At 40.4% G+C, this 144,179-nt stretch overlaps 3 protein-coding genes across 7 annotated transcripts in view; all 3 read right to left on the reverse strand.

The window, feature by feature from the left end:
- Positions 1 to 2,863, reverse strand: part of lrrc3 (leucine rich repeat containing 3) — a 5,097-nt gene extending 2,234 nt beyond the window's left edge. The window contains exons 1-2 of the mRNA XM_033618201.2: positions 2,477 to 2,863; positions 1 to 1,071 (exon numbers count right to left, since the gene is read on the reverse strand). The exon at positions 1 to 1,071 is cut by the window's left edge and continues 2,234 nt beyond it. Coding sequence (XP_033474092.1) covers positions 1 to 725 — 725 coding nt within the window. The 5' untranslated portion in view covers positions 726 to 1,071; positions 2,477 to 2,863. The remainder of the gene's footprint in view (positions 1,072 to 2,476) is intronic.
- Positions 2,864 to 26,848: 23,985 nt separating this feature from the next.
- Positions 26,849 to 118,853, reverse strand: pcbp3 (poly(rC) binding protein 3). 5 transcript variants are annotated; one of them, XM_033617232.2, is made up of 17 exons: positions 118,544 to 118,842; positions 80,336 to 80,392; positions 80,078 to 80,143; positions 79,581 to 79,686; positions 78,925 to 79,046; positions 49,077 to 49,241; positions 44,125 to 44,148; positions 43,995 to 44,027; positions 43,632 to 43,748; positions 42,910 to 43,041; positions 40,669 to 40,797; positions 37,627 to 37,701; positions 36,123 to 36,164; positions 34,052 to 34,130; positions 31,041 to 31,093; positions 30,350 to 30,519; positions 26,849 to 27,499 (listed from the first exon to the last, which is right to left on the reverse strand). In XM_033617232.2, exons 6-17 carry the CDS (start codon positions 49,149 to 49,151, stop codon positions 27,463 to 27,465), a joined length of 966 nt encoding a protein of 321 aa, XP_033473123.1. In that variant the 5' UTR covers positions 49,152 to 49,241; positions 78,925 to 79,046; positions 79,581 to 79,686; positions 80,078 to 80,143; positions 80,336 to 80,392; positions 118,544 to 118,842; the 3' UTR covers positions 26,849 to 27,462. The 5 variants fall into 5 exon arrangements, 4 of the variants coding, with proteins under 4 accessions (XP_033473123.1, XP_033473124.1, XP_033473126.1 ...); XM_033617233.2 differs by having other exon boundaries at positions 27,067 to 27,499; positions 34,052 to 34,127; XM_033617235.2 differs by lacking the exon at positions 26,849 to 27,499 and adding an exon at positions 27,514 to 29,343 and having other exon boundaries at positions 118,544 to 118,853.
- Positions 118,854 to 133,579: 14,726 nt separating this feature from the next.
- LOC117251718 (ribonuclease P/MRP protein subunit POP5-like) lies at positions 133,580 to 135,152 on the reverse strand. Its single transcript, XM_033618235.2, has 5 exons — positions 135,073 to 135,152; positions 134,848 to 134,990; positions 134,563 to 134,712; positions 134,389 to 134,472; positions 133,580 to 134,047 (listed from the first exon to the last, which is right to left on the reverse strand). Exons 1-5 carry the CDS (start codon positions 135,090 to 135,092, stop codon positions 133,947 to 133,949), a joined length of 498 nt encoding a protein of 165 aa, XP_033474126.1. The 5' UTR covers positions 135,093 to 135,152; the 3' UTR covers positions 133,580 to 133,946.
- Between the last annotated feature and the right edge of the window lie 9,027 nt (positions 135,153 to 144,179).

Raw genomic sequence — 144,179 nt, forward strand, 5'->3', positions numbered from 1 at the left:
TGCCTCCTGGCATCCTCCTGATTGTGTCTCACATAGTAGATGACGTACGCAATTACCATGGTGAACCATCCGAACATGGTGACGAACATGGCTACGTCGGTGGTCTTGTGATGAAAGTTGCAGAAGTTGATCCCTGAGTCCAGCACCTGGATTACCGGTTTGCCTGCGTATTCCTCCTGCACAGCTGTGTGGCAGATCACCTCGTTCACTGTCTCGGGGTCCAGACGCAGCTCCCTCAGGACCTCCTGCAGCGTGCACTCACAGTGCCACGGGTTGTTCGAGAGGCTGATTTTTGCTCGTAGACGTGCGAATGCCTCTTTGGGGACACTTTGGATACGGTTGTTCGATAGATCCAGGATGAGGAGGCTGTCGGAAACACCTTGAAATGCTCCGAGGTCCACAGTTTCAATGTCATTGTTAGACAGGTCCAGCTCCTGAAGGTAGTGCAGCTCTCTGAAGGCGTGGTTGGGGATGTGGGTGATGTGGTTGGATGCCAAAAGAAGAACAACAGTATCTCTTGGAAGATCTGATGGGATGTTTTCCAAGTTGCGAGACATACATTGTACCACGGTCATGCCACTCTTCTCTATACAGTGACAACTTGTGGGACAAGCCATCGCTGGTGCACTTGTGACAAATATTCCAAGGAGCAAGCCCCATAAGAGGGCAAAGCCATCAAAGACAGGAAATTTCCTGGGCATATCAGGCCCCGCTAAGTCCTGCATATTCAGCAGCGACTTCCCACAAGCCCTGTCAGGCAAAAGCAATCATGGTTTCACCTGTTTCTTGGCATTAAATGGTGATGATGGCAGCTTCATTAGCTTTCAAAATTATCAACTTATTCACACCAACATGAGGGCCTCTCTGGAGATAATTCTTCAAAATGGATGTGATAGAGCCTCTGATAATCTTTTGAAATAGATTTCAAAAGAGCCCATCCAAAATTGTTGCTGCTCACTGAGCATATTCCAGCAGGGACCTGTAATCTCAGGTTTACTGTGGCAATGCTGAAAGCTTCAGAGAGTTGGGAGCTTGGCAGGTGAGGCTGGAATCAACACGTCATGTTGTGCACTGAAAGAACAAAAAAAAAAATATAGTTATTATATAGTATAATTATTCTTGAACATAAGAAAACAAAGCACTTGGTGCACAGTGCAGCTGAAGATGGCAATGACTGTTGTCAGGTTACATATGAAGAATCATCCAGACAGCGACTCCTGCTAAGATAAGTCATTTTCTAAGTGGCAATGGCAAATGCCTTTGTCTTCCCAAATTGAGCTGAGTAAATGGTATTCCCACAATGTTTACAAAATGTATAATGTGATTAGTGAGAAAAATCCATTTCACTTCAGCAAATCTCATAAACCAGGAGGCACAGTCATGGGTCAATGCCAGCATTTTCTCATTCAATTAGCCAAACGTCATTTTGTTCTGCATTGTCTGCTATAAACCTTACATGAAATTATCCTCTGATGCTGGAACACTTTATCAATATTAATTACATTGTTTCATAGCAGGACAAAGACGAAAAAACCCAACAATAAAAGAGTTCTTCTCCCTTTGACTCCAACAATGAGGATTTTTATTTATTTATTTATTTTTGCAGGGCTCCCTCTTTGCAGGCACTGCTGTCTCTCATGATAAGAATAGCCATGGGGTTTAAAATGACTCCATCTGTCCTACAGGAGGATCATCACTTCAGGACTGCGCACCCTCTGCTGGGCTAAACTGATCTCACAATGAACCCCTCACTGTGTTCGAGGTCATCCGCCCCATGGAGCCGGTGTCTTCTTCTCTTTTTTGTTCTTTTCTTTTTCCGTTTGTCTTTGGCAAAGGCCTGAGAGCTTGAGGCCACACACACACGCGCTCCCTCTCTCTCTTTCACACACACACACACACACACACACACACACACACACACACACATGCAAAAGTCTCAAATAAGCGCTGCACGTTCTCATCAGTCTGAGCCCAGCAGGTGTGGACAAGATGTGGACACACACAAGGACGCCTGCAACACCCTGCACGTATGTTATGACACCACTACGTACATCATTAAGTAAAATAGCACGTGAGGTTTTACTCGTGCATGTGTGCTATAGCTTGTCCGATCTGTCCTCTATGATTTATTTCTTGGAGAGAAATAAGATGGCAAATTGGGTATCAAATGGGCAACAGATGTTTCCTTCAGGTTTGCAGGGAAGAATCTGTTTTAAAAAACTGCACCAAGAGAGTAAACATTTATGCAAGCTCAACACGAATATTAGTCGGACCTGTGAAGGCAGGAATACTTTAGGCAGCGATTTAAGTTTAATCAAGCTGATGATGCCTACATGGAGAGTAAGCTGTCTTATGGCGTTTTGTAATATTGCGGATTTTAATCACATTAACATGAGGCTCTGTGGTTAAAATATTACATCGGCAAAAAAGAGCAAATGACTTAATTAACAAGAACAGTATTTATAGAGGTACTTACCGGGAGAGAGTTTCATCCTTGGACGCATCAATAGCTACTTGTAATGCAGCCTCTGTGGCTAGAAAAGGTTTGTTGGAGAGAAATGGAGTGGAATGGAGAAATGGAGTTTGCTCATGTCACACGTGCATCACCGTTAGACCCCTGGAAATAAATATTAAAACAACATTCTAAAAAACAAACAAAAAAGTGCAGTCAGCTACCTCAACGCGATCACATGTCCGCGAGGGAATAACGGTAAAGTTCCAAAGCAGCACGCGGGGAAGTTATTAAATCTCCGAGTGAGCTGATTCATATCTCCGAACGTGGCTCTTTGTTATGTCTTCTCATAAAACACAAAAGTCACACTTGTTGATGATGATGGTGGTGGTGAAGGTGCTCACAGGCGAAGTCTCCAGGAGCCGCACCGGTCCGACTTATCACGCGCCACTCTCTCCGCAACTCGCGCGCACGGCGCCAGAAGGAGTCCCGGCAGCGCGTGGTTTGGACTGCTGTTCTGCTGGCAGCTCTCCTCGTCCTCCAGCTCCCCCCGCCTGTCCGACTGTCTGTCTGTCTGTATGTATGTTTGTCATCCTCCCTGGCTGCCCTGCCTGCGCCTCCCCTCTGCTCTGAACCCGTCTCCCTCTCCTCTAAGACAATTAACCAAGCAAACAAACAAACAAACAAATTACACATCAGGATATTGTTCCTGCATGCGCAACAGGAGGAAAACATTTATCATGGCAAGTATTTTAGTAATAACTCTTAAAATGACTTTTTGTGTCTTAAATCAATTCAAAACAACCTGACCCCTGGACCATTATTAGTTTTCAGTTTACAGAAATGTTCCATCATTTGAGTCCTGCAGCATGAAATGCAGTGACAACATGTTAATTAAAGAGTGAAAGACAGGTTTTCTGAAATCAATTCTCTTGTTTAACAGCCCACTGCAAGACCTGCCTGTGTCACATTACACTGTGATGTATTGATTATTTTAATCACCTCAAGTGCTGAATCAAACAGACCAGATGTTAGGGATTTAGGCTGCACAGCAGTGGATCAAGATGTCATCTTTGAGGTGTACTGTATTTTAGTGGTAATTGCCCTATCCACAGGCTTATTCCACACACAAAGTGCATAGAAAGTAGACTATATGCCTTTTGACTTAATGCTACCGCTTTCTATGAATCAATCAAGCACCATGCATGTATGCATTATCTCACAGTAAATGCGAACCATTTTTCTAACCAAGCTATTAGGGGTGTTTTATTAAAGAGGTTGTTATGCAACATTTTTAACATGTACAGGAGGAGTGTAAACCACAATGAATACAATTTGCATCTATATGGTAAATAAGGTCAGATCCCATGTGACCTCGACAAATTGATGGTACATGACTGAACATGCAGTAGGGCATTTAGCATTGTTGTGTTTTGTTTCATGTCATCAGTGAGATTCAAAAAATAAAAAAAAAAGCTATTTCAATCCATGCTGAGGAAACTTAAATAGCTGTTTTCAATGATCTGTGTTAAGTGCACTGAGCATTAATCTCACAGTATCTCGTGAAGCATACCGTGGTTAGAATTTAGTGCAGGTTATAAAACACAATGTCATGTCAGTCTTAGATAACCTTGAGAATAACAACAAAAAAAGAAAATCTTGCACATATGGGTTTAGAGGAGTGAGTTTTACCGACGGCTTCAGTTCCATTTGTTCCTCCCCGTGTGATTCAAATGTAGGTCGGCGGGTCCCAGTGTTCCAGGTGTCATTTGAGCTACGGAGGAGTGGAGGTTTATCATGGGGCCAGTCCTGCTGCCACAGTCTCAAACCCACCGTGAGCCAGCTGGAATAATGAATTGAGAATGATGGGGCTGTTAGTCACGTAATATATTCACTACGAAAATCTTCCACCCCCTTCATACCTTCCATTAAAATGCTTTCTGGGAGATCCGATTGCAGTTGGATAGTGTTTGACCACATGTAAGCACAGGTGCTAATGGTCCAAATAGCTCTGAGGGCAGTTTGTGATACAGTCAGTCAAACCCCCTCCAGAGGTGGTCAGGGACGCATTGTGACCACATTAATCACAAGTGTAAATGCAATTACATTATCAATCCAAATACAACAGATACAAGGGAGAAATTTTGTAAATGAGTGAGCCACTTCGAAGTCGTCGGAATTCGGCGCTTGGGCAGTGACTTGTAGCATCAGAAACCAACAAAAAAAGGTGTCCTTTAACATCAGCATGGTACGCAGCCTGTTGCCTTTATAGGTTAACGGCGCCTGGCAGCATCAGAGGGAAACTCGGTGGGACAAGGACGAAAGTTAAGGGGGAAAGGGGGGAGGGGTGGTGGACGGGTCCAACAAACACCGACTTCTACCCGAAAGAGCGGTATTCGCGTCCTGTAAGATTCTAAAGCTAAACCCTGTTCTTATTTCCTAAACCTAACCACTTCCTTTTGTTGCCTAAACCCAACCATGTTTGTTTGTTGTTGAAGGAAAAAAAACTCAATTTGTGGTGTTGTACTGGCGTAGTGCATTTATTTTGAAACAGACTGTATGTAAACGTAAAATTTCCTGTGAAAACTAAAGTGTATCTTGAAAGAAGAAAACTTAACCGTGTGTTCCAGAATGTCAACAACTAACGCACCAAGGGCACCTTGCACATCGTATGTGGACGTTAAAAGTCCATAACCAAAATGTCAATATGTGACGAGGCTGAACCGAGAACGTGTTGGTGAGGAAGTAGTCTCTATATACAGACTCTACATTCAGTGAATGTAGAGTCTGTAGGCAAACCCTGGAGATCTTGCCTCCGGAAGAAGAGCGAAAGAGCCCTGGTTTCCAGTTGTAGGCTGTTTGTAGTCCGTGTGATACTGACCAATCACGTTTGAGCCAGCTGCAGTTGTTGCCAGGTTAAACACTCCGTGCGGTGAACTAACGAGGTGGAACATAATTGGCGTCACTGCAAACTCTGAATCCATCGCAATGGTTCAGCATATTTACTTATATATAAACGGAAGTCGGAAACAGAAATTCGCCTCCTCCGCCCAAATCAAACCGGAATGCCAAAAAATCGGGGGTCTGCCCCCAGAGGCTGTATCGCCGTCTGCCGGAAGTCAGATGCCGAATACAGCCGATGGGTTCCGAGCATGGTGAGGAAGCAACCATTAGTCAGTTAGCGAGCTAAGTTACTAGCATGAAAGCAGCAAGCGAGGCACTCGACACTGGAGTCAAGACCCAAGTGTCTGCTTTCACTTTGGTTTGATGAAAGCAAAGACAATCAGTTGCTACAGTTGTCAAGATGCCATCTAAACATGCTGACATTGCACTCCTGATCTCTGACAAACATTAAAGCCTAACAAGAGGAAACAACCTTTTTTGTAATTATCTCTTTATCTCGAGATAACAAAGCATGCTTTTTAGAGATAACGAATAAAACCTTATATTTTGTCTTGATAAAGGGTTGATTATCTCACCATCACAAGGTAACAAAGCTTATTTTCTCAAGATCACAAAATAATTGACTTGTGATCTCAAGATAACAGTGTTAAAAAAGGAATTGGTAGCATGGTCGTTCTCGACTTCCATAGAAAACAGTTCAATTTCTACACATCCAGAAGATAAAGCACAACATTTGGATTTATTTGGAGCACCACCCCAGGCCAAATTGCCAATCTAAATCCTTTATTAATTTTTCTTTCTCCTGATAATGAGTTTATGATCTCATTATCAAATGCTAACACAGCTCATTCAAAATAATTAACTTGTGATCACAAAATAATAAAAAAAAAGTTTGTTGCTAACACACTTATTGTACAGATAAAATAATTATACAAATTTTCAATGTTGCATTTTCAGGATGCTGCGCTGCCCCCAAGTGGCCAAAAACAAATTTGATGTAGGGTTCACAAACCAATTATATGACTGAGATCAAAGGCGTCATTATTGTAATAAATAAGAAATTATTAGCTAAGCCACACCCCCTTAATAGTGTTCAGCATCCATTGAGTCAAAAAGAGTAATTAAATGAGAAAATCTTTTTATATACATGTATATAGTATGTTATGTATAGATATATATAATTGTTTTGTTTTTTTTTGATGATGATGATGTCAGTAGGCTCTCAGAAATATATGTACAGTATGTGTAACTTCTTTTTGAGGCTAAGAAGTAAACCTCTAATTCCACAGTGGCCGCACCACTGTGTGCATCAGCTTTCACTATTAGTTGTTCCCTGTATGATTCCACGATAAATAAGCAGGCAAGATTTTGGGTCAGGTATCAGCACCTCCACAATTTATTGTTTTCATCTGGGAAATTCTATTATCTCAGCAGGCAGGTGAGCGGAAAAATGCAGCTTTTCAGCAGCACCATAAAACACAGCCGGACCTTCACACGCCAATCCAATATCAAGGTGTCACAGCGGTTATCATGGAAGTCCACTGCAGAATCAATTCTTTGCAAACTGAAACGAACCTGCAACACAAAGATGTGGGTCGTGATTAAGTTATGAAATATGATAATAATATAATCCCTTTCGATTTCTGGGGTGTTTTTCTAAGTATTTGCAAGGTTTCAGACCAGACATAGGATGACCTAATCAATTAAAGAGGTCAGCCTAGCAGAAATAAGTGAGTGCGCTGTCAATAGTGTGGCTGAAAGAAGGTGCTCTCTTTTCCCCATTGTTTGTATTTTATAGTGGCAGCAATGTTGCTAGAGTGAGAATGTAAGTGTTTTGATGAGGGGTCCATGTCATTGGTCCGACAGCCCATTGGTTCGACATCCAATTAGTCCGACTGTCCGCGGTGCTGTACAGCTCGCGGCAGGCGTATGGTGCGCCGCGACCGGCTCTGGGTCAGCTGGGAAAGGCTTGAGGCGGAGCAGGCTCACAGCTTATGTGTTTGCCACTTTCTTTTTCATTTTAACCCACACCATAATCTTTTCCTAACCCTAACCAAGTGTGTTTTTTGCCTAAACCTAACCAGACCTTAACCACAGGGCGTCATGATGATTTCAGAACGGACTTCGGAACAATGGGTTTAATATGGTCGGAACAATGGGATGTCGAACCAATGGGATGTCGAACCAATGGGATGTCGGACCAATGGGCAGTTCCCTTTGATAAGAGGGTGTAAATTTTCAAATTTACCAATCTGCTTTATACAGCAGAGGTAAGCGCTGATTGTCATGCAGTGAGAAAAATTAATTTCCCTCCTCGTATAATGAAGTTTCCCATTATTAATGTTATGCTTTACACACAGTTTATGGAAAGAAAGAAATGCATAATCTCTGGTCTGTCCTCTCTAGACACTCATTTATTATTAATTAAACCAGTTATGCGGCATAACCATAACTATATACACAGGCAACCCAATCACTCAACACATTCTCACTCTGACCTCGTCACATATTGGCATTTTGGTCATGGATGTCCAGATACGGGTGCTTTGGTTGTTGACGTTCTGGGACACAAGTTCTCTTCTTTTAAGATACACCTCAGTTTTCACAGGAAATTTAACGTTTGCATACAGTCTCTTTCAAATGAAATGCACAATTTTGGTTCAACAATGCCAATTGACATTTTTTTTCCTTCAACAACAAACACACATGGTTTGGTTTGGGCAACAAAAGGAAGTGGTTAGGTTTGGGAAAAAAGAACATGGTTTGGCTTAATGAATCTTACAGGGGGTGAACTCCGCTCTCTCGGGTAGAAATCGGTATTTGTTGGACCCGCCCGCCTCACTTGGACTTTCACCGCCTTAACTTTCATCCTTGTCCTGCTACGTTTCCCCCTGACGCCGCCGGGTACCATTAAACTACAATGGCAACCAGGCGAAGATCATGCCGTCCCTGCCCAAGCATGATTTATCCTAACATAGGAACTTTGCAAAAGCCCATATCCATTTCAGGCTAAAATAACAACTTTCTGTTAGGCCCCACCCATGACCATTTGAAGCCCCACCCACTTCTGGTTTAAACCCTTCCCATTCCCAGTACAGATGTGGATCATTTAGTTGGTTGAACAGTTGGAACACAATGGCTTTCTTGCTCATCCTTACCAGTTAGGTGGCTCATTGGAAACACAGTGACATGTCAGCAAAACAAGCCAGGTTTGGTGCTGAAAAGCTGCTGGGAAAAAACACTATGCACTGTTAAAAACACCCAAGTTCAGTGCAACAAACACCACAAACACCGGGGGAAATGCTGCAAGGGATTGCCAAAAAACAACTGGTGTTGTTGTCTGTTGTTTTTGAACAGATGTTTGCAGCCTGGCAGGCGTCTCACCTAGGTGACTCACTGTCCACCCCTCCCTCCACATTATGATGACAATGTCAGCTTATATATTATATCACTTAAGGAATGTTGATTTGATATACATGCAAATGTAGCATATTTGTGGTTTGCAGAAACGTACAATGAGAATAATGGGTGTAGGTTTTGTTCCAACACTGGGTGGGGGGTTTGGGGGTCCTCCTCATGAACATTTTGCACATAAAAATACTAAATTTTCTCCATTGTGGTTAATTTTTACGCTCAAAGTTGCACCTTTTCTATATCAATTTATAGTGTAGATGTGTTTAAATGTGGGACAAATTACACCTATGATGAAAACATTTTCTTCTGGCAACTGGGCTGATATAGAGAGTTATAATACCAAAACCTATCAGGCACTGGGTCAAGACATAAAGATTTTCCAGCATTAGGGAATACTGAAAGCACTTGAGGTGCTGCCTAGACTAAAAACAATGCCCAGACAGAGACTGGTGGCAATTTAAACTGAAAGTCAACATGCTGGGAAGCAGGGTAGCTCCAGGCAGGAAGAGCAATTCAGAGTGCCAATCTGGCTAAATCACTTACATCCAGAGTTTACTGGCTCTGACTGGCACAAAGCATTATTTTTTGTCTGTTTCCTCCTTTATATACTCCACACGGACGCTAATCATCACCAATCCATCATTCACTTAGGCCCAACAAAGGAAGCCTCCAGCAGATATAAATATGCTAAATTAGAACAAATAAGCCCAAAGATGTTTAAGTTGAATACAAAAGCATTGCTCGCAGACAACACAAGCAGCTGGAGGAGGGATTTTATCTTAAGATATATCTGCTGAGTTTGATGATTCCCACACAATGGGAGACAGACATTCACACACAAATGTCCGCCTTTGTCTGACTAGATAAAAGGTCATAATAGGGATCAGTGGTGTTTTCGTTCTGCCAAAACACACACACCTACAAAGTCATAAAATGGGAGGACTGTGACAGTCAGATAAAAGAGAGCCAAGGTCGAGGAATTTGGAACGCAGCTGTTCCGGGAGCAGCAGAATATACCACGCATATGTTGGCAGAGAGATGCAGCAGGTTTTCCACGTCAGCGACTTGTGCTAACACTTCCTCAATCAATTCAAGGGACCAGGCAGAGAAACTCCAGGATTGGAGGAGGTGCGAGTATGTGGCTATTCATCTAGATGAACAACAGCACTACGTTTACGTCCGTATCAATTTATTGTGATTAATGTAGCCACAGCAGAATTTCCCCTATGTCAGGATTTTTTTTTTCCCCCTGCAAAAACATGTTTTGTTCTGAATGCTTTTTGAGGCTATGAAGCTGGGCGGTGGATACTGTAAATAGGATGGCATTATTCTACATTTGTCTGATGATTAACACCCTGGTGAAGTGTTTCTAATGGTCACCATCTATTTATATTATGCACACTTTACCACAAATTTGGCTCGTCCCTGCCTGTAATTGCCCCTCCGACAACTAATAAGAGTTTCAAACACAAAACACATTCATCCAACTCCCCCAAAAGTGAGGAGATGGCCCGCTGATGTATGACCAGTTGATTATGACACTGAAGATAAAGGACTGAGGTGTGTGTGTGTGTGTGTGTGAGTGTGTGTGTGTGTGTGTGTGTGTGTGTGTGCTAGCATGGCAGAATTTACTCAGCAGGCAAAAACCACAAGTCCCGTTGTCACCAGGAGGCCTTTCCCCTCATCTCCCTGTTCACCTGCCCCTTAATGAATCTCCAAATGCCTTAGAGGAGACAAATTGCCCGTGTCCGCTTCATTCAGTCAATTCAACCTCTTGTCACCTACTTACTTATCCAAGTGTATCACTTTGGATTTCCTTCGACAAAGTAAATTCATCTACCTTGAAGGGGGTCAAGATACTGATGAGTCGAGCCTTTAGTTTGGAACGATTCATCACAATTACGTAGTGACTGTAGCAGTGTCCAAGGGAGCAGAGCATTAGCAGCTAATGGCATCCACAGGCGGGGAGGTGGGCTGTAACTGTCTGATTAGCTGCTGCAATACATCTGGAGTCGCTTGTTTGTGACAGGGTGACATGTAATAAAACACAGATTGTACTGATGCGTGGCACATGGTAAATCGGCAGAACATGATTTATCGTCTGACACTGTATCGGGTTAATCTTAGTTATTAATGACTGTGTGCGTATTTATTGATTACCCAATCATCTTATATTGTACATACATTAACTTTTCTCACATTTTGTTATGTTGCAGCCTTATGACTTTTGTTAATGTTTAACTCATCAATCCATAATGATAAACTAAAAAAAACAGGATTGTAGAAGTTTCTGCAAATGTAATACCCACCTTTTTCTTGAGGGCGATGGAGGAGAAATGATTTTCTGTTTAGATAACATTAGTCGCAGTAAGCGAGTTAGTCACTTTGACTGTCTACGCTTTAACCTCAGGGGTTAAATCTTGGTGTTTAACTGCCAATGGTGATTCTTCTCGAACGTAATACACCTTAAATTTAGCAAATACAGATTTTTTTTTTTTTCCCCCTCACATATATTTAAATAATGTTACATTAGCATTTTCTAACATGTCCTTGTGAAGCTCTGGAATCTGTTGCGTTGTCTGTGTCTGTAACATTACTCAACAAGGTTGTCTCTCACATTATTAACCACTAGACTAAGCTAAATTTGTGTCTTCAAGACACGCACCCAGAACAAAAAGGAGTTGTTCCTCAACCAGCGATACAGTTTCCATCATTTACATACAGAGAGGAATAGGTTGCCATACTGTATAATACCAGATCATCCTGTGTAAAGAAATAAAAATACTCTGTCCCTTACTCAATCAATACTGGATGTGATTTAATCTGTTTTTTGCACACCCTACTCTAATGTATACACTACATTTTCACATCGTTGGAATGATATCAGAAACAAAACCAGAGGGGTTTTGAGAGCGGAGAAGTGTTAAACCAGAATTTGCAGAAGAGACTGACACCTAGAATAACAGGTCTTTCACTCAACGTCAGTACATGATGTCCCCGTCTGTCTATGTCTGACTGCATTCTCAACCAGCATTACAAAAATGCCTATTATAAAATAAACTTAGCTGCATACCTTGAACTGTATATAGTCATCTAGGCTGTTTTGTTTTACTTTTTTCATAACTCATAAATTTTTTTAAAAAAAGTTACACATTTTTCTACTACTTTATGGTACTTTAATGGTATTGCTGAGGTCTGCTGCTAAATTTGGTGTTGTGTTTGACTCAGTAGTACTCTGATTTAATAAAACAGCAGTTATAAAATTGTGTAAACTGCATCATTAAGGCAGACGAGCTTTGAAACATCATGTAATTCACTGTATATGGAGCTAAATTAATATGGACTAATGTTAATGTTCGCCAAATGTGCTAGCTTCTGTTTATGAGTTGTAAGCAATCAGTCACCTTCATAAAGGAGTAGATGATAACCTTAGGCTAGCTCAGGCTCTGTTACATTTAACTGCATGTTATCATAGCAAGGGAAGCCAGTTGCTAACAATTGCTTGGTTAAAAAGGAAAACAACCACTGCTTTGGGACAGTTGTCAGAGATGGCAGAGGTATGATCATGCTACCTTGTTTCAAGTGTAACAGGTGTGGTATTATACGTTTTATTTTTCCAATTGCTTTAGGAGAGAGGATTAGTATACCATTAGGTACTGTTCCCATTAGAAAACGCCAGTTCTGGTTCAGTACTGGAAGTCGCACCCATAATTCATGCAAGGCATCATGGGGGCTGGGAATATGGTGGATAAAGAAATGAAATAAAATATCACATTGAGAGTTTGCTGCGACAGTTAAGCTCAGGTGCTTCACATTTCTCTTGAACAGCTTTATGATGTTTTTACACCTTGATTGGAGTCCACCTGTGGTAAATTTTAGTAATCGAACATGATTTGGAAAAGCACACGCCCATCTTAATAAGGTCTCACAGCTGACAATGCATATTCAGTGTAATAACCGAGCCATGAGGTGGAAGGAACTGCCTGCAGAGCTCAGAGACAGGATTGTGCAGAGGTACAGATTTGGGGAGGGCTACAAAAAAACTGCTGCAATTAAAGTTCCCACGAGCAGAGTGGAGAAGTTTTGAAACAACCAGGACTCTTCCAAGAGCTGTCCCAAACTCTTTTTTAAAAGATTATTTAATTTTATTGCCCTTATTATTTGATAGTGCAGCTGGAGAGAGACAGAAAAGTGGGGGGAGAGAAAGAGGATGAGATGCGGCAATGGGCCAAGGGTCAGAATCAAACCCAGGCTGCTGCCAGGGTCTCAGCCTACATGGAAGACATGCTCTACCGGGTGAGCTAGAAGTCGCCCCCACCCAGCCAAACGCGGGGGGAGGGCCTTGGTAAGCAGGGTGTTCTCACTCCCAGCTTGTCAAATATGGAGGCTTGGTCAGTGGCCCTATGATTTAAACTTTGATGCTCCACTTACCTCTCTAGTAAAAAGTATGACAGTCTACATGGCTGTAGAAATCATGACTAAAGCAAAGGAGGAAGTCAGGCTGGATGGACGGGTCAAACAAACACAGGACTTTCACGCAAGGGACCAGGACTTGTGTCCCATATGAAACCACACATCCCGTGTGTAAGGTACTTAACAAACATCACATATGTAATGCAATGTACATACCTTAACTTGATATAACAAATGTACTTATTTTAACCCAAACCCTGATCTTTTCTTAAACCTAACCATGTTGGTGCCTAAACCTAACTGTATGTTTATATGGCAATGACACTACATGCATGTAATGAGCAGAAATCAATGTCCAAAACTGATACTAAAGATGACAGTGGTGCGCTTGAAGCATAGTGCCACTGACCAAGCTGCTGTATTTGACAAGTTGGAAGTAAGAATGTGGTGCGGTAAGTGAGGTGACCAAGAACCCAGTGGTAACTCTGGCTTAACTCTAGAGCTCTTGTATGGATATGGGAGAGATTTCCAAAAGGACAGCCATGTCTGCAACACTCTGACACTGATCTGGGCTTTATGGAGAGACGGAAGCTTCTGCAAATCGAAGACCCATGAAAGTCTGCTTGGAGTTGTTAAAAAAAAGCACATAAAGGACTCTCAGGCTTTGAGACATAAGATTCTCTGGTCTGATGAAACCAATAGTGAACTATCTGGCCTCAGTTCTAAGGATTGTAACCGGAGGAAAGGAGGCACTGCTAGTTGTCTATGCAATACCATCCCAAGAGTAAAGCATGGTGGTGGCAGCATCAGGGTGTGAAGGTGTTTTTCAGCAGCAGGGACCATGGGTCTGGTTAGGGTAAGGGGAAAACTGAGAAGCAAAGATCCTTCATAAAAACCTGGTCCATAATACTTAGGACATCAAACTGGGCCAAAGCTTTACCTTTCAACAAGACAATGACCCGGAGCCCAGCCAAGACAGTCAGACAGGTTTTGTTTGCTGTTTACACTGGTGACCATAAAAAAAACCTAATACACCTCCAATGTAAGTCATGGAAGACAAAATCTAGATTCCCTCTTACGAGTAAAAAATACATCCAAAGGTTTATGTGAAGTCAATATGAGGCTTTAACAGTGTGAGTGGGACAAATCATGTAGTTATCTCCCAATGTGTTTCCTCAATGTGTTTCTTTGCTAAGCTGCAGTCGACTGATAGCAACACAAAGAGGAAATCATGCACTATAAAGACATCCATTCAGACTTTCATTTTTGATGATACCCACTCGATTTGTCTAACTCAAACTGTTGCAGCTTCACATTAGCTTCAGATAAGTGTCGGAAAATGTTCACACAGAACGAGGACAGTAGAGTTTCTCCCCCATCACTTAGACTGGAGTCACATTAGAAAGGGATTTGTTAATTGCCAGTATGAACAGAGAATAGATAAGTGCATAAGAATAGTGTTCATATGGGCAGCTGACGATTGTTTTAAGATAGACTTGAAAAAGTGTGAACCTGTCAGATCAATGCACAGAAGGCCCATCGTAGTCATTGGTTGCATGAGCCATAAGCTGAAGACCTCCCATGTATAAAGAATCATCAGGTTGAGTTGCTTAAATGAAGAAGATGCAAGCCACTCTTTACTTCATATTTTAGCAAGCACAAGAGTAACGTTATCATGACAGCTGTGACAATTATAGGCCATTGTTTCCATACCTGTCCATATCTAGTAATCCATAGTGTGTAGTGTGTCTCTGTATTGCAAGATGTAGGCTATCAACATAATATAACTTAAACAGTTGGACAGCCAAGCAGTGAGAAAACATAAAAAGTGTTGTCCAGTCAGTCTTTTCAGCACACTGTTTATGGCCTGGCTTGGGAATAATTTTCTGCACCTTTGTGGACACCTCCTTGAGGCAAACTCCACCAGGAAAACAATTTAATTTAATGGCTGAAAAAAGACACATTTAAATGATGTGGCTTGTGCTATTTTCTCTTTAATATTACCAGTGATTGCCCCAGAGAGATGAAGTATTGTACTGATATGACCTGATGTAACATTTGTCTCCATTTACACTCTTTACAGTATCTTCTATCTAAATTAAACTTTTTCAGAGATTAAGCTGACATGGGAATGCAAAGACTGCCACTGCTCCTGCAGGTGTCGCAGCAGATGGCAGCTTAAGAAGATCTCCAGCGAACCATCAGCCTATGTTCAGGAATTACAGAACACACTTTGAAACTTTTTTTTTTTTCAACAAAAAGAAAAAAAAAGGTATTTTTCCATTAATAGGTTTGTCAACTTTCTTTCTGCATCTGTCATGTTGACAAATTGCAATTTTGATAATCTTCAGGGACTCTGATTGTGATTTTGATCAGAGAGATATTTCTATTCATTGTGTAGGAAAGTTATTGTTGCATATGCCAAATAAACGATATTGTCAGACAGTTTCAACAAAGATAGACAGAAAGGAAAACAAGGCTGAGTAACAGAAGCTTGGCTGACGTAGGCACCAAGATGCCCAGTCACTCCCCGAAATTAGAGCATCATTTGTGTTGCCAATCAAAATGACTCCCACATGGATGTCAAGGTTATTTCAGTGTCTTTTAACACAGAATAGCAAGACTGCACATCATTTGTGTTGGATAAAGTGCCACACTGAAACTGAGCTCTGTGGATGAGCACCACTTGTAAGGTGTCACTCACAAGTGATACACAGCAGAATAGGGTACGGAATACTATATTAACCTGCCTTTCATATCATACAAACTATAAAGTTATATATGTATTTCATTATTGAAAAATGGTGGAGGCTCAACATCATCATTTGGTAGATACACAGCCAAAAAAAAGTCTGTAAACAGACTTAGGATGCCCCAAAGCCCCATATAAGACCATGAATGATTCATAAGTAATTGCATTCACAGTTTTAAGAATCATAAAACCCAATTTTTTGTAAGAGCTAATCTAAACCCAAGGGTGGATTCATTTCCTACCCAGCATGCCTTGCAATTTGCTCTGAGACTACTGAGGAGACCTGCGTCTTTATTTATGGGACAGAAGGCAAATGGCAGAGCAAAAAAAAAAGTGATGTGATGAAATAAACTCAATCTTAATGAGAGACATCGTGTCACAGTTTGAACCTGAAATCTTCTGAATATCGACCACTTAATGCATCCATTCTCATGATGCACTTTAGACATCTTGGTGTGTTAAATCTGTTAAATTGTACTTTGCATGAGTTGTTGTATTGACATCAGTAAAAATGCTGCCACCAGAAACACCGGTTAAAGGCCTTTAAGCAAAGCTAGGTGGGGATCTTGATGTCAGTGTGTGTTTTTCATTATAAATAACTTGAAAGATGCCCTCAAATGTCAGTGGAAATTGATGGTCATGTTCGAATGCTCGGGGGGAAGTAATGAGAGCATTAAGGCTTAACATTTATGCAGCTAAATCAGTATTTTTGAAATAAACAGTGTGTCACATGACAACTTATTTGTGACAGGAATCATCCTGCAGTTCCCTTCAGCTCTACAGAGCACTTTAGCTTGTTTCAGCTCATGTTTTGGTCTTACAACCTACAACTGAACTGTTTTGGTTCACTTTCACTGCCTTACGCCTTGTTATCAGCTGCAGCAGGCAGCTGTTTTCAGAAGAGTGTAAGAATCCACTGCACGCTACCGGCTCAGCACCAAATGACAAACGTATAAGCAGCTGGTAATCATACAGTAGTGCAGCTTTTAGCTGCTAAAGAGGCAGATGTTTCCCTGAAGACAAAGTGGAACCTAAAAGGAGCTAAAAAGAAAGTGGGTATTGGACTTACATTTGTCATGTAACAACATTAGCATTCCAAATAAATGCTAATATTATTCCATATCTGCTGGATGTGTAAATAAGCAGCGCCCGTTTTGCTGACACGTTTGCAATATCAGCTTCATAAAGTGATGACATGTCAGTGTTTTCAGCTTGCTTCCACTGAGCCTGAATGGCCAAATGCCAAGTTAAGTTTAATAGAAACCTCAATAAAAAGCAAGGGATCCTTAAAGATACCATATTCACCATAAAACTTTTTTTTTTAAACATTCTAATTTCAAAATGAACCCAAGCTCATAGATTAATTATACTGGGTCGTGGAATCTTTAAATTCAAGTACACGCTTGAGCAAATTCACTAAGAATAGACTGCAGTGGCTGATAGCACAATAAATTGCATACCTGTTGCAACTGCTATCTGCAGAGTGGGCAGAACAATTACAGAGAGAAAAAGAAAATTTTCAGACTACAAGCTACAGGTCCTGACCAATGAGGTGCAAAGGTATTAGTCAAGAACTTCAGGCAAGGAATTTAAATGTGACAGAGAGAAACCATAGTCAGGTCAGTGCTGGGCGTGACCCCCCCTCATAAATGCGCTTTAGTAACCGACTCTCTGAAGATGCTAATAATTCTGTGATAACTGGGTGTAGCTACAAGTGCTGATCTTTGTGAATAAGACTGTTTTGGCAATGAGGTTCATTTGCATAGAAGGGGGCCAATATTGTGCCAAATGTATTCATATTACCTAATTTTCATACCTGCAAACAGCACAACACAATATGCTTGGCAGTGCAGTTAGGGGTTCACCCTTTGTGGGTGTTTTAAAGTTTTTACTCTTTCTCTTTGCTTAGTAAAACAGTTTAGTAGCTGCAAAGCAGCAGAGAACTTTTGTGAATACACCGCTGTGTCTTTAGCATCAGGAGAAGCGACAAAGGTCCCCGACTGGGGATCATATTTTTACTTAAATGCATGTCAGGCCGCTAGCAGGATGTAGCAAGAATAACAGTTATGAGAATTCATCCATGAAGGGATTCTGTACCTACAAAGCTCTGTAAGAAATGCTATTAAAATTGAAGTTATAAGGGTTCATTTCTGCTTTGGCGCTGATATGAGTGGACAGAGGTTTCCAGTGTTTATCTGTAACCTGTCAGCAGTGCCTAAATGAATTTGTCGTAATCAATATGCAGCAGACAGCCAAGAGTATGATGGTTTTCATTCTAACCAAACACTGCACCATCTGATTTCACTAAGCTGCAAAACATTAACCACAGAGGCTGTTTTACCCCATATCGAGTACCAGATGGATGGGACCCAACACACCAGAGCAAAGCAGATTGTGTCACATAAGCAATTAATTATAGAACATATTAACGTCTCAAATAATTCTCCATGATTAGTTTCTGGCATCCAGAGTGCTGTCCAATATTTATTTTTGTAAGCAACGCTCATTCCTTCAGTCAGATTGGTTCATATTTTATTGAGCTCCAAAGCTGACTGAAACAGTTACATATGAGTGAAAAATGAATACCCTTGAGCCCTTGGAGTCCCAAAAGGTGTTTTTTTTGGTATAGAAATAAACCCCTCTCTGGACTGTAGGGGACCCGTACTTTAACTTCGATTTGAATGGACACAAGCTTTTTAAATTTTCCTTTATATATAACAACATTAACATAAATAAAAGTGTACATTAACCTGCTTGCACTACCTAATTTCCTCACGCTTTACCTACAACAGCTTGAGCAATCTTAAAGGGATAGTACACCCAAAAATGTAAATTCAGCCGTTATCTACTCACCCATATGCTGAGGGAGGGATCACCGCGTTCATGTGTGTTCACGTGCTTTCGCTGGTCTCGGTCCCCCTCTCCCCTGGGATCTCCGCAAGGGATGTGAGGACTCCAAAACTTCACCTGCGCCTCCCTCGGCATATGGGTGAGTACATAATGGCTGAATTTACATTTTTGGGTGTACTATCCCTTTAAGATGGCTCAAGACGGTGTAGGTAAAGTGTGAGGAAATTTGGTAATGCAAGCAGGTTAATGTACACTTTTATTTATGCTAATGTTATTAGGCCTATATATAAAGGAAAATTTAAAAAGTGTGTGTCCATTCATATCATCGTTAGAGTACGGTGCCCCTAAAATCCAGAGAGGGATTTATTTCTATACAAAACAAAACAAACAAAAAAAAAAGCAACTTTTGGGACTCTAATGGCTCAAGGGTATTCCTTGGCCATTGGTGAAAGTTGGCCCATTGATGAGTGTCTGCCGCCCTCGTCAAAGTGGCTTCCCCAACACCATTGCCCCTCGTTGGCCCCTATCTTATCTTACTATATAATGACGAAAACTCTGTCTGTAGGTCTGTTCCACATTTTTCTCCTCACTGACTTGGTCAATCCATGTGAAATTTGGTACAGTGGTAGAGGGTCATGGGAGGATGTGAATGAAGCAATATTACATCAATTGGCCAAAGGGGGGCGCTATAACAACCAATTGAAACTTTGCATGGGGAGATGCCTCTCCTCATGAGGAACATGAGGAATTTGCCTCAAGAACCCATAACTTCTGGTTGTATAGATTTTCCGCCATTTTCAATTTTTTGAAAAACAGTTAAAATCGATCTCTTCCTAGGAAGTTTGACCGATCTACATGAAACTTGGTGAACATAATCTAGGGACCAATATCTAAAGTTCCCTCTTGGCAAAAATTGGAAAACGTACTAAAACTGAGCTTCTATAAGGCAATGAATATTGCGGAGGGCGTGGCTCATCACATAAAGGTGTATAACATCTCAAGGGTTTCACTGATCACCACGCAACTTTGTAGGCATATGACCACACATAATCTGAGGGGACCCCTCCATTATTGACCTGATCAAACAAAATGGGGGCGCTAGAGAGCTAATTTCTTATCTAGGCCTAACCGCCACATGGATTTTTACTAAAGAAATGTAATTCTAATTGGCAACTGGGTGGCACTATAACAACAGAAAAATGCTTAAAAATGGCTAGAATGTGACCGATCGCTGTGGCTCCCCCTGTGGCCAGATGTTGTTGTTTTTTTCAAATTTTTGGTATGACTAAGTCATGGTATGGTATGCTGTACTCAACTGGTATGGACTAGTTGGCTTAATTTTAGCGGCTTTTTTTCCCCGCCAGTCAGCGTCCATAATAGTGGAACCTGTTTGTGAATGAAATCACTCTGATTGGCCGTTCAGCTCGGTGCACAAGAAGGGAAACAAAAGTGAGAAAAAGAAGAGTTTAAGTCAAGAGGGAGTGAGACCAAAACAAACTTGTCACATAAGGTGAGATTATTTTTCTGTAGCCATTGAGCTATTTAGGAGAGACGTTTCCTAATGGTTTGTGGTATTGTTCACTAGTGCATGGTACATGTGCTCTGTTCTTTCAACATTGTGTTGTTAATGTGCTAACTGGCTTGACTACAGACTACTGCCGTCTGCTGCTGTGGAGAGTTATTTTCTCTCATGCAGGTGCAGAACATACATGATGGTTGACCATCAACTGTAGTCTTTGCAGTTGTTCATGTGCAGTTTATTTGGTGACACAGCAACACGAGGCAACGCAGCAGGGGGCTTTCATCACCTCTACTCCTCTGAAGTCTTTCTGCTGGGTCTGGGCCTTTAAAGGGCAGTTCACATCAGTGCAAGCAACCACTTCTTCCTTGACAGGAAAACAGCAGAGGAGTCAGGATTAAGTTATTGAATGTTGAAAAATCCCAATGAGCTTCATTTGGAGCTTCCTCTTTTCTTGGCAAGGTTGTCAATTGTTAGCATGGGGATTATCTCTCCCTATTTAGACGTGGTGAATGTGTTACTAAATGCAATTAGGGACTTTGGGAGCAGAATCAAGAGCTGTTTGAAACGGGGCATGTAACAGCTATGGAAGATTCTGTGAGGTGCTGATGGTCGAGCTGTACACAAGGTGACCTCTTGTCGCCCCCAAAGAGCGAAGAGCGACAATGTTAATTTGGAACATGCCAGTGGACAAAAGCGTCCCCTGTGGCTCGATCTCTCGTGCACACACTCTGGCTGAATGTCAGGCCACAACATAGCTTCGTCCAATTAACAGCAGTGCCTCTTTTAGACAAAACTAACACTTACAGTGGGAGACACAAGACCCTTTTTTTTAAATCATGCTTCCATTTTGCATTCAGACTGTGGTAAACTTTGAGAATTAACAGTTCAGAAGGCACAAATTATTCTATTGTTAACTGTCTCTCAAGGAGCTCATGGAGAAAGCGGAGAAAATTGGAACTCATGATGGTGTTTTAGATCATTTTCTTTAATTAACACTTAACTGTGGCATATAGTTGCTTACAATCTGGGCTGAGAGTGGCAGGCAAGATCAGCATGTGCTTGAATGCCATAAAAACATACCTCACAAATTTACATATAGTTGAATCAACACCTCACTGACAGTGTCAAGAAAAAACTGAACGTTATTAACTTCATGAGTTTAGAATTCTTTGCAGGGATATTGCAGCTGATTGCATCATATTGCAAGGTGTTCCTGATATTGTGTCCACCCCCCGAGACATTGCTATCTGTTGTTCTAGATTCTGACAGTCTTAAACAAAAACAGATCCAGACAAGCTTCTGGTCAAAACACAGTGGACGAAAAGGTGCATTGAAAGAGTACAAACCCAAAACCTTTAGCTTGACAATCATAAAAAAAATACTACATTTCCCATTAGTTTGTATGTAACTTTCATTGTCAGAGTGGCTGTGAACATTTGGCACTGTGGGAAACCACAGCCTTTGTGTGCACTAGTCAATCACAGATTATTTAAGGGAAATGAAGCCAAAAGTCAGTAAGACCTTCTAAATTGCCATTTTGCTTGTCGGCAACTTGCATTTCAAAGATCTACTGCAGCTGTTTGCTCCACTTTATGGTCATTAAGTTGTGCATAAGTATTAATTAACTGACCTCATGCAGGGTATCTTGGTCTTATTTGGAATCATTTACACCCAGTACTCAAGATCCACTCATTGGGGGCGAGGTGATATTCATTAGGCGGGGATAAGCTTCCTTTAAACTGACTCAGGTCTACACTGCCCATGTGATGCCACCCTGCTGATGTGTTCTTGAGCAAGACATAAGGGCACTGCTCTGTGTCTGAATGTGACTTCTCTCCCCGTGGCGGGGGTAAGAGAAAAGCAGTGGGAATCAGAATGAATAACATATCATTGCATTAGATACTGCAGGTGTAGATTTGAATGCTACTTTAAAGAGGTTTTGATCCCTCTCCTACTAAGAGGTAGGAGAGGGATTAAAACCTTCCTTTTTCATTATGATCCGATTTTACATGTCTGTAGATGCTTTTATAACACCCAGAACTGAATACTGAAATGCACTTTTATCCGGTCTATTCATGACAACAACATAACAAACTCAGCTCCCAGAGTACCTCTAAAACTGAGATGTTCTGTAAAAGATTTCACTTGTCCTGATGTCTCTACATTAGCCATCAGAGCCAATCATCCTTCTGCCCTAAACAGACTCTGCATTTCTTATTCCTCCATATACTCTGTTACACCCCTGATGCTTTCTTGTTACAGATATTTAAAGACCCCCTCCAGATATGTTAGAACACAGTAAAAGTACCTTGCTTTGAAAGATTATTATCTGTTATAGACTTTCTACAAACCTGTGCAATTACCTCTCATCTTCTCCCTCAATGAAAATCCACTCTCACTGTATGTGCGCTGGAGATCCGTGCACAGTGTATATTGGACCAGGATTGGCTTAAATCGTCTTATATGTGTACGTTTTGAACTGAGATTTAATGTGAGCACAGGGGAACTTTGCACCTGCAGCAGATGAAAGTAAAAACAGCCTCCACGTGTCAAACTCTGCACATTCATCATTCTGCACAGTGAAGGTCAAACATCACAGTGGAGTCAAAATAACACACACTTGAATACAGGGGGACTTACACTGTTTGACAAAAAAGTATTTTGAGGAGAAAGCGTTTGCTCACAAGTTCTCCCTTTCCTCCATATTGCAATTTCAGTGTGTATGCATGTGAGTGCCCATACGGTTGTGATGTTGCACCACAAAAAAGAAAAAGATTTCACCATGTGTATTGATAGATGTTTTTTTAAGCTTAGTGAAGCCGAAACTTAAGCTGAAAATAGTTTAGTCTGTAACTTGTCATTGGAGGGTCCTCGGGTAACAACCCAATCCCCAGAATTAATGTTTTACTGCAAATCCCAGATACATTTTATATGTAAGTTAGTATGTAGAATATGTTGAAACTTTACATTTCAACAAGGCTATGGTTAACATGTGGTTATATTTGGGCACAAAAAACACTTTCATCGCATTAGGAAAAAAACATGTTTGGGTTTAAATTAAGCCATTTTGGTGACACAGTCATGATGGGAAATGCTGCAGGTGTCTCGCTAAAAACACCCGCTTTTGGTGGCACAGTTACCACTGGAATTGCCACAGATGTCTTGCTAGATAACACCTGCATTTGATGGCACAATTGCAACTTAAAATATTGCAGATGTGTTGCTAAAAGAAACACATGGTTTGAGTGGCCACATTGCTGGAAATGCCTCCAATGTCTTCCTTAAAAAGCACATGGTTTTGGTGGCATAACCACAGCTGGCAATGTAACTGCACCAATATCTCATATCAGTGCTTTTCAAAACAGACTTACAAAGCAACTGGGCTGCCACAATGCCCAATTAAATATAACAAGATTTTTATGATTTTGTAATAATGAAGAAACAACCCAATTCACAAGAACTTGAAAAAAATGACAATGATCCAAGTGAAGGGAAAAAACACAAACTTTATTCTCTTCTTTTTACAAAACATTTCAGAATCAACCTCAATAAATAATTATAAATCTATTACAGACCTTCAAGAAGCAAATGATCAAACTTAAACATGATCAGACACATTTGCTGGAACAGCATCATATAGTGCTAGACTTTAATTTTTTGCTGTTCTAGCACAGTAACAAAAGAAGTGTTAATGCATCAGTAAATGACAAAAACAACACAACAAGAGGTGTTTGACGTACACAGCTTTGTAGAGTGATGAGCACATGAGCGATGCCATGATTGTGAAAGATATGACAATCTAAAAGGCAACTGAGATGTTTGCAAATCAGCCATACTGTACAGTATGACTGACTGCAGGACTTCTATGGTGGCCTGCCTGCACACAACCAGCAGACACCTTAAACCTACAAACACAACTATTAATGTGCACTTTACAGAAGATTTTAAACAACTTTAATGATCAGATTCTGCAGAAAATGAAATGTTTTTATATGACACAATAATAAAAACCTGGTAGCCCTCAATCAGCGATTCCTTAGTTTATTCATCTGAAACACATCTGAATGCAGCCAGATGAGCGCTTATGTACAGATTTACATTCGTAATGTAAATGTGAAGCGATGTATACATGTGAAATGTAAATGTATCAATGTAAAGCAGCCTTGTTTCAACAACAACAGTGTATTACTGACTTGTAACTGATGTATAATCAATTCAAACCAAAAGCCAAGTACCTGAGCCTAAATTGCAATGACGCAAATAATATTCCCCAAACATCATCTCTATAGTTATTACTGTAAGTTATGCATATCCAGGCTTTGGGATTTAGTTGTATTAAGATTAAAAATGGTAGCTACCTGCAATCAGTGAGACACAGCCATCAGATTAACATTATATTACTTATTGGAGTGTCATGTTTGACTGTTAAGTGATTAGTATAAATATCATCTTTTTAAAAATCATATAGCCTATATTTTTGAAGTAATCAACACGCTCTCACTTCCAACTCATCAAATATGGCAGCTTGGTCAGTGGCCCAAAGATTTAAACTATGGTGCTCTAGGTACCCCTCTAGCATCAGTTTTGGATGCTCAGGGACGGCATGTCAATATCAGCTTGTTACATGTAGTGTCTTTTTAAAATAAACCTACCAAAACTACTTAAGGTGTAGGCCTGAAACTACTTTGTTAGGTTTAGAAAATAAGATCATGGGTTTGAGTTAAATAAGTACGTTTGTTACGTGACTTAAATAAGTCAATGACTGTGTTTTGTGGTGTACGTCATGTGACATTATGTCATTATGTTAAATGTGTAATGTAGTTGAAAAAAATAAACATTCACATGAGACACAACAACCTGTTGTTATTCGCAGGTTGTGAAATACCAATGCTGTATCAAACCCCCTCTGCATCTCATACCGACACAAAGGCTTTCCTCTGCGTAAAACATGAAACACGTGGGTAACATTGTCAAACAGTCACAGTTAGTTTCAGGGGACAAAACTACTAGATTAGGTCTTGAAAAAAATCATGTTCTGGGTTAAAATAAGTATGTAACGTGTCGGAAATACATCACATGAGTGACTTAATTATCTCATGTGTCTACCTAAGTTATGTAAGGCTACATTAAAACAAAGTGGACTTTTGTTTTTACACCAGACACTAACAGTGGTCTCCTGGATTAAAGTCCATGTTTGTTAGACCCATTCACCACCACAACCCCTGCCGCCCTACTTAGACATTTTTGCTCTCTATATTACGTTGTTGCGATGGAAGGGTTGACATTATGGTCAGCTGAAAGCACAGTGCATCTCATAGAGATACTAAAGGGTGCCTTGTGCATCAAATTCAGCTGCTGATGGCAACTGACCAAGCTTTTGTATTTAATGCCCTAGGAATGGCATCAAATACAGGGTGAAATGAGAGCTGCAAATACTGATGAGGCCATCTATTGAAATGTTTGAAAACACAAAGGAAAGTCTTTGTTTATATTTGAACTCTAACATAATAGAAAACAATCAGATTACATAACATTGTATGTATCTTGTCTTAAAATTTGCAGATTACAATTTTAAATAGATCATCTATAACAAACATCGTTTTCAGAGTAAACTGCCCAACCTTAAAAAACTGAAAACTTTTTGATAAATAAGCATCTCTACTGTATTCATCATTATGCATCATATTTATTTTACTTATTTAAATGCCAAAAAGACACCGTCAAAGGTGTTTTGATCGAATATGACATGTTATTGATAGCAGTTAAAAACATTTTGAAATACATTCAGCTTCAGTTTGAGCAGGGATGCAGGTTGGGTGTGTGTGTGTGTGTGTGTGTGTGTGTGTGTGTGTGTGTGTGTGTGTGTGTGCATTTATTAGTAGCTAAAACATGGTGTAACCAAGGAGATTCTGCACTGCACGTCAACCGCAGAGAGTCATACATAAATGTATATGTAAGCCTTGTACGTATGTAGCTTGATGAGCTGACATAACCTGCAATACCAGCTAGCTCATTGCAGATACATATGTAACATATGTTTCCAATGAGTCATAAATGCTAACCAGAAACACAGGCTTGCAAACAGATGTGAAAAACAGCCCTTATGGCAAATACTGAAACCTTAAATTAAGTGCAAATATATACTAGATGATTCTCAGCTCTTTATATGGCCCATGCCTCTTATACATAGCTGTTATGATGGCAGCATGGATAACATGATTATATTATGTTGGTTGAGCATGGGCGAATAAAGTGGGTTTTATTTGTAGCATGCATTTGGATTTCGCTCTTCACTGCAGTCATTTACTTGGCTTATTTTCATTTTTTTCCACCCAACCTTCTCGTCAGGTCTCACATGAAACTCAGAAAGACGGATATTTGTGCATTACAGTGGATGTTTATTGGCCTGCGCCCATGAGGTCATTTCAGATTGGAGTCAGAGTGACACATCCAGATCATAAATAGACGTTCACAGCTTGTTCCGTTCCCCTTCACCGTTCAGTCTCCCTTTCTACCTGTATGATTTTGAAATAACTTGGAAATGCAGTAGGTTTCATGTGTCATGCAGATCAATCTATAGTGTACACACAACACTAAGACAAGCAGGCATATGTCTACAGGCACACAGTAACGCACAGTATAAAATAAACAGGAATAAAATACCTGGTTTAGAGTTGTTTATTGAGCTTTTGTGTGAGTAGCCTAATGCACTGACACAGGTTGTTAAAATATGGAATAAAAATGTGTCAGCATATTAGATTGTGGGGTGGAAGAGGGACAACCTTGGTTTAAATTGTCATACCAGTCTTTAGGTTTACTTTGCATTTACTTTCAGGTGCCTGCAGTGCAAAACAGAAAAGTACAGTGATGTGCTACAACATGAGGTAAAAACAAAATGGTGCAGTGCATGAGATGCCATGAAAGGTACTAGAGTGATAAAAAAGTAAAGCGACCTTTCAGAAACAGAAACAACAGGATAGGTGTGAGGAATCCTAGTAACAGTGCAAATACACGTTTACGGTAAACACTAGAAATCATAAAGGTTGAAGTCACGTAAATATCAGGACAGTCAAATACAGAGAAATAATAAATATACTAGGTGCAATGCCATTTGCTCAAAGGTCATGTGATGCACTGAGGGAAGATGGGTAGAAATTAGAGTGTGCCCATTCCAGTGACTTCAGACGTCAGCCTAGAACAGTTCAGGGGAGGCGGGAGAGGAGGAGGAGCAGGGGGAGGGGAGGGTGGGGAGGCAGACAGAGAAAAAATAAAAATACAGCTGTGAAAGAGGAACTTTCGCTTGAAAGTGAAAGTTATGCTGCAATGGCTGGCTTTGTGCTCTAGTTCTTGTTGGCACCAGTTTGTTTGTTTGTCTTTTCACACAGATTAGATACCATATTTTCATTGTACCCTTTGACATAAAACATCTTAACTTCTAAAAAAAAATATGGTAACATAACCATGCAATACTAACCCACTCATGAAGCCATGCAGTGGACAGAAAAGAATGGTAGTGTAATGAAAAATGTCTAGTGTAGAAATTGCTGTATTCCCTGACAGAGGCATCACATCACTCTTCTCTCTAACAGCATTGCTCAATTGGCAGTCATGTGTTTAGTCCTTTTTTTTTTTCTTTGCTTTTTTTGTTCATTTTACATTTTTTATTCATTTTACTCTTTCCAGACACAATAGGAATTAATAGGTAAATGTATCTAATATAGTAATGACAAAAAGAAACACAATATATATTGTTCCTGGAATGAGGCATGCTAAATAAATACTTGCAGGAATAGTGTGACATTTGGGAAATACACTCTATTTCTTGTAGTAAAATGAGAAGATCAGTACCGCTCTCAAGTTTGCTCATTAAAGTGAGGAGATGGTTAGCTAAGCTTAGCTTAGCATAGCATAGCATAGCATAGCATAAAGAGTGGAAACAGGGGGAAACACCTAACCTGGCTCCGCCTTAAGTTAGCAGACTCACCAACACCAATAAAACTTACTTACAAATCAGAGTTTGTTTATTTCATAGAAAAAAAGACGTGGGACAGAAGGGAAGTAAATGGGTCAAACAAACACAGGACTTTTATTCAGGAACTGCTGTTCATGTCCTGTGTGAAACCAAAAATCAATATGGATGTATTTTAACAATGTTACACAGACTGTCTTAGTATGTGACGTGTGTCATGTGCGATATGGACTTTACGTTTTGTCAGTGATAGATGTACTAATTTTAAGCTCAACTGTGGTCTTTTTTTCTAAGCCTAACCAAGGAGTTTTGTTGCCTTAACCTAATCATGCAGTTTTGGCGCAGCTGTAATGGTTTAACAATGTTGATCACATGTTTAAACCTGCAACCATTACTGTTCATATACAAGCTATTTTATCGTCCACCAATAGGAGCGCCAGTTTAGGAAATTCCCCAGTGGATAGTATTAGATAGTAAGAACAAAAAGGCCTATGAGGCTGTATAGCTTGGAAGACTTTTTACATGGGGCTGTGTGTCAAACTACATCTCTGAGGGGAGCAATGAAGCCTGAAGCCTTGCCTTCAGTGTGAATCAGTTAACTTTAGATGTGCTGCTATGAATTGGGAAGAGTTAGGCTAGCTGTTTCCAACCTTTGCTATGCTAAGCTAAGCTAAGCTAAGCTAATTATCTCCTAGCTTCATATTCAAGTGACAGAGATGAGAGTGGTGTAGATATTCTTATCTAATTCAATGCAATCATATTAATAATCTTAACTGAATATCCCACAATGTCAAACTATTCTTAATGATACACTGGCTACATCCATTTAAAACAAATCCCTGTGTTGTTAGTCTGACTTTTACTATAGGTCACTCACAGGCTAATGTTAAAGTGTTATGTAAAACCAAGGGAGTCTAAGGAAAGTTCCATGGGATAACACGTAGAGGTTAATTGTGAAGCAGTTGTGGTTTTGATGTTAGCTTCTGCAAACAGAGGCAGATTTGGTGTGACTTCAGGATGTAGTCATGGATGAGGGGTCATTCCACATGGCAGCCACGTCCCTGAACCTGCCATTGGAATTGTGGGAAAGCAATAGCCATTAGTTTCTCAGCGGACCGTTGTCCGAAATCCCCTTAAAAGTCAAAGACATAAAGTCCTGTGTGTTGAGTATGTGGGTTCTCCTGCTCTGACACTGATAACATTTGACTTTGAGGTGTGGGTAGCCTGCGGACATCAGTGAGGTTCTGTTTTTTTTTCCAGAGTTGTGGATAACACATTTATTTTCTGTGTTGATAATGAATTAGTGGGTTCAGTGGATAGAGGAGGGAAAAAGAGACAGGGGTGGTAGGGCATGGCAAGAAAATTCAAATGAAAAATATATTCCTCAGTATTTTACTGGTATAAGCAGTATCTTACCTATCCAGACCCTATTTATCTTAGTCCTGGGGTTCAAAATATTTAGTTAGTTGCTTTAAATTAAACAAAACGATTGGCTTATTTGCAAATACACCATCATCTTCGTTTCATCTGATATATTTGTCTTGTTTGTGTTGTTTTACAGATTTATGATGAAGGTTTTGTCCATGAACTTTCCAGACCAATGTTAGCATTAAGCATCTGATGATTCATTTATTGAACATCCAATTTACTAATCTGCAGGTCTTGTTCAAAGGCACAGCTTACTTGTCTCAGTAGTTGGCATTGCTCCCACGAGCCACTTACTTGCAAAGAGTGTACTGACTGAAACTTAATGCATAATAATGTCTACACCTGGGTGGAAATAAGGAACCAAAGTAGAAAGGAAAACCCAAGAATATAACATGAATAGTCACAGTCTTCATGGACCTATCTGTCACTTGTCAAAACCTGACAGATATTGTGCTTTTTCTGGCAACTCATCAAAGTATCAGTGTCATGAATGTCAAACTAAACTACCACGCTTTCTTCTTCTTTTCAAACAGCACAGTCACCGATAGCAGTGTTCTTGGATCTTCACTATATAAATGGACATTCAGGTGTTGCTTTTATCCTTTAGATTGTGCTGGAGCCCAGCAGTTAAAGTTAAAAGGTTACCTGGCATTGATGAGATACTGGGCCAGGCTGATGTTAGCTGGAGTCCCTGTTATGGTGATCTGGCGCTCTGATGAGCCCTCCATGGCGTTTGCAATTTTGATCTGCGCTCCAGACATCTGTCGAATCTCATTTATTTTGGTTCCCTGGCGTCCAATGATGCAGCCTATTAGCTGGGGAAAAGGGCAGAAGTCTTAGAACATGGAGCAAGGAATCCTCCGTGTTGTCTTAATACATTTATACTTAATGCCTTATACATTTGACGTTAAAAGGAAGTTTAATGGGTTATAAAATGGTCTGGATTTCATTTAAATCCCATCATTCAGGAAGTTAAGTTTGATTAATGATAGCATGGTCAATATACCAGCTGAATGGGGGTATTCTGCTGTGCAAACAGTAAGAACTGAAGTTTGCAGGAGTATTGTTGGTAATGATGTCAGTCATTTGATCCTATAATATCAATACCTTTGAAAGAACAGTGCATGCTACCATTTGTAAATATTTTCCTTATCAGTTAATTAACGATCAAAGCTACCATCTACTCTCCTAAACTTTAAGTTAATTGGATCAAGTGTGCTCTGTGACAAATTGTAGGTACTGCACTATGACATAAACCACAGTCTCACATAATTTGAAAAGTACAGAATTTTTAAACATAACTCTTAGTCAGCTGTCTACAGAAAGCATTACTCACATCATTAGGAATGGTGAGTTCATGGGTGCTGGCTGGTGGACTGGCATCCAAACCTGAATTGGGGAGTAATGGGATAAGAAAGGAGATTTGACTTTAAAAAGTCATTTTAAACTTTTAAAGGACTACTTTGACATTTTTGAAAAATATGCTTATTTGCTTCTTCAGATGAGAAGACTGATACCACTCTCTGTATGTTAAATATAAGGCTACATCCAGCAAATGGTTAGCTTACCTTAGCACAGCTAGTGGAAACAGCTAGCCTGGCTCTGTTCAAAGGCAACAAAATCTGCCTACCAGTACAAAGCAGAGGTAAGAACAGTCTCTTGGCCCCAACTTCACATTTAGCATACAAATAAAAGGGTCAGTGTCGATTTTCTCAGCTAGCTCTTCGCTTACAAGGAGCTGTATGCAACAATCAGAGCGCATATAGAGACTGAGCAAGAATTGCTTGCACACGGCTCTGAACATGTAGGTGGCTACTCAGCAGCTAGCAGCTAACAGTGCTAACAGGGCAAGCAAAGCTAATCGCATGAACACTGCTATGGCAATAGTGCTGACAGAGCTAATAGTGATAACTTAGGGGTGGGGGGTTGCAGAGTCTGGGTGTTTTGCTTTCAAACAACACGCGGTCTGGACACCGCAATCAGCAGTATCTGTCGTATGAGCACGCTGCAGAGTGGCGTGGCCAGACCGTCTGCCACACTAAAGAACAGAAAAGCTCAGATTAGTAGAACACACACAAAGGTAGCGAGACTTCATTCTCTGCACAGGACACCATTTTTCCACGAACGCTTTTGCATCTTTTTCAGTTGTTTCCAATGAGGAGAGAGCATATGCAGCAGCATGCAGCCACCAGGTAAAAAGTGGCGCAGCTAGGGTTCACACATTTGATTTGTGAAAAACCGGGACATCTGACGCACAATATAGGGCGATAAACCATATTTGCAAATATATCATGTTAACAGTTGTAGGAATCCCCATTGCCTCCCTTACCTCTATTAGTCCTGATGTGCAGTCGAGCTCATAACACTCAGCAGTCAGATACAGCTATTGCTCTCCTCTTTGAACATTTATGGATCTAAGCTTCACTAACTACACCTGACCATTTACTGAAGTAATAAGACAAGTTATAAATGTTCAAGTAATGTGAGTATGCTGGGTTTATACCATGTCCATTACAAAAACAGGAGCCCATGATCTCCATCCAGTCACACAGACACACACATCAGTGGCTGGAAAATAATTGATCACTGATCATAAAGTCGAAAAACGTACAGAAACCTACGGACTGTTTTTGTCAAATCATTTCCGAGCTTAATCATCCTAATAGCAGCACGAGAGTAGCCTAACTGAGCAGTTGCTAGGTGATAAGGTAAACTTTCGTATTACTGCTACCAATGAAAAAGATGTCTAAACTTATGGCCAATCGTTGCTGTGTGCTACTCATTGTTACCTGTTTACGGACATGGGATTGGATGTCTAAACATAAAGAGGAAAAAGCAGAATAGCAGTAGTAGAATCCGGTTTTATTTGGAACTCTGAAAATTTAAAGTACATTTTCACATTTTCTGGGGCAGTTGCTCAAAAAAGAGAACAATCTGGGAAAACCAGAACTCATGGCAACCCTAGCTGTACCCAGAGACTTTTTTACAGAGTGCTCCAGTTTTGTTTTTTTGTTTTTTATTTTGTATGGCTGCTCCGAGCATGTCCAGTTGAAAATCTCTAAACTTTCCAGAAAGGCACCGGTGACATCACTGCCACTCTTGTATCTACTGTATAATACATGTCAGTCTGGCGCTATCACAACAAAGACAGAAAATCCCATTTGTGGGAGCATATCAGCCGGACACTGAATGTTGCAGGTGAGTGTTGTGCTTTTATCACCATATGTATTGTAAGCCTGTTTTTACCTGTGTAGTCAACCCTCTGTTAATGTAGTGTTACACTAGCTACCTAGCAAACATTAATGTCAAGATATTGTTGCCATAGAAATATACCCACATTTTGCACATTATTTAAAAAAGCACTGGGATAAAGCACTCCCCAGCACCCTGCCACCGCTTTTCTGCTGAGTAAAAACGCTATGTGGACACACATTTACATTGCAAATAGTTGTTTGCTGCTGTATCAATGTTCTGAATGTTGCACACAGCTCATTTAAAGGTGTTGGTAGGCAGATTTTACAACTATTCAGGATAGCTGTAATCGTTTGGCTAAGCTAGGCCTACCGGCTGTTAGATCAACTTTTCATTTAAGTATGTAAACTCATCTCAATGGAACCTTTTAGCTGTAGTTTTTGTTTTTTTTTTCCTTTTTTGGGGGGCTTTTGTTTTTAACACAATATTTCCTTATTAAATTGTGTGCATGATTTAATGAGATATCAGAAAATCAGCTAAAACACATTTGAATGAGGGAACATTTTTAAACAACTGCTGTTGATTCAATAAATAATTCCATGTATAATGGTAATTGCCACAGACTTTTAGATCAAAGTGGTGAAAAAATATACATATTTCTGAGATGTTCAGTTCATCTTTTGCAGTAAGACATGCAGGACATATTTCAGGAAGAATATTACATTTATATGTACCAAGGTCCCTTTGAAACAGTTCAGTTCAGATGTGGGGGCAGAATTTGTTTGTTATTGCAATATAATGTGGACAACCTTTTTCACTGGAGGTATTCATCTTTAATAGAAAGGAACACAACCTAAAATGTGTTAGAGGAAGGATAAATCCTGTTGCCAAGTGATAATGCAATGCCGAATACATTGTTTAAAGTGAAGCGATTTTCCTTTCTTTTCTTTTCTTTTCTTTTTTGCATTTCACTGGCACAATATGAGACAGAGCCAAGAGAAAAATATATATGAAAAAATCAAAGAAGGAGAGAAACCACAGGGGTCAAGTCATGCTGTGCCAAAAGAGAGATAAGGTGGAAGGTAGGGAAAGAGAAAAATGTTTCTCTGGATGCAAAGAGAAGGAAATATCTAAAAGGGCCTTGTGGGTACGTACCAGGGAAAGCAGGGGTGGTCTGTCCGAGAGGGGTAAAGGGGGTTTGCTGCATAGCCAACTGGTGGAGCTTGGTCAACTGCTGAAGGGTTAGGAGGGAAAGTAGAACTAAGAGGTTACTGTTACACAGGTCACACCAAGAAATGAAACCAACAAAAACTAGAGTGAAGAAACGGTGAGGAGAAGGAGGCCATGACACAGGGTGGTGGAGGACGAAAAAGTAAGAAAAAGAGGTACAGTGATAGAGAGATTGTCTGCCATGGGGTTATGAATTGCTATGTAATTTGATTCTTCTTCTTTTTTTTTTTTTTTAGCAAATTCCTTGTAAATTTCACATACATCAATGTGTTTTTTTTTTTTTTTAATTTACAAGATTGAGAGACAAACAACTCCACTCATGAGCACATTAACCAAATGCAGGGAATCACCGAATTCCCATTTGCCCCCTCAGTTATCATGTGTCCTTCTAACTGGCACTTGTGACTCAGAACTGAGAACCTTTGGTTTTACATGCCTGTCAGAGCAGCCACTCTACCCCCCCTGACATGGTCACAGGATGTCCATCCCCTGCTGTGGATCATTTCCATGGGGAACGGGGGAAGACGGATGCTTTCAAGCCTTCTTCTCCTTTTAAGAGGAGTTTTAATGAGGGTGGAAGAGGGTGTCAAGCCTGCACTTGAGCGATTGTACCGTCAACCACCACCTCCAGCGGCATCAATCATTGCCCAACTTTGAATTAGTGGATCTGACACAGGGTAGCTCATGAGATGCTCTTATGACAAGGACAGATGAAGGCAGATTATTAATGGAGACTAGATGGTCCACTGGAATTAAAGGGGTGTCTACATCAAAACTGCCATTACTGTCTTTGCCTTTATCGTTATCACCAATAGTCACCATTTTTTTTATCAACCACATCTGTGAAGAGTTCTTTCAAGGGCTGAGCTGCAGTCCACCCTCTAACCAAAAGGACAGAGAATTGAAGGACACGATTTATGACTTGTGTCTAAATAACTTTAAAGAGCTGCTGTGTCCAGGTATGAAAGCCGAGAACGGCCATAATTACAATTATTTTTTTAATTCCATTATCTCAAGATCACAAGTTAATTATTTTGTTTTCTCAAGATATCAAACCATATTTTCTCATTTAGTTATGCCAATAATTGAGAAAACAAAAGGCAGATTTCTCGAGATAATTAGATAATTTATCTTGAAAACATGACCTTTTTTCTTGAGATCAGGGACTAATTATTGAGAACCAAAAAATGTTTACCTGCTCCATTTGATCACACCTGATTTCAGCCTTCAAGATCACTGTCATAACTGAACAGTAAGTCAATGCAAAAAGGTGTAGTTTTGTTTATCTTAAATCAGTTGCTTAAGTTAAGACATTATCTGTGCATGCTGGCATGGCACCCCTGATCTCTGATACACCATAGACTGTATCAAAATAATGGATGTAGGCACGAATTGGCTTGTGGACTGCCATTTTAAAGCCTTGAGTTTGGCATTTTGGCCATTGCCATCTTGTTTTGTGGAGCCATAACTGACAATGTTTGGATGAGAACTGCGCCTGCCCTTAATTATGCATAACTTTAGGCCTTTATAAAATTTAAATGGGTGAGTTGCACAAAAATGTCCCTTCTGTACGGTTGTATAAAAAGGGAAGTTAGTTACAGAACAAACTTTTTTATACCAGGCTGTAAACATGTTTATTATTGCTGTAAAGTTGGGCATTTTAACATGGGGCTCTATGGGGACTGACTCGGTTTTGGAGCCAGCCTCATGTGGCCACTCAAGGAACTGCAGTTTTTGGCACTTACGTATTGGCTTCATTTTTCAGCCCCGGAGATTCACACTTGTGGTCAACATAAAGTAATATGAAGAAACAACTTTTCATTTTTTGTTTTTTGATATCAGGATGATTATTGCCTATTTTCGAGATATGATCTAGAAAAAACAACAACAGAAAAAATTTTTTGCAAGCACAGCCATTTTTTTCTTTTGTGTCCATATAATAAAATTGCTGCTGCTATTTTTGTAAGCTGAATTCTTGATTAAGTTAGTTACTCACATCTGGGTGTGGTATGGCGTACTGTCCCTGAATTGTATAGGCCTGTAAAGACAAACATGACAGATTGAAAATTTTAGCATCTCATTTACAATAAGAAGGGTCGCACATAAAACAGATCAAATAAACTGTCTTTACACTTTTATCTCAAACAATCATAATAATATTTCTATTGCAAATATATCTTATGATTTAAAAAAACAGTAGGGGATGATCTTGATCTTGTTAATCATATTCATCATTACCACATTCAAGTGTGAAATGCAATGAGACTTTGTACATGCAAGTCTTAGAAATCAGTGTGTTTCTATGATAAATGAATGCAAAATGAACCACTTCTGAGTGTCAGCCAAGATCATGTCCTATACAGTGTAGTGCACTGAATGCAAAAACAGGATTAGTATGTTCACTGAGGACACTTCATTATCTGAGAACAAGTGCAAATATTTCATAATATACACATAGTGGCCACCAGTCATCTGAAGAACAGTTATTGTAAATGCTGCTTCATAATTCTACACCTTCAGTTGTCCTGTGTAATTTTTTATTCATGCATTCAATCCTTCAAAGAAAAAGATGCAATCCAACATGACACCATTAAAAACTGCAGCTTTGGAAATAACCATAATGTTGTATGAACACACCGAACGGAACATTCTAAGCTTCATAACAGTAGTATTTATTCAGGGGTCTGTGTTATATTGCAAAGGTGTATCTCTGTGTATTTCTGTGTAAACCTGTGTGTGTGTTCACTCTTCAAAATTTTCCAAAGCAGGCTTGTGTATTATGTTGTCTGCTGAAGACTTCCATTGTGTCTTACGTTCCATTTAATGTCCACTGGGTATAATTTCCCGACAAAAAGAAAAGCAACCAAATTGGAGTCATTACAAGTGGTTATGTGAAGTGTTTCGCAAATTTACCTCTTTTGTTTGCCACATTTTCAAATGCATTCAACGGCTTTTAGCCCAGATCTGCAACTAAATTATCTATATTAGCTGGACAGACATTAGTGTTTGCTGTGCATTTTGCTGACACTAATGTCATTGTTGCTGAATCAAACATTGTGGTGCGACTTATAGCTCCCTACCTCCCTCACTGCACTCTGACTGTTGATAGGAGACAGCACATGCACTGCATACTCTAGTACCAAAGTCACATTTGTTACATACATCAAACCAAGCCTGGCCTACCTCCCTAGGTTTCTAGCTGTTTAATAATGTCACACTACTTCTGCTTTTGCTACTGAGAGTGTGTGGGCAGATTAGCATGACTAAAAGCGGTCGTTTGTCAGGAAAATGTAAACACAGGGCATTTTAGCGGTTTAACAAACAACCAACGCTGTCATTTTTCTAAAGAGGACAGCCTCATTTGTAAAAGCGTTGCAGTGGCATGTACATGTGCACACAGAAAGTAGAAAGGCTTGCAGGAACAGGCAGGGGCTGATGCTGCAGTAAAAGTGTCAGGTTGGCTGTAGGCACAAACAAGCTAGAGCTAGCTCAGCTCTTACCTGGCCCCCAGAAAAAATGACCGGGGTGGAGGCGGGCTTTGGGCGATAAGGGATGGTGGCACCTTTTGGTGGAGACTAAGAGAAAGGGAAAAGAGAAGAGTGTCAGCATGTTCTACTTGAAAACGACAAATGCTCATTCAACATTCTGGGAAATGTGCTTATTCCCTCATGCTTACATCTGTTTGCCAAATAGGCCATGTTAGCTTAGCTTAATTTAGCTTAGCTTATTTTAACATAACATTCCACCTACCAGCGCCTCTAATGTTTACAAAGTAACAGATATTTTTTTTTACCTTTGGACAGAGCCAGGCTAGCTGTTTCCCCCTGTTTCTAGTTTTTATGCTAAGCTAAGCTAAATGTCTACTGGCAGTAGATTCATATTTAACAAACAGATATGAGAATGGGATTGATCACTTGGAATACATTGGATATTAATGTGGATAGATCTTGATGTTAGCACACACTGTGTACATTCATTCATTCATTCATCTAACTGCTTCATCCTCTTGAGGGTCGTGGGGGGGCTGGAGCCTATCCCAGCTGACATCGGGCGAGAGGCAGGGTACACCCTAGACAGGTCGCCAGACTATGGCAGGGCTGACACATAGAGACAAACAGCCATTCACACTCACATTCACACCTACGGACAATTTAGAGTTATCAATTAACCTAGTCCCCAATCTGCATGTCTTTGGACTGTGGGGACGGGGAGAACATGCAAACTCCGCACAGAAGGGCTCCCACGCCCAGGATCGAACCGGCAACCCTCTTGCTGTGAGGCGACAGTGCTAACCACCACACCACCATGCCGCCCCCACTGTGTACATAATACTCCCATACACAATTTCTTTGTTTCTGAACATTATTTGCTTGTAAATTATTTTGGATTACTAGAGAGCTCCTTAAGTCCTGAAAGGTGACATTTTTTGTGCACAAATTAATTATCTTGTGGGAACAAGTTAATGAACTTGTAGAAACAAGATACTTTCTTAGGAAAGTATAAGATAATTAACTTGCTCCCACAAGATAATAACTGGTGTGCACAGAATAATAAAAATCTAGAAATCTAACCTTTTGGGACTTCGGGGCTCCAAAGCTTATCGTTTATATTAATGTAGGAATATGCATTTGATTTGTGTGCATTTTTCTTTTTTAAATAAATTTATTCATATTAAGGATGCCCCAATCAAGTAGCCTGGAAATCCAGACTCAAATCTAGAAAGATTTTGAGTCTTCTTGGCTTTTTGCTCTCGCAGCTTTTGTTGCACTTTGCAGTAGCATGGTGAGTGTGGTTGTCTTTGGTTCTGAACCACTTTGCCAGTGGTGAAACACAATGGTCCATAAATGCAAGATACTTTCACAGTGAGCTGAGATATAATGAGAGTTCATAATTTTGGTAAAAAAAACATAAATAAAAACAGTCTCACATTGCATTTTTGTCGGTTATGGCGTATTGTGTTTTGCTGCGGGCATGGCTCAGCTGCTGCCCTTACAAACACACACAAGCACAGCAGAGTGGAGGAGAAAAGGAGAGCTGAGTGGGAGATGGCTGAGCAAAGTGTGTCTTTGCATGAAAGCTTTGCGAGTAAAAACACCTGTGTGACAGCTGACGTGAAACAAAGGATCATTTCCACTGTATAACTTAATATAGCCAATCCTGATCAGTTAAAAAATTCCTTGATCAGCCCCGATCCCGATCTCTGAGATCGGATTGGGACATCCCTAATTTATATATGTATTAATTTGTATTTGTATAAGTTACTTATTCAATATATATGAGTCATTTGTTGACCAAAAAGTGATATTGTTTTTATATATATTTAAATAAAATACTAGTTACCAAAAAAAGAGAGAATGTGGTATGTTTAGTTGAGAATTGATTGTAAAAACAATAATCCTTATGGCAAAAATACAGCACAACATTCATTCATTTACTTGGTGTTTCTCATGTATTCACTCATCACATTTCTCAAGGTGCTTCATATGTATATTGCATCAGGCTGCATCAGAGTAACAGAAGAAAAATCATAAACAACACTTTGTCTTGGTAACTTTGTGTTCTTCCTGTGAGAAATGTTTTAATTTGCTGACAGCTTTTGGATGTTGAAATGTTGTTCATGAAAACAAAAAGGAGCCATGGGGCTCAGAGGTATGAATGGTCTCTATTCAGAGATTAGACGAATACAAAGACCCAGCACATGTCATGCCTGATCATCACAGATTAAATGCATCACCACAACTCAATTCTAACTCACAAATGCGGCAGATTTTGTCTCTAAGTCAGCAGGGAGGTGAATTCAGCGAGAAGGCAGGGGAGTTCCAGTTTGCAAACTTACTATAATGACACAGAGTTATTGATTCGTGCTGTGCCACAGCAACAAGGCTGTTCAAGACAGTGGAGAGGGCTTAATCAGATTTCCTCTGTAGCTGCTGCGCTGTTGAGGGAGGAGTATCCACTTAGGTGTGTGCTTTAAATAAAACATCAAGAAACAGTAACTGTGTTCTTCATGTTACAAAAACAGGCTTGGGGTTTCCTGACAGTTCTCCTGGATAGTCAAAAGCAAAAATGCTTAAGTGGTAATTATAAACTGCTACCTTTAAACTCTAATGAGATAATTTCTCTCTGTATTTAAGTAGTTGCATCACAAATAATTCCAGAATTTTCAAAGCCTATCCAGATGTACAAAAAAATGGACAAAGGTTGGCACGACCTGCCCTCTCAGGGCCTCAATCAGGCAGGCAGATTGCTTGCTGAGTTGACATTTATGGACAACAACGTCTGACCCAGACAAAGCCTTACTTGTATTTCATCTTATCATTCCTCCTGCAAATTTAAATCACTGAGGCCCATTCAAAAATTGATTCCTAAAAAAATGTCTCACCACAAGCAGTGAATCCAAGCACATTCAAAGACATGGTTTCATTTCTTGCCAGTATTACAATACAACTGTTCAATACTGACTTCTTCTGTGAGAACACATAACTGGACTTAAAATGAGCACTTGAATTACAGCTGTTTTGCTGCATCTGGATATACTCTACCTCCAGCATGACCACACAGATCTGTTTGACACATTGGATGATGGCTTCTGGGGTTCCAGAGATTGTCACTGCACGCTCTGTGGAGTTGGGCAGCATGTCTCCTGCCACCTGAACCTGGGCCCCTGTGGACTGGAGTAGAGTAAGGGTCTTTGAGGGACTGTGTTGACAGAATTCAATTCTAAGTTACACAGGCTGCGCTTAATGATTTTGGTGAGTACAAACAGCTGCCCTGGCCTCTATATATTGAAAAGGTAAAACTTTCTTGAGGCTCTGACATCCAATATCACAACTGGGTGTGATGTGGTGATGTGATGTCTTGTTGTGAGGCGACAATGCTAACCACCACACCACCGTGCCACCTGATCATAGATGCATGTGTATTTATTCCTAACATATATTATGCCCCTCCCACCCCCCAAACTTCCTGCACCTGGGGGCAATCACCTGACTTTGCTCCCATATGCTTGTAGACCCTATAGAGGACAACGCCTGTGTGAGATAGAACAAATGTTATGCATTGTAGCTCTACTTCTATAAGCACAGATAGAGCTCTCTAGCCAGGTGGCCAAACTTTTTTGATGTATGTCACATTCAGAAAAAGACAAAGAGTCCACAGTAAAAATAGTACATGCATAGTTTTCAACAAGTTACACTTTCCATATGCAAAATCATTATGCAAAACTGTTTTGACATTACTGTAGTTTATTCACTGTAAAACCCAATTGCTCACTCAATTTAATTTTTAGAAACATTTTTTTTTTAAAAAAACAGCATGCACTCAAAACTTCTGACAGGAATTTTATGTCAGTTAAACATTACTTTTTTTTTTTATTATTTTTTATTTATTTCATTATAACCCATTAGAACCAGTGTGAAACACATAAACACTAATCACTGTGTAATGGGTAATTTAAGTGACTTAGAACACATTTAAAGACAGTTTTCTTTGGCTAATGGCCTTAAACATATTGTCCCATGGCATGCTGGGAAACTCCACCCATTTAGCCCAACGCACCACAATATGTTAAGTGCACAATGATAGTGTTGTCTATTGGGCTTAAACTAATTAGACGAAAGGGCATTATAAACAGAGGAAAAAAACCAACAGTCAAAGTAACTCAAAAATTGATGACGTTACATAAAAAACATGTCAAGCACACAAGGGATGAGTTTTTGTGTCTAGTGAACATAAAGTTTTTAAGTCATTTGACAATCCAGAGAATTTGTGTAGACTACATTAAAAATGTGTGTCACAGGTGGATTGGGGTTTACTGTGTTGGTGTGACCTCATATTACAAAAAGTATTTCTCTATCATCCGTTTTGCAGGTCCACTGCCATGTTAACTGAGGTAAATGTTTTTATCAACTAGTAATCAATAATTAAATGAAGTAGTGATATCTAGTGTTTAAATTAGGAAGTACAAAGGCAGGGCTTGCTAGCAGTAGTTTGTGAAGATGACAGCGACATTCTGTTTTAACTAAGTTGTGCACATTACATGCAGTTCAGTTTACTGGAAATATTCTCAAGCCATATTCTGATTTTTTTATTTTTATGTTTTTGCTGCAGGCCATTTAAAAATGGGCAGTGGGCCGCTGTTGGCCTGCAGGGTGTAGTTTGGCCATCCCTGTCCTTATGAGTATTGTTGTATTGTTGTTATTGTTGTTCTGTCCTGATGGTGACCAAATAGGTTAAAAGATTATTGTGAGTCCATCGAGAGTTGAATGGGAAAAGCCTGTTACAGGTCATTGCCTGTGCAGATTAAACTGGTGCTGCAATGCTGCTACAAGGTCAGAATTTTGTGCTGAAAGTGTAGTTGTGACGTTATCAAAGAGAACATTTGCCACCTTTTAAGTGGATGTATAATCAGTGTTGAGGGTAAATGAAGTCAAGTGAAGCAATAATTTCCCCAGAGCGTGCTATATTGACAGAAAAGGTCAAGTTTTTCTGCTCATGGAGCCATGCTGCCAGTGCCTACATGTACCAGCATGCATTGTACCTGAGCTACTGATGCCAAGCCAAAACATAGTGTTGCCTGCTTATGCAGGTAATAAAATGAAAACATGGAAGCTCTATAGTCAGAACTTACAGGGTCCCAGAGATAACATTTTTCATCATGTATGCACAAAATAATACATATAAGGTGGCAAATTTTCACTTCCAATTGCAAAAAGGCAAAAAAAATGAAAAGACCTACAGCGATTTATTCTATGTTATCCAAAAAAACATGTTTCATATCATACCTCTCTCATTTCTTTTATTTTGGAGCCTCCTTTACCTATGAGGGAGCCACACTGGCTGGCTGGCACTACAAGCCTTAAGGTGACAGGGGGCTTGCTGGTTGCTGGGCTGTTGCTCATGGAATTGATTATGTCCTAGAAAACAAGATCATACATTTCATTTTGCAGTGGTCATATTTTCCTCAGTGTGACCCAAACAAATCAATAATGCTTTTGTTGGTTATGACGATCCATATATATCCATTTACAAACTTAAGAGTCAGTGCAAATGTGCTGCAAAAACACCTGTGTTTCAATGATTCTTTCATATCTGGTGAACCAGCAGCTGTCTCTGGCTTTGTCAATAAGTAAGAAGGGCATCGTTCTGGCAGGCCAGATTTCACACAGGTCACTGCGGACACAGCAGTGGATTTCCTCTTCCAGTTCCAGTCACAGTACTTAAGTATATCAATTAGATAAATGGCATCAAGGACAAGAACAGAAGAAACGGTTGCTGACGCAGTTTAAATTAACCTATTACAGCCATGCAATACAAATATCTACCACAATAAATGTGTGCCTTAAACTAATCTACTGTACGTAAGTGCACTATCAGAAAATCCTGTGTTCAGTTTTTAATTTACTACAGCAACTGGAGATTGATTTTGAATGAGTAGAGATAAAGAGAGGTAAAAGGACAGTGCATGTGTGTTGTGGGCAATACTGCTGCCACAGTCTTATCGTACCTCCTCAAATTTGTAGGCGATCATAGCAAAAGCTTTGAAGATGGTGTCTGTTGGTCCGGTAATGGTGACAATCCTCTCTGGACAGTTCCCCTCAGAAATATTGATTCGTGCCCCGCTCTGGAAAAACAACATTCTGTCATTGAGGTCAATATAGCTGATGTAAGATCCAGGCATCCAGGAATGGATCCATACCACATTTGAATTATCTACGAATCACTGATGAAGTTACATGAATTCGTCATTTATTTGAAGCAGTTTGCATTGTCTATGGAACTTTAAGTTAATCGCATTGTGACTTGTTTAGGAAAATGTACACATAATTATCATTAAGTGATTTTGGTGCTTTTTGAGACTGAAACTAACCTCTTCTCGCATCTTTTTTACTGTTTCCCCCTTCTGTGAAGAAGTAAATTACAATTTAAAATTAAAAAAAGTGGTTTGATATTTGTATTTTTTCCATATAAGCATGTGCTCTGTAATAAAAATAACATACCTTTCCAATTATGCTTCCAACCTCCTGCAATAAAAAACAAACGAGAAAAAACATGGATTTTTTAAAATGATTAATTAAAGAATCATCTGGATAAATGTGTAGTACTAAAACTGCTTTGTTGTTGTTGTTATTCCCGGACCAGGTGCAAACAGTACAGGGGCATGCGGAGGTTTCACAGCTGCGCGGCGGTGTTGAGGGCCACACTTTCCATATGCATGTAATCACTCTTCATGAGCTTGGTGTGACACAGTGGAGAAAGGGCAGAGGGACAGCATTGGCTGCAAGCGTCAACACTCCCTGACCTCTCCTCGGTGACTGCCAGAGTTACATCCATCGTGACGTTAAACCTGCGGGCTAGTAGCTGAGCGGTGCCAGGTTCTTCCTTGAGCATTCATTTATATTTATCAAGTGCTATGAAAAGTCACACAGCAGAAACACTTTGTTGTTGCCCTCAAATATTCTTTGAGAAATGTGTTCTTCATTCAGGCATGAAGAACTTCAACTCCACTCTTTTGATAAAACAATCGACACTTTTACTCCAAAATAATTTCCCAATACTACCTTTGCTACATGCTGCACAATATTCATTTCTGTACCTCATGTTCCTGCTCTACTCGTCATTTAATTAGGCATGATTTAGTTTATTGTACAATGGGAGACATGTCCACCCGCAAACATGTCATGTCGTCTCTTTCCATGCATTCAGCAACTTTGTTACAACACATCACTCACATCTGACAATCTCATCAACACTTGGTTGCAGTAAATCCAGTCAGATGTAAATTTTTACTGCTAAAGTAATGCTTAAAGGGACAGTTCACCCCAAAATCAAAAGTACATTTTTGCCCTCTTACCTGTAGTACTGTTTGTAAGTCTAGATGTTTTGGTTTGAGTTGCAGAGTGTTGGAGATATCAGCCTTCTCTCACTTATAATGGTAGTATATGGCACTCGGTGTGTGGTGCTCAAAGCGCCAAAATAATAGATCTGAAAAACTCAACAGCAATGTCTCTTTCCAGAAATCATGACCCTGTTGCTAAAAATAATCCACAGACCTTGTTGTGAGCAGTTTCATGTAGAAACCTTTTTCTTTCTACCAAACTACATCCACGAACTGTATCACCACACAGAAGGGAGCATGCATCTCCTGCTAACTAACCTTGCACCACTGACCTAGCTAACATTACAGCTCAGTCGAGGAGGCGCCATTAATGTTTACATCTTGCACTGTCAAGAGCACTAGCCTCTCGGCCATGAATTGATGCAAGCTTCCTTACATGTGGTGATATGGTTGCTAGTTGCAGTTTGGTAAAAAGAAAATAGTTCCTACATGAGACTGCTCACAACAAGGCCTGTGGATTATCTTGAGTAACTGGGTCATGATTTCTGCATTTGCTGTTGAGTTTTTAAAGTGTACTTTTTTGGTGGTTTGAGCACCACACAGTCGAGTGCCATCTAGTTTAATTATATTGGAGAGAAGGCAGACATCTCTACTGCTGATATCTCCAACACTCAGCAACTCACACCAAAACAATAATTAGTTAAATAGCACGACAGGTAAGAGGAAACTTTTTTTTTTTTGGGATGAAAGGTACCTCTCATTACTTGAGAAACTCACAGCCAAAACTAAGAAAATAACATGACTCTAAAAAATCAACACATTGCTGTCCTGCAGAAACCAGTTCTGCTCATACAAAGTGCAGAGAAGGGTCACCCAGGACACTACATACTCCATCTTCAGGGACACATGTCTGCCACAAAGTCTTTCAGACGTTCTTGTGCCACCAACACTATGAAAGAGTGGGAATGCCGGGCGTCGGTGGCTTAGTGGTAGAGCAGGCGCCCCATGTACAAGGCTGTTGCCGCAGCAGCCCGGGTTCGACTCCAGCCTGTGGCCCTTTGCTGCATGTCACTCCCTCTCTCTCTCCCCCTTTCACACTTGTCTGTCCTATCAAATAAAGTTAAAAATGCCCCAAAAATATCTTTAAAAAAAAAAAAAGAGTGGGAATGCCCTCGTTAAGCAGTTGCACCTGATAGACCATTCAAGTACCTCAGCCAGCCCAACCAAATGGCTGCTCAGTTTGAGGGGGAAGACCCTTCTGCTGCTGTGGGCAAAAGAGCCAGACCGGGGTCAAGCTGCCAAAGTCCTCCCCCATACGCCATCTGCTGGCAGGCTCTGGGGCCTGACTGGCTGCAGGGTTATTCAAACTATCACTTGGTCACTGATGTCTCGAGCTCCTGCATGGGTAACCATGCAGCACTGGAATATTTGGCTGTAGACTGCTTGGCAAGCTTTGCAAAGACTTTGGCTCAAGGCTTTGTGGCGCATACCTTCATCAACATGATCAGTTCAGAGGAGATGTGTGGTGTGGGTTTCCAATTACATAGCAGCCAGCAGACCTCCCTTATGACTGAGGCATTAAAACAGTCATCCTGTTTCACTCAGACAATGCTCTTTAACAAACTCGTCAAAACGTTTATGACGACTCAGAATAAGTGAAGACAGTTGCTTGCAGCTATTAGCTATCACAAAATTGTTGACCATAGTTTTAACACTTTACTGTAAGGGCAGGAAAGCAATGGCCATGTTAACCGGGAGTGATGAATGTTAACCAGCAGGCCAACATACACACAAACACACACCAACTACAACCAGCTCTGAAAGAGTAGATGGGGAGAAGAAGGGAGGGAGAGTACGCTACATATAAGTGCCTGAAAAAGCAATGCTGGTGCCCACTTAGACTGTGCCCTGGGAAACCTGAAACCAATAAGACAAGAACACACTGAGCAGCATCTAAGGAAGCCTGTCACTCTTTGAGTCTGGAAGTCTGCTTGTGAGGGCTAATCAACTATCCTGATTGCAGAGTCTCCATCAGGTCAAGCCAGTGCCGGAAGCTGGACAGTGGCACCAGAGGATAAAAGACAGCTGCTGCCCAGCCACCAAGATTTTGTTATGCAGGGAAACAACAATCGGTAGAAGAGAGGAGGGTGCCATGAGTCCAACCTCTGTATCAGTTCCATCATACTGTATAAGGGCTTACGAAGGTGCAAACTATAGTTGGATCAGCCGCACTAAAAATCAAGCTCAGTACCTTCATATGTTACATTAAAGGTCATGTCTTTTTCCCAGGTGGATTCCACACGCTGCACAGAACCTGCTGTCAGAGGGAACGTGGGGCAGCAGGGGCAGCATTACTCAAAGGAGATAAGACGAGGACATGCATGTAAATGTCTCATCTTTCATGGTGATCTTTCAGAATGAATGTGGATACCGGGTTGGGAGGCAACACATGATGAGCTGGTTTATTTTTTGGGAGTCTCCAATGTGAATACGGATCTGCCAGTCAGATCAATTTACTGTACTGTTGTTGGAGAAAAGCAGAGGTATGGTAGAATAATCACTTTAAGTTAATCTTGGGTACAGCTGAGGTCAATCTACAGACGTGACTAAAAAGGCACTTTAGTGATTACAAGCGACAGATTTAGAAAAGAATAGTCAGCAGCACAGGCTTTTAGCCTCAAATATGGGTCAAACTTTAAAAACTGCTACACCCATATACTTCCCACAATGTAACTAACAGCATATTTCCATTACACTCTTCCAGCCTGGTGAATGCAAATGTCTTTTGAGCTCCATGCTGTCAGCTTGTAACAAAGATAATTTTCAGCTGGTATTGACATGTGTTTTGGTGATCCCAAAGCAAGTGGACAGCTGAGAAACATTGCCGTTCACACCTGTGTCTATCCATACTCTTGCTAGCTGCTCACTAGTAATGTTGGCAGTTGTATCGGTGCAGCTAGAGACGTGGGCAAATTATGAGACAATGGGCCTCTTGGCACAAGTCACACAGACTTTATGAATATCTTCCCTCTTTTGGTGTTGTTTTTTTTAATCTCCTTTGTAGTTGAAATGCATCTTTGTGTGGTTTTGTGTCTCTTTCTGGTCATTTTGTGGGGGTTTTTTGTGGTTTTTTTTGTCTCTTTGTAGTCTCATTACATCTCTTTGTGGTTGTTTAGCCCTTTTTTAGCTACTTTGTGTCTTTTTACAGATTTATTTCAACTCTTTGTAGACGTTTTTGTTTCTTTGTGGTCACTTCAGGTCTCTCCCTGGTTGGTACCTGTTAATTTGAGCAACATTTTGCAGGTGAAGGCAAAAGGGGGCTCTGGAACTTTGGACCTCTAGGCCTTGGCCCAGTTGGGCTGTTCACTAATGCATCCATCTATGACTGGAGATATTGCTGTCAGCAGGATTCAACACATCTCCTTCCATAGTGCAAAACGATGGACGTTCTCGCAACACTTTGTCCAACTTTTCATGAAATGGGGGAAATATAGAGCAATAGCACACTGTCACCAAAACAACCACAATGTCCTGCATTGATAATAAAGCCCTTGTTGGGGATGTATTTGTGTTTACACTATTCAAGATATGTGGTCAAGTGAGTCCCAGACCACCTCGGCCAGGTGAGTGAACAGAACACAATGCATCTTGGTGGTCTTTTACACTTGTATTTACCGCCATCAATTTCTCATTGGATCACCTAAGACGCATGTCGATACCAAGTGTACATAGGACCATAGGTTCTCTTTAAAAGATCAGCTGGTCCAAGTTCAATCAAAGATAACTGCAGATGATATTATCAGGGTTATCAGTTTAGTTTTGACAAAGCTCCCCAGACCCCCAGAGGACGTAACACAACTGCTTTCACAGACACAGTAGAAATCTCCATGACTGATATAAAAATAAAATCAGTTATGTGGCCATTTATGTATTGAGGCTACTGCACTTGAAATGAATAATAACCCTGGACAGGTTAAAGAGATGATTACTTTGATAAAGTTCAACCTCTTATTTAAAAGTTCATAAATAACTTAGAGGACCCTTCATTAGAGAAACTAATTCCCCACATCTTACTTTTTACTATGGCCTGTTTAAAAGTCTGTGCCTGCTTACTTTTCCATGCATGAGGAGGCGGATGGTAAGGGTGACATTGAGGCCACCCTCTGACTGGACTTTGGTTGGCTCCATGCTGTGAGGAAGTGAGAGCAAAGCACCGTCCTGGAATGGGATGTCCTCAGAAGGAGAAGGAGTAGCGTGGTATTCCAGCCAGCCAGTCACCTGCCAAACACACAAAAAACATGTCATATGTACTAGTATATATATATATATATATATATATATATATATATATATATATATATATATATTGGACACATCCTTAAATTCCCCCCCAAGACTTGTGCTGAGTTGTATTTTAGGATCCTTACAGGTCACCACACATCTCATGCTACAGCTGATAATTTTCCCAGAAATGTAGGACTAAAAATAAAACACTGTATTGGGAAGTCTGCAAACACAGCACAGTGAGACATCACTATTATGAGGTCCACATGATATTTGCTCCATGAATGATACATAATTCTGTAGGGTAGATCCACAGACAACCCAGTGTAATTAGATTCAGCTCCCCTAGGTTTTTGCTGTCTCAAAAATTAATAGTAAAAATTAAAACTAAGTAACCAGCTTGTTTGGATTTTAATTGGACAGTTCACATAACAGGGAGCAATTCGTCTAACCTTTTGCATGGTAAATATAAGAATACATTGGGGATGCTCAGTGATTTACAAATCATAATAATGACTACTACAGGGTCAGAAATGTTTGTTTGTCACAAAAGATTGTGCTAGAGGTGGAACTAAATGAAGATAATGAATGCATCAGCTAAACTCCTGAAAATGAATACCTCTGTGTAATAATGTTTATAATAATGTTCACTAGAAGGTGCAGCACGATGACTTGCAGAATCCATAGTGGCAAAGTCTTCACCGGTAAAAGGCTCTTTCCTATGAGTCAGACATTAAAGTTTTCCTCCAGTGCTCTCATTACAGTTCGTCAAATTACTTTGCTCCCCTTTGCCTTAGCAACTAAGGCAAAGGCAAACAGGACAGTCTGTAAGCATGGATGGCTCTGCTAAAAAAGAGAAAGTTACCTTTTTGTGTATAAGTTTTAAGAACTGACCCATTGTTCTGTTCAATGTATTGTGTTCCCTTACTACGTCGACACTATGTATATTACAGAGTAAACTGTACTAATTTGAGGAATAGTTTCTGCACGGTTGGCAAGTTATGTAAACAATATTAATAGCCTACTAGACACCTTCGCTTTAGTTACGACACTGCAAACTTCTCTTAGAACAGACAGACGGATCTTCCTGTTGACACTTCCCAACCCAACCCAACGCCCCCTCCAAAAAAATGAAACAAAGTTTTAAAAAGTGGTGGGTCTATGGTTGTAATGTGTTCATGGGTGAGTGATCATCACAGTCAGAACATGCTAGAGCACTGATAGGTATGGTGGAGGGGAGTTTATGTGGAAAGCATTAGACTAGCCAAAAAAAAGTAATAGCTATCCAGGACATAAGACAAAAAGAGAGAAAAAATAAAGAGTTCAAATTTGCAAATTTACACATACCATATTCTTTTATTGTTTGATATTTATTGCTATTGTTTTTCTTCTAATTAGCCCTTGTTCTGATTTTTAATAATTACAACGAATACAAAAGAAAATCCATAGTGTGGGGGCTTGCCTTGGGCCCTGAATGTGCTAGGTCCTGCACTGAATAGATAAATCAAGTCGTGTGAATTTAAAATTCTGCAGTGCCATGTGAAACAGAAACTGAATTCACTCTCATTTAAAAACAGTATCCCCTGTGGTTTGAACTGCTTTCCTTCTGGAGTTGATCTCTAATGATTTGGTCATTGACAGTACATACAAAAAGCATTATCTAAGCCTTAATTTCCTCATCCACTCTGTTGATTTTCTGCTCTTATCACTACCTGCGCAAGTTATCATTTAATTTTCTACAGATATCAAAAGGCTCCAGAGAATTCTCATAAATCTCTTAGTCTGCTCAGTGGATGATATTTTAGCAAATTCTAATATCTGTCCAGACACAACCTTAGGCTACTGTTGTTTTTGTGCTCAAACAAAAAGAAACTCTCACCCCGTCTGTATCTCAAAATATAGACTTCAGGCAAAGTTTGTAGTTATAATAGTTGTTTTTAAAATTGATAAATATTTTTTTCCTTCAAAAGGTGCGTTTGGCAATTATCTGTTATAGGCAACAAAGAAAAGATGGTAAAACAGCACCCTGTGGTTTACGAGGCAGAGTTAATGTCAGTTAGAGTGAATGGTAAAAGCAGTCATGCTTACGCTACTGAATTTTGGTGGGACGCCAGGTGAAGCTGGCCACTTGAATTAATTAACTGACACGAAATGTCAGTCCAGCTGTGAAACTGTGAATGGGCTCAGAAAACTGTGAACAGGCTCAGGAAATTGTGGAAAAATGTGAAATGAAGTTAGCCATGCAACGCAGCAAGTTGGAAATGAAAGAACCGTGAAGGTGAGCTAACGGGTGTCTTATTATGATGATATCAGCTAGCTTATGCTAACTATGCTAACACCAACAGTGTTGCAGATAGCATCAGTGACAGGTGGACTGCTGGACTTCTAGTGAAAAACAACGCCACAAAACTTTGCAGCAACTCCTCCATTGGGATATTAACACCAATGCAGATGTGAATATCAATCAGTTGGCCTCAATGATGAACCTGAGAATGACCTTCCCCTGAATATCGAGTGAAACAACTGTAAATAACGCTCTGTCTGTCTCTTGCTACTACCACTACACGTTCAGTGGCACCAGGAGGGGGCCATGGCAACCCTGGTACAATTGCTGCTACACAGCAAAACATTACTGTCTCTGAGATCCTGTGGTAGGCCCTTTTTAGTCTAGCGAAAAGATGGTGGCAACGACAGTGCTATAGACAACCTAAGGCTTCCTTTTCACAACGGACATATTGACTTGTCATACCAGAAAATGCACAGGTGAAACCAATAACCTTAACGATGGCTCGGTTCACAAGCAGTTACGTCAGTCGGAGACCTCCATGTGGGGAAGACAGACAGACGCTCGGTCCGAATGCAATGATTGGTTGGAGTTTTCTAAGAACCATATAAGAATGGTATAATTTAAAAAAAAAAAAATCCAGATAGGTAAGTGTTGCTTTAAGTGCCCCAGTAAGCTGTTCCAGTGAGCCAACATGCACATTACCATGGCCTGTCTTACAGCTATTTGTAATCTTATTAAACACAGATGTGCTTTTCCTACCATGGCCTGTCAAAATGTCTGCAGTGAAAAAGTTCTAATGGTACCAACCACAGGGCTGCCCCTGACCAAATTGGGGCCCTAAGCGAAATTTTATTTGGAGCCCCCCCCCACCCCACCTCTCCCCATCCCAAATTTAATTTAATTTAATTTAATTTAATTTAAGCGTTTATTTGGAAGGGACAATGCATATTGATGAACATCAGTATAAATACATCTGTAAATATGCCAGAGTTAGCAGAACTGCTAATTTACTTCCATTTGTTGTACTGTATCATAGGTACAAAATGACGGCACAAAAACATGCCATTTAACTTGACAACCTTTATTAGCACTAACAAATGTATTGTAGATACAGGAGTTTGGCTGTACGAGTCAAATAAAATAAAAAATTCAAGCTGAAATAAATAAATAAATATTAAATAAAAATAACTTCAAACTGAAATAAATAAATAAACAAATCTGAGTCACAAACAACCATCAATTACTCATCAAAAGAAAGTAGCCACTTTCAAAGGGATCTGTGGAATCTCACCTGAAGATATATGCATGAAAATGGGTTTCATGGGTCCACAAGTCTTAATTAAACATTTTCTTCCTAGTAAATGTTGTGTAAAATCAATGTCTATCCTCAAATTAAAGCTGTAAAATTGTGTTTTTAATGAAAAGGACAACCAGCATATTTGAAGAACACTGAATCGCCTAACACATGTACAGATACATAACATATTAAAACAGGATTGTTGAGGAACTCTGAGTGTATTTGTCTATGCACATCAGATAATTAGGAATATAAGTTATACTGTAAAGTAAGAACCAAAGTATATCAGTATGTGAATTCCTTAAGTCTCATAATGACGACTAACCTAACCTATAGCCTAGAGTACTTAACCATCATAACTGAATTCCTGAAATTCAGTTATGACTGCGTTTTGGTGTGCCACACCGAGATTTTTAGCCGCCCCATCTGGTCACCACTATAAAAAAATTCTGGGGTGCCACTGTATCAGTTCACTAACAGAATTGGGTATAGGAAGTGTTGAGTTTGAAATGACGATGCGATGCGATGCGATGCGATGTGTTTACTTTATAAAGACAAAGGGAGCGGATAAAAAGTAAAGATACAGAGGGATTAATAAATAACAGACCATCTATAATGTAGTCTGTTTCAAATGAAGCTGGGAGCCTCTGCAGTTGTGGTGAGTAAAAGCCCCGCCGCTATTTGTTAATGTTATTACTTTATGTCCGACCGTGAGGATGTACCATTGTTTGCTAGCTTGATGCTAATGACAGTAACGTTAACTGAGCGGGTTGACAAAGTGCCTCTGCTGTTTCACACCATCATTTCCCCCTTTTACTCTGTGTGGTAACATCCCTAGAGGAAATATTAAAAACGCTGGGGTGTTGTTGTCATACAGTTGTCTACAGCAGCAGATCATTCTGTGTTTCTACTGGTCAAAGTGATGGCTGTGATGGGAGAATTGGATCTCAGTGAAGGGCAAGTGGTCCATAACTTTAATTTTGGAGACAAAAAAATGTAGGCTTAGCGCCCTGTGGTCCATTGGCCAATAGGAAATGTACAATACTCAAAAATACTTTAAAAGTGCTTGAGTTACTTTTCTCAGGGAGTAATGTTGGAAGTACTTTAAAAGTACTTGAGTTACTTTTCTCAGGGAGTAATTTTGTGAAGTTACTGGTTACTTTTCAAAAAAGTAACACAGTAAAGTACTGATTACTTTTAAAGTAACCCTTACCCAACACTGATCAGTAAGTATTGGTTAAGTGTCCTGCCGTGGCTTCATGTGTTCACTGTCTGTGTAGTTCCTGACTTTTATGAAGGGTTATTGCTTGACTGTACAGTAAGGAGTGTTGCTGAACTTTTGAATGTGCCTTTTTTACCATGGTGGACAGGACCGACCTAGTCACTGTGTGTGATTGTTTGCAGACCATGTGGAGGGTCTGGTTGTTGCTTGTCTTGGTTTTGAAGTCCTATATAACCTGTAATGACAGGGTAATTAGAGGAGGAATGCTGTTAGCCTGTCTATGCTATTTCGTATGCCAAACAACTGAAGTCGTCAAAATCCAGCACTCGGGCAGTGACTTCCCGAGTCAGACACTGACAAAAAAGCCATCCTTTCACGTTGGCATGAAACACAGCCGGTTGCCATCATATTAAAAATCATTTTGCGGTGTTGTACCGACATAGTGCATTTTTTTATTTTAAAGGTTCATTTAACTGCCCCTTCAAACAGAACAATTGGTCCTAGTCCTGCCTCTGTGGTTTAAATGGACCAGAACTGGAGTCTGATGACATCAGCACTTCTAAGTCATAATACTGAGAATCTTTCCCACTGCTACATTATAGCTCACATCATACAGCATTTAGGAAATAAGATAAGATAACCTTTCTCCCTTGAAAAGATTTAGTGTTTCTTGTGCTATTTACTTTAGCCAAGGAAACACAACGTGATCAGCTCAGGATGTACAGCTGTGCCACTGCTGCTTGTTTTAACAGTAAAGGCCCAAACATACTCGGGCGGAACATACGAGGAACGGACTCCGCGGAGGTCCGCGCGGACTCAAAGCGGACGTCCGCAAGGCCTGTGCGCGCAAAGCTCAGATTTTACGACCGCACGGACTCCGCTCCGTGCACCAGTGACTGCTCGGCATGTATTTTTCACATCGTGGGGATTATTCACGGACATTTTTACAGGAAACTACAACGCGGAAGTGCGCTTGACTATGAAAGCCCGAATGACTGCAGACATTCCTCGCGGAGTCTGTTCCGCTTATAGTACGCCCGAGTATGTTCGGGCCTTAAGCCTACATGTGTTACAGTGACTTTTTATCTGTCCAGAGAACATTGACTTCTTAGGCTACTTGGTTGATATTTGGCTGCTTTATACAAAAACCGTTATGATCTCCTTAACGCCTTGACATGTGCTTCAAGTATTTGTGTGACTTCTTTAGCACTGTGTGTGTCATCACTTTTTCTCCATGAAGTCCTTTGAAATTTGAAGAAGTTCTGAAAAGAAATTTAATTAGAATTTAATTTAATTCTGAAATCATCAGCGCATGGCTAAGGGCATTCATTTATTGAATATATTTGAAAAATTTGCAAAATTGATAATTGGCAGGAGGTAAAATGTTCTGTATCTGCTCCTAATTTCACATTTTATTCCAATTAATTTGGTTACTGCAAAGTGATAAATGCGGTGTCAAAACAAATGACTCACAAACAAAACTGCCAACTTGGTGCATGTTAGGCTTTGTGCTTTTTGCACCTCCTGGTGATGTTTTTCTCTTTCAAACCAACTAGCAACACCTAGAAAGCAGCGAAAAAAGCATCCACCCCAAAAACCTATTCATGTGTCTCCTACCTGTCTCGGCTCTAATGACCACAGTGTGTCTGTTAAAAGGCGTCAGACAGCAGGATGTGTGCAGCAACCAAAGGTGCTAACAGGCTCAGGTGTCCAATAAACATTTAGACTGTCCACATGTGGATGTGCTCACTTTGGTGAACTTCTAAAGAGAAAAACTGCTCCAACTGCTCAAATATTAATGTTGGTGGTCTTGTTGAAAGCTTCTTTTTTTGTGGGTTCACCTTGGATTGTGGTTCATGAGAGGCTCACTTCATACCCTGTGAGCTGATTATTGTTTACTGATTCTTATCGCTGCATTATGGTCTTATTATACAGTCAGGTCCATAATTATTTGGACAATGATACAGTTGTCGTCATTTTGGCTCTGTACACCACCACAATGGGTTTTAAATGAAACAATGAATACGTGCTTAAAGTGCAGACTCTCAGCTTTCATTTAAGGCTTTTTTCAAAAATGTAGTATGAACCGTGTAGGAATTACAACCATTTCTTCACACAGCCCCCCAACTTTAAGGGCTCATAAGTATTTGGACAAACTAACATAAACATCAATTAAACAGTCAGTTTTAATACTTAGTTGCAAATCCTTTACAGTCAATGACTGCCTGAAGTGTTGGACACATAGACATCACCAGATGCTGGGTTTCTTCCCTGGTGATGCTCTGCCAGCCCTTTACTGCAGCCGTCTGCACTTCCTGCTTGTGTTTTGGGTGTTTTGCCCTCAGTTTTGGCTTCAGCAAGAGAAACGCATGCTCAATTGGATTCAGGTCAGATGATATGACTTGGCCATTGCAGAACATTCCACTTCTCTGCCTTAAAAATGTCTTTGTTTGCTTTTGCAGTATGCTTCAGGTCAATGTCCAACTGCACTGTGAAGCATCGTCCAATGAGTTTTGAAGCATTTGGTTGAATCTGAGCAGATAATGGTGCCCCAAACACTTCAGCTTTCATCCTGCTGCTCTTGTCAGCAGTCACATCATCAATAAATACAAGAGAACCAGTTCCACTGGCAGCCATATATGGCCATGACATAACAGTACCTCCACCATGCTTCACTGATGAGGTGGTGTGCTTTGGATCATGAGCAGTTCCTTCCCTTCTTCCTTCTCTTGTCTTCCCATCATTCTGGTAGTTGATCTTTGTTTTATCTGTCCATAGTATGCTGTTCCACAACTATACAGGCTTTTTAGATGGTTTTTGACAAACTCTAATCTGGCCTTCCATTTTTAAGGCTAACCAATGGTTTGCATCTTGTGATAAACCCTCTGTATTTATTCTAGTGAAGTCTTGTCTTGCTTACAAGAGCAGCAGGATGAAAGCTGAAGTGTTTGGGGCACCATTACCTGCTCAGATTCAACTAAATGCTTCAAAACTCATTGGACGATGCTTCACAGTGCAGATGGACATTGACCTGAAGCATATTGCAAAAGCAACCAAAGACATTTTTAAGGCAAAGAAGTGGAATGTTCTGCAATGGTCAAGTCATATCATCTGACCTGAATCCAATTGAGCATGCGTTTCTCTTGCTGAAGCCAAAACTGAGGGCAAAACACCCAAAACACAAGCAGGAAGTGCAGACGGCTGCAGTAAAGGGCTGGCAGAGCATCAGCAGGGAAGAAACCCAGCATCTGATGATGCCTATGTGTCCAACACTTCAGGCAGTCATTGACTGTAAAGGATTTGCAACCAAGTATTAAAACTGACTGTTTAATTGATGATTATGTTAGTTTGTCCAAATACTTATGAGCCCTTAAAGTTGGGGGACTGTGTGAAGAAATGGCTGTCATTCCTACACGGTTCATACTACATTTTTGAAAAAAGCCTTAAATGAAAGCTGAGAGTCTGCACTTTAAGCAGGTATTCATTGTTTCATTTAAAACCCATTGTGGTGGTGTACAGAGCCAAAATGACGACAACTGTATCATTGTCCAAATAATTATGGACCTGACTGTATATTGTCACAATCTGCTTCTGGCTGCTTTTCCTTGTGATGTACCGAACCAATATAACAGCACTTGTGCATTTGTCCTTGCTGTTTGAAAGGTGTGTCTTTGTTACTACTGTGTTTAAGGGCAGAGCCTGACTCGATGTGCATATTTTGTCATTTTAATTTTGGAGAAATGTTTTTAAACACAATGTAAGATTTAGGTAGGTGCAGTATATTGATGGAATAAAATGATGTAAGAAATCCATGAGTACAATAAGAACATGTAATCCTGCCAGCTATCTTCAACATGCAGCACACATAAAGTTTAAAGGAACAGTGCATCATATTATTAAAGCAGTGAGCATCTTTAATTCTCTGCTAGGTGCCTAACAACCTTACGGTGATGACAAGAGGAAAGTCCCAGCATCCAGGCAAGAATCAGTCTGGCCCATGCTTAAGTACAGCTTGTCATGTTTACATCCAATTTGTTCAGATTAAACAAACAAGATATAGCATGATAATTACTGAGCTTTAGCGTTGCAAGTAGTCAACAAATTTCATCATCACTAAGATGGGTCTATGTTATTGTTATGATGCAAGGCCTGTACTGTGGCAACGTCTCCACCATGTCCTAGCAGCAAGCACGCATCCATCTGCTCTCTGTCCACAATGAATCAGTAAAATATGCACTTCTGTTATGTCATGTGAACAAACCATGTGACGTACCTTTCAGCTGTGCACTCGAGATCAGACCGGAGATGTAACCCCTTAAAATATGGACTAAGCACTTGCTATCTACCTACGTTCTTCATCAGCTTTTTTACAGATGATGTGATGTTTGCTTCCATAATTTGCTGGAATTTAACTGAATCAATTTTTCCATCTACTTGTGAAATGTTCTCTGTGCCACTGGCGCAAGCCCAACGCAAGTCCAAAGTATGATCAATGCAACCTTAAGTTTAACAGTTGGACAGGTGTTTACATGAAACTCTGCACCCTCTTTTCTCCAAACATACCTTTGCTAATTGCTTCCAAAAAGTTCTATTTTAACTTAATCGGTCCACAGTCTTCTGACACTGAATTTTGTGGTGAGGACACAGGAAAGGTTTGTTGTCACTGCACCACCATTTCAGAGTCTGCTAAATCTTCCTGAAGGTCTTTTGCTGTCAAAGGGGGGCTTTGATTTGCCTTTCTAACAATCCTATGAACAACTCTCTCAGAAAGTTTTCATACTCTTCCAGACCTCAACTTGACCTCCACGGTTCCTGTTACAGTAACTGCCATTTCTTTACAAACTATGGAAACAGCTCCCTGAAAACACTTTGCTATCTTCTTATAACCTTCTCCTGCTTTGTGGGCATCAATTATTTCAGTTTTCAGAGTGCTAGGCAGCTGTTTAGAGGAGCCCATGGCAGCTGATTTTTGGGACAAGGTTTCAGGAGTCAGAGTATTCATAAAGCTTTGAAATTTGCATCACCTGGCCTTCTTACTTTGTGTGCCCAAAACTTTTGCATGATCTTCCTTTCCTTTTTACACTCACACAAAAATAATATAGTAACCTTGCTTAAAATATTGAAAGAGCACTGTACAGGAAGATAAGGAATATTTTTTAAATATATATATATAAAATGCTGGAAATAATAAAATGTTCCTTTCTTCTTTTTATTAAATCAACTAAAAGTTGTTAGTTACCGCCCTACCAGACTAGTTCGTTTTCACCCTGTTCCAGTCTTTGTGCTACGCTAAGATTACAACACCTGGCTGCTGTGTTATATTTACTGCAGTACAAGTTGGATCAATCTTCTCATCTAACTCTCAGCCAGACAGCAAATCAAACTTTACCTTTTAAACAACAACCATGGCTGAGAGTTGAAGTAGTAATTAGTGTAACTATTCCAGAACAAATCAAGTTAATATACCATTAATGTTATGTAGCACACTGCTTGTACTGAGGCATTGGCATTCCAGTTGCAATTAATTTGTTTCTCCTCAACCTAATTCGCTGCAGTTGCTATAGCAAAAGAACACAGAGGTCTAATCACTGCTATTTCTAAAGAGTAAATTGCTACTAAATCATCCATACTCCAATCATTCATGTGAAACAGATGTTTTTGTCTCTGTCAGCTGATGGTTCTAGCAAAGGCAAAGGCAATGATGGCAACAATGATTTTCTAGTCTTTGTAATTTAGTGTTGTTTGCTTTTTCAAGCCATCGATGTTGGCGGCAATGATTCATGGAACATGTGCAACAAGGTAAATCCCACTGTGACGTGTGATAGGTAGGGGCAGCTGGTCAATGTTATTTTTACAATCAGTTCATTTATTTAATTGTATTTTCATATTACTTTATCTTTTACTATGTTGTTTGCCATGTTTTATATGTTAAGTTGACCTTAAAGTTTGTATTGGCAATTTTCATCAAAAATCACTTTCACTGAGTGAGGACTATCTTTGAAAAGCCTTGCCAGAGTTCAGATAGAGCATGAATGTCCAATTTAATATTTCCATTGTCCATTTATGTTGGGAATTTTTTCAAAGTACAGTCAGTGCTTCAAGGATGCAATTTGTCTTGGACATACAATGAATTCAAAGCAGCAGCAACATAAAATTTAATCAGTGATGTCAGGCAGGAATACGAATAAAGAAAACCCAGGTGACTAAAGCCACACAATTATGGCACATTGTTGTCTGGCTGAATTAGCTGCAGACACTTGGTTATATTGAATAAAGGTGCCTGCTATACAGGCAATATCTGACACTGTTAAAAATGTGGGACTCCTCTGCATATTTGCTCTGCAAAACCCACAACAGCATCACATGATATGCACCATCAGCAACACGATGGACTGTATTGGCTCCATAAATCTGTTTCAGATCCTTATTTTCTCGGCTATGAAAAGCCAGCTGTCAAAAATTCCCTTTATTAAAATGCTGAACATTAAAAACGCTGCACATCATGCACATAGAAAGGGAGCTTTACCACTGTCAGTCAAACATGTCATAGAATTCAGTTCACAAAGCAGCTGAAAAGCATTCATCATGAACGAAACCCTCCATCTTATTTCTGCATGTTTGAGCTTGTTGGTCTCTCCACCCCAAAAACGACAAAATTGTTCCTGTCCAAAATTATTTTTGATATTGATATCTCATAAAATGCTTGATCAAAGTGCAGCTTATCACTAACTCATTATAGTTTGTGCAGATGAGTAATTATAAAGGGCAATATTTTAAAATGTACTTTTTCTAGCAGAGGTTTTGGCCAAAAATTCATCACATTCAAATTCAGAAACTAAGTATTTCAGCAAGCACTTGGCTTTTTTGCCTTTTGTACCTCATATCATCAGATCATGATGTGTTTCTAAATATAGCAGACAACCAAGTGCCATCGCTTGCCAACATCTTTGAGATGATAACCCTGAACAAGAAGTGCCTGTTTGTTTGGGTTAAACATCAACTGCTCTCTACTGGGTCCTATTAGCACATTCCCTCTGTAGCAGAGCACTTTCTAATATTTCAAAATGGTCTCTCGGCCATAAACAGGCTGCAAGCGTTTTGGAAAATGAGATGTAGGAAAGCGGAAGGAGAAGGTTGAAAATATCCGCAGATAGACATGCCAAGGAGTCTTTTGTTACAGTACTTCAGCCTGCAAGCAGCCATCCTGCCAGACCTATTTGCCCCAAAAGCTGACTGTAAACCTGTCATCTCTAATCAGTTAGCCTGGTTGAGATCTCAGCCTAAATTACAGTCACAAGCTGACGGCCCCTTGCATTGTCCCTATGCCATCTAGCATTAGCTTGGAGGGCTAACATAGTTTATTGGTGCGTGTCTGCTAATAAGCCATGCAAGCTGTCCTCTTTTCTTTAGTCTCACCATATAACTCAATCAAAAGACAATGCCATCATGCCGTCGTTAATTACTAACGGAAAACAAAAATCTATCCAAAACTGATTTATGAGGTAATGATATAGACACAGCTAAGGGTTTGCTGCCCTCCTTGTTTCCATATAAATAGAAAAGCTTCAGTTTTTCAGTTGCATCATGAATTGAAATCCATGTTGCAGACAATGTAAGACTATTGTTCACGGCAAATCTGCCACTCTGCAGCACACACCCACACTGGAAAACTCAGCACACATAACTGCCTGTATGAGACAAGTAATTCAAGCAAGTAATTTAATAGTTTTATGTTAACTGAGAGGATTTCCTAATAGCACCCTATTAGTTTTAGTCATTATCCTTTAAGAACAAGCTAAGGAGGTCTCGCTAATTTATTATATTGAATAATGAATCCATATCAAAAAATTAACACAACGAGACATAACATCTCATCCAATCAAGGCGATTCACTGGAAAAGTTTGAGTATTTTTGTCTGCTCTTATTACTCCCCCCCCCCCCCCCCCAAGATGTCACACTGCATAGACATAAAAATAGTCGCCAAGCAGACGGGCCCCAGGATAAGATATTTCCCGTAAGAACCACAAGATTTAACCACAGAAATGTTCAATGCTGATCTGTGACGCAATTAATAATTATTCAGAAAATATTTACCTTTATGCAGCTCCAAACGGGTGAACACCACTATGGCTGTTAACAAAAGATTATCAAAATGGAATTGAAATATTGTATCCCCCTATCATTAAATCAAGATGAAATACTCGCAAGTCATTGGCCAAGACGTGGAGTCATGTGGGCTATGCGTCGCAACTGGTGACGTCACCTTTGGCGTGTAACCCGAAGAAAAAAAATCCCCAGTTTTTGGACAAACACGAAAGCCAGTCTACCCATATCATCTTGCTTTGACCAATGCATTGGCAAGTGTGCTCCACTACATGGGCAGAGGACATGATGGGTGCCCCAGATTAGGACGCCCCTCAGGGTCTGGGGGGGGTGGGGGGGGGGGTTGTGGTTGGAGGTTGCAAACATTTGAGATGGGTGTCTGGATATTTTGACAGACATGTCAGCGGAGCCATCGAACACAGTAGCTTCATGCTGCTGTGAGCTTGCTTGCTTGCTGCTAATATCGGCTTCTATACTGCTTCTCTGAGTTTGTGTATTGTACCGTTTCCCTGCTGTACACACAATAAACCAGCTTCATACCACAATGGTTTGATTAATAGTGGAGTGGACTACAGAAGAAACGAACGCTTGTATTGTTAGGCGCTGGCCCCACAGGCTACCAAACCCCTAAATTTGATGGCCAAAGAACATTTTGATAGCCTTAATGTATTCTTATTAAAAAAAAAATAGTCTACAAAGGAGACAGTTTACTGCAGCTTAACACAGCCTGTCTTAAGTGACACTTCAATAAATGAAACCAAATTAACAGAATATCTCTGTAAACATATGGTATGTTCTCTCACAGTCTCTTTCTTAGTTCAGTTTATCATTTCTTTACTTTGTTGTTATCATCTATAATTGTAAGTTTCAGACTTAAAACACCATTAAAATGTTAAGGAAATAAATCAGTATTTTGCTAGCCTCAGTAGAAAAAAGCTACACTAAAAGATAACAGGATTTGATTTAAAACAATCAGGATTATATCAGAGTTAACTGCTGTTTCTTATTGTTTTGTTCTCAGTTTATGTAAACAATTTGTGACCAATAACAGCTACATACACTTTTAATTATCCAAGCACAAGTACCTCAGCAGTGTATATAAGTACAGAATGTAATATAAATGTAAATGTAAATCTATGTGGTTACTTGCTTTTATCTCTGACAAAAAATTGGTAAAATGTAAAAACTGATGTTAAGTGTCTGGAACTCCAAACTTATAGTAATTTTAACATTACCTCAAAACTGTACTCAGATTAAATACTTGGGTAACATTACAGTAATTTACAGTAAATTTGTCATGTTGTCATATTAAACCCCAGTTCACTGTTAAATGCTTGATGTTCCTCCATGCTAACAGCTAACTAGTTGCCCTCCTAGTTATAACAGCATGAAGACGCGCTCTGTTGTATTTGCTCGATTCTAGTCATTTGCTCAGCAATACTTGTACAAACAAAAATCCCTTTTGTCCCCGAGGTGGCCCTGGGAAGAGTTTTGTTTGTCCAAAACACATTTCTATTGTAACCAGGATGAGGTATGCTGCTAGTCATAAACCCTGGCTAGCTGGTGACGAGTACTGTTTTTATAGAATGATGAACTACAAGGAGCAAATGAATCAGGATGTTTGTGAAAATGTAACGTTGCGTTGGCAAAGGTTCAGGGATTTTTTTATATATTTTGTCTTAATTTGGACCGATAATCCATTTGAAACACGCAGTCTCACACTCAAGAGAGACCTGATAAAACTCAGTTGTCACTGGGGGGCACCTACAGGTGATATTTGGTGGCTACAGAATAACCTTTTTCTGGCCACAGGCCATTGTGCCATGTTTAATGGTGAAACCTGATTAGTCACCAATGGACTGAAATATTTTGTTGGTAAAACCACTGAACACAACAATCATGCTGACTTTTCTTGCTACACAACAATGACCATACTGTTGTGACTCTTATGCAACTGTGTTGCTACAAGCAAACAGAATGAGTACTAATCAACTATGAAATTGAATGAATCCATTTCTCTGCCTAAGGACTCTGTCCCAGACACTCTCCAGCGGATTTTGTGATTGACTGATAACACATCTGCAATTACTTTCCAGGTCAATAACGACACTTGCAAGCCTTTTTCTTATCTTATTGTGTTTTTTAATGTTTGTTTTATTAATTTACAACCATTCTCGCTTCTGTTGGTGTCTGTGAGTCCCAGTATGTCTTGTGTTTTAACCATCCTGCATGCATAGTAAGTAGTGTTTTGTTGTGTGTGTTTCTGTGTTAGTGTGATTGTGAGTCTGCCCAACATGGTATGTCAAAGACAGGACCATGAAATTAGTGTTTCCAGTTTGACCTAAATCTAATACATGACATCAGCATTGTTAGCATCTACAGTTTAGGTACAGCTAAAATCAGATGTTGTAAGTCGATGTTTATTCATTTAGTAGATAATTAAGGCCTTTGGACATTACATAAAGTTATGATAAACATGTGAGGCTTGTAAATCTATTTAGCCGAGGGCTGCTCCAAATACAAGTTGTGCAAGTGCGATATTTAAGATTAAATAGATAAATGGTTAGACTATATTTGAGGTATACTGTGGAGAGATTTGTTTTTAACATGTCCAAGAGGTACAAAACTAAGCCCTAAACAAATGGACCTAAATATGACCTAATACAGCCTAGGAAAAGATATAGTAGATCTATGAAAGCATTAACAGTAGGCCTACATTAGCCTTAAGGTTTTGAAAATATTGAGAAAAATCTCAAGATCTTTAAGCTTAAGAGTCACAGGTTGAAAAAATTAATTAGTAATGCTTTGGGCTGATGTAATATATCTAAATAAGGAGGTCACTTTGTGTTTTGAGTGTTCCCTGGAGCCTTGTACAGCCAACTCTATCATAAGACACTAATGGTAAATTGTGCCTGATCCTGCATGTGGAAGTGAGTTCACAATATTGGTCATTGGGTGTTTTGTTAGCATGATTATTTATCTACAACTTAGAAAAACTATTTGCTGTGGCTGTGTTATAAATCAACATGCAGATGCAGAAGGTGGCTTCTCTTTCTACACCTTTATGCCCTTGGTCATGGGCTTTTTAGAAATGTTTGGCACTGTTAGACCCAAATTGAATAACAGACCCTTGGTAATCTCTCAGTAAATAGAGAGGGCGAACATATATGGAAAATTCTGTTTTACTTAAAAGGCATAACCATATTAATAGCAACAAGTTCTGTTAATCACATCACAACATCTTAAGGCTCAGACACACCAAACGGACATCAAAGAACTACTGGCAACAAAGGTGTTGCCTCATGATGCCTTTGTCTCACACCACACACCACAAAGACAGCCAATGACCAACCAGCTATGACACAGTAAAAGGGATGAAATTAAGACTACTCAGAAGCTGGCAGACGCTATATTCTTGCTGAAGTCAGCTACTGATCTGGCCAATGACAAGCCAGCGCTGGTGACTGAGAGGCCAGCAGTGGACAAAGAGTAGTCAACTGTTCATTTGACAAATGTGGTAACTTATGCATCTAACCTAGCAGCTCACTGCATTGGCTACTGGCCTGACAAGACATTAGCTTCTATATCATCTAAAAAACAGGCTACAAGGGCCGAGTAGTGGCAACAATGTGGGACACACCACAGAAACTAGGACGACGCTCAGCGACAGTCTGACATTGGCCAGTGGCTGACCGTGTGTGCAGGTGCTTAATCTAAGAGTTTTGATATTTCTGTACCAGTATAATATTACAATAACCCACAGACAACTTCCATGTGTTTGTGCTTCATGTTCCTATAGTTCTTAATGTAAGTTACATGGTCCCCACTCCAGTGGCCTCTCAGGTTAGAGCTATTATCTTTCCATATAGGGCCAACACAGTATCCACCTGAACCATGACCTTTTCAAAGAGGATGAAGAGGTGAAAGGAAGTCATAATCACAGTGAGATATGTGCAGGGATTTTTTTTCTACAAAAACAGAGTCTGTCTTAACAAGGTATTTGTCTGAAAGCTAGTGTGAAGGGACAGGTACAAAAAGGAAGGGCAGAAAGGTCACTTTAATCTTAAATGTATCACTTTCTCCTGAACATAAGATCATTCTTGTTCAACTTCAGGCTCCTGAAGTGTGGCTGAGTAGACAAACAAAAAACATAATTAGTCCGCACATGGATCCATGGTCATACCTGTATCCAGAGAGAGGAAGCATTAAAGTCTATTACAAACTGAACAGGAGTTCTTTTATCAGAATTGGCTTTACAATTAAGTGGGACAATTCACTCAGCAGGCTTGTTCAGTGGATAACAAATGACCTTCAGGCAGTGAATCTAATTTCATTCGCCATGATACATTTTTTTCACGACTGCTTTTTCAAAGATGAATCACAGATAACAAATGGTGAGCTCACAAATAATAGATAATATCTGCAGTAAGAACAAACACATTGCAAGTGTTGAGCCCAAAACAAAATGACTTCCCAAAGAGCACCATTCTTCTTGGCTCAAGCGCCCACGGCACTGTCTGAACTCTCTAATCACATCCTCCCTGCACAAGCCATGTGGGCCTACCTGTTTTAAATCCTCCATCAAAACATATTGCTAGTCGTTGTGTGTCCTTACATGGTAGGCTGTCAGAGCTCTTTAACAGATATTTTCCATGTCCATACCTCTTGTGTAAAGTCTACTGTACATTCTCAATTTTCTTCATGAAATGGTTTTGAAGGCTCTGACAACTGGCCACATGTTAACATCTGCCAGTGATGTTAGTGGACTCAAAGGGACATTTTATATATTATAATTAATAAAATTAAATAAAGTAAAAATGTATAAAATGTATTTAGATGCTCCGATTGCAATTGATTTGGGTGATTCTGATTTACAATTTTTAAAAGTCTGACTTGCCAATTCCAATTTTAGCTAATTATGGGTTTTTTTCCTGCTTGAATTGTGCCCTCAGACGAGCCTGGAAATCCAGACTCAAATCTAGAAAGATTCTGAGTCTGGCCCTCACCGATACACCCTTCCTACCCAAGGGGCGGCACTAACTGAGGCATATTAAATGCCGCCACATGCAATTGGATAGCACGATGGCCAATCAGAGCAAAAAATAAGGTGATGTATTCATTGCACTAAGCCACGTAGAAAAAAGCAAGCACTCTCAAAACTAAATACACTCGTAAGGTGCAAGGTCAAAAACAGTCCGGCGTTTTCCCTTTTCTTTCCATTGCAGTAAGCCCCATTTGTTTGCCGACCAGTGGGGCTAACTGATATATTTTGCTTTTGCCGTGTCCCGTCGGCAAACTGGCAAAAATGTCCTTCCTGGAAACAAAGGCTTCTAGGGCAGTCTTCTGTTCCTCTCTCAAGGAAAAAGATAAGTGTAGTTGGCTTAGCGTTTCTTCCAAAGCTAAATTGAATGGATGTGGTCCCTTGGCAGCTGCCATCTTAGCTGTTTACTTTTCGACTCCTACGGCGCAGCGCTTTTCTCATCACGTTATGCCCGCCCAGAGCCCGCCTCTGTCAGATAGACTGATTTGATTGGTCCAATTGGCGACTCACTGGGCTCTGCTCGTCTGGGCCAGATCCACGTGCAGTGCAAATTAGAATTTGCTAGGGACGGGGCATCTGGATTTCCAGGTCACTCTCAGATGGGTATTTTAAGTCAAATCATGATCTTTTCCAAACCATAACCAAGTGTTTTTGTGCTTAAACCTCACCGCACATTAACCACAGCGCTGTTGAAATTTAAAGCTTTAGCACATCTGTTGCATAATACCATGCAAATGTAACATCTCTATGGTTTGGAGAAATGTACAATCTAAACGTTTTTTTCTGGCATTTGGATTTTAATATGATAAAAATCTACCCATAATGTGGCAAACAGCTCACACTGCAGGATGAATTTCAAACAATTTTCACACACATCCGCCCACATCCACACACGAACACAACATACGCATCACAGTCACCATTATCTCTGACTGTAGACAATAAAGGGCACACTGAATTATGAAATCTCATTCTGTAGCTTTATTTACTGCATAATACTAAGGTCATTAACTAATTTCCCCTAGTGAGCCCTAACGAGAGAAAATATGCAGCCTGTGGACTCATATATTAACAGGAAAATGTATTAATGGTTGTTTGCATTTGAAGATGCTGCTTTCATTCTTCTTCTTTCTAATGATACATTGGAAAAAAAATATGCTGCTTTTGGTGATAGCGCACTCAAATAACCAAGTAAGTGACAGCCTCTGCCCTTTTCAATATCCATTTAAAGCTATGCTGGCAGCAGCACGTGGATGTTTGAAAAAACTTCAAAATCCAAAATCATGTCACATCATGTTTGCCAGTCCGACTGGTCTGTGAAGCTCTATATGAAAGGAAACTAAAGGAAGAAAGGAAGCAAAGAAGTGTAGGTTTCTCTGGATGCTGTATTTTCTGGTGTTTGATAAGAAGACGGTTTAATAAATATTCAGTTCATTACTTTGGGCAAGTTTACATACTCCACTGCCACAACTAAATGTCAATAATTATGTGATTATAGTGGGTCTCAGTCGCTGCTGTGTTAACGATGGTATCCTTTCATTAAAAACGTAGTAGGTATCAAACAATCAGATGTGGCCATTTTATGCAGCTGTGAATCTGTGAAAAGGTAAAGGGGAAACCAGCTGAAATCTGGCTGTTTAATTAAAGCAGGAGTCTACATCTGTTCCCAAGATGTGACTGAAACCAACCTGTCAGATTCAGTCCAGACTGTGGTCAGCCTTAATGCGTCTCGTCCAGTTGCATACATGATGTGGAGCAACACATCCTGTCATTGTCTTTCTCTGTGTGACAGCTGAGCTCTGACAGTCACAGTTTAAGACAGCCAAAATGAAAAAAAGAAAAGAAAAAGAAAAATGCAGCTGGGGTCGATAAAAAAACAGCTTGTCTACACATGAGGAAAGTTTGTTTTGCTCAAAATGGGCTACTTTGATTAGTCGAGACTGAAAGAATAATTTGTCAGGAAAAAAGACTCAGAGACACATTTAATAAAATATATGTACAGTTTGTGTACTGATGATTTGTGTCTTCACAAAGACATACGTCAGTGTCCTGATGTCTCTCCTAGTTAGATATTTTGGCAAAAACTTAAGGGCAACACACACCAGCACACAACGTCTATCAAAACATCCACTTTACATGTGAGCCCACAGCGGCGGCATCTTGATGTCAATCAAGGTGTCAGTCAGCAATGACATCTGTCAGCTTTCAAGAAAAGCAGCGGCAAATTTTTCTCATTTACTCCCTGAATTGGCACATCACAGCTACTGTACCATGACTACTGCTTATCTCTTTGTGACACATCCAGTCAAGGCTATGGGCGTCTTTTGACACATGTCAAGCAGCTGATGTGGGTGGAACTCTGGTCTGATCAGAGACAATAGTGGCCTTTAAGTAGATGTAAACACATCAAATCTAGATGAGATTCAAAAATAGATGTGAGCGTTTGCTAGGTTATCAGTTTAAAATATTACAGCGTATGTAAATACATTTTATCCAGTCAAACAATTTATGTAATTGATAGTTTAGTGTTCGATGCTGTTCATCTTTACTGACACTGTTGATTCTTAAAATCAGAAACAAAGCATATTTATAGAGTAAACTACCTCATGGTGCATGGACTGAAGCCTCTAATACCAATCAGCCAAACTTAAGAGACATCCAGTTGGAGAGATAGCCAGTAAGACAGGAGGGAGTAAGCAGCTGTTTAGCCGGCATTTGGTGCTTGGGAAACCCCCTGCAAGATTTGAGAGTTAAATAATGAGTCTCTGGGATCATGTCATGAAAGCAAATTTCAACCAGCTCATTAATATTTGACTTCATTGCATTGCTTTAGTGCTCCTCCTTGGCCAGTTTATGGGTAGTGCTGGAGAGGGTGTAATTAATGGCAATATAATGAAGGCAGAGCTGCAGTAGGATATGTTAGTGCATAAAAACTTGTTTAAGAACCGTAACTGCTACTGTAGAGTTGATTCATCAGGTCTCAGTGAGTTGTGTGTATATGTGTATGTACACGCTGTGTAATTGCCCCCACTGGTTACTAGACTTTAAATCCTACTTACATACTCTATGGATGTAATTGCCTAATTTATATCGAAATCTTTATGGGATTGAAATTGTACATCAAGAGAAGTCTGGAAAAAGACAGTATAAATGACCCACCCAAACTTTCTCCATGACCCTATCTATGCTGTTTATCTCCCAGTGGGTTTGGTAGTGCTCTGGGCAGTTAAGACTACAATGTAAGCAACTGTATCAAAGTCAAGCATAAAATTGCTGAGAAGGGTATATAAGCCAATGAAGCATTTTAGAGTGAATGTGGGTGAGTGCGGTCATTTTTGTGTACAACTCAGCATCATGCCTCCATGTTTTAGTTTGATGTACTGCACTTAGTGGCATTGGTTCATACTAATCCTATTATTAATCTGTTATAATCTTGTTCAGAATGAAGTCAACCAGCCGTCAGCCCTAACAGAGTTGCTACTATGCTTAGTGTAGTGATGTTTACTGAGATAAACCTCTTTCTATTATCCCCATTCATATGACTATTGAAAGAACAAAAAGCAACGTGCTTATAAAATCAGGGAGGATTAATTTCTGTGATTGTGCCTGAGCAAGTTAGGGTGAAAGCATATGTTACTTGGAACCATAAAAACAAATTGCTCTCTGTATAATCTCACCTGGTTGACTTTGCAAAAGCAAAACAACTTCTTTCAATAAAAACGATTTAAAAAATGTAATGTACTGAGTGGGGTGTGAAATGAACCTGCTCACACCAGACTGTGTGATGTATTTTTAAGTTGATTAATATAGTAACGGAACCTTATAAATACTGTGTCTAGATTTATTTGGGCATTCAAACACCTGTGCTGCAGTGATGGCATCTTATTAATTTGGCTGGTAGAGTTTACATGGTGGAGGCTTTCAAGGAAAGTTGTCTGAACTGTACGCGCAAGTGTATTTAATCTCCAACTTGTTTGTGTCTAGTTAATGTTTCTGTATGGTGTGTGCTACAGACTATATATTATGGCCAGTAGTAGCAGAGGCACAATGTACCTCCCCTATAGGGTTATGAAAGGAAGCCAGTATGCGCTGACATAGTTCCTATCATACCAAAGCAGTGCTCTGTAGAGGGAGCCAGCTTAGATATTTTTTTTCTGAGGATCAATCTATAAAGCTTGGCTGCAAGTATTTAAAAGTCAGAACACACAGACATGGGACGTACAAACATGCTCAAAGGATTTAAATACAAACGGGAAGACGGACACACCAATATATCCACGCAGAAAAAACTTAAAAGGAAACATGCAATTTCATTTCCTTTCTTCCTCCTCACTGTCTTGACGTTTTTACTCTCATATGAAGCAGTGATGGCGGACAGAAAGCTTACGTGAACTTAAAGCGGGGCAATATCAGTCACAGCTACATAAATGGGTTCCACTGTGACGTGGGAAATCATGGGGAGCAATGCAATATGCACTAACGTAAAGTAGTGGGTTGGAAATATGTGACCAACCTGACTATAGCAGGCAATTCTTCGCCGTGGTTATTTGTACCTTAAATCCTGCTTATAGACTTTAATTCCCTTGCAGGCATAATTTCAGCTATGTTCTCCTTAGCTTCACTTCTGTGATAAATGTTAGAAAGGCGTAAGAAATGCCTCATATGTCTAGCATGGCATCTGGAATGAATGTACAGCCCCATAAAACACAACACAATAGTTTATAAGTGAAAGTTTGGCTCAGCTTTATACACAGGTGAAACTGAGCAAGTCTCTGTTGTTACTGTTGATGGGCCTTTGATTCCTAAATTGACTTGACATTTGAGTCACAAGGAAAAGTCCCTTGGAGATGATAAAAAGAAACTTTGTTGCAGTTCAGGGGCTGCCTGTTTGTAAGTCCACAAATCAAGGCTGAATATGTCATTATGGCCAACAAGGCTGTGCCGTCCCTAGGGCTCCATACTGCCTTCTTTTGCCCAAATGCGAAGGTGTATCCTTGACAGCTCATGGTACAGTATCTCTCAGTCCATATTGCTACTGGTTGTTTAAAGGAGCATTCAGGCTCTCTAATCAACTCTGAAAGTTGGGAAATATGATGTGAACATGTCACATCAACGAGGTCTTTGCCATCAGTCACTGATGAATACATGACATAAACTGGAACAACAAAAAAGCCACTACCACTGTTAAGGCCCAATCCCAATACCCCCCCCTTGTCCACTACCCCTTAGCCCTTGGCCCTACCCCTAGCCCTTGCCCACTACCCCTTGGCCCTCAAAATGAAGCAACGAGGGGTAGGGGTAGAAATCTTTCTCTAGAAATTGGGACACCACTCACTACGTCACTGCGTCGGTTATGTTCACGCATACTTAACTATTTTAAACTGTAAGCTGCGAGCCATCTACATTTCCAACCGGCATCTACAATGGAGTCTCATTCATCCTACTGATCGCGTTTGCTGCATTCATCATGCTTTGTTTGATGAACAACAGACAACAGAGGACTTCTGCTAGCTAGCTAACCAGCTAACATTACAAGGCAGCATAGTTATACTAGCTGGCGTGTTATCGTAATGTGAAAAGTCCGACAATTTTGCAGAACAGGACAGATGACAGACGCCAGATAGTGCGAGCTAGCTAGCTAGCTAGCTAACAAGCAACCTGACGACGGTAACATTAGCGATGTATGAAATTTTTTCCCCGTCTCTTGCTCGGTGGCAGCCATGGCGACGTCTACCCCTCATTGGCAAGTCAGTCTGAAATCCCTCGCTCCGAAGGGCTAGTTTCATACCCACTACCCCTCGTTATGCCCCCTAACCTTACACACAAAAAGGAATTGGGACACCCCTACCCCTCGCGGGAATGCACAAATGTAGGGGTAGGGCTAAGGGGGGTATTGTACTTCAGAAATAGATTCCACTCAGGGCTGTTTCAAGACACTCTGGGGGCCCCGCCTCTAGGGGGATCAAAATAAAATAAATAAATAAAATAAAAATCAACCAGCCACCCTCCTCCCCTGACAAGTAAAGAACAGTCCCTTCACAAGTGAAGAACAGTCCCTAAAGTGCAGTGAGGTTTGTCTACCGTTACCTGCCACAAAGAGAAAAAATGTGAACAGCTTGTTTCTCCTCTGACACATCACATACCTGTGTGCCGCCACGGCTTGGCTGTTCAGGTATTTCTGGGCAGTCATGAAATCAACAAAGAGGAAATTATTGGACCTGGAGCCGGACTTCTCTGTTGCCGGTAAGCCCTTATCTTGCACCATATTTGACAGGAATACGGCGTCTGTGACCCCCGTTCAACCCACAACCGGCAGGATTCGCCTTTCGTTTCTGCTGTTGGTTGAAATCTGTACTCACACAGCGTGCTCCTGAATGATTTGTTTTGCTTGCGCAAACTATTTTTAGTCGCAAATGCAAGTAAAATGCTTGCACCGTAGAGCTCTGTGGAAAACAAATCACTGTAGCATTTATAAACAAATCGAACCTACAAGTAAAAGGAAATAAATAATAACTTTCACTGCTTAAAGATACTCAATAGCTCAGCTAATACCTGAAATGTCACTGGATACAAACCACCGCAGCAGCATATCGAGTGCCAGGTGGCCAGCGCGCGCCGTTATTGGACAGTGCATGGACACTCACCCTCTTGCGATTGGACTTTGAACTTATCCCACAGTAGTGGTACCGTGAGGTACCGTAGTACTATGGTACTCCAACAATGCTAGCATGGGTGGCAACCAATCATGCGGGACATGGTCTCAATTTGCGTGACGCGTGAAAAGAGACAGAAATGCTGTGCAGTCCCGCACAATGCGGGACGTCTGGTCACCCTACTTCCACTGCCACTCACAAGCAGCAGCTAGTAGGGGGCCCCATTCGGGGGGATTCCAACATGTTGTCGTTGTTGCAGTGTCTATAGGGGTTCCATCATATTGTCATTGATATGGACCAATGTCAGCCGTCTCTGGGGGCCCCCTTCCAGCTCGGGGCCCTAGGCAATTGCCTAGTTTGCCTGTCTGGTTGCATCTGCAGCATTGATGGAGTTTATCACTGCTTTTTTTTTTTTTTAAATATTTTGTTGGATGTTTGAATGAAATTCCCTGGCAGTAAAAACAAACCAAAAAACATTCAGCTTAAGAGTTGTTATGAACAGCACAAATGCTCTTCTAATTTTGCTGTCTGTGACCTCAGATGTATTGTTTTGGGAGTGCAGACTAGACCATTTGCCTTCGGTCCAAGGTGGATTCATTCAGTAAACATGTTTATTGCTTCAAGCACAGTCTTTATAGTTGCAAAGAGCAAATGTTTCTCTGAGAATTTAAAGTATATGTTTCTTTTTTTTGGTTTTCTATGACTTCATTGCTTTGTGTCTTTTAGGGCTCGATGTTGATGTGCAATGTTTAAGCCTGACAGTGCTCCCTTCCGTTGGTTACTCTGAACCCTGGAAAGATTTCAAAGCTGTCACAAAGACAAAGGGTAAAGTCTGCCTTAAGATATCCCTGACCACACTCCACTGTGGAAAAGTGAGTTTTTACTTAACAAAACGGGCAGCCCAGTCTGTTGATAGATGTCACAATGAAATTGTCTTTTTTTAAGTGGGGTTGTATGAGGCACTTATCCATACTCAGTGTATTACCTACAGTAAATGCGGGTCAGCACATCCCCCAGTTTAGAGAAGAAGGCTTGAGTACCAACACAGAGGCTAAGCAATGTGCTGCTGTGGATGGGGTCAGCACTAAAATGTATTTTGGCCACCTGAAAAACAATCATCAATCAGTTTGGGGGGGTATGGCAGAAAGCGCCGTTTTTCTTGTGTGAACGTCGACAGGGAATTGGCGCCCCCTGTGTTATGCAGACGCCCCTGCCTGTAGCCTACTGGATTACAAAGTGCTGATGTTGCCGCACACAGAAATTATGAGAGAAGAAGGGCAAGGGGGAGGGGGTGCGGGGGACAGGTTCACCTCTCTATTGGAACAGGTGAAGTTAGGGGGGGTCATCATTGAGGACTTTGTGGTAAGGAAGGCCAGAAGGGTGAGGTTGTAGCTGCAAGTGTGTTCTTCTGATCAGTGCAGTAGTATCAAAATTTTACTCTGACTCGGCCCACTTGACACGCTGCTGTGTTGTGCTATGGCCTATAGTGCTGGAATTTGTTATTTACATGACATGCAATAGGGGATGTCGCCCAGGGCACCATTTAGGCTAGAACTGCCACTGCTATGTTGAGTACATTTTTCCACTGCTTTACCTTTGCATCAAACAGTGATTTTTAGGGAACTAAAGCTGTTATGTCACTTTCTTCAAAGCCAGACTCCATTAAGAAAAACAGTGATTTAACATTGCTGAAGATAGGAGCTGCTGGTCTACTGCTGCCTCGATCAGTTGGGGTTTTTTTTGTGTGTTACTGTGTAACTGTGTGACTGTGGCGTTTAAAGTGCTTAGTTCAGATTTACCAAAGTCTCAAAATAATTCCGTTGGAATGGGCTGTCTGATGGAGTGTCTCATACAACCCCACTTCAAAATCTCTGACCTATCCCTTTATATAATGAATGTGAAGGTCCATGCATATAATTTATTTCCCCACTGGCATTCATTCATCAACACTCAATTCAATTCAGCCTCCCAAGCATGAAATATTTTAGTGGCGGAGTGGGCTGAAAGGATTTTGAAAATGTTTTCTGGGGTCTGAACCTCAGTTAACTGCAGGGTGCAGTGCATGCTATCTCTGAGCCACTCAACTTCTCACTTCAGTAACAGGCAGCAGAGGCAAGCCATATGTGTGGTCAAGGCAGAAGACTTTGCTCGCTGAATGTTCAGCCAGGCAGCCTGTTCATGGCTATAGACTTAAAGGAGTCTTACTATCACAGGTTGGTGGTTCCCAGACAGGAATTGTCTCTGTTTTGTCTTCTCAAGTTAAGCCTACAATACAACTGGCCACAGCTGTACCACCTTTTCTCTGGTACTTTTTTACTTTTTACACTTAAGTATGTAAGCATGACAATGGGTCTCTCAGAACAGACATAGGAGTTGGGTATTAAAATACCATGTGCACATGGACGGTAGTGCACGTGAAATTTTAACTGTACACCTAATTCTCAGCTGTACATGTACATGTATATGTACATGTACATGTGCAGTCTCACTCCTTCTTCCTCTCCTTGCAGATCTCAAACTCATGCAACTAAAGTTATATCTAATATTACAACCTTTGTAATACTTTCTGCTTTTCTTTCAATACAGCTCACTCACAGAGCGGCTCCAGTCTCTTGGCCTGTCTGTAGCACAGCAGTCTAAAGTGTTGGTATTACTTATGACATGTAGTCCATCAGATATGCTATACATATTATATGCCATACTTTAGAAAACTGTGGAAGGGACATTGAGCGAGGCTACAGAGTGGTGGCCCATTGTAGCACATTTTACAATAGTTTTTTAATAATAACAATAGCAAAAAAAAGGGTGCGACCAACTGAGAAAGTTGGGTGCATCAGCGCTAAAAGTTAGCCTAGATCCTTTGCAACCTATAACTGATAACATTGCGGCATGGAAAGAGGAGACTGACAGACAAGATAAAGCAGCACTATAAAACACTGGGGTCAACTCAACCGCCGCTTGGATTCTGATGCACATTTATTGGTGTTGTTAATGATACAGCTGTGAAGTCCTAATTTGATTGTTTCATGGTTTGCTAAGTTCTGCTTAGGATTTCTGCTGAAAATGTTCCTGTGACCATGAAATACTTAACACCACTCACAATACAAGAAAACTCTTACATTTTGAAACCTGCATTTTTAAATTCATTTTTACTTTGGTTAAAAAATCTTCAAAGGCTACCTTTAAATTCCCCTAAAGACACATTTTAAATTCTGTAAAAAAAAAACCTCTGCTATGATTATATTTTTTTTTAATGTAACCCTCCCACATTAAATCAAAGCTTTAAAAAAAACTCTGGAAAAGGGGCTGGAAGCAGATCTACTCCTTCTCTCTCACTGAGAAACACTGGATGTGGCTTCTGCCAGCCTACCTTGCACTAGGTTTGGCATTCACTTTCCGCTTTCTCCAGTGCTGGCACAGTGCTAAGAAGTGTGGAGATAAGTTTGGCTATGTGAGACTGATGCCAGGTTGCATAGTGAGAGAGCAGCACACATCAGCATTGTTAGCATTAGCATTAGCAAGGAAACATTGGAAAGATTCAGCCAAACATGTTTTTATGTTGTTTGTTAGCTGTTAGCTTGTAGGCTAACTGTCAATGGCTGACACAGCATTAGTGCTTGTGAAACATAAAGGAATATTTTCTATGATGGGGTTTTTTTGTGGATAGTGGAGGGAAGCTATTTATATCCAAAAATGTCACACTCAAATCTATCACTGTGATAATGCTAACTCTGCTCTCTGTACTGACATGTCCGCTCTGTGCTGGAGATTTCAGTTTTCTTTGCTGGTCTTGTGTCAAAGTCTGTTTCCCCATTGATACGTGTTCCCTTATTAGAAAGTGATTGGCTCGCCCCCTTCAGTAGTGGAGTGGGAAAACACCTCTTTAGTGAAAAATGTTACACAGATACAAGTCAGTGTAGTCAAGGTCAGACATTTTAGGGTGACAAACAAGAAAAGCCCATTTTTTAATTCAGCTACAGGCACAGCTTATAAGATACAGGGCTAATTATTTAAACATACCATGGCAATGCTACATGAACACTAAATAGAAAACTCATAAATCACCTCACACATCAGTCAGTCATTATCAGTCAGTGTTAGTTTGACTGGGTTATGGTTTCTTGGTCTACACCCAAGTTTGGAAAAAGCATTCACATAATCAAATGTTTAGACCAGGGGTACTCAAAGTGTTGATGACTCAGTGCCAGTTTAGGGAGCTAGCATATAATTGAGGGCTGCACAGGCAGAGTGTAGTTTTGAATTGTCCATTGAAACCTCTGACTTTAGCTAACAGCTGACGGATGCTTGGTGGGGGGGGGTGAGTTTGATGCAGTCTTTTAATGGTGTATTAAAAGTAAGCTATTGAAAGTTAAAGTATATGGACCATGAATAATTAAAATATAATGCATACATTTCATGTCACATTTAGGGGCTGCACAAACTGTTACTGAGGGCCTCCATTGGCCTGTGTGCAGCACTTTGAGCAACACTGGTTTAGACGAACCACTACCGCATCAAGTCCTAACTGTGTGTAAAATTGTGAGACAGAACCCTAAAACCCTGAAGCTGATGGGAGATTTTGTTTAAACCCTCTGTGAAATGACATTGTGTTAGAGAGGCTAGTGGAACAGCAAAGAGATGAAGTTTGGAGAGACAGAGGAGTATATGCCTTGTTACTTTATCTGACAGTACAGAAAACTGAGACAGGTATTTAGGCTGACTGGGATGGTCTGAAAGGGGGAAAATATAGAAGAGGTAGTAGTAGTATATAAAACAGGGTGAGCAGTCATGGTTGTTTGATGTGCAGTCATAAACATTAAATATTTATTCTGTTAATGAGCAAATATTTCCCACATTGCGTCACTGATAGTTTGACTTACCTTCTAGCAAACACAATTCCATGATTAAAATTATCTGCATGTCAGTGCCAGTGCCACAGCCCCCCATCAACCACCATCCAGTCTAAAACTCCAAATCAAGGACACCTGCTTGTTTAAACCTCTCTGTAATGGAAGGAGTACAGTACATCCCATCAATTTACCATTGACAGATCAAATGAGTGTCGTTACTCACCAGATTTGCACTGGGCGTTGTGTTCCCAGGGCATACAGGACACCAGAGCAATGTGGTCTCACACGGACACAGATCAGTTCATCAGCCTTTGGACTTCCCTTCAGGTTGATAACCAGCCCATGCTAAAGCCAAGGAAAAACAATAGACAGGAAAAGAGAGGTTGCAACTGGGGCTGGGCCATATGAAGACAATCAAATATCACAATATTTTTTAACAAATACCTTGATAATATTTGATAAATAATCATCAGTAACGTCGATTTAATAATTAAGTGGGTAAAGACAAATAATAGAACAGCTAGAACAGTCTGGTGAGTTCATGACATTACATCACTTCACTGTAATGTAGCCTTTAAAACCAGGAAAAGACAACAGATTCATGACATCTCGTCTCATATCATCCACCCGAGGATTTTTTCTTTTTTACTCTTTAAAATAATATATCACTAGAATATCACTCGGAAGTTGTATTGAGGCATAGGTTATTATTACATAGGTTGTTTTTCTTATAAAGCCTGTGTTTCTCTCTACAGGATCGATACATTGTGAAGAAAACCGAGACTCTGGGACCACCGCCTTTCAATCAAAATAGAGTAACCCATCAGTCACGTTGCTCATAGTGTGTGCAAGCAATAGCAATAAGAGGGCATGTCTGACCGAAAAGGGATCCCAAAAGTCTCCCAGGTTTTTTCTTCCAGGTCATGTGACCTGTGGCTGGCAGCCTTCCAGCAGAACGGGGAGACTGGACGTCTGGCTGATGCACCTAAACAGATCACAGGGTTAAGACATGAGAACATGTCTGTTACAGGGAGTTTTCACAGCTGAATCATAGGGATCTAACAGATAAAATCTTGTGCCTTGGCGTAAGGAGTATTCTGACTGTTAACTCAAAGTTGCATCAACTAAATGCAGTTGAATACTCCACTATCTTATGAACGCAGTGAATGAGTGAGTGACTTCTAGCCTGTGGGAATCTGCGGCTGAGGTTATTTAACCTCTGTATGATGTAATAATTTAGAGGGCCTGCATTTGCATAAATATGTGGCTCTTCAAGTGTGAAGAGCATGAAGTGATTCAGGTATGTTGGGATCCATGCTGTATATCTTTCAAAGAGATGTAGAATCATCTGAATCAAATTTAACACAACCACTTACTTTGCTGCGCTTGGCCAGCAGAAGGGTATTAAGATCAACTAAAGTGTGGAAGTGGACTCAGCGGATCTGTTGGAGAAAGGAAGATGCTGCTTTAAAGGCAATGGTGAATATGTGAAAGCACACCATGCACTCCTCTGCTGTTAATATGAATTAGAGCATTATCATTATGCATGAAGTAAATGCATTAAGGGTTTAATTCTGAATAGAGGCAAAGTTACTGAATGAGTAATCAGTGCAGGTTGTGCTAATGTTTCTTACATTGTGCTGTTGAGTTGTTGACAGATGGCACTCCAGGGGAGGAGAGGAGAGAAATTCCTGTGAATGAGATTCATATATTAATTTTAGTGTCAGTGTGACTTAAGGGGATGTACAGTAACAGCTCCCTCCATCGCCATCTGCTCGTACCCCGCTGGGTCTCATTCATTCCCAGCCACGCCCAGCTCTACAATACACACATGCACATACACAGTGTTTGAGTTTGTGTGCGCTGCCAAGCCTCTTCTCTTTAGAAGGGGACCACTGCCCTCTGTTGGTGCTTCACGTGATTCACCATTCAGTTCGGCTGCTGATGTTTTTTTTGTCTGAGCATAAGTTAACATAAGAACAACACCATTTACCAAAGGTCACATACGAATACTGATGACATAAATGCCTCTACTGTTATATTTGACATTTGTCATAAGTGGTGACAGTAGAGTGCAATGGCAAATTAACAACCTATTACTCTATTAGTCCGCTCGGTGATCGACAGAAAAATAATGGACAGCTCTTTTGATAATTGATTAATTGAGTCATTTCTCTGACACAAATGCCAACAATCCCCCAGTTCAGCTTCTTAATTGTGAAGTTTGCTGCATTTGTACGTCCTGTTAATTAGGGAAGTGAATATTTTTTAGCTTTGTCTTGTTGGTTGAGAAAAACAAACAATTTAATCACAAGTAATTTAATGACATAATGGCTTTAGGACTCTGCGATAGGCATTTCAACTTCTTTCTGGTATTTTGAAGACAAAATGATGAACTGAGAAAAATAATCCGCACATTAATTGATCATAAAAATAATTGTCATCATCGAGGACACAAAGACACTCCTCTGAATAATGCCAAAGAGGCCTGTCTTATACATAGACATCGACCAATGCACACAAAATCACAGACATATTAGCTAATGATGTGCTTATGAATAATAGAAGTATGAGAAAGACACTGCTTATATGTCTTAAGTCTAAAACTAAACAAAACTTAAAATATGAGTAAACAGTAATTTGCTAAATACTTCAAGCAGTACACTGTAAATGCCCACAAAAACACCTTTTTTAAAAACAGTATTTGAAGTGCTTCTCAGGATTAAATGTTGGGTTAATATATGCTAGTCTCTTCAGGGCCTTTTAATAGTTATAATATGCGTATATCATACATCATGAGCAAAAGACAGACAGGGAGCAAGAGAGAGTGCATGACCTCACATAATCTACAATTACACACACACACACACACACGCACAGACTAAGCTTATCCTCAGAAGCGGGGTGGCGATCTGATCTTCTCTTAGCTTTAGCGCTGCACCGAGGGCTGGGTGGGGGTGGGGAGGTCCCCAGAGGTGAAACTCTATTAGCACGCAGCATGAAAGTCAATGAAAAGGACCCCAGTGTGCTCCAGCCCCCTGACAGTATTAATGTTTAATGATATCTAAAAAGGCTAATACTCATCCCCCCTTTTCGCTTTTGCTTTTATCCTCTCATTAAATATCCTAACAATATCATCACCTCCTCAGATTAGAGCGCTGACCCCATCTGCTAAAGGACTCGCCCTTCACTGATGGTGAACACATCTCTCTTTCACTTACTATTTCTCTCTCTCTCTACAGTATCTCTCTCAGGCAAGCACGCACGCACGCACGCACGCACACACACACACACACACACACACACACACACACAAAAGATTAATGTAGCATTTAAGATGTGTTGGGGGGAGGCAGCACATCACCATATGTTGGAATATGGATATGTAATAAGACCTTATGTGCACACAGAAAATTACACTTTGAGTTTATATCAAATGTATAACACACAGGCTAACTCTCTGTCTATGCGCATGTTAATTATGTTGTGTTTGTGTCTTGATTCAGCAAGGGGAATTATGAAATAATAATGAGCCACCAGTGGAACTTCACTCTCAGACACCAGTGGCAGCGATGGGTGTTCAAATCTGTGAGTGAGGAGGAAATCGCACACCATCTTGGATCTCAATGAGGCCTGTTTAGCTGTAACTACAGGTCAGGGAACAAGACAGGCTTTTTGCCGTATGCATTAATTACAGAAACTTTGAAAAACGAGTAAAACTAGGAAAACTGAACATCACACACAGACAGCAAAGACTGGGTCCAGTATCTGTTTGAAAGCCACCAAGATCAGTATCAAAGTATTCATGTTGAGCCATTCATGTGTGTGAAGAATCACTCAGACAAAGACACTAATGTGGATGAGTTATGAGAAGGAAGCAAGTGACACTTATTGGGCGTACGTGCTTTGTGAGCAGCTTTCACTGGAAGCCACTACAGCAGCCCCCTGTGCATAATATTGCCTTATTTATCACTATTTGTCAGCAGACATTCTGTCAGTCATATGGCATTTTTCAGTTGGGAGCCCACATTCATTTGCTGCAGTAAGCTAATGTTGATGTGTAAAAAGGTACCATTGATACTTTAAATGTCTGGATGCAATCACAAGAAATGTTTAAATGACAAAGCAAGGGTGAGCCTTCAGTAGCTGTTAACCCTAACCCTAACCCTAACTCTAACTCTAACTCTAACTCTACACAATTTCCTCAAGGTTTGCTAACATTTCAAAAAAATGGCTCGATAAGGTTTATACAAATAAAAGAGTAAATAAGTGCTTTGACTTTATTAAAAACATTTAGTCAGAAAGCCAGTTTAAACAAATGCAAGGGCCACACACAATAAAAGAGAGCGGATAAGAAAAAAAAAGTACAGCAGCACTCTATTAATTTGACAGATTTTTAAAAATTGTTTTGTGTTTAATTGACTTTGTTGTGATGAATTTTTGACATTTGACATTTTTATTTAATTGAAATCAATTTGTGTTGAAATTCTGATTTCTGTTGTTCTACATAAATTCACAGATTTGTAAAAAATGATTCTTTTACATCAGCATTGTCATGCAAAGTAACTAATTCACAAAATGTTGAGTCCAGAGCTGCACTGTGCAGTCAAGTGTACCCATGTTTATTGAAGACAAGCCATTTTGCTTCAAAAGAAAAAAAAAAAAAACAGGGTAGCACCAATCATTTCTTTGTCCTCTGTGAGTAATGTGAACATTACAGCCTTGAGACGAATGGTAAAATTTAGCGTTCATGCACAATTTAAAATACACGGATAGAACTGGTATCAGCTTTAATTGACTTAATAACTGATTTACATTGAAACATTCATTATTAAATTTCATTTTCATATCCATTAATGCAAGTTTTGTGGGTGTAGGAACAGTTCAAATGTGACAACAGACAGGGCACCACACAATTATACTTGCTACAGATTCATAGAAACATCCCCTCTTCTCTCCAAGTTGTTTGGAGGAAATATTCTTAAATTTGATATTGGAGACAATATGTTCCTATTCCGGGTGGCACGGTGGTGTGGTGGTTTCCTCCCACAGTCCAAAGACATGCAGATTGGGGACTAGGTTAATTGATAACTCTAAATTGTCCATAGGTGTGAATGTGAGCATGAATGGTTGTCTGTCTCTATGTGTCAGCCCTGCGATAGTCTGGCGACCTGTCCAGGGTGTACCCTGCCTCTCGCCCAATGTCAGCTGGGATAGGCTCCAGCCCCCCCGCGACCCTCAAGAGGATGAAGTGGTTAGAAGATGAATGAATGAATGTTCCTATTCCCTTAATATGTTTCTTATAAAAAGCACAAAAAATCCCCCTCAAACTCACTCTGTACACAGCTACAGTTGTCCCGGGTAATATCATTGTCAGATAATGTACTAAAGTTGTCTTATTTGGAGGAGAAGTCAGATATTTAAATAATTACCTAAATTCTATTTTGTAAATTTCCAACAGTTAACCTTTGACCTACTATCATAGATGTGTGTGCACATTATTTTCCTGCGCAATAGAGGATTGTTACCAACATTTTTGGGGCTCTCACTTTTGGTTTCACCTCTAAATAAAATGATTTAGCATAGGGATGAACTGATACCAGATATCAATTCCATTCCAGTGCTTCTTTTTTCCCCCAAATTTAAAATCTGTATAGCATTGCATGGAACTCATTCAAATAGTTTCTATGTAAGGTAATGTGAGGCACTACAGACTGACTTGACAGCTCGCAGTGACTGACTGTAATATTTAGGGGACACACCAAACTTAATAAAGACTGATGAGGAATTTTTTTTTAATATGGACTAGTTACCTCATTGCTGATACCAGATCCTCTTAATAATGTCAGTATTGGTGCTAACAAACATCCAGTCAGTGTATTCTATAGTTCAATTCCTAGTTTAGACAAAATAATAGACTGTTGGGTGTCCAATCGTCTGACCGCTCATGTTTCTTGTCCTGTTGGAGTGATTTCGTAAGTGATAGATATGATGACCATATGAGATCTAAGTTGTAGTTAGCTGGAATTATCCTTTAACAGCTCGTCACGTGTTGACTAGTAATGGCCATTATTTGTGTGACAGCATTAATCCTGCTGTCTGCTGGTGGCAGCAGTAGCTCAGTCCATGGGACTTGGCTTTGGAACTGAAGGGTCACTGGTTCAAGTCACTTAATGGACTTAGTATGAAGTGTGGAATGGCAGTTGGAGAGGTGGCAGTACAGCGCCTGGGCACTGTCTGGGTGCCCTTGAGCAAGGCATCAAGCCCCCAAACTGCTCCTGAGGCACCGTTCATGGCTGACCCTGCACCACCCCTTTGTTGAAAGTGTTTGCTTGTCTGAAAAATTGTGTAGATTGCAAACAGTAATAGAAATGATACCACAGTTGACAAACTGTAATTATGTAAAACAAAGTTAGCCCATACTTTTCCTTCGTCGTGTTTCTCTGCCCCATCCTTCTTACTCACAATGTGCAACACTGCATGTCGTGACCTGATTAACAAGACTAGAGTCTACAGCCACACTAGCAGTTCTGCGAGGCTGTGCTACAGATGTGTATAGCTAGATACTGAGCCCCAAGATGACGCCTAGTCAGTCTAATGACAACTGCATACCTGGCGCATGCACCAAAAAAAGTTTGCCGCTTCCAGGTTCCCTTTTATGGGTTATGTGGCCAACTCAATATCCTGATAAATACCTGTGACTACTGCAGAGTCATTTGACTGCATTCTGTGAATGCAGACTGTAACATTACCATTACATACAAAAGCCAGATGTTAGCAGGTGTCAGTGGGTTTTTTGAGCAATGGTATAGGGGCTATAGTCACAGTGCCATGTCATATGAAATGTAAATCAATTCCATCATGTTTTTTGACCATATTAAACATAATTTTGTTGGTTGCATTACCTTAAAGTAAGAAAATACCACATCATATTAAACTGAGATGACTAATACTTAGTTTGTGGACACTTCTTGGGTCAAGGATTTTTTTGTTAATCTGTGGATATTCTCCCTTTCAAAAGTTGTGTCAATGGCCCATGTTTTTACATGGGGCACTGACATCTTGTCATAAATGATGCAAACACACTAAACTGCACAGCGCCATAATAAAACAGGGCATTTATAAACACAGATGTACACTCTCACACACATGCACACACAGCAAAGCAACCACAAAAGCACCAGTGAGCACTACATTCTCAAGGACACACACACACAGACAGGGCGAGCAGGCAAAAAGTCAGAGGAAATGCTTATGCCTACAAACACACTCAGGAGAGGCTGCACAGCACTTAAGTGGTCACTTTCACACACAAAGGCCAATCACAGGAGCTTAGCTGGCCCCATCAAGCTTTTTAGCAAATGCTGCCACACTGAAATTGCTTGTTTAGTTAACCCTGTGTGCGACTGACAGAAGTGTAGTTCCATCACTCAAGTCTGTGTTGTGCCAAATGCTTTGCTTTGAAGTCATTTAGAGGGAGACCATTCACTGTGTGTAAGATGACTAGGGCTTGTCATTTGAGAGGAGGGATTAGTCATGCTATGTTTATTGGAGAGTGTGCATCAGCTTTCTTGACTGCTGCGTTTTAGGGATTTTTGCTTCTGAGGTGTTTTTGTCAGAGTTGCTGAACACTGTGACACTGTAAGAGAAAAACATATGAAAACTTCAGCTTCAAGCAAACTCTACAGCTATCACACAATAGTGAAACTGCGTTATGCCTTCATGGAGGGTTAAAGTTTTTCAAACTTTGATTCATTTGCTGTGTCACGTCATCAAATTAGTCATGCTCTCTCAGAAATTATAAAGCAAAGTAGAAATGTGCATTCAGTGAAGTGCAGATTTCCACCAGGCGGACGCCTGAGCTGATTGCGGCCACTCTCGACAAATCTTGTAATTCCAGCAGATACACAGTAGCACGTTTCAGAAGTGTCACAGAAATGAATAAAAATGCATGCCTCGTTCTCCTGCTAACAGGCACCGTACAGTATATAAAATATAGATGTGATGTCATTATGAGGATTGTTATGTTTTATTTAACTGAAACACAGTAAGAAGTCTTTGATCCATGTCGCTCATAACTGGACTTTAAACAGCATTAACTTTGTCTGTAGACTACTGACCAAACTTTTTAACTAGGTTATATATAGTACTTACTTATGTTCTCTATTTCATTTATTTAATGTTTTACGGTAAAGCACACTGAGTTCACTTGTATGTGCTGTACAAATAAAATTGACTTGACTTGACTTACAGTACTAATGGCAGAAGCACAAATATCAACCAAAAATGACCAAATCAATCTGAAAGTCTACAAAATCTGGCAGGTGAAACACTACGCTTCCAAAACACTCCCAGTGTGGTATGACTCCCTTGCAGTCAAGATAGCAGCAAGTATAACAAAAACACAGACTAATTCATCTCGTATCATGCCTAACTTTAAAGAATTATAACATATTGATTATGGAAATAAGATGCAGATGCTCTTGTTCAAAATAAGACCAAACTTTTCTTAGGATGTCAGTTCTTGAGCCACAATAAAGGCCAAAAAATGGCCTGCAACAGACAGTAATGCTTGTTGTTTTTAGCCAAACATGTGGCCCCTGTCAGGGTAAGAGGTATGATGAGACAACAGCAGTCAGTGATGGTATACAGTGTTATGTATCACCATTACCACAAGAGATCCTTAAGCATATTGTTTTATTTTATTATTATTACTCACAAAATATTAGGCTGATTGGTCCAGTAGTTCGCGAGATTAGCTGCGGACACACAGATACATGTACTCAGACGCTCACACACGACCTGATCCCCTCCAGGTTTACACCTTGCGGAGATAAATACATCTGCAAGATCTAATGAGTTGTGGGCCAAGAGTAAATGTTAGTAAGCAGCCCTGCATAGTGCAAAATCAAAGTTATAGTGAATGCAGATTCATCACAACACACACACAGATCTTCAGGACAAAGTTGACTACATTCAATTTCAGCAGTTTATTCTGGCCCTGTCAAAAAAACATGCTGATGTTTTGGCCTGGTGGCCTTCATCGGAGCATAGACTTGTATTAGAACATTTAACTCCTCCAGTCAGAAGGGACAGTCTATCAAAACTACTCTAGAGAGGTGCTGGTGTTCAACACTCAATACAATGAAGCCTGCTGAACTAACTGATTTCAGTTTTAAATGTTTCCTCTGAACAAGTTTCAAAATATATATACGAACAGACTGTATATCACAAAACCTGCAAGCTCAGTTAAAACTGTTGAGTTGTGTATTTGCAATTTCACTTGTTGTTGTTTTTAGCCATTGTCATATTAATATTTATATTTATATATATATATATGTATTTTATTATTATTATTATTATTATTTTTTTTTTTTTTTTACCATTTTGAAACTATCTATGCAGGGATGCACCAATTGTACAAGAAATTCTAGGCCAATACAGACTTTTTAGAAATAATAATATGTCTTCTTCAAACAACCGCATTATTTTTTATTAAAAAAAACAACAACTACATTTTACATAATTACATTTAAACACATCATGAGAATGTTATGAGTTACGTTCACCCAACACTGTGCAACCTGTGTGGGGAAGATCTCTGGTTATTCCAGACGGGACCTAGAGACCTGCTTTTTAGCCTGCACAAAATGAATGTGACAACAGAAAAACATCGGCCACTGCCATTGGTGAATGTTGTCTTATTTGCTAATAGGCCGATGGCAGTCAACAAGGTGAATTTCAGCCGATTCTGATGTGCAGTCAATAAGTTGGTGCATCCCTTCGTATCTTAGTTAATTACCATGTGACCTTTCAAGCCAATCAAATTACATTAATTATCGTAGAATAATGTATAACTGCTGCAAATGATTTATTAAGGACAACTAGCATGCTGGGGTTTCATTTGTTGATACAGTATGCAGAATGATTTGAAATGGAATCAAACGTTAAGGTACCTACATACAGGAAATTACAAAGGGTAAAACGGACCTTTCTATTTAATTGAGTATTGCATGATTTATACACCCACCCTGTCATTCATTTATTTATGTTTAGACTATGCTGCAAGATGATTTGGCGTCACAGCAGGGCTACATGGTCACGTCAAGGTTAAATGTTTAAAAAAACAGACTGTTGTTGGCAGAAGTAGTTGATTAGGTCACACATGATGTTTAAGATCATCTATACTGTCAGAACTGACTTACAGGGACATAATCATGACTAAAAATCATTTAATTTAAATGTTTCATAAAGGATGTATTTATTCAGTGTGATCACAAAGTTCTTCGGTTCTAATGTGAACGTCCAGACACAGTGCAAGGTATAAGGAATAAGATGGCTTCCCTGGTTGTAGGTTGCTGCTCCGCTGTGCAAAGCATCAATGTATGATAGATGGATGTGTTTGGATAATCCTCAATTAAACTGAGAGGTCATTTTAATTAGTTAGATATCCCGTCTTTGACCCCCTTTATTGTGCCTGCATTATGCGTCTGGGCTGTGCATGCACATGTGCAAGGCCATGTTTTTGTCTGTGTGTGTTGCACGCCTGCATGAGTTGCAGGGAAGGGGCAAAAAGCAATCGGTGAGGCTTCAACTGGAGATGGAATTGCCAGTTGTATATCTTGACGCTGGACATATTTATGCTCAGAGAGGCTCTCCTTTCTGCCTGCTCATCACAGCAACTGTCGGGTGGTGAACTGTGTGTGTGTGCAGACTCTGTTTGTGCTATGTGCATGTGTTGATGATATGAGACCGTGTGCATGTGTATACTGTATGTAGTGTACATCGCTTTCAATTTGCATGTTATGTTATGTGTGTATGTGTCACTGAGACAGAGTGCACACTTTATACAAAAACTTCATTTGCTTTATCAGCACAATTATGAGCCACCAAAGTATTGCCATATCATGTTGTACAAGGTTTACAATGTAAATATACCAAGGGAGGATGTTAATGATGTAAATGTTTTGCACATTATGACATACCACAAGGGAAGGAGGGCTTTCTATGGCATTAACACAAGGAGAAAAGTCCACTTAGCCTGCTCATCCTGATCCTCAGCCCCTCTAACAGTACACAGCACTGCCCTCAGATAGTGTGCACCAACTAATTTAATCCACGCACACAAAGAAAAATAAACGTGTCACTGGACATCATCAACACAGTAAATGCCAACGCCCTTAAGCCCCGAACAGACAATAACAAGTTGCAGATGATCATTGTGAACAACCATCAACTGACAAAGACTTTAATCACATATATGTTTGACTACTATGCAAGTCCAACAAAATTAAAACACTTTGCACAACACTTCTCTATTACACCAGACTTTATTCTCCATGCTGTGCCACAGTGTACTTCAGTCACAGCCTGAGGGAAAAACGAAGACATGACAAAACATGACATTGTACTGAGCTCCTTGAAATTCTGACTTCTCTTTTAGTGTTTTTGGTTTCTTTGTTTTTAATGCAATGACACTGATCTGGATTGATGTAGTTATCAACAATCTGATATTATTAATACAAAGTGAAATATTCATCTTCAAGATACTTTAAAATTCCCATGTCATGTCTTTGTCACCATTTCCATCCACCTCCTTCCAAATTATTCAAACAGTGCTTGCGGCCTAGCACCATGCAGATAATGACAAGCAGCCACGAAAAAGACAGGTGTTGTCTCATATTGATCGCATGCCACTGAAATGTGTTAAATTAAAACTGTATCGTGGCAGAGTTTGTGATATCAGCAAACATCGTATTGTTGTCCAAAAAAATCAGTGCATCATATTGTGATGAAAGTTGTGATTTACACCCATATAAATCAGATGTATAGTCACTTTATATATTTTCTATTGGTCCAGGTCCTGTTTTATACAGTTTATTGCAAAATAAGTTATCTTATTGAGCTGAACCAGGGCGTTAAGTTGCTCTTTAATGATGTAAGTGCAACAATTAGTCATTTCTTCTATAATATCTACACTGTGGATGCTTAACCCCGAGAGATGTGCAAAGAAGACTCAAACGTCCACTGGATAAAGTCCAAGTCAAACTACGCAAAGGACAAATGCAGAGATAAATATATGAGCAAAGTGAGGCCTGTCAGGATAATTTTCTGGGCCGTTACGTTGCTGTGTCTGATAAATTACATTTCACACTGGTTATTCAAATCAGTTCATCCTTTGTGACATCTGTGTGAATGAACATTGAGACACAGAGCCCTGAATACACATCACATATTTCTCAAAAATGATGAATATTATTTTGTTTGTATTCTCCTGACACCCTTCATCACTTTTGTCACTCAGCGAAAGACAATTACCCACATGTTTTCTGCAGTGCGCCTTTGTTTTTCAATTTGTCAACACTGTATGGTGTGAAAAAATGACTGATTGTTTAGTCTTAGAGTACAAAAGTAATATGAATGACCAACATTTCTAATTACAGTGCTTGAAAAGCACCAACTCTGGCTTTGAGTTTAACATCACACTGTAATATTCCCTATCTCTGCTAAATCCTGTTTTTAAACTGAGTGCAGTATCCCTTGCCAACAGTTGGGGGTCACCCACAGCTTATTGTTGTCTGCAAACTGCACAGAGGAATTTTGTGTTATCAGTTGTGACAAGCAACTTGTTCAATAAAAGGAATTTCACCACCAATTTATTCCGAGATTGGCAGTCAATCACAGCCTGCATATCAGTTTTAAGTGCATTTGTTAGATGTACAGTCACAACAAGTCTGTTTGTAGCTGGCATGACATGTATCCTGCAAGACTGGTGCTCCATTTGTGGACAGATTTCTTACTGAGACGTGTTCTTTAATTTGCTCTGTTTGTATCATCTCTGGTGTTTATGAATCAACTACCATCTGTTTCTGAATTCTGATAAAAGAGCAGAATAGATGTTGCTCCTCCAACTGTTTGATCTGAATATGTAAGGCTCAAGTACAAGAGTTTTTCTTGTCTTCTAGATAGACTAAGGCACATATTAAGCAAATCTTTAAAAAGACATCATCAGTGGGGGTTTTTTCACCATTATATCACTCTAATTATAGTTTAGCTTATTCCTCTTTGCCAGGTGAGTAACATTACTGTAATGCCTGCAATAGAGAATATGAGCCTTATTAATCCTGCATGCATCTCCAGAATTAAAGAGGCAAACTTCCTCATCGTTCTACTAATGTCCAGCCCAAGTATTCATATTTCTGACTGAAGAGAAGTGGAATTCTATGTACACAGTCAGCCAAATGAGTTTCATGCATCACGAGACATGCCGCTCCTTATGTGCATGAAAATTGCACAGCTGTTTTTCCCCTTACTAGTACAATTTTTCTGCAGATAAAAAGTGCCAGCTTTAATAAATCTGATAAATTACCAGCTGCAAACTGTTGACCAGTCAATTTTTCTGACAGGGTGTATTACCTGATTTTCTCCTTTTTTTTATCAAGACATACTGCAAATGGAGCTTGATTGCTCCCCAAGGTGGTGAGTTACAGATTTAATGATGTTGAACTAACTCAGCTTTTTTCTTTCTCCAGTGGATTTTCTCACGTAAAAACAGACGGTTGCTCCGTTCGGTTTCTTTCCCTCTCTCTCTGACTCTCACACATATAAACAGGTGCACTCAAAGGAGCCATTATTTTTGAACACTCACATTAATAGCTATGATTGCAGGTTCATAGATTCGCTTGACTTACAATTAGAGAATAACTTACTTAACACACTACACATACAGTAAGTCGTTCACCTCTGTTGCCTGTCATCTCTTAAAACAAATCAATGCCTTCTTGTGATCCTTTATCAAAGGATGCATACAGTATACGTCCAGTAAAAACATAGTGTCTCCAAAAAGTAATATTTTTAGAGACTATGAGAAACAGCCTTGTTTTAGAGCTGTGATGTATTTTTGATCCATTGAAAAAATGCCTGGATTGGCCGAAATCCTAAGCCACAGGGACATATCCACTATAGTGGAATTTTAAGGGTCAATTCAGGTATCTGAGAGTTTGAAGATGTGACAGCAGTATGGGCCTAATCCACCCTTTGCCAAGACCCGCCCATGGTCCCGCCCCCCTTGGTTACAGTTGCTGGGTTCGACAAGCCAAGCCTCGCGGGGGTTCGTTCCCATAGGAAACAATGGAAAATACCGGGAGCTTTCTCGTAATTCAAACTGAATCAATCATTCTGTCCAAAATGCGGTGTCAGTGATAGAGAACAAATGTGGCTACAGTTGAGTGAACGGGCATTGCATGATATCTGAAAACTTGTGGAAATCATTGTGTTGTCCCGATGTCTGACGGTAGCAATGGACACTAACGTGAGCTGCCCCCCTCCCCCCAGTTGCTAGCTCTCTCGCCCGTGTCGTCTCCACAGACTTAACCCTCATGTCTGTCAATGACTGGAATAAAAACTACTCCGGGAATACGTTCTGGATATCTCGAGTCACTGTTGCAGACACCCCAAGCCAGGGGTCGCGTTAACCGGATATTCTCGGTCATTGGCCAACCGGAAAATCTGAAGGCCATCAGTCATTTTGACCGGTTGCAATTACCACCCCTACCCACTAATGTTTGCACACTGCAGAGAAAAAGTCACTAATCTGCTTCATGTAACGTTGTTGACATAACGCCCTGGACACACCGGACGCGGAACCGAAGCGCAGCGCCCAGCAGCTGAGGCAGTTTTCAATCGGCGCCCATGTTAACCTATCTGACTGTCCACACAGGCCGCTGAGCAGAGCGGAGCGGAGCGCCCGCGGAGGCAGCGCTTTAGTTTGGCATCTGGTCTATTTTTCATGCGAGCGCTTCTGTCAAGCTGGATAGAGTGGATCGTTCCAAACTGGAAGTCGGACACAGAAAAGACGAGAGAATCCGGCCAATTTTCAAAATACAATAACAACAGCACGCACTGAGGAACGTGAGGAGAAAATACCGTGTTTAAAATTTAAAAAAACACAACAATACATAACCAAACACAATTTTCAATACCCTAATCACTTTATTACAATTTTAATTTTGTGTCACAGAGCCTACAGGCATAACTACATAACGCCCTGGACACACCGGACGCGTTAGTGACGCGTTAGTGCTGTCCGGTGTGTCCAGAGCGAAGCCTAATGGCACGGGTGTGTGGATGTCTGTTCATCTTTTCGTTCATGTCCTTATTAATGCACACTTTATAACTTGCTTGTTGGATTTATTAAAAACGAACAAATGAAAACTAAATGTCTTTGAATATCTTTATTATCATTTAAAAACAAAAATTAAAATGACCGGTAAAAATAGATTGTGACCGGATTTTTATAACAATGTCAGTCAAAATGACCAGCGACGAAAAAGTCTAGCGCAACGTCTGCCCCAAGCACACCTTTTAACCACGTTAGAATAACATAACTTACTGATTTATCCTCGTTTGCCAGCTAGAAAGCTCTGCGTTTCACCATGACGCCATTAACAACGAGCCTAGGAGAACACAGCCTGTGGTGTTTGACGAACCCTGTAAGTTAGCAACTGTTACTATGGGGAGGAGCACTCTGGTTGGTGGGTCAGCAGACCAATCAGAAGGCCAACAAAGGGTCAATTTTTGAATAAGCACATAGCATTAATAAAGAGTTTGATAAGAGCCCTTTAATTAGGTTTTTTAAAAACTGTGACCAGGCCTGTTTTTAACAGGGCTTGTTGGTGCCCTCTGGTGGACAAACTTTGCAATAGAAACACTTTCCTTTTTTTTGTAAATTAAGTATTATTTTTACGTTAAATATTTCCCACTCAAACAAACTGTGTATAGTCTTGTGGGAAAACAAGCAAACTTGTTTTTCTTCTTTAAAGGGCCAGTGTGTAAAATGGGTTGAAAACAGTGACATCAGTGGTCAAATTCTAGATTGCAGGGCTCACTCGCTCACCCCTCCCATCGGGTAAATGACGGTGGCCTCGTAGGGACAAAAAGCCTTGCGCACGACTTTTTCAGTAGTAGGTCTATCTAGCGACGAGGTGAATGTTTATTTAGAAATCTAAACCATGTTACAATATTGTAATGAATCCCTCACGAGCAGGAGACCAGAGGAGCGTTTGGGAAAAAGGCCCATTTATTTGAGCACTCCAAAAACTCTGGTAACACTCCACTCCGTCCCAAACTCTGACTCTTGTAGCGTAACAGACACACTTCATAACTTTACACACATACTCGTTTACCATTCTGAGTGGGGACCCCCCTCCCCTCTCTGCTCCAGTCTCCAATCTCCAGCCCGTACACTGACTGACAGCGTAGCCGGTAAACAGAGCTCAGCTGTTTATTTAGCCTAGCAATATCTCCGGACTATAGTAGCTGCAATGGACGACTTTGAACGCGATTTTGAAGAGTTTCTTGTAGCGGACACAGACCCAGAGCCATACCTGTTTGAGCCGGAGCATACAGATGAGGAACTCCATGTGTTTGATGCTGAGCGGGCGAGAAGAGAGGCTGAATGCACAGAATGGGATTCGGTGCTACTGCTGCCATCGCTGGGGAGATATATCATCAGGAGGAAAAGCGCCGCAGAGAGTGCATCACAAGGAGTGAAGTTGCGTCTTCTTTTCCTTGCAGATGACGGTTCGGGTTCATTCTCTCCTGTTGCGTGGTAAGTGTGGTCCATTCGCAAACTTTATAACTAAAAAAACTTTTCACTACTCTCTATCAACAAACTACTAACACTCTCTGCTGTTTCTTCCTCCTTCTTCCTTCCTTCCGCTGTCTTCGTTGGTTCATTTATACACGCAAAACGCGTTCTCTGGCTGGCTGGATTGTCCGCTCGGGCTGCCTTACATACATGGTGGCGCAGGATGGCGACCTCTCTAAAGCAAGGCCCTTGCTATATATATATATATATATATATATATATAAAAGCATAATTATAAGGCTACGACAACCAAACAAATTTTATTTTATAGCGATCATACACTTGTATAAACATATTAATGGGTAGAAGATTCAGATTCAGATTCAGATTGACAATAAACCATGCCAAATATTACACACTGGCCCTTTAAAAAAATATTTAAAATTCTGCATTGTTCACATTCATGTTTGTTGCATTTCTTGGCATGTTACCTGCATCAACAGTAAAACAGCGCAAAGCTGCAAACAGGAATGGTAATGCTCATGTACACTCTCATGGCTGTAGTTCAGGAGGTAGAGCGGGTCGTCCGGAAGATGGGGGGTTTGATCCATGGCTCCTCCAGTCTGCATGTCAAAGCATCCTTGACCCCAAATTGTCCCTGATGGCTGTGTGAGTGCTGACTAGCAGGTGGCATCATGTAACCTTGGCCGCCAGTGTGTGATTGTGTGAATGGGTGGATGTGACTCGGAGTGTAAAAGAGCTTTGAGAGGTCAGAAAAGCCCAATACAAGTGTCGTGCAAGTGCAACACATGCTCGCTCCAACTTTGTCACATATCAACATCTGGTCATGGCTGTTGATGTTCTGGCACTCTACAAGTTCTGCCTGTTACATGCATTGTCTGCTCTCAAAATACACTTCTGTATTCACATGAAATGTATCGTTTGCATACAGTCTCTTTCAAAATAAACGTAGTATGTTGGTACAACGCCACGAATTGATTTTTTTTTTCCTTCAACAACAAACGCATGTGACTACGTTTAGGAAACACATGCACATGGTTGAGTTTAAGAAAAAAGATCAGTTTTGGCTTTCATAATTTTATAGGAAGCCAACACTGGCCTCCTTGTTGGACACATGCACCACCTCTCCCTACCACCCTACTCGGACCTCTGCAGTCTTAACTTACATTGTTGTCCCACCACGTTTCCCCCTGATGCCACCAGGCACCATTAAACAATAATGGCAACCAGCTGAGTACACTGAAAGGACAGCTTTTTTTTTTTTTTCTGTGTCTGACACCGGTGGGCAATGACCCAGTGCTGGTTTTCAAAGACTTCGGAGTGAGAACAGGTTGGCAAGAGCAGTCATGCATAATATAAAAACATTCACCACCTTATATGTCCATGTCCACTCAGTGTTGATGGTAAATGTAGTGAAGAGAAGTAATATGTTCCTCAGTGTGTGTTATATTAACTGAGAAAGCTAAGATCTCCTGTTCACGGAGCCTTGCCAACAACGCTTACACGTACCAGGATGCATTGAGCTTCTGACAGCCAACCTGTCATGGCTACCGGAGCCTCAACCGGTCCTTTCTGCTGCACCTCTTTAGTCGTGTACTCTGGCTCGATTAAATACAGCCAACTTAGCTAAAATACTGTCAAATGTATCACTGTCCATAACATCCAATGCACTGTCATTGATGCACTGACGCCAGTTTTCACTGTAGGAACATAGCTAGCTTGCAATACAAGCAAAGAGCACAAGGAAGTTCTGTTCTCGAGCATAAGCAGTTTAAATAAATGAGACTAGAAATCCAAACTGAAATAGCCTGTAGTTCTCCCCTAGTACCTTAATGTACAGTCATTACAGGTGGGACAATATACTTGTGGATTTGATACAATCATGACACTTGAGTGCCGATTTGATGAGTAATGCCTTTTTCAAGTATTGTAATTCTATGTGTTGTGACTGGATAATATGATTGGTTTCAGTTTTTGTTTACTTTTGTAACACTTGATCATGGGAAAAGGTTGAATCATACACTTCTAGAGACTGTGTATTTCCAAAAACAATGCTCACCTCATATCAGTTAGTCTTTCTGACTTTTATTTCAGCAGCATCATTTACTGCTTTGAAAAGTGGTAAATAAACTAGTAACTGTTTTTATGGTCTTATTTTTAAAAATTTATTTCACCGAAGCCCTCTTGTGAACTTACTCTGTGAGAGGTGCTATAAAAATACATTTTACTTACTTAATAAAATACACATGTACAGTCAAATGAATAAAAAATATAGGCCTATGCCTTTTGAAATAAAAACTAAACTGCTCCATATTTTTTTTACAAAAAAAGGTGAAATAATTTGAACACAATGCATTGATCCCCTCAGCCCCTTGCTCTGCTCTCTTGCTTCTTCTGTTTATCTGACCACAAATGAGATGAATTAGCCAGCCTGTGCACCCTGTGGTCCCTCTGTCTCACTCTCTGCCACTAGGAGACTAATTGCTGGGAGGAGAGCAGGCGCGAGCTTCTAAAATGGACCTTTAGGGGCACCCAGTCGCTCACCTGGTAGAGTGGGTGCCCTCTCTACAAAGACTGTGTCCTTGCCACAGCAGCCGTGGGTTAAATTCCATTCCATGGCCCTGTGCTACATGTCATCCCCCCTCTGTCTCTCCCCTTTTCACGCTAAAGCTGTCATATCTAATAAAACCAAAGCAAAACAATAATCTTCAGAAAAAAACGGAGAAAGAAAATAGACTTGTAGTAGCAGCTATAGCAACCTGAATTCAGCTGGCACAAACCCCAGCGACGGGGTTCACAGCAGGCTGGGTTAAATCTATGTAATGGCAGCAACAGAAAGTTTGCTCATCTGGCAGGGAGTTTGCGGTGAACTGGCGAACTTGGAGTTGCTATTTGAGCAGCTGAAGGTCAGTGTCCTCCAATCGTCTGCCATTTTCTGCTTTCTTACTTCAGGCTTGTTTTTCGTGAAACACATATGACGTTGCAATCAAATTATATCGATTCAGGCATTAAAACAATTGATTAAAATCGTAATACTTAAGTAAATTTGTCTTTCCCCCCTTACCTAACAAAACTTTACCAGTATATCCACATTAAGGTAATATTGGTAATATATGTAGCCAAAGAACTTTTTTTTTGTTTCGTTTCAATTTCGTATCTAATTTTAAAATGGCAGAGAACTCTTGGTAACCCAAAAATAAAGGCACAGCCCACAAAATTGTCTTGCAGCCCCCTGTAGCGTTCTGACCCCGCAGTTGAGAACCCCATTGCTAAATGGTAGATAGAAGACGATAAAAGACTGTTTGATCTAACCACATTAATGAGGTCAGCGGCTAAGAAGACCTTTTAACAGCACTGCCGCTCTGATGTACATGCAAATGAATGGAGCTACACATCAAAGGTAAAATTGTCCAAATCCCCATAACCTTCATGCTGTTCGTTGCACCAGTGAACAGATATTAAAAGGTTAATGTGCAGATTTACAAATACTGTAGTTGTGTGGTTTGTGGAGACTTAAGTGTGTTACTGTTGATGCATGTGAATGTCATAACTCTGTGTGCCACTTAGCTGAATGAGCTAATGACATGTGATGCATACGCTTAATTTACGGGGTGAAAATGTGTTTTTGCATCTTATATGTGTGTGGTGTCTGTGTGTGTGTGTGTGTGTGTGTGTGTGTGTGTGTGTCAGGGGAAGCCTAATAATTTGCATCGTTAAGCAGCATTTGACATCTCCACACCTTCATCATAGAGCCTTTCCTTAACATGGAGACGACACTGAAACTCTTTGATGTTCAAGAGTCTTTAACCACTTAATCCCAAAGCGGGGGAAAAAATTAAGAACCTCCTACATTTGACTGTCGTTTTTGTAGTTTTTCACTCTCTGCACATTCTACACACACAAACACACACATTTTTGACATGTATAGAGACATATATGGGGCTTTTGTAGCTTGACATCCATGCATTTGTGATTGACCTCATGTATATTTCAAAGGGTTCCCTCAGAATTTACTCAACCAGCAGAAATCACTTCAACCCTTCAAGTAAATACACTGAAATTCCCCCAACAATTGGAGTTACGAGGTTTACACATGACGACAGCAGTACGCCCATGCGTGGTGAAACATTCGCGGGGGGTAATCATGATGTCATACGGCTCTCCCTCTTGCAGAATGACAAAAGCGAATTAGCCGATGGATCAAGTTCCATCAAATCTGGGTGCGTGGAGATCACACCATGCTGGTTAAATAATCTGCTTCCACTTTTGATTCGCCTGCGGGGAAACAGATTGCGGCTCAGCTCACAACGAGCTCTGCAAAATGTCAAAAAAAAAAAAAAATCAAGACGATGTTCTTGCAGTTAATGTGCTCCAGTTGTGTTGCAGTGTCAATACAGAGAGGAAAAGTCGCAGATTGTGCATTACTATGGAAGTTTTGTGTCTGCTAATTAAAAGTAATTCCTGATTCAAGCTTTCAGCAAGAGGACAATGCTCGGTTTTAGCTGTCAGAATTATTGTTGCCATTGTTTGGTGCTGATCTGAAACAGATGGCGTGTCTCAAATAGGCCTGCAAAATGTCATGTCTCTAATGTCATCAGGTGATAATACACAACAGACAGGAGATAAGGGGACACTGTAATGTCGTGCAAACAAGAAAGCAGAGACTACAAGGCAGGAGAGAGGGAGAGCCACTGTTGCACACCAGGTCTGGTACAATATCTGAGCAGTTGCAATGACACAGTTTCAGTATTCCATTAAATGAATAATAGAGGAAGAAGGGAGGGTTAAGAGCATTTCCTCTTTCCTAATGTGGAAAGAAAAGAAAGGCAGGGAGAGAGGAGCACACAACAAGGCACAGCTGTAAGGTGACATTCTCTTGACAGTTAGTTTAACAGAAGTTAATGCACCACGTTCAGCATTATTTTGGTGCATCCAGTCATCCAAATGTTACTTGTAATAGTACATGATGGAATTCTTAAATATGTCCCTCTGGGGGGTCTCTGAAATTTTTAGTGATTAATGAATTAGGTTGTACATACGGGGAAGTGGAAAAGCGCAGCTCGGGCTAATGGGATTTTAAGCTCTCCTTTTTCAGACCTGCCCCATTTCATTACGGCTGCCCCCCCCCCCCCCCCACCAACCCCCCCCTGCCATCAAACCCACTACCTAAGACGCTGAGCATACGCCAGCGGCAGAAACCCGGGGAAGTGTTTTCTCAAGCTCCTGAAGCGCTCGCCTCCTTTTCTACATCTGCTTAAGCACACTCGGCTGAGTTCTCGCTGACTTAGCAGCCTCTTCTGCGGATGCTTCAGGAGCTGCACAGAGAAGTATAAAAATAAAAAAATAAAGGCGGCGTTGAGGAAAAGTGTGTCAGAGAAGCAGAGAGCACAGCCATCCCATTCTTTCTCTCAGATAGGAGGATGAAATTAGAGGAGAGACAGATGAAAGAGATTGAACATGGAAAAATATAAAAAAGACATGCTTAGAAGTTCACAGCAAGGTTAACAGACTTGTTGCCCATGTAGTGAAAATGTAAATAAGGAATCAATAACGTAATATTGTAATCTGCTGAATCCTTTACATTGACCTCCTGCTGATGTTGCTGAAATGTTTTTTTTCTGCTAAGCTTAGCTTTTGCCTGTAATACTCCCCTAAAATATGATTGTATAGATGTTGATTTCGTCATTTTTTAGATTATTTATAATACTATTTAACTTTAATATTGTTTTATTGCCCCTAAAGCACTTTGTAATGCAAACTGAATTTGAATTTTTCAGTCCAAAATGAAATAAAGTAAAACCCAGACTAAGATGGCACTTTTTAAATATATTTGCAGAGTAGAGAATTGAAGAACATGTCTGTCAATATAGTCTGTTTTTCTTTGACTGATCTCACCCATGCAAAGTCCAAACCAAACTCTGAATTAATCAACAGGTTTTATCTGTGTAGTCCAGGGGTCTGCAACCTTTGCAATCAAAAGAGCCATTTTTTTCTGGAGCCACAAAACATATATGAGCCTTACTAATAGGTCTAAATGAACACTCAAGGTGGCTACTCTGCAGTGGCCTATTTATAATAATTTGGGGCTTAAACTTTGCAGCATTAGCGGTGAAAGCAGACAAATCTGTCCACACACTATTAAAGTCTCTATTTTCCTCCAGGACTTTTCCTTTTTGGTTTGGAATCCATAGCTAGTCTAGCTAGACACTGCTGTTTAGGTTCAGCAAAAATTACACGAAAATCTGCCAGGCCATAGAATTTGAAGATTAAAATGTTTAAACAAAAACAACCATTATTTTGTAATAGCTACAGGGAGCCACTGAAGAGGGGCTGAAGAGCCGCATGCAGCTCCGGAGCCTTAGGTTGCCCACCCCTGGTGTAGTCAAAGCGTAATATGTTTGTTCCCCTGTGCCATAGTAGCTCCATGTTTGTCCAGAAAATTTAAAAAAATGCATCAGTGTGACACATTATTGCATCAGGTAACGAGTTACTTAATTGTGAACATGAACATGGGTACTGTAGTTTATTTTAAGTCAATCCCGCATTCCTGCTAAAAAAACTAAATCTGTAAAAAACAGTTCCCCACAGAAATACTGTTTATTCCTGTTTGAATAATGTTTGCCCAAAAGCAAAAAATGCAGCTGTTAAGGGATTTTTTTAGTATTTAAAAAAGAAGACACTATATATTTTTGGCCTGTTTATAAAGACTTGCGTCCTCTGTAGAAACAAATGGGCTTGGGACTGAGAGCCAGAGATAGTAGGAAGTATTGAGAGGTGAATTACATTATTGGTTTTGGTGTTTTCAGTGGTTTTGTTGACAATAAAAAAATATCTGTGCAGAATATCACAAGCTTTATCCTTTAAAGTGGTTTGTCCATAATCAAACCACCAAAGCAGTCCACCAAAGACATGTGAAAGGCAGCTGAAGTGGCATTTTGTGCACTCCTCCATTGTGCATGTCCACAGTGTGAGCTGAATCACTAGGTAAGCGTCTGTTGTGTCTGTTCCTGCCTCAGTCTCCAGCTGGGGCCAATCTGTTGGTCAGGTGTGGCTCGGTGGTAGTAGCCACGGCCTCGCCAGCAAGCTGAGAGTGCACACAGCCCACATACAGACTAGGGCAGCTTACACTGCAATGTAACCCATAACACGCAACAGATACAAAATATCCTCACTGCAATTTGTTATAACCATTACAGAGATGTTTCTTTAACTCAGAATGACGTTATTCAGTCAGAATAACCTTTCATGTACGAATGCATAGATAAACAGGGGCAGAAACTATAATACCAACAGAGGGCATATGGCCGTTGTGCAGTGCCAACAGAACAGGAATGGTGAAAGACATTCTTTAGATGACAGATCCTTGTACACTGAGCGTTCACTAGCCACGTTGAGAATGTGGTATGATTTGTTTTGATGACAAAACAGCACTGTTCTGTATGTGTGATAATTTGACCCCTCTAGGAGGACATGAGGATTGTACCAGGCAACCACTAATGCATTAAACCCCACCGGAGGGACTTTCCCTGTGGTCCACAGTGTTGGACAATACACAGCCTGGCTACTGCATACAAGAAGTTGCAAGCAAGGACCCTACGCTGGGTGGATTATGTCTAAATAAAGCCTCAGCAGTGTATGAATCACTGTGTCACTGATCCCCTCTGCTTCCCAGACAACAGGTTTGCCTTCTGCAAGCTGTCACTGGCTTTCCACTCTTTCAAATGAAGAATAAAAGAGAGGGAGAAATGGAGACTGTGCGAGGGAGAGAGGGGAGTTGACGTTCATCACTCGAGTGCCGTGGCTTAGCCTAAGAGGCTTGAATAATCAGTATGTTAAGCTGTCAGGGTGTGCGCTCGCACCTACCACGCGCTTACAAACTCCTGGGCGCTTTTTAATCAAGCAAAAACGCTGAGAGGCAGTGGCGAGTGCCAAGAGCCCAGGCTAAGAGATGAGCTTTAGAATATCTGTTACACTTTCTCCTGACATCACCAGACGTGCGTTTCCACAGTAAGCTGCAGACACGTCTGTTTTTTCTTTTCTTTAAGGAGGACACAGTGAATTTTCTCCATGCTTTCATCTAATATGAATCATCAGATTCAGCGTAACTGCCTCATAGTACGACGATTCTCTGCACATTCCACAAACAGATTCCACATGCACTGTCAATGATGGTGTAATCTACATTGTTTTGGTAATATCCAGCCTACTGTGCAATTTACCGTGATGCTGTGACCCAGTGCACTATATGTGAAAGCCTACTGTCAGCAGCAGTTGTCAACATTGCTGAACTGTCACAGAGTCTGATTTTGATTTATGTTCTGTCTTGGCTTGGTGAAAACAAACAAAGCCTACAGTGTTTCTCCATTTACAGAATGGAACCTTATTTAACCCAAGACAGTAGATTTTTGCAGATAGTGCTGGTGAGAAGTCTCCCCTAATGGTGCATTCAAAGGCAGTTGTACAGTTTGAGAAAATGACTGTCTTAATCAGAAGCTAGTTTCTAAATGCAGTGCTGTGTTTAAGGTGTGTCTCATCACTTCAATGTGTCTGATGTGCCACATTCTGGTTTGTATGTGTGATGGAAATCAGCTCTCAGAGAAACACTTAATTTGGTGATCCCCTGACTTCTTATGTGACACCACAAGGTTGACACTTTGTTTAAAATTAAATAGTGCAAGTATACTTCCAATTCAAAGCCCCCCCTACCACCACCACGACCACACACCTTCCCAGTGTCAGATGGGGGGGTTGGCCAACTATTTTTGTACCTTTCCAAAACCAACAGTCATGCCCACGTCCTGCTGTGATTGGTCAGCTGTGTTGTGGTGAGAAAGGAGCCAGGGTCTAAGTTTCTCTCTGTAGCTCTCTGCTTTCAATCTTAACACAACAATTTCTTCACTGTGAATGGCTTTCAGGAGAGACTGTGTGTTATTCCGATACTTAAACAATATCCCGTCTTGCCTCTCTCTATGACGGCTGCTTTTACACTAAGCCTTCCAGTGTGGCCATTCAGAACAACAAAAAACATTTTTGATTTCCCACAAGGCTGGACAACACATCTTTCAAACTACTTCTGAACAAGTGTATACTGACCCCTTGTCTTGTTACCAACTTTCAAAAAAAAACAAGAAAAGCCAACCCCCTCCTCTGGCCGCATTTAGACCAAATCAAGCGTCTTCCCATTCATTTGAATGCAGGTAGTGCATCTGGGCTGCAGACCTGCGGCAGACACAACCCAATGTCCCGCTGTGGTGGTCAATCTTGTAACCGGTTAACAGGTCGAAAGACACCCAGTACAGGAGAGCACTGACTTCATTTGCGTTTGCGTGCATGTGTGTCTTTTGTGGCAGTGAAGATAATGCACTAATGATAACTCTAGGGGATTCTACAGATTTAAGATTTAAGCCAATATAAACAAACTTATGTCTGAGGACAACCACTGAGATGGGGAGATTGGCTTTCTGTGGTTGGTCTCCACCCTCCACTCTCCACAGATGGGCCAAGTGACACTCCCACACCATCACACAACCCTGTGGCTAATCGCCGCAATGCCTGATTTGGTGTGAATGCTGCCTAAAAGACAGTTAGATGTAAGGCTACCAGTGTTGGGTAAGGGTTACTAAGTAATCAAAGTACGTTACTTTTTTAAAAAGTATCCAGTTACTTTACTCCCTGAGTAAAGTAACTCAATTACTTTAAAAGTACTTCCAACGTTACTCCCTGAGAAAAGTAACTCAAGCACTTTTAAAGTACTTTTGAGTATTCTACATTTCCTATTGGCCAATGGACCACAGGGCGCTAAGCCTACATTTTTTGTCTCCAAAATTAAAGTTATGGACCACTTGCCCTTCACTGAGATCCAATTCTCCCATCACAGCCGTCACTTTGACCAGTAGAAACACAGAACGATCTGCTGCCGTAGACAACTGTATGACAACAACACCCCAGCGTTTTTAATATTTCCTCTAGGGATGTTACCACACAGAGTAAAAGGGGGAAATGATGGTGTGAAACAGCAGAGGCACTTTGTCAACCCGCTCAGTTAACGTTACTGTCATTAGCATCAAGCTAGCAAACAATGGTACATCCTCACGGTCGAACATAAAGTAATAACATTAACAAATAGCAGCGGGGCTTTTACTCACCACAACTGCAGAGGCTCCCAGCTTCATTTGAAACAAACTACATTATAGACGGTCTGTTATTTATTAATCCCTCTGTGTGTTTATATATTTACTTTTTATCCGCTCCGTTGTCTTTGTAAAGTTAACATATCACACCGTCATTTCAAACTCAACACTTGTTTCAAATTAAAAGCCCCTTATAACCTCGGCTGAGAGAATCCCTCCATTTTCTAAATAGGCTTTTATTCTGAAACATTTGTCAGAACTTCCTGTGGAAGATACAGTAGCTTGACAGTTTACCGATGGCGCTTCAAATGTAGCTCCTGCCATCTGCTGACGCTTTTAGGTGACTACAACAACATGTTGGCTGGTACACGAACAGCCACAGTTCTGCAGTGACTCAAATAATAGTAAAAGTGATAAAAATAGGACAAGAATAACCCGATGACATCACACACGCTGTGAAAGACGACCGGGGATAATTGGTGAGTACCAGCGTGTAGCGTGTACCAGGCATAATGCAAGTCCTGAGTCTGAAATATGTCTGTCAGTGAGTCCTAGGGAAGTAACTGATGTCTTGTTTGAAAATGTACTTAAGTATTTGATTACTCAAACAGCAAACTAACGCGTTAGGTTACTCGTTACTGCAAAAAGTAATCAAAGTACTCTAACGCGTTACTTTGTAACGCATTATACCTAACTCTGACGGCTACATATAGAGGAACCCCACTGTGGGTCAAAATACTCAGTAATTCCTCCAGTCCAGATTATGATAACCACGTCAGAAGAACAATGATAGTTAATGGATAGAAATATGCATGCACAGTATACACCAGCAGACTGTATAAAGAGGTAAAACATGCAGAGGTTTACAGAACAGTCTAGTGAGCTGGTTAGTTTGCCTGCAGGGTGATGTGGACGGATTTGCCAAACATTGAATCTCTGCAGGCATGGGCAGGAGTGGGTGCAAATTCTGGGTGCGCAGGTGGGTGCAGGATTTAAAAAACAGTTCCATGCAGACCTTTAAATAATTAATTACACTACATGTTGGCGACACAACTAAAGTGTGTGCATGATGCTTCTCCATCACAAACTGCATTACAGTAAACAGCATCAGCTAGATTCCATGTTGTGTGTGACATGAAAAGGTTTGAAGTTAAAATAAAAGAAAAAACGGTTTTGGTTGGCCATTAAATTTGAGGACAATATTGAAAAATCAAACTGGCAGTAGAATAATTCATGGCCTGGGTTGAAAATGTAACCCATATCTCCTGAGGTCAAGGCTAATATTCCATATCTGTTTGAGCACTATCTGAACTCTATCAGCCTTTTTTTCCCATTGTGCTCATCAGATGTCAAACTACTGTCTGATTCTTGTGACACATCATTTATTTCATCCTTCTCTGGTGAGAAAACTCAATTATTTTCACTTGGTTTACGTGAGCACCGGTTTCAAACAGCATGCTGTTTTCACAGAATTCATGGGAAACTGTAACACCTTTCCTGTTTACAAAATACTCTGCACAAAGTCGATTCTCTAATAGGAAAAATAATGTAGGCAGAAACGTGGGCTTGTAGTTCAACATTTGACCTTTGATTTAACTCTACAGTATCATATACCAAAGCGCTGTCTCTGTTTGAAAATTGATCCAGTATAAAAATGCTTCAACACGTCAGAATGGATCACAGCCACAGTCATACATGAGCACATCTGAGCTCTAATCTAATAAAGAAATAACAACACAAGGCTAATTCTGCCACGACACTCCTCCATGGGTATGTGCATAGTTCTTTGATCACTACAGCTCTCTTAACTCCAAGCCAACAATAATATTTTCTCGTCACTTCACCACTTGAGCTGGTTCTCCAAACCCCATGCATTAGCGGGTATAAAAATAGCACTAACACAGGGGGCAGAGGGGCTGCCTATTTATGACCATGCTTCACCACCCAGAGTGATGCTAGGAAAGCAGCAGGGAAGGCTAAAGCCCTGTTCCTGCTCCACCTTTCCCTTCTCAACCCCACATTCTCTTCCATTTTTCCCTCTCTCAACTCTTCATCCTCTCTGATTGATCTCACAACCCTTCACCAGCTTAAATTACATCAGCCAGTGGCTTTGCACAGAGACAAAAAGGCCCTCAGGTTTCACAGATCATAATTCTCTCCAATAGCTTCAACTTTTAAAAGGTGCCGTGTTTAATTTCAGCCTCTGGCAATGCCTCAAACCCCCAACCCCTCGCATTCTGTTATGAATTATGACACAGGATAGATTGTTTTTTAAGTTTACAGCCCGGCGCAGTGACAGAAAACTGCTAACCAATCAAGTGAGTGTGAAGCAGGGAGTTGGAGGTATAAAACAGTCAGTGGCCACAGGAGTGCCCAATGGACTGTTTGTATCTCAGTGTCTGATCGACTGTGTGTTGACCCTGTGTTTGATTTCTGTGCATTACTGTAATGCACATATTCTCTGCTAAAACACACTGCAAGCCTTCAACAGTCATTGAGTGCATTTTCATGGTCATGAATAGGCTAACCAGTTTATGATCAGGTTTTTGGAGTATCTCGTTTATGTGTTCTTAATATGTAAACACTAGGGGTGGGGATCACCAGAGACCCCACGATATATTATCGTGATACAACAGTATTGCAGTTTTAAATGTGTTGTGGAACACTGAGTATTGCAATAACATATATTGCAATTTATTACCTTTTCTCCACTGCAAATTATGTCCCCAATGGAAAACTTTGTCAACATCTGTTTTATCTAGTAAGATTAAGTTTTTAGTCTTTTTTTTTCTCACCTCAGTTTTTTTATTGTATCAAACTGTACCTAGTGAACTGAAAAAAAAAGGATTTCATTATTCTAGTATGGTACCAAAAGATTAATTAATTTACATTTGTAATGTTATTATCTTATATAATTAAAAGTTTGATACTTTGTCTATGTATTGATACAATATTGCCAAGCAAATATACCATGATGTATTGATTTTTCCCCCCACCCCTTGTAAACACCATATCCTGTTTATAAGAAACCCAAATATGGAGTAAGATCATCACTTCTTATTTTGAAATTCGAGTGTTTGAATTAAGTTAATTTTGGAAATGTACTGACCTGTTTGAAAAATAATTAAAAAATGTACAGTCTATAAGCGATGTAGTTGATGTAGATTGCCTTGTGATTCAGCAGAGGGCGCTGTAAAATTTCACTATCAGCCTGACCTGTTGCATACCCTCTTGACACATCAGTAAACAAAGCTTAAGTAAAGATGATGGATGTATAAAGAGAACTGGATACAGCGATGGAGGCGAGGCTCCATTCATCCCTATCAGCCCCTACAGGTACACTTTAGACTTCCGCAATCTGAGCCAGCTACTTGCTGTTTCCTGTGTTTGTTTCCTGTGACTTTCCAGTTCTTATCGGATTGAATAGTTACTTGTGAAACAAGTAATTTTTTGCTGGGGCTGTAATGCTCAAAAAATGTATCCATTGATTTACAGACCTCTCTTTTGCCATATAAGTCAATGGGAAAACATTTTGGTCCATAGGGCATCATATGACGATGTAATAACACTGTTTGGCCACTGCTAATATTAGCCTCAAAACCCTGCCCACCCGTTAAGGTTGTTGTTTGCTATGAAAATGCAGGACACTGGCATGCAAAACTGTCCTGAGCGGACAATCACGACGCAAAAGCATCTGAGAAGCACTGTGTGGAAGTATTTTGAGTCCTACACCATAGATGGAAAAGTAACTAACAAAGACAAGGCTGTTTGTGGACTATGTACAAAGCAGCTGTCTTACTCTACGATGACGACAAATCTGTGGACTCATCAGCTAATGTTGGCTAAACTCCAGCTAACCTGGAGTGCTGCGAGAAAAAACAACAACAACAACAACAACAAAAAACCAAGAAACTGTTGCATGCACAACCTTATTGTGATAACAGTACTTGGCACCACCGACAACCTGCACAGGTGATGCTTCTGCCAAGTAACACAACAGAAATACAAACAATGGCGGCAATGAAAGTGTCTAACTTCTTTTTTTTTTTTTTAAGATTATTTTTCTGGGCTTTTTGCCTTTAATGGACAGGACAGATTGAAATGGGGTGAGAGAGAGAGAGAGAGAGAGAGAGAGAGTGGGGGTTGACATGCAGCAAAGGGTTGCAAGCCGGAGTTGAACCTGCGACCGCTGCAGTGAGGCATCGCCTCTGTACATGGGGCGCCGGCACTATCCACTACGCTACCGACACCCCAAAAGTGTCTCACTTCTGAAGTGATTACGAAATGGATTTTGTCTTTCAGTAATAAAAGAGGCTGTGTATTTTCTGCTCCTTTGTCCTGTGTGGTGGCAGTGAAAGGCTGGCACTGGTTTAAGTGGAGAACAGAGTTATAAGAGCAGCATAGCTCCTCTCAGGAATAACATTAGCTTAGTACATAGTGTGTGTGTGTGTGTGTGTGTGTGTGTGTGTGTTTGAGAGAGACGGTGGTCGGAACAGACAGCTGATGCCGATCAAAGCAGAGAAGAAATAAACAGTTAAGTGGCAAAGTGGTAGTAAATGTAAAATGCCTATAAAACGTATTCACCCCCCCTTGAATGTTTTCCCCTTTTGTTGCTTTTATACATTAAGTCATGGTCAATATAATTTAGCTGGAATTTGCAAAAAAAAAGCTTCTTTCATGTCAAAGTGAAAACAGATTTTTACAAACTAACTTTACAATTAATTAAAAAATATATAGTGTAAAATAAGTGTTTGTATAAATATTCACCCCCTTTAATATGACTGACTTGATTCAACAGAGGTCCAGCTAGTTGATGCCAGCAGTGTTAATTAGTGAAATGGACAATGGACATCGCCTGAGTGCAGTTGATGTGTGTCAAGTCATTGTAGTATAAAAACACATGTGTCTGGGAGGTCCAGTCTCTGGTTCATCAGTATTCCTGCTACAATTTCAAGTATAAGTCAGGAGATGGCTACAAAAAGATTTCCAACTCACTGGAAATCCCACAGAGTTCAGTTAAATCCATCATTTAGAAATGGCTGTCCTCACAAACTGAGTGACTGGGCAAGAAGAAGACTGGTGAGGGAGGCCACCAAGACACCTGCGACCACTCTGAAGGAGTTGAAAAGCTTCAGTGACTCAGATGGAAGAGACTGTACATACAACAACTGTTGCCTGAGTTCTTCACCAGTTGAAGCTGTATGGGACAGTGGCAAAGAGAAAGCCACTTTTTAAAAAAGCTCATGAAATCTTGCCTGAAATTCGCCCAAAGGCATGTGGGAGACTCCAAGGTCAATTGGAAGAAGGTTCTTTGGTCTGATGAGACAAAAGTTGGCCATCAGACTAGACGCTATGTTTGGTGAACACCAAACACTGCACATGACCACAAACACACCATCTCCACCATGAAGCATGGTGGTGACAGCATCACGTTCTGGGAATGCTTCTCAGCAGCAGGCCCTAGAAGGCTTGTAAAGGTAGAGGGCAACATGAATGCAGAAAAATAGCGCCAAATCCTGAAGGATAATCTGACTCAGTCTGCAAGACAACTACAACTTGGGAGAAGATTTATTTTCCAGCAAGACAACAACCACAAGCATACAGCATAAGCTACACAGAAATGGTTCAAAGACAATGAGGTGAATGTTCTGGAGTGGCCAAGTCAAAGCCCAGATCTCAATCCAATCAAGAATTTGTGGCTGGACCCGATCCCCGAGCAACCTGACAGAGCTTGAGCTGTTTTGCAAGAAAGAATGGAGAAAAATTGCAGTGTCCAGATGTGTCATCCTTACTGAGACATATCCACACAGACTCAGTGCCTTGATTGCAGCCAAAGGTGCATCTACTAAATACTGACCTGAAGGGGGTGAATATTTATGCAGTCATTTACTTTACCTTATATAGGTAATAGAGGGCATATAGAGTTGTTTTTTTTTTGCCAATTTTTGTCAAAAAAGCCAAATTATATTGACCATGATTTCATGTATAAAAGCAACAAAAGGGTGAAACATCCAAGGGGGGTGAATACTTTTTATCGGCATTGTACAGTGTAGTGTTTGATATTTCCTGTTGCTCTCATCTCCCAGTAATAAGTAACTGTGTTACTAGTATTATTTATGTGTACGGGCAATATGAATAAACCCCATTACTCTGTGCTCATGTAAACATTATATCCCAAATACAATCATAACCTGGGTAAGCCTCATAAAACATGTCCATGTAAACACACCCATTGACACTAACTAGAGCTTTTCAAAAACAACACACTGTCACAGGTTGAGCTGTGAAGATGGCTATGGGTGTACAGGTCTGTGTCAAATGGCATTCCTTAGCACATTCACTGCCCAACGTGGAGCTACCACCCTCTAGTAATCTTTTCTTTTCTCATCGTAATGAAGATGGAAGGTGTTCACTGAGCAGGAAAAAAGGAAATGTAAATTAGTGACTTTATCATTCCTGCAGTCTTCAAATTCTTTACTGAAGCAAAGGGAGCGGAGTTAGATCATAGTGATGTCAGAACAAAACTGGCAGTTTCAACAAGTGCAAGCAGTCAGTGAGAATTATAGTGGTACAGTACCAGCAGTGACATATCTAGTTGTAAATCAGACAAGAAGAACTAAAGTTGATAAACTCTTGTAATAGATCTTTGTTTTCATTGGTGTACCAAGTTGAATTAAGATTAAAATGCAAGGTTTAATGCTATACAGCCTGAGCAGTAAGCTGCTGAGCTACTGATGGTGTGATTGTTCAAGTGGGTGGGAGAGGAGACCATTTGACCTTAAACAGCCAGGGTTACATCAAGGTCTTAATCCAGCCATGACCTCAGGTGGTGAACCCTTTTAATTTCAATCCTTTTACCCTAACTTATTAGCCCGTATATGCTGCGCTGAACCAGATAATCAGTATAATTAATCAGGTGATCATATTTCACATGTCAAAAGAATATGGTACACGGACTGACAAATACTTTAGCAAAATCATATCGTGTCAGGCTGTTCTCAGTCCAAGGGAGTGAGAAAGTCAAAAAACGCTACTCAGTCAGTGGCCCTTGGCGTCAGATATGGACACACCTAGCACAATTTAGCATCTTTATAAGCCACACTGGGCTGTCAGCAAACTCCAATGTAAAATCATCATTATAGTCAAAGCTATTGATGTAATATAAAGAGCAACAAAGTCATCTTATGCCTGGCATACACTGTGCAATTTGAAGAAAGGAATGTGGTAACATCTTTGGTTGTGGCTCTGAAACGGTGGTCCTACGTCGTACAGCGAGAGACGTTCAAGGATGGCCGTTGTCACAATCTTGCAATCAAAGACAGCCTGGAATGAAATTCTAAGTGTCAGAAATTTGGGATGACCATCTCACTGTGTGACTGCTGTTACAATGTACATCTACAAACCAACCAATAGAAATGCATCATGAAATGACGCACCGGCACTAAACCCAAACAAACAGGCAGACAGCAGCTTGCTGTGGAGGCAAAAAGTGCTTAAAGAAATGTGTGGGATTCCAGCAAAGAGGGAAACCTTGTGGAGTTGTGGCAGCTGAAGCCTTGCTCATTCACTTTAGCCTGATCTCTAAAATCTCACAGTCTGTAGGAGGCTTAAGGGTGAGAGGAAAGGGAGGTGGACGGGTCCAACAAGCACAGGACTTTGACCCAGGAGACTGGTGTTTGTGTCCAGTGTGAAACTAAAAGTCTGTGTTGAGTAATTTTGTCACATCAGTCATTAGTCTTGTGAACGTCCACTATGATCTTTTCCTAACCACAACCAAGTAATTTTGATGCTGGGATTTATGCTTCTGCGTCATATTGACACTGTACTTACGGCATAGGCAATGCCATGCCCTACGCCGTAGTCTGATGTACCCCTCCAAAAAAATGCAACTACACGGCACAGTGACGCAGCCCTCCTATCTATTTTTGTGAGCTGAAACCATTTCCCTTTTTATTTATCTTTATTTCACAGATAAGAAACAATAAACTGTGAGAACAATAAATCCTCAACAAAATAGCATTTTAATTCTTGTGTATGATTTATCCTGGCTTCGTATGGTTAGAGGAAATCTCCACTAGTTGGTCGACTAATTTATACAATGTAAAATGCCATAGACTGGTGCTAATAACGTTAGCATGTTGTATTTGTTTGGAAAACGTTTTTAGTACAAGACAGTTGTTTTGTCGGTGAATGTTGTGAGTTGTAATGGACCCAAATTTTGTAACATTAACTTTGTTAAATGTTGCTGTTGTCCCTGGCTTCATATGAATAAAGGACGTGTCCGCTAGCCGCTAAGCTAATTCATACACTGCAAAATGCCATAGGCTCTGGCTAATAACATTAGCATGTTGCATTTGTGGGGAAAATGTGTCCAGATAAAGAGCTTTGTCTGTGAATCCGGCCAAATATAATGAAGCTGATTTGTGTACTTATGCTTGAAATTGTCACTATTAAGCCATGTTTAATGTGTGTTTTGGGTGTACTTTGAATCAACTAAACCACATAGCACTTCACAGAAACCCCACCATCGACTAGTGTTTTGGAGGTGTAACTGCAGAGTGACACAGACACACCAATGCTCTGCCTGAAACCTAACCACTGACCCCCTCTGTGTCAAGTTACAATACAAAGACTGCCCCGGGGTCCTAGTGACACCAGGGGTGGAGATAAAGATAGACTAAATACTGATTGCCTTTGAGGAGTATTGTAAGCCTCAATGTTTTTCTTTTGATACCACAGAAATGTTGTCTATAATGTCTATAAGTTCTTTAACGTGTCAAGCTATGGGAAGTTAAGTATCTGCTGATATGATAGCTTTCTTAGTAAAGGAACTGAGAAGGGGTAAAAATAAGGATCAAGATGGAAAGCACCCACAGCATCTTTTAGTTATGAGATGTTTTTTGAGAAATTAGTCATAGTACAGTACAGTCTGCCGATGAAATCCACTGAATATGATTAAAATTAAATAAATCTGAAAAATACTCAATAAAAAAGTTCAGTACCTGATGTGAAATAATGATAAATAAAGTCAAATTAAAAGATCTAGAAATAAATATTAATAATTCAGTCTCTCGTTTGCAGAAATTGCTGTCTGACTCACTGGAAAGGCAAACCAAACTGTAAACAACCTAAAAGTAATTAACAAACTCATAAAAAGTTTACGCAGGTTTTTGTTTCGACTTTTAAATCTAATTTACAAATGTTTTAATATTCAAAATAAAAAGCTGATACATTCCAGGATTTTTGTTATTATGAGATATAAATATAATCAACCATCAAGATATAACTTGTGCTATAAATGATGTACTATATTTTCTTTGAGCTGTGTTTCTATTAAAAAAAAAAACACAATATTTTTTTGACTTTGAGTAGTTTAAGATTATTTTATAAACACATCACATCAGACCTTTTTAACAGACTCACTTTGCAGCATCACAATCTTGGAATAAAACTTTGGATCATGGGTTTAATAATTGTAACAAAAGTGTACACTAAAAATGACACATTTCATTTCACCAAATTTTAATTCATAAATTGCATAAAACTGATTTAGCCCATGAAGATCTTTTTTTCCTATAAAGCAGATGCCAGTGTAGTCAGTTTTCCATTGTATCAACTCTCAAGTCAGCACCCAACAGACCAAACCCAGTAATTCCTCTGCACCACTTTTGTCTGTGTCCATTTGCCCTCCATCATTCTGTGACAGCGACCAAGACGGCAGTCAGTCAGTGTCAGTGGCCTTTTTCACACTGAGCCAGTCCCTACCCAGGCAACTCCCGGCACACTCTGTGCCCTGAGCCAGGCCAGCGGGAGATCCGGAACGGCTCGAAAGGGCCAAGGCACAAAGGGCCAGCTGCTCGCAGAGCGTTGGCTTTACATAGAAGGAAGCAGGGCTTACTGAATATACTGGATACATGTGATCCATCTTTTTATAGTGTGGTTGTTCCAAATGGAAAATTAGCGGTGGAAACAGGAACACGCTGAAAATGAATTTAAAGGAGGGCATTTATAGAGAATATATGCATTCATATATAATTAGTGAGGATTCATTGAATAATTATGAGCAAGTAGCCCATGATCGACCGGTAAGTCGTGTGCCACCCTCACTTTCATCACCGTCTTTTCTCAACGACATTATTTGAAAAACAAAAGCCTGCCTGCTCACATTTCACATGCTGCCACTTCAACACTTCATTTGTTTGTTTTGCTCAAATCAATTCCCAAACCTTCACAACACCTAGTGCCCCAAACCGACATCTGTGGCATTATGTGATGTGAAAGTGTAAAACTGGTCTGACACGGTGAGCCACACTCATTGTCTGCATCAACTGCATGCAGCTCAACTTAAGCTTAAAGCAGTGGCTTATGAAGGCATGCAAGTGCAAAAGCAAACACATCACTGAGGCTCATAAATATCTCATTCTACAAGGGATTTTATGTATGCATTCTTATGAGAGCTTACACTGAAAGAGTTGACGTGCAGTAAGTGCATTAAATATGGCCACATAAGAGCTGCTGGGTTCATGCGGTGAGAAAAAAAACTGTTATGTTTGCACAGCAAGGCCATTTTATTTTCTTTCATGTTCTTTGGCTCTCTCAGTGACTTTTTTACCGACGTTGAAAATCGTTGACAAAACCTGGACATTGTTACTCATGGTGATTTAAAAATCATCAATTTCAGAAGCAGTTTAAGGTTTGTGACCTCAAGTTGTCACAGACCTGAATGATGAAATGTTTTTAGTGTAACTGGGAAAGATCCTCTCTCAAAAACTATGAAATAAATTTCCTTTGAGACACTGCGTCATCTGTTCATTCATAAAAATAGGCGAGTGCTTGACGTAAGACACTAAAGTCAATTTGCTAAGTTTGCTTTTATTGGTGACGCACATTTATTCTCCTTTATTTGTGTTTTTGTTCAATGAGCAACATAACTAAGCATCCAGCCTGGGCTCTGTTAAGGTTTAAAGGCCTCCTGTCAACATGCTTTTTGTGATGATACATGAAAATGAGTCTGGGTTAATACAAGGGAGGACGAGCAGTTGTGACTTTGCCTCAGCGTTTGGCTCAGAGCCAGCAGAGCATCTGAGGGGTAAGTGCAGACAAACACCTGCATGTTTCTTCAAGAAGTAAAGGCAGCCAATTTACACGTCCTAATAAACTAACAACAGCCCAACACCTGAATGCATATGTGACTGCTGCCAACAACATCATAAATCTGCTCTTCACTGACATATTTATATTAAGATAAAATAAAGAACACATCATAAATATGCTAAATCAAAGTGACATTCAGAGTTGAATTTTAATCGTTAAGGATTTCCTTTTTTTCCCCCCACTCACTTGTTCCACAAAAACTACCACAATAAAAGCCTTTCAGTGAAAGCTGCTCTCCCTCGAGGCAGCCCTGATAGGAAGACCCTCATTCCCAAGATGCTTTGCCACAGATGCTCTTTTTGTGTAAATTAGAAAATGATTATCACAGAGAGAAAGGTCAAACTGTCTGAGAGAGAAGGCCAGCTTCTTTTTAAGTTGAAAGTCACAGGCAAACTTAACAAGATTGCATAACAAAAATACAACAAACATTAGAGCTGTAATGATGAATCTATTAGGTGTAGACTATTAAATTAATCTCAAACTAATTTAATTAATAGATTAATTGGTTTAAGTCTTTTTTTTTTAAAGATAAAACATGTAATAATTATCTCTTTCTTTGCTCCTCTATGACAATAAACTGACTATCTTTGGGTTGTGGATAAAATAAGACATTTGGGGATGTCATTTTGGGCTTGAGGAAACACTGATCACCATTTTCTGACTTTTTTTGCACCAAACAGCTAATCAATTAATTTAGGAAATAACTGACAGATTAATTGACAGTGAAAATAATTGCTGTTTGTAGCCCTAATAACACAAATTAAAGTGCCTTAAATAAGGCAGTAGACTCAATGTGTGATTGGATTATACCAACACTGTCTTTTTAAACTGAATTATCTAAAGACTTTAAAAGAAAACATGAACCCTGATCGCTTTTTAGATAATTGTTGGAAAACAGATGCTATTTACAAATGTAAATAATATGATAAAACAAAATATGATTAAAAACCTCCATCCATCTTTTTTCCTCAGTCGTATTTAAACACCCACCTCCTCACAGAACCCCTCCACAGAAACAAAACACCACACCAGGAGAAGCATTTCCTCAGTTGTTGACATTGTTGTAAGGTCCAATTTTCAGATATGATAGAGTGGCTTTAAAACTCCAGGGCTGGCAGTATTGATGTCTAAAGCACTTTAGCAGTATCTCTGTCTCCCTCACAAATACACATATGCACACACACACACACTCCACTTCCCCTTCCTGGTAAAGTACAGGATGTGCGGATGGAGAACTAAGCAGTTTTTTTTTTTTTGTCTCTGCTGTTGCCAGGAATGCTTTATGGGCCATGTTAATATTGGAGTTCTCTCACTGGAAAGATTGCTTGATTCAATCAAGCAAGTCCCTGCCTTGTAAAGTCATTCCACTTTGTGCAATGTCATGCATTGTGGAGCCAGTGGACAGTCCTGTGTTCTGTCCCGGCATTAGGGGAAGTGGCCTAGTGAAAAGCACGTGTGCCTGGCGCGTCAGCACCTATAAATAGCTGTCACCAACTAACATAAACACTTTTGAAAAATCAATTAGAGATGCATTTTCCATAACCAAAACACAGCATGTTGTTCTTGTCAACTTGTGCTCCAGGCAGACTTAAAAATAAAAGATTTTGCCAGTGAATTTGCACACGCTGAGCCGGAGGGTATGAGATTGCAAAAGACATGAGGAGAGAAGATGAAGAGATTGTGGGGTAGAGAGGGAGGAGGAGGGGGAGTTGATATCAGAGGGAGAAGAAAAATACAGTGACCTCACTGATATCATCTCCTGTAACTGTGTCACTTTTCTGAGAGGGACAAAAGTGCTGCAGGGAAAACTTGAAATATGCATACAGGAGAGACAGAGAGGCCAGAGAGAACAGAGACAAGTGAGAGTAAAGAAACCAAAAACAAGAGCAGAAGGAGAGGCGGGAAGTACTTTTTAAAGCCTCAGTGCCGGCTGAAACAAGCAGTCTTACCTGCTCAGAGGTGTTGGTTGGTGGGACGGAGAAGTGAGGAGAGTCAAAGGGTCCCGGGGTGGTCTGGGTAGTAGGGGGTCTCGGTCCGGCTCGAAGCAGGGCTGGAGGGTGGTCCAGGAGAGGGGAGGAAGGATGGAGTGACAGGGAGCAGGGAGACGGGGAGGCTAAAGGGGGGAGAAGAAACGCTGCTTGCCTCTCCCTCCCTTACTCTCTCTCTCTTTATCTCTTTTCTCCCTCCAACATACACACACACACACACGCGCTCGGAGGCAGACACCAAAACCCCGAGTCACTCAGATAATAGGCAGAGAAAGAGTCTTTACATTTACACGCTCTGCCACAGGGGGAGGATGGGGTGAGCTCTCCTCCCACTCTCCTCCAGGCAGCCAATGGGAGGCAGCACAGAGGTGTCCAGGCAGCCAATGAAAGAGGAAGCAGCCGGTGGCTTGCCCCAGCCAATAAGTGCAATAGCTCATATCCAGTTGGAATAATTACAATATGGAAGGAGTCGTGAAAAGCTTCCCTTTTTTGAAGGACAGACCAGGCATTGCAGTCCAGCCTGTGACTATGATGTAGGGCTGCAACACACATTAGAGTGATTAGATTCTGGGCCACTTAACCTGGCACAATATCCCTGCATGCTCCTCTGCAGACCTGGCAGAATACCCTGCCGCCACACACAAGAAAAGAAGAAGCGCCAGTCAGCTGGAGTTTGAGAATTACTCATGTACAGTCAAACGAGCCACACATGCACAAAGCCAGGAACACATGATGACACACATGCAGGCATGTGTTCACATTCACAGGTTCTCTCACTCACACACACACACACACACACACACACACACCCACATAATCAATTGCCTTCTGCCACGTACAGTTCATTTACACTCAGCATTCTCCTACAACATTGAGCAGGGAAGAGGAGCATAGTGTGAAATTTCATCAGGCGTTTTTGCTCGTATGTTCACTAAGGAGTATACTTCATTTCCACAAGTCTTATTTTATTTCCCCCCGCTCAATCGATGGCTCTGGCAAGCACCCAGCTTGATAAATGATCAATGGTGAACTGTCAGGTTGAGGAATGAAAGGCACATCACCATTCCACTCCTCATACTGCACAGGGAAGTAAAGGAAACACCAGTTATACTATTACATCAAGAACAGTGGAAAGAAGCAGTACTTTTCCGTTGTTCTTTTTGTCAGCAAACAGCTCGGCGACTTGCTGAAAGGTAGATTTTGTGAGGGATGGAGGGAATTCTCAGGGGCCGCCAGCTGTGGGGGGATGCAGGCTTTTTATATATTGCTGTGAAACTCTGTTTTTTTTTTCCTTCATGATGTTCACAAGCTTTAATAATAACTTGGCTTCACTGTGAAAAGAGAGTCCCCAAGGAAAATTATCCATCCATTTCTAAACCGCTCTTTAGGGTGGCAGGGGGGCAAGAGCCTGTCCCAGCATGCTTTGGACAAGAGGCAGGAGTACGCCCTGGCTAACACACACAGACGAACGAAATCACACTCACATTCACGCCTGTGGGTATTTGAGTGTTTTCAATTCACCTAACCTGCATGTGTATGGGATGTGGGAGGAAACCCAGGCAGACATGAGGCATACATACAAACTAAGGGCAGCAGTCAGACAGTGGGTTTCAAGGAAACACTAACAGTTAGTAGCAGTGACATTTCTTCTCTTTCCACTTAAGTTCTCAAGCCAAACTTTACTCTGATGGGCTTGACAATGTCTGTAACCCTTTTCCCATTTTAGATATGGAATGTGTGCTATGTCCATATGGAATATCGGCTCATGTATCTGTTAAGTAGATGGATTTTCAGCCACTTTTTGGTTTCCATGACATAATGTTTGTTTGAGCTTTATTCAGATGTGATGGGACTGTTACAGAAATAACCACAATGTTAATGTGACCTGGTGCAGAGGAGAGGGAGCAATGGCAGAATGGAACAGTTTAGTCACATGCTGTATGTGAAGCATTTTAGAGATGGCTTTTTGGTAGTTTTTATCATTTCATTCATGCATTTGTTGAAAATGTATGAAGGGAGACTGCAACAACTTGCATTTGGCTCATTCACAGTGTTTTTATCTGTTTTTTCTTTCTTGATAAAAAATGATAATTAAGTGTAGGGCTGGAACTAATGATAACAGTCATCATCAATTATTATTAATCTGCCAGTTATTATCGTGATTGGTTGTTTTTTTTTAATAAATGTTGGCACTGTATGTTTCTGCAAACAATGGATATGTAACATTTGTAGGTTATAATGTGGCGGACATGTTGAAACATGCGGTTGACGTGTGGTTATGTTTAAGAAAAATCGCTTGGTTAATTGTGAAGAAAAGATCATGCTTTGGCTTAAAACATCCGCTTTCAGTGGCACAATCACAGCTTGAAATGTCGCTATGTCTCACTAAAAAACAACAGTGTTGTTTTTGTGGTCTCAAACAGTGATGTGCAGCTTGGCAACTGTCTTGCCTCAGTGACACGACATCCACCATCCTTTCCAGCTCCTGATGGCAAAGTCGGCTCATTTACCAACACATTCTCACTCCAACCTCATCACATATTGATGTTTGGTCATGGATTTTCAATATCAAGATATGACATGCTAGCTGATTGTTGACGTTCTGGGACGCTGTGTCAAACTCTGCCTGTTTCAGGCATTGTCTATTTTCAAAATACACTTACGTTCTCACAGGAAAGCCTGAAAAGGAAAGCCGGTGGTTGCTGGTTCCATCCACGACCCCTCCTGCCTACTCTACTGGGACTTTTGCCCACTAATTTATGTGGTTTTCCAGCTGCGTTTCCCCCTGATGCCTCCGAGCGTCAATACAGAATAACGGCGACCTAATCACATGAAGGACGGCATTTTTTTTGTTGGCGCCGGAAGTTACTGACCAAGCACCAGTATTCATCGACTTCGGAATGGAGGGGCGCAGTTGCATTTACATGTAATCAGAACTACGTCACTTTAAAAACACTGATATGATAGGTGTAAAATGTACAAATGTAGTGTATCTATGGTTTGCAGAAACATACAATGCCAACATTTTCATCTGGCTACAAGGCTGAAAAAATGGCAAGCTTAAGGTCACATGAGACGCTGGAACTAGGGACCATTTGGGACAATTAATTGATAATCAACATAGTTGCCAACAATTTGTCTGTTTACCAACTAATCAGTTATCATGTTCAATTAGTCATTTCAGTTCTCGTCAAGTGACAAATTTATTATAGTACCTTACATAATACAGTGCCTTTAAATAAATCATTTATTATATTAAACTTATTTTTTTAAATTAGATAAGACGTTTCTATTATGCAATAGTTTTCCTCCACAGCTCCATTTCAATAGCCTAAATATTGGACTTAAAAAGATCTTTGTTTTTTCTATAGTCCACACTACACAAACATCTTCAGCTGTTTAAAGAGTTTAGAAGAAATTAAGAATCTTACGAGCAGATAAAATATCTTATTTCTCCATGGAGATACAACAGCTGCATGTGTATGGCCAGCAGATTATCCCATTACTCCTCTTTGAACGATCTTTTGCAGAGGCCCTGAAAATCAATACAGCTGTCAATACCTGAGTGCATTATAACATGTTCAGGTATGCACAGCACATGTGTGGCATCAAACTGTCAGTTTAGCGGAGAGTAAAATCCAGAAGTTTGTCTTTCTGTCAAATCAATATCACCAGACAGGGGATGCATAAGGAAAAAATATCCCTTGCTGGAGTGCTGCTTGTATAATGGTGTCTAGGATTAGACATACATGCAGGATTCCTAATCAGAAAAATAATTTCATGGATATTTATTATGTTTGGCATGATTTTCCCCTTCCCTGCAAGCACAAGTTTGTATCTGAAACACGATGATTGTAAATTATCTTGTGAATGCTCCGACACTATGCATTACAACGTCTCTGGACAATCCAATCAGTGAGGAACCTACAGTAGAGCGATCTATCGCCATAGCAGAACAGAAGGGTCACAGATTTCAAAGGCAACACTGTCATTTACAGTAGCATAGTTTTACAGAAGGGGGCTGATACGAGCCCCGTCTGCGTGCGAGTGAGAGAGGAAGAGACATAAAAAATTCATTAGAAGATGGAAGGAGATGTCACATCGAATATGTAGCCAGCTGCACTGATGACCACAGGCAGTGAGCTGTGTAAGGTAGCTGTGAGCTGCCGCTGTAGACCTGACCTGGGGGAATTCTGAATTCAAAAAAGGAAGCATGATAAATACAAACAAATATTTGTTTTTGTGGTTATTTGGTAGTTTATCATAAAAAGTCTGATAAATAAATGGCTTTACAATTTGTTCTTTGATGAAAACTAAGAGATAGGATTTATATATCCAAGAAGAATTTTGGCAAGAACTGAACAATCCTTTTTCCTCAGTGCTGCTAAGTGACATCATCACCCAGAAAAATACATAAAATATGCATTAAACCAAATGCACACTTGCATTGATTAAACTGCATCAGTTATGAGGAGAGCAATCAGTGGTAGATAATCAGTATTGGCCAGTGTGGTACATTATGATCTTGTCACCTCTGTGTTTGACAGGAAGTAACTTTGGGCTAGGGCCAATATTTTGGCTTGATCTGGTATAGCCAGCGGAATCTCCAGGTCAAGACTTTGTCTTTCATGCCCTAGTCATTTTGGCTAATCTCTATAAACCAGGGGTACACCGATTTATTGGCCAAACATTAGCACTGGCCTATATTCGCCTTGTTGACTATCATTGGCCAATCTGCAAATAAGATGACATTCACCGATGGCAATGGCCAATGTTTTTCTGGTGGGTCACATCAATTCTGTGAAGAACAAAGATATCTCAAGACTAAAATGATAAAAAGGTGTTTGGAATGAACGGAGATGTTCCCCAGGAAGAAAGGACACAGTAAATTCAATATCAACACATCAGGGGATACACACAATTGTTACCCTGCTAAAGCCACATTGTAAACAACAAATCTGTGTTGACATCAGCAGGAGGAGAGCACATTAATGTTAGCTGTTAGCAACTGCTGGCTGGAGCTAACTGCTGACTTCTTTGTTTCCCTGGCAAAAGAAACAGGAAATAAATAACAATAAAAACAACAACAAAAATGCCATCAGTATCAGCTATCAGCAAAATTGTTACTTTAAACATTGGTATTGGCCCAGAATTTCACAATTGGTGCATCCCTACTATAAACAGATATCTGCATATAAATGCAGATACATTTTCAAAAGCTAATTATAAAGCTAACTTGTCATCAGCCTTAGCCGAGTTCAGAGATAGCACAATGGCCCATGCGTTGCGCCTCTTCATGCAGGCTGTTTACCTGCCTTTCAAATGCAACTAGTGAATACTCAGACTACAAATGGAAACTAGAACGCTTCCAATACCAAAATCTTGTCTTGTTACCTACAGATTCTGAATACATATGCAGCAGTGGTGGCTGCTGGTCTTTCAAGGAGGGGAAGCTCATTTTCGGCCTACATCATAAAATGTGTCTGTTTATTTATACGTAAATTTTACCCTCTGGGGCTGCTGCGCGAGGCTAGTGTGACCACCTGTGAGTGCTTTGGGACGGTGGAGCGGCTCACAGCAGCACCCGCTGCTGGTTGGGGACAGTAACTGCAGAGCGACTGAAGTCAGAGTCTCCAAACACGAGTACAGTCTCCAATAACACCAGAAAAAGATGCTAGATTTGTCACTAGTCATTTTTAACAAAGAAAAAGGATTGGAAAAGTCTCCAGATCAACTCGGAACAACGGAATGAAACTTGAAAAATGCTCCGGTGGTGGTTTATATTTCAAGATCGCTGATTCGTTCATTTCGCTGTCAATCAAAAAGGGATTCAGCCTCAGACAGATCATCCAATCATCATGCAGAAGCCCAGCATCCAGGCCAGCCGAGGCCAGCCCACTGCCCCATAGACCCCCAGAGATGCTAAGACGCTCCCGATGGGCGGGACAAAACCGAGCATTTATCCAATGACTGTCTAGTTTCGCTGCAGTGGAACAACCCACTCTATGCTTCCCCACTGAAGTCTTTGGACGCTGAGCTTCCGCTGTTCAATGCACTGTGACGCCAAGGGAATGAATGAGAAGAAAGTCGCGTCAGTGACCTGTGATAAGAAGCTGATTCTGAACAAAAGTTGAACGCATTCTTAGTCAATGAAATGTAAACACAACAGTACATATTTGACCACTTATTTTTTGACATTTTAGGGGAAGCTGAGCTTCCCTTGCAGTCTTAGAACAATCGCCACTGATATGCAGATATCTGTTTAAAGAGACTAGACAGGAAGTGACTTTACCTTGGCTTTGAATTATGGCTGGGCAATGTAATATTATATCGATATCATGATATGAGACTACATATGGTCTAAGATGTTGAACATGTTGTGTCTTTTTCCAGTTTGAAAGGCTGCATTACAGAAAAGTGATGTAATTTTCTGAAGTGACAAGACTGTTCGCGCTGTTTTGTTGTTTGCTTTTAGCCACTCAGTCATTATATCCATATTAATGATGATTATCAAAAATATCACTGTGTAAATATTTTGTGATAGCATCAGTACTCAACCCTACTGTCTCATCACAACATTGATATTGAGGTGTTTGGTGATCATTTCATTTTACCCAGTCCCACTTTGAATCATGCCTCTCAGATGTAAAGGTGAGAAAAGGCACTAGAGCAGCATACTGTACCTGGGTAAGTGTAAAGGAAAGAGGAGGTATGATGAAGTGGTCAAAGCCAATGCCAGGAATATCCGCTCTGGATAACATCCTCATCAAATATTTAAAAAGACAGGAGGGAAAAAATAGACTTAAATGCCATAAGATTCACAAGGGGATTTAAAGACTAAGATTGTTACTCATTATCTATCTAAATGTCAGTGAAATGTGAAAGTCTTGCGGTGGGCCTTAAGTACATCAGACACTACACAAACGCTGCTTCAGGCCTCCTTATTACCCTTTAATTTGATGGGAAACATGTTGGTCTAGTTAGAGGCAGAATGCATTAAAATTGTGATACATGAAGGCATTTACGAATGATTTATGGCAAGTAGTCTTTTTATAGACGCAGTTATTTTCCTGTACATAAGCTGAGGTTGGTATTACACTAAAATAAGCTTTATCTTCTCACAGATAAAACACAGCAGAAGGTCATGAAACAAAGTGGGTCTTTAAGTACGCTAAGTACACTGTTAAGATATTGTTAGATTTGGGTTAACGTGACAGCGAGTCACTAGCGTCGAATAAACACAGACCAGAGATCTGACAACTGTGGCTTTTCACTGCCGCCCCAAACGTAATTAAGTCCCCCAATATCTGGTTGTCACCTTGTTGTATCATTACCGTAGCTGGATCATTTCACTGTACTTAGTTATTACTTAGCACCCACTAAATATAGCTTTCCTCAGGCAGCCAGTGTGATAGCACTTTGCAGCAAAGCCAGCTGCGGGTTATTACACCCCGACCACCCCCCACCCACTCTAACCTCACTCAGTCAAGAAGACTTAAATGGATAATACGCCACTCAGTAAGTCATGTTTTTTTCCTGAAGATTTACCCAACCAAGGACATTGAGGAATTGGACAGGAGTTATGATTCTAGTTTATTTTTCTTTCAACCAGGGACACTGCAGCGACACTGAGCCCTTACAGTCAATTAATATAAGCCCTCCAGCTCTCGTAAGGCTGCTCAGCGGGTGGAGATGCTTAAGAGGCAGATTTGATGAAATTGAGTGGGAAGTGATGGTATTTTCTGATTATTTTTAGGGAATGCTCGCATTTTATTATGGGGTGGATGCATGGATAAACTCAGTTGTGATGGATTCTCAAATGGCATGTCACTAAAGATGATGCCTTCAGGCTCACAATATTTAATACCAACTTTGGCATGAGTTTATTGAAATGACAAACTCAAACTTGAACGAAAATGACCAACAAAGTTTCTAAAATGTTCATTGTCCTCTGCATTGAAGTACAGGCTTGTTTAGTTTACATTTCCAGGAATTATATCCTACAAAATGAACTGTCTCAAAAGCAAGCTAATACAGATTTAGTTACATGTCTATGACAGTATTTTCCATGATTGTGCTGGATACTATGAATGGACTGTGTGCAGAAAACGATAAACTAGGGTTACACATATTGTAACCCTAGTTCTAGAGGAGGATCTACTGTATAGGCTTGCATACTGACACCTGCAGTAGTGCAAAGAAATGTGATAAGGTGGAAAATATCAGGTACAATCAAATAGTTTTGTGGACATGATTTAATGGCAGTAAAGCACTATGAGGTATTTTATTTTGGAATATAACAGATTAGTAAATGATCTTAAAAATGGGCCCTGTAAGGGATTTTCCATGGATTCCATAATGGCACTATGCCAATTGCCGATGTGGATGGGTTTACCCAAGTGGGCTTCACATGAGTTATGCTCTGGCTACCTGGATACCAAGTGGGTGCAGGCCCAAAATGGGAATCCTACATTGGGCCTACTTGAATAAAACCACCCATGTGTGCAATTGGCATGGGGCCATTATGGAACCCTTGGAAAAACCCATATAGGGTGATCCCTTTTTGCTCTGGTTACATGTTCAACACACACTTGCTGAAGACAAAAATTTATCTTAGACTGGTTGTTAGTCATTACAGACACGGACAGTGCAACAGGTACCAGAGCTCCGCAAAGACATTTAAAAAAAATGCTAAGTCAACATTAGTTAAATATTCGTTAAAAAAATAAAGTATTTGCTAAACTGAAGGCAAATTACTTTAAAAAAGAACCTGCGTTGGCGGTTAGCCACCAAGAGTAGCCACTGGGAATAACCACGGACAGGCTATGGGACTAATTAGCTTACTGCTACTTCCGCTTTCTCACTGGAGGTTGCGCCCATAATCATTTCTACGGTAGTACCCTCAGGAATAAGGTGGATAGACTGTAAAAATAATGGACCTAGCTACTTTGACATCACCTTATGAACATTTTGAAGCCTTGAGTTTGGACTTTGGCTGTTGCCATCTTGGATTTTTGGGGCCAGAAGTGACCATATTTGGAAGACAGACTGGAGATAGAGAAGAGGTCAAGTTGAGTCACTTGAATGATCTGAGGTGACAACTAGCAGACAGCCTGTCACTTTAAGCCTTAATAAAATATAAACAAATGAGTTATATAAAAATTTAGCACCTGTGCAGTTGTTATGAATGTTGAAATTAGCTGTAGAGACTATCACCATTTTGAATTCCAGGCTTTGAACATGTTTATTTGTGCTGTACTATTAAACTTTTTAACATGGGGGTGTATGGGATATGACTCACTTCTGGGGCCAGCCTCAAGTAGCCATTCAAGGAACTGCAGTTTTTGGCACTTGTGTTGGCTTCCTTTGGTGAAATGTCTCAACAACTATTCCATAGATTGCAATTAGATTTGGGACACATATTCACGTACCGCACATTCTTTTTGTCAAATTCTGTGGTTCAAATACCTACAAAAGAAATGACATTCCCATCAGCCTTAGCCATACTTTGTATTGCAAATGTTAGCATGCTAACCTAACATGGTGAACATGGCAAACATTACACCAGCTATCAAAATATCATCATAGTCTTATGTTGCCATGCTTCCATTAGCATTTAGCGCAATTCAATGCTGTATCTGAAGTACCACAAGTTTTAGAACCAGTTGTGATGCCATGCGTGTATTCTATCTTTTCTATCTTTTTTTTGTTAAAGTGTTAAAGTGACTTATATACTCATGGCATGTGTGTGTTTAATCATTATGGGACTTTCTGTGAAAAAAGGAACTGCTTATTCAGCAGTATATTCTGGAAAATGTTCTGGGCAATTTTATATGTTTATTTTTAAAGGTGTGCTTCCTGTTACATTTAGGCTTGCTTAAGCTTAATACACAGCTGTGTTGTCATACTTTCCTTTTGTTTTCAGACAACAGCTTTCTTAAGTTTGCAACCCCAAACCTGCAGCTGCAGTTTTTGCATTTGATATTACCTACCATATCTACCACATTCTATTTTTGTCATTTGGGTGTGTTAAAATAAGAAAAACCATGCTGTGCAGCTGCTATAACTCATTCCTAAGTGCACATTCACAACATAAACACTTTCCTCACAGTCCCATGGTGCATGTGCTGTAAGGCAAAAGTAATTAATACAGAAATAATTGTTCTTTGCTTTCCTTGCCAGCATCTTTTTTTTTCTTTTTCTTTTACAGGAGTTATAGTAGCATTACAAGCATATATGGATTTAGTGTAGTTTTAATATGCTTTAATGTGCCACACAATAACTTGTAAAACAAGCAAGTAAACATCCAAAGATTATTATGTCATAAACATCATAAACATCATTGGCCATCTCTTGGACACATACATGACAAGGTGTCTACTTGGTACACACACCATGCCTGAAACATTCCCTACCATCCAAAAGAGTTCCAATCCTAAGAGGGCCACACCATCAATAATGCTGATGAGCATGGCAGCAGAGGCCTCTGAAGCTCACTAATTAACACATTATATCTTGTTTGTTTGCCAGCTGGTCATCTGGCAACTTCACGGTGGAAAGACTCCTGGAAGCCATGAAATGGTCCCACACAAAACTCTATAAAACTACAGTTCATAACAATCACTTTTGTTAGATATAAAAATGAATTAAAGCTGCAAGCAGCAATGAACAGGCCCTCGCGCCTCCGGGCAGCTCCTGGGTGCTGGCAGGACACCGACTGATGCGGCTGTCCGTCTCTGCAAAAGTATGACCCTGCACGCTGTAGTAAGATGGTATATCCTTCAGCGAGTGTGGAAGAATGCGTTGGAATGACCTATTACACAGTTCATACTACTTCCTGTGCCCAGTATATGGCACTGGAGAACACACTAATTAAATGTCATGTTGCTGTAAATCAATTGTTGACCACACCGTGTAAATTTCATGTAAGCTAATAGATAAATGTCTGAAGAGACGTACTTCCTGTTCCCCAAATTGGCACAATCACCATGACACCTTATGTGCATGTAGTTGGCTTTGGGCCTGGACCTTTTTAAAACATGTGAAGTTTGGTGCAGATTGAACAAGGTACTGGGAAGTTTGATCAACCTCTTGTTTGGTGGCGACACATGGAAATTTGACAGCTTGCCAGGGTCACATGGTTTGCCAAAAACTCAAGCTTTAAGCAGCTTTTAAATGTCCAATGTCTTAAGATGGTACAGACAAAATTTGAAGTCAATCGGATCTAATCTGTAGGAGTTTGTTGATGCTGCTGGGAGCCATAATCCTGCCCGCACTGTGCATACATGTTTTTTTCCCCAATGACTTATTATCCTAGCTCGAAAATAAAGTTGTGACAAAAGCAGGAGATTGTGTTGTTAGATTCTTTGTTACTGGTGAATGGGGTCCATGTCATTGGTTCGACAGCCCATTGGTTCGACATCCCATTAGTCCGACTGTCCGCGGTGCTGAACGGCTCGCGGCGGGTATATGGTGCGCCGCGACCGGCTTGAGGCAGAGCAGGCTCACGGCTTATGTGTTTGTCACTTTCTTTTTCATTTTAACCCACACCATGATCTTTTCCTGACCCTAACCAAGTGGTTTTTGTGCCTAAACCTAACCAGACCTTAACCACAGGGCATCATGATGATTTCAGAACAGACTTCGGAACAATGGGTTTAATATGGTCGGAACAATGCGATGTCGAACCAATGGGCTGTCAAACTAATGGGCAGTTCCCGGTGAATGTGCCTGAGATGCATTTTTTGGCAGTTTCCACTCACTACAAATACATTTGGATGCCAATGATTGGTGCACATGTCACAGGCCAGAGGTCAGTGTATGATAAATATTTCTGGCACTCAATTGTGGTGCTTAGCAATATTGTGTCACTTGTCTTGTGTGTTCGCAATTAAAAGTAGTTAGAAATGAGTGAATGAAAACAACCGAGCATTTTTCAGGCTTTTAAAAATAAGAAAGCAAACAAGCCTCAGCAGCGAAGAGTATCTGTAGATGATTGTGTAAAGTTTTTAAAGTACTTTGTGAAAAGATAGAAAACATGAAATCATCAATTACTCCCACTAGCTTACTTCGTCTGTTACCACAGCCTTCACGCTCCATCACAGTGTTGGATGAGTTTTCCCCGTTAACCATAAGGATTTGGTTAACATAGTTTCCAATACTAACCTCAGTATCTGTAAATTGGATTTTCTGCCTTCCAAGTTTTTCAAAGAGGTTTTTGAAGTCATCGCCCCATGGCTTCTAAAAATTGTGAATGAATCTCTTCTGTCTGGCCAGGTCCCAGATTACTTCAAACAAGCCTGTTTCCAGCCTCTCCTTAAGAAACATGGTTTATCTCCCATACTGCCCAGTAATAACTGTCCTATATCCAAATTACTGCTGATCTCAAAAATTGTTGAAAAGGTGGTTGCTCAGTAACTTAGTTATAATTATGCCAAGCGCTCCGCATTTCAAGCAGTCCATTCCAGCAGTCCGCTCCAGCACTTCTATCAGTCTACCAGCATGTAGAGGCATGTCTCAAAACAGCCAAACCAAAAAAAAAAAATTGACAAATTCAAAAGTCAGGAGAAGCAGTGGTTGTCATCGATGAAAAACAACAACATCAAGTCCCACATTCTTGATGATGCTGCCATTCTGGTATGTACTACAGTTTATAGTTCACCATTCACCAAAGATGTTAAAATTTTGTTTTATTACTTTGACATTGGCTAATAAATGAACTTGTATTGCCTCATATCCACAGTATCCAAAACTACAGTTTTGTGTATTTTTCTAATTGATCTCTCTACCTCTCAAGAATTCTTTTTCAGCTTGAAAACTTGCATGCCCTTGACTTAACCTCTTGCACTCCACCCCCATTTTGTAGCTAAAACGCCTAAAATGACGTACCGAAATTAAAATGACTGTTGCCTCTGAACCACTCTGACTATATGCATGCATGTTTCTTGCCAGAAAGAAAACTCTCTAGTTTCTTGTGAATGTGTCAGAAACACTCTAGGTGATACAGAGACTCTTATGTAATGGGCCTCTTAAATCAGTAAAAAATTGAAGATTTTGCCTAAAATAAAAAATGTGTTTCAGGATGAATAACTGTCTGTGGCTTTATCTGAGCAGGTAAATGACACTGTGGGGCTGTAGGCACGCTATTAATGAACATTTGTTTCAAGTTTGAAGAAGATTGCACAAAGTATGACCATTCTACAGTGTTTTTTCGTGTTTTTTCAATGAAAAGATCCAGGTGGAGCTCCAAATGACAAGAGCGCTCACTCCGCTTCAAAACAGTACTATCAGTGATCAAACAACACTCAGCCAGCTTCAAACATCGTACCTTATTGAAATCAGGCGTGATTATGATAGCTTATGTTGTTTATGATAGAAACACCATAAAATATCACCAAATAAAGCCATATGAAATGTGAAAGTTGTGATCCCACTTTCTAGGCGGTATATCTCAGCCAAAAATAGTGGTACGAGTGAGACTCTTACCTTTCATAAACCAGCTACGTGCCCGCTAACAGATCCGCATGAGATCGCGAATAATCCTTTAACTTTTCCCCTCGAAAAACGGCATGACATGACTTGTCACCACCCATCGTGATTTTGGATTTCGTGTGTTTAGGCTGCTCTGGTGCGAAATCCATAAGGAATAAAAGAATAAACAATACCGGATCAAAGAGCATGGATACCAAGAGGCGAAGCTCTGTTGAATTTTTGCCAACAGCCACTAGGGGCGCTGCCGCCATTTTGTACTGTTGAGCTTGGACTGTTGCGCCCAGACAACATGCAAGATGTCAAGGAGAGAGGAGAAAAAAGTAAAAGAAAACAGTGCAGTGCAATTAACTGCAACAACTATCAGTGGAACACCCCGCACCTGGCCTTCCAGCATTTCCCGAAGGATCCCGACAGGTAAGAACTCCTGAGGTGTAAGTTTTAAAGCGTTTTAATATCAATTTAATATGCCAATTTTGTTTTGTTATATATATATATATATATATATATATACACACACATATATATTGTAAAGCCCCTGCTGCTCTGCCTGTAGCCTAGCCTCGTTTCTGCTGCTAGTATTAACCTAGTATTAATAATTAATTAATTTATTAATTAATTAATTATTATTAGTATTAACTGCTAATTAATTATTTTTATACAGTCTATGCTCCAGAGACAGCCATCAGTGGGGGCCCGTGGAGCGGCAGGGTGAAGCTCTGCTCCTGGCTGGAGGAGCTGCTGCTGCTGCTGTTGGGCACGGAGCTCTCTGCCTCCCGCCAGAGCTCCGACTGCAGATTGAATGTGGCAACAAAGCCAGATCTGTCTCTGTCTGTGCTGCCATCTGATATAGAGCTATCAGTATTAAATTGAGACTGTTTCATAACTCATTAAAGACGCCCTGTAGTTGTGTTAAATAGCAACCCTTTTCTGTGTTATGGTACAGCTGGTGTTCACACCTGATGTGTACTATACCAGAGTATACATGAACCAAACTGGAGACCACTTTTTAAGTATACCCTAGCACTGCCCATAATCCAGGCCTGGATCCCTGATGTGAACGGAAAGTCCCCTAAAGCTCATTCGGGTATAAAAAAGGAATTCATTGTCTACAGAGCAACTCCAGACTTTTCACTTGATGATATCACAAGTTTGAGACTTACTTCTCTATTTTCTGGCTTTGAAAGAGAGTAACTCATGTTCACAAATATTGATTAATCTTTCCTTAGCCATGGAAATAAAATATTGTAATTTTTAGTTTAGGTGGTGTTCCCCTTTAAGTAGGATTAGGTAATTAATGGGTTTAATAAACAATATAATTCTGATGGTATGACACAGTATTGGCAATATTGTTAAAGGTTCTGTTAAGTCAGCCAATAAAGATTACATATAAATATCTCTGCATCTTGAATATTTTTAACTGTAGCCTATACCACCAATTTGTTTATGTTTGAATGGTCTTCATAAGTATGTACAGAACTTTATTTTAAGGACACTAGGACAAATATATTATCTTCAAATACAGTGCTTTATTTTTAAACAAAATATATAAGCTCAAAACGTAGTATAAATTGAAAATATTTCAGAAAAACATAACAAGTCTGTTTTTTTTTTGTTTTTGTTTTTTTCAGAATTAGGCCATAGTCTTTTTTTGTGTTATGTGATGGCAATTATTTATGTAACAAACACCATGTCATGTGTCCCTCTACTGAAGACAGGTATACAGTCAGTCAGTTGTGTGGTAGCAAATGCACTGAGCAGCTGCAGTAAATCATATATCCAGAGTGGAGTATGCATTTCTTCAAATGCTTCATATCTTCCTTTCTATCGGTCCCGTAACAAAAATAGTCCGCTACCTTTTACTTCATTGAGGTCACTATTCATCTTCCTCACTATCTGATTCCTCTCCAAATGCCTCCTTGTTTCCTCCTGTTAGAGAGCACTTCAGAATAGCTGCCTGAACCTGTTGCTTTTCTTCTACAAATGAAAAAAAAGAGAGAAGGAGCCAGTCAGTGTCAAAGTTATTTGTCTTTGTTCATCATGTAATCAATGTTTTGTATTCAATAAATGGTCTCAATAAACTACAGACTGCAATACAAAATTCAAAATGATCTTAAGTGAAATGTTTCAATATATCCTGTAAGATTCAAGAAGATTCATGTTCAATTCTGGCAAACCTTCCAAGTTATTACAGGGATTTTATTACAGGTGAGTTAAATCACAAACAGGTAAATCAATTAATGGATCACTACTACCTGTAATTGCAGAGTTCAGGGTGTTTCATGAACTATTACACAGCAGTCCATTGAATCCCTTACCTTCGTTTTTGCAGTTAGGGAGCATTCGATGTAGCTGCTGGGTGTTGTATCGGATCAAAAACTTCTGACATGTTCTAATTGTTCCTGAAAAATATACCTCTAATTAGTGTTCAATTGAGATTGTTTAAGATATATGATTTATTATGAATTGTGTGATGCCGTTGCTGTTCTCACCTCCCACATGCAAACAGTTCAGAAAGCATGGGATTATGTGCTCACGAGTTTCAATACAGGTAATGAAAGGCAATGCAGACCAGAGGAGTTTGTAACACCTTTTGGGAAAACGCAGGAGTACTATTCCAGTATAAGCATTCAGATATTTAACTAGAAAGGAAAAAAAAACATCAGATAACACTGAGAGCTCAGTCAAGACTATAATATCCTGAAAGAACTATATGATAAGAAATTAAATGCAGGACTTTTACTTGTTGTGGAGTATTTGCTACTACCACTGCTTACCAGAGAATCTGATGCTGCAGAGAGCTGCCCCATAGTCCCCGTGTATTCGGGCCACTGCTGCTTTCACTGCCGCTGCAACAGCCCTGTCATTCAGCAGCAACAGGCGGCTTCTGTCTGACACGTTGACTTCGCACAGTAAATACCTACCAACAAAAGGGGTACAGTCAGATACGACCTGTGAACACACTAAATGTGTGCAAATGACACATGAATACCACATTTTACCTGGACTTCACACGCACCATCGTTGCTCTTCTCTTCTTCTGCGAGGACTGCCGTCAACAGAAGAACAATGCACTAACCGGAGAGTTGCACTAGCGCCACTCGCTGGACATTACAAGCGGTGCTTGGTGTAGCCTACTTGATACCAGACACCGGGCAGCACGATTTTGTTTTATTTATTCATCAACACATGTAGAATGTTTCCAAACAGGAATAAAAACAAACAGATGTTATTAGCATTCCAGTAGTCTCGCCACCAGACAATCAGAGATCTCCGCCTTCTGATAGTCTGGGGACACTCCTTTCTAAAGTGTGTTTAACACACCGGCGAAAACGGCCGGCCATAGACATATATACGTAGACGCCGCATCGAGTGGGTTCGCCCACTGCTACGATACGTCAACGTCGCCGCCATATTGGATGTGGCAAGGCTGCGCTGTAAACTAATCGAAGTGAATGGACTTAATTTCATAAAGCGCCTTTCTACAAAGAAATTTACGTTAATGCGTCTCGTTTATTCATTCACACACACACTAATATACTTGGGAAACAGTTAGGCACCAAAAACAATGTATGTAATCTTCTCAGATGGCTAAGATAAGAACTTTATTGATCCCACACAGGCATTAACGTAAATTTCTTTGTTGAAAGGCGCTTTATGAAATTAAGTCCATTTACTTATATTAGTTTACAACGCAGCCTTGCCACATCCAATATGGCGGCGACGTTGATGTACGGCTCAGCGCTCGATGCGGCGTCTACGTATATATGTCTATGCGGCCGGCAACAAAGCAACGCCTTTTGCATTTTTGAAAAGGACACGCCTTCTTGGAAATGTGCGCTCCCCCTTTTCTCGTCCGCAAGGAAACAAACACACAGAGAGCTTGAAAATGGATGCCGACTCCATTTTATCAAACATGTGCTCATCTGTGAAGAAAATATTTTTTCCAGCGGATGTCTTAGTTACAACATGATTGAGCTAACTGGAGTAGTTTCATGTCATATCCCACAACGGGAGGCTTTTAACAGATGACGTCCTGATGTTAGCTTTGCTGCTGCTGTTAGCTGTCCCTGTCAACTGCAGCCTGATGCTTTCGGGAACAGCCCATTGGTTCGACAGCCCATTGGTTCGACATTGCATTGTTCCGACCATATTAAACTCATTGTTCCGAAGTCCATTCCGATTCCGATTAAAATGAAAAAGAAAGTGACAAACACATAAGCCGTGAGCCTGCTCCGCCTCAAGCAGGTCGCGGCGCACCATACGCCCGCCGCAAGCCGTTCAGCACCGCGGACAGTCGGACTAATGGGATGTCGAACCAATGGGCTGTCGAACCAATGACATGGACCCCCCGAACATTAGCGATATCGTAGCTAACGTAGCTAGTGTGCTACCTATGGCTGATCACTGACATCGAGAAAGAAATGATTATCCATTGTCTGTTTATTTTCTTGTGGTGTCCTTTCTAAAATGAACATGGTGTGAAAGTCCCTGTTGTGTGATCAAGGAGTTAATGAGCAGACAGCGTTAGCTAGCTAGTTAAAAAGTTGTGTGTTACTTCCACATTAAATTACATTATATGGGAATGTCCTCACAAGTTTTAACCAGGGACAAGAAGCCAAGTCCATGCTTAACAAATATGAGTTTTTATAAATCCTTTTGATGATGAATTATCTTTCACCATGTCAGTAATTCTGTTCATGTTAGCCAAACACACACTCCTCTACTGAGTATAAAATCCTGGATAACGAAATTATAATTAATTGGAGACAAAACTTTATTTTCTACCACAGCATCCTCTGCAACGTTTTTTTTAAAATATTGTAACGCAGATGCGTAAAGCTAATATGCCTTTTGTTAAGCAGTAATGCAGTTCCTAGTACATCAGTGTTTACAATGATGTGATAGGCTCCCAGACGCAGTGATATGGTGTAACAGAATAAGAGATAGCCTGTGTGTGAGAGAGTTGTCTGTTGTCTGCTGTACTGCATAGATGTAGAGTTGAGCCCTCCTCCGTCTGTGCCTGGGAGACACCTAAGACAGCCTGCCTTGGCCTGAATGCTAAGAAAGATTGTACAAAGTCAAACACCGTGTTGGTGAGTGTTGTACCTGCCTTGAAGAAGTGCTCAGTAAACCGTTGAACTGAATTCCCTTGTCGTGACAATTCTTCCTCGCCTCCACTGATGATAAAGAGTTTTAAGATCACGACAATATGACAGCTATCTTAATCTGTATTCCTGTTCTAACATCCAAGGGCATATAAAGACATTTTTATTGCAGGTTAGTCAACTGTGTGTCTCAAAGTCCGCTGTTTTTCTGCCACCAGTGTGCGCACACAACTGCTGTGACGGAACTGTGACATCTCTGCATTCAAAATTGGTCTATAAAATACAAAGAATGGGTAAAACATGTGCAGTGACTCAGCCGTTGGAATGTGAATGCTCCGGCCAGAGTGGAGCTACTCTCTACTGCAGCTGGCTAGCTAGCTAATGTTAGTGGACGTTAGCTAACAAACTAACAGCTAACAAACTAACAGCTGTTAGTTTGGTTGAGGATTAGGGGAGGGGTGTCCAGCGAAAAACTGGCGCATGAAATAAAACACAGATATGGTGGCAATATTTAAGAACTAAATCAATTTTTTAGACATTTTACACCTTTTATCAAAAGACTGATAAAAATTTGTCCACCAAAGGTGTTAGCTTAACATCAAAGCCATGGAGTTTTTCTTTCCAGACTATTAACTTGTTAAATCCCAATTTTTTCCAAGAAAATAAAACTATAACACTAAGGTGAAAAAGTGTATGTTTGGTCACAATTGTGACCAGTGGGATAATGTGTTGTATCTATCATTTATTGACCAAATTAAAACAATCTTCTATGCATTCATCGAAATATTTATATATCCCAGCTCAGTCATTAACACACCTCAGTGGCCTTTTGCATTCATGTATGACATGCTAGGTATCCTTCTGTGTCTGCTGTTGACATTCCATTCCTGAATCAGTTTAAAATGTAGAGTATTTTAATCTTGATTTTGAATTTAAAGCACCTTGTAATATTGCTTTGAAAGGTCCTCTCCTTCTTTTTATCATTATTATTATTAGCGATATTATTATTAATAATAATATTTTAAGATGTCTTTTCTTAATCAAAAGAAAGTGAGTAAACATTTTTACTCAAACCTAAAATGTCAGATGAAAAGTAATCAAAACTCCATGTGTAATCTATTAACAAACTCTGTTTCACTTATTATCACAGTGTGAAACTAGCCATGCTTCCATCAGCCTGTTTAGATACGCATCTAGAAGTATCACATCGGAAAATTATGATGGAAAGGCCAAAATTCTAATTAAAATCCCCTGATTCGCACAAACTAAAATACGCTCGCTTTAGCCGGGTTTTGGTTGATTCGAAAAAAATGTTGATTCGCAAAACGGGGGATAGAAACAGTTATGTTCGAACTGACGTAGCGCACCTCTCTCCATGGTGATATCCACACTCCGGGTCGGGAAGGCGGTAATGCATTTACAAGCTGGTTGCCAGCCACCAGAAAACGTAGAAGAAGAAGAATGCGAGACTTGTTTTGTTTCTGGTTCTGCGGAAAACTCACGTGAGTTTGTCGTACAAGTCTGTACATTTAATGGAAACACACAGGATTCGTATTTCTTTTAATGCGCATTTCCCAATGATTCAAATCACTTTTGGATGGAAACATAGCTACTGTCTTTTTTCTTTTTTTTTTTAGATCATCTCAGTTTTCTTTATTTTCCATGTTTCTTCACTTTAACAGAGACAAGCCTGGAGGTGGATTAAAACCTTTATTTAACTTAAGATGAATCAGACAGAGGGTGTGATGATCGTCTGTAGTGTAATGAAAAAATAAATATAAAATATTAAAAAAAAAAAAATAATAATAATTTAAATGTAATTTAAATTTTTTTCCATGGTTCAGTATTACTACTTACATCACGTTACGGCTAATTGGGCTTTACAGGCCAGTATCAGCAGCAGCTCCTGACCCAGCCCAAGCTCTCTACGAAGTCAAGGAAAAACTCAAATAGCTGGGGGTGTTACAGGATCTGCCAAAAAAAAGTCCAACTTAATAAGTTCAGTTAGATCAGCCAAATTTATTATGTCAAGCAGCGTGGCAGCAAATCTTCCTTCCTGTAAAAAACAGAACAGTATTAGTGCTTGTATGACATTTAGTCTCATCAGGGGTGAAAAAGGTGACAAAGATACCCCACCAGGAAGAATTTTGTGTGTGTGGTGTGTGTCTATCTGAGCCATGGATGAAGTCTTAGTTCAGCAGAGTAAGACACTGCTTTGGGTCTTTGGTTAAAGGCGCTGTATGTAAGAATGTGGCCAAAACAGTTACTGCACTCAAATTCAAAATACTGCCGCGAGTCATGTCCGCCCCTCCTCCCCTACAGATTCGAGGTTGCTGGACAGCGGCACGCTGGAGACTGATTTGTTTGCCCACGAGCGGCTGCCGTGGCAGGGCCGCATCGCCGCGTCCTTGATCTTCGGTTTTCCAGCAGACCGTTCGAGCAAGTCCGGCTTCTCTGCTGCTAACACTGCTGCCGGGATACAGCTGAGGAGGAGCCGGCTGCTAATGCTATGTACCGGGACACTGCTAACGCTGCTGCTGGGATACAGCTGAGGAGGAGCCGGCTGCTAATGCTATGTACCGGGACACTGCTAACGCTGCTGCTGGGATACAGCTGAGGAGGAGCCGGCTGCTAATGCTTTGTACCGGGACACTGCTAACGCTGCTGCTGGGATACAGCTGAGGAGGAGCCGGCTGCTAATGCTATGTACCGGGACACTGCTAACGCTGCTGCTGGGATACAGCTGAGGAGGAGCTGGCTGCTAATGCTATGTACCGGGACACTGCTAATGCTGCTTGCCGTGCTGCTGTAGCTCAGTCGTAACTGTAACTGATGCTGAGACTCTACTGACTGTGTGACTGGTAGACGGCGGTGGGTGGCGCAACAGGCCAAAACACAAATTCAAAACATAAACATGATTTGCAAACCGTAAAATTTTTTTTAAAATGTGAATATTCTGGCTGTACTATTGTTGTCGGTGAGATCAGTATGTTATATGAACATTATTCCTTAGTGTCTGTGACATATTAGGAGGATTTTACGACTATTTGCTTTAGATTTCTTACATATAGCTCCTTTAAACACGTCCGCAAGACATCCAAGCAATCTGGAGGGAAAGAAGATAAAAGGTGACGGTGGTCCATGTGAATGTGAACTAAACTCAACAGATTTGTGTCTTCTGGTGTGTGTGTGTGTGTGTGTGTGTGTGTGTGTGTGTGTGTTTTCTTATCTTCAGACAGCTCATTGCTGATTCTCAGCCTGTTTCCCAGGAACCTCCTTGTCTCAAATGTTGCATTCCTGTGGAAACAGTACCACACCCAGCTGCCACACCGTGGTGGGGGTCAGCCCTGTAGGTACAACGACTGTACCACTCTGGACGGCTGTGCTGTGTTGCCAGATCTCACGAGACAAATAAGCAACCGGGCCTGTGAAAACAAGCCCAAAATAAGCGACTTTTTCTACGGAGCCCCCCCTAGGTTCCAGTGAGAGAAAATTAAATAAACTATGTGCACGGTTTTACAGTCCGTGGGGACGGATTTTAAACTGTGGGTACAGATGGTCAATTTACATCCATGTGGACAGATGGGTAAACTGTGACAAGTTGAGCAATTAAATCCCCAAGGTGATCGACTGATTTAATGGATGTGTGACAAGCCATGTAGGTGGCTACCTTCAGCTCAGCTCTCTGTCTTCACTCGTTCTGCTTGGAGACCGTGAACCCAGTGTCTGTAAGCCTCATTGTGGAGAACGGTGCTGCATTTTTTTAAAATGTTTTTCAGAGTTAGCATGTTGTACAAGGTCCGCAGGTGTGCACGTATTTCACACTTACATACTCTGCACAGTGCTTTGGAGTCGTCCCCCACGACGGGTTGAATCCATTCTTTTACTCCTTTCTCCCAGTCTTTGTTATATTTCTTCCCGTATTTCGCCCACTTTGTCCCGGATATTGTTCCTCAAAAACTCTCCTACAGTCCACCATCAGTTGCGCTTATTTTCATTTAAACGTCACTGACGTTTTCCTCACCAGAAAAAAAAAACAGATTGCCCTGCTCTGCCTCTGATTGGCTAGTACTCGTCATCAGGGTCAGAGCCAATTAGAAGCAGGATGCGGGTGGGGAAAAAACTCTGCAGTCTCCTGTGTGTTTGGGGAAAGGGGAGGGACAGAGGGAACAGGCAAGACAAACTATCCTACGTTTAAATAACATATCGAAAATATCCGCTTAACAACTTATTATGGAGCTGGTAACAAGCCCAAATAAGCAACTACACTTTAGAAACAAGCCCAAAAAAAACACGACCCGCGGCTACCAATATTTGTAAGTGACTTTACAGAAAAACAAGCCCAAAGTCGCTTATAATAAGCGGACTTGGCAACACTGCGGCTGTGAGCAGAAGTACCTAGATTACACAGGCATAATAATTACGGTGAGGATGAGGAGGAGGTGCAGCTTTGTTTAAATTTAAAAGTCACAGATAGGTAAGTGAGTGTGGAGCTTACTGTAAAAGACGCGGTTAAATGGATCTCTTCTTGCAAAAGCAGCTCAGTCCAAAGTCGATCATGCGCACACGTGGGATGTCTGAGCCGATCTCAGTCTGGATATTTTCCACCTATATATGTCACAGTGGAAGATGCGCTGACCCTCAAGTTCCAGTGCTGCATCAACAAGCTGCTTCAGTATGATCTGAGAGACAAAATGACAGAGATGAGGGATCAGAGAGGAGGTTTGACATTTTTTTCATGGTTGTGATTCTGGTTTAGCTGCTGCGACTGAAAGTTCACTACATCTGCAAGATACAAAGTTTTTAAAACAATACTTCAAGTTGGTTGGTAAGGTGGCCCTGAGGGTCAAAATACAAAACATTTCATAAAAGAAAACAACATTTCACAATGCACAACATTTCAGAAAACATAAAAACATTTTGCAAAACACGACGTTTCAGAAAAGACATATTAGAAAACATGACATTTCATACAACACAAGTATGTGTCGCAAAACACAATATTTTAGAAAACACTACATGTCAGAAACAGAACAATATTTCAGAAAACACAACATTTTAGAAAACGTAACATTTCACACAACACAAGAACATGTCACAAAACATTAAAAAAAAAAAAAAATGGCAGAAAAAACATTTTACAAAACAGAACACAACACAACAACATTACAAAAAACACAAAAACATTTCTGAAAACAACATTGAAATGCATTAAAATGTTGTGTTTTGTGAAATGTTGTGTTTTGACCCTCAGGGCCACCGTACAGAGGTGCCAAAATACTTTAGAGATTTTCAGTACAGTAGGTGTTGACCTGTCTAATCTGTCTGTTTGACTGAGCTGGGTCTTTGTTTACAACCTGCCTAAACTGCTTGTTTCTTGCTTCAGACTTCTCTTTCAAAATGTCATGTGTACCCAGATCTCAACAATTAATGGCCAAGTTGTGAGAACAAATCCTTTAAGCTAGAGTGTCCAGCCCCACCTGAAATTCTGCCAACATGGCCTGAACATGCCCCCAGTGACCAAGGATTTTTTTTTTTCTTCCTTTACCTCTGGAGGCACTGCCTGTTGTTTTTCGACTAACGGAAATGCAGGGGCCTGGGGGATCGCTCAACCCCTTCACTTCTGGCGGTGCCCCCAGGGAATCGCCTTGCTGTTTACAGATACTTCCAGGTAGAAAACCAGCAGAGTTTAGCTATATATATATATATACATATACATATATATATCTCACATTTTTCACGTCACTATATCACCGTTTAGACTAATCTGATGTTTGTAAAGTCTATAAACACAATGATTGAACATGATTGCATGTTTTGTAATTAATAACATGGTTATTGTAGATTAGCTGGGCTAACCGTTAGCTGTTCGGCCCTGCCCCCTCCATTGTGATTGGCTAAAGCACAGCATCGTTCAAACTCAAACCCCCCCCCCCCCCCCCCCCCCCCGTAGTCGTCTTTCACACAGGGCTGCCGACAGATTCTACAATGTAAATTGCAGAATCTGTCTTGAGAGATTACCAATTCAGTACCTGACCAAATACTTCCACTTTTGTTCCTGAGTTATGATGCTGAGTAATAGCCAGAAAACTGTTTTAGGCAGAACATTTCGGTGTCACAAGGTCACAGTGACCTTGACCTCTGACCACCAAACTCTTATCAGTTCATCCTTTAGGGCCTGTGTCCACATAGCGTTGTTTTCTCTCAGCGCCAGTGTCTTTTTTCATTTGTTCCCAATGAGGAGTGGGCGTGTGTGGTCACCTAGAGAAAACAAGAGCAAGTCTTCTTTTCTTTGGCCTCTTCTTTAATAGTCCCTACCCATCCTCTCTGACCTTCTCTTCACTCTCCTAACCTCCTCCTCAGAAGTGCTTGGGTTGTCAGTTTCAGAGACCCTTATCCTTTTCCTGAGCTTCATCTTGTAGGGACTGACCTTCCTTTTGATCCTCCTGGTCCGGCTATCATTTGCAGATGCTGTATTCTCTTTTGACATGATGCTATTGAGCTCTAAAAATAAAGAAAACACACAGTTGAACATCAGTTTGATGTGAATAATTATCACTAACTGCATGGAATTGTGTTTTTTATCATCTCTGAGTACAGACTCAGATCACAGTGAGAAAAATGGCTCAACAGCAGGAATCAGAGGTCTATCTTGAGGTACTAACTCTATCTTGAGGTACTAACTTATATAGTGCCTACTCTACCCGATAAGTCATATGGATCATTAAAAGAATAGTTTATCCACAAAATGACCTTATGTACATCAATTAGTCATGCCTTGTTACCTTGAATTCCTGAACTTTGTTTTTCTCACATGCCTCCACGGAAAACGGAGACACATATTGATTTATGGGCTGATTGGGGACCAAGGTTAACAATAGCAAAACTATATCGAAACATCCATTTACATAACTCATGCAATATAATCCAAGTCTCACATATCCAATTGTATGCTCATTTCTTCTCAAACGCATTTTCATTTTAAAAAACCTCAGTATTAG

This window comes from Epinephelus lanceolatus, chromosome 14 (genome assembly GCF_041903045.1).
Source record: "Epinephelus lanceolatus isolate andai-2023 chromosome 14, ASM4190304v1, whole genome shotgun sequence".
NCBI classification, from domain to species: domain Eukaryota; kingdom Metazoa; phylum Chordata; class Actinopteri; order Perciformes; family Serranidae; genus Epinephelus; species Epinephelus lanceolatus.

What these genes read in the sequence shown, in the direction of transcription:
- LOC117251718 (XM_033618235.2), bottom strand. Translation starts at nt 135,092, where the DNA reads ATGGTGCGTGTGAAGTCCAG. An exon ending in GAACTGTTTGCATGTGGGAG is followed by an intron (nt 134,473 to 134,562) that starts GTGAGAACAGCA and finishes TATATTTTTCAG; the next exon opens with GAACAATTAGAACATGTCAG. An exon ending in CCCTAACTGCAAAAACGAAG is followed by an intron (nt 134,048 to 134,388) that starts GTAAGGGATTCA and finishes TTTCATTTGTAG; the next exon opens with AAGAAAAGCAACAGGTTCAG.
- pcbp3 (XM_033617235.2), bottom strand. Translation starts at nt 49,151, where the DNA reads ATGGAGCCAACCAAAGTCCAGTCAGAGGGTGGCCTCAATGTCACCCTT. An exon ending in GCCTCCTCATGCATGGAAAA is followed by an intron (nt 44,149 to 49,076) that starts GTAAGCAGGCAC and finishes TTTTTATTGCAG; the next exon opens with GAGGTTGGAAGCATAATTGG. An exon ending in TCGCCTACAAATTTGAGGAG is followed by an intron (nt 43,042 to 43,631) that starts GTACGATAAGAC and finishes CTTGTTTTCTAG; the next exon opens with GACATAATCAATTCCATGAG.